The sequence below is a fragment of the Cyrtonyx montezumae genome, unplaced genomic scaffold, assembly GCF_038088225.1.
Source record: "Cyrtonyx montezumae isolate F1298 unplaced genomic scaffold, pur_monq_1.0 scaffold_10, whole genome shotgun sequence".
NCBI lineage: Eukaryota > Metazoa > Chordata > Aves > Galliformes > Odontophoridae > Cyrtonyx > Cyrtonyx montezumae.
The window spans coordinates 51,752,674-51,896,852 of NW_027071826.1; the positions used below are offsets into that span (position 1 = coordinate 51,752,674).

General features: G+C 37.6%; 1 protein-coding gene across 1 annotated transcript; it reads right to left on the minus strand.

Annotated features, from left to right (window-relative positions):
- Positions 1-3,174: 3,174 nt before the first annotated feature.
- LOC136060949 (leucine zipper protein 2-like) lies at positions 3,175-113,133 on the minus strand. Its single transcript, XM_065755753.1, has 12 exons — positions 113,043-113,133; positions 61,824-61,941; positions 60,461-60,531; positions 57,771-57,852; positions 52,193-52,255; positions 35,394-35,456; positions 33,560-33,622; positions 26,193-26,267; positions 23,652-23,816; positions 11,295-11,381; positions 4,140-4,217; positions 3,175-3,675 (listed from the first exon to the last, which is right to left on the minus strand). The coding sequence occupies exons 1-12, from the start codon at positions 113,102-113,104 to the stop codon at positions 3,571-3,573; spliced, it is 1,032 nt and encodes a 343-aa protein (XP_065611825.1). The 5' UTR covers positions 113,105-113,133; the 3' UTR covers positions 3,175-3,570.
- Positions 113,134-144,179: the final 31,046 nt, after the last annotated feature.

Below are 144,179 nucleotides of genomic sequence, written 5' to 3' on the forward strand. Positions count from 1 at the left end.
ACTTCCAACCTTTGTCATTCTGTAATCACAAACTATGACTAATACCCCCTTTTTAAAAAAAAACCCTATTCATTTGTATAAACTGAGTCAAAATGCAAAATTAGATTCTTTTTAAAAATAAATCTCATTTCATATATATGCATATGTATATATAAAATAACTCTGAGTATACAAAATGGAAGAAGGTGGAAAATAAGAAATCGGTCATTCTGAGCACACTGTAACACATGCATTTGAAAGTAGTCAGCCACTGTAATTTCCACCTTTTCATAGCTCATTATTACAGAAATAAAATTACAGACTTCAGAAGTTAATCCAATAACAAAATAAAAACGCCCTCTCTATATAACACCCGTTATGAAAGGTCAACATTGGATTTCACCACCTTTCTTAAGTGGGGTAGCACTAAGACACCTGTGCTTCCTGATGACTAAAAACGTCTTGTGAAATATGTATGCTAAGTCTAACACCATGACACACCACATTATCTGCAGAAAACGACCCATTTTAAACACAAAAAGGCTTTAACACTTTTAAAGTATACATTTTTTTCTTTTTTTTCCACAAGAAATTCGATAGAATTTACTGTTCGTATATAGGCATTACCAAGATCTCTGCCTTTTTTTTTTTGTAAATTGGGTACTCCTTAGTTACAAGTTATACAGTGGTAGGTAACACCTTACGAGGGGTAAAACTGAGCTCCAGAAGTTTCAATTTACACACACTCTTACGCATATATACACATACGATATATACTGTTCAGTGGAAAATACTGGTGGTAGGTTGATGGTTGAAATGGACGATCTTGGAGGTCTTGTCCAATCTTGGTGATTCCATGAATCTATATATGGTGCATATATAATATTTGGATATCTATAACCTATATATCTAAACTATGTATATGAATAATATACACTCTTATGTTTACAAATGCATATACACTGATAGAAAGAGAGGTGAAGTTTATTATGCAAAAGGAAAATTCAAACAGAATTTTTAAATGGCAAACTCTTAAAATAAAAGCTTTTTATCATTATTCTTAGGAATACCCAATAGGAATACATAATAAATCATCTTTATTTGCAAAAAGAAGGATGTGGTCCATGACCTAGTTGCCAGGCACCTGTATGGCATTATGAAACACTTTAAGATGTTCTGCTCTGTAGAGCAATCCTTGTAGTGGGGGAGACCCAGCTGCACAGTTCTCTGTAAAGCAGACTGCAGAAAAGTTTTGTAGTATTCTAAATAGACCAAGAACAACTGTGACTGAAGCTCCTCTATGACTGACTATACTCTTCGTGATGTCTAATAGCACAAATCAGAAGAAATGCCAAGGCCTGTTCATCCCTATCCCAGCACTGGAATGTAAATCTACTCGTGATTGCAGCTGGAATGAAATCCACAGATTATGGTTATGGATCCACAGATGGAAAACATATACACCTCAGAATTGCAGTATTTTTTAAGCCATACCAGCAAATGACATGAAATATATTTGTGCCATATAAAGGTAGAAGAATAATTTATCCATCATTATTTTTCTACGTTCTGAATCATTATGTGGATTGTTCTAAAAGCATCTGGTAAAAAAATAAGCAAGGATTCCACCTGGCATCATCTCTAAGACATCAAACTTAAACACAATGAAAATAAGCAGCAACCAATGTCATACACAAAGGTAGTCAAGTAATCTTTGAGATGAACATAACTCACTTCCAGTGAATGCCAAGTAGGATGCCTTACCTCATTTCTCTGAGATGTGCACCTGAAGATACATATCCTTTCCAAATGGATGCTTTAATGGTCTCTTCAGTCCATACCTCATATTTCAATTTCACAGGCAGAAAAATATCTGTTTGACATATTCAGAATTAGGTGCAGGCTGTTGCTGTGACAGGATCACAAGACTCTTGCTCACTGCAAATTTTGAAATGCAGCAGACTCTTCAGCTAGGATTTGCTGTGGCTGAAACTGAAATGCAGCAAATGTCTGCTGTGTGGCCCAAACAGCCTGAAACAAATCACTACGGAATTTGATAGGTACAATTGACGATGCTGGTCAAAACCAGCTGTGAAAATTCACATCTCTGTTCTGATCGTCTCTGTATCCAGAGCATTTCTTCAGATGCTTGACAGGGGCAATCTTTTCACTGATATTAGTTTGACTCTGCTGTGATGTACTTTGTCATCATTTTGTCAGACTATGAGTTTCTTATCAGAATTCTTGAGATTTCTTGTGGGAGAAAAAACCTGCCATCCTGTCATGTCCACTTCAGAGTAGGGAAGCACGTGCAAAACATCAGAGTAAAAATGCATTTATGATTCAGAAGCAAGGAAAAGCAAACAATTATGAATAAATTATCCTCAGTCTAGGAACAGCTGCAATGAACTGCTGTCTGTAGACAAAGGGAGGCGGGAGCTTAGGAGTTACAGCTGCTTAAAACACTTCATGTAACGGGAAAGCATACAAGGTTTGTATCAGGCACAGAATTGCTCCTAAGGCTCCTAGTTCTTGAAATACTTCTCCCTCAATCTCACGTGGTACATGTATTCTACTGGTCACACACACAGTGAGATGATTATTTCTATTAGCTCTTTCCCTTTCTGCTTTCAGACTCCTTGCCATGGGGCATGTGACCCATTAGAAATGAGAAGAACTCTAGGAATCATAGAACACTCCAACTAAAATGATCTTCTCCACTGTAGAGTCCAACATGCCACCTGCTGTAGTCAAAACAAAGTTTCACCGTTTCAAATGTATTTATATTGCTGAGGTGAGTGCAACTATGAAGGATGGAACTGACTTCCAAGAAGAATACAAAGTTTAGCTCAGTTTCATTTGCAAAAATTCCGGCCTGGATCCTAAAAACAACTCTTCCTACATCCGACCTCGAACTCTGCATTTCTGCCAACAGTTCAGAGCTCAAAATACAACTAGTGACAACAGTTAGAAAAAACAGCAACCAAACATTTTATTGTTTAAGTAAGCAGATTTGAAATGGTATTACTCAAAGTTAAGTATACACGGAGCCCTATTGTCTCATTTTTACACTTGTTTGTATAAGTTGCATTGTACTCCCAGTATCATAGAATCATAGGGGTTAAAAGGGACCTCAAGAGATCATCGAGTCCAACCCCCCTGCCAAAGCAGGTTCCCTACACCAGGTAAAGTAGGTTTACACAGATCATTTATTTATTTTTCTGCATTCACTGCCTTCTGGTTCCTGACTTAAAACCTAATCTGACATAAAGGTACATTAAATAGAACGGACTGAGAAAATACTCAGGAATGGCTTTTTTTAACAAATAAACTAATTTATAGTATGTAGTTACTAAGTCAGGTACAATAGTAGTTCAAAAACTGGACTGTATTACAAAGCATTTCTTCAAACATCCATTTTGGATTATTGCTGAAAGGTACTAATTGGTCTATTCAAGACTAGCTAACAAACATTCATAAAATAGTGGAAAATGCATGCTTTAGAAACCTGTCTTACTCTTGCCTATGGACTAAATAGAATATGAAGTTGGAAGCAAGTGATGAACAACTGTAAATGCTTGTTAGCGGTATTCAGAGTTTCTTTTCTTTTTTGCTAACAGAATCCTCAAACTTTTTCTCATTTCTTTCAGGTGATTTCTTGTCTTCAGGTTTAGTCCACGGAGGGTTGCGCAACATCTGTTGGGGTTGAAAACAGTATCAGTATCCTTTGACAGTGGAAAAACCATGCAAGACCAAAACAAACAAGTATTAAGAAAAAATTAGACTATCAAATGAAAAGCATGGGTGTACAGTTCATTTAAGACTTCTCCATTGGTATGATTGCTAAGTATACCTTGGCATAATTGCAGATGTATCACTGATATGATAACATCTTCCCCCTACTCTTCCCAGTGACTTTATTGAGTCATTCAACTACAAGGCTCCTCCAGGTCAAGTATGAAAAACTGTTTGAAAATTGTTAATAGCCAGGAGCCACTGTGAACAATGGAACTGAAATCTGGTAGAGCGAAAGTCTGTGAATTGAGTAAGCAGTTTTGCCTCAAAAGCATTAGAATAGAACATGTAAAATACTTCAAGTAACTGCATGTTTTCCAAGAGCTTTTAAATAAAAAAACAACGATTTGTTGGAAACTGAATACCTGCAAGCTCGTCTCTGTTTCTGCTGTCTTCAAACGAGATGATGAATTATTGTAATCCCCCAAACACACCTTGCCAACCTATCAATAAAGATATCACAGGTAATTGCTGTGCTTTTTTCTCTAAAATACATTGTTTACAAAATATGTGCAATCATTGGTGACACTTACCTGTGTAGTCTGATACGACTGTAAATCTACAGAAATTTAATAACTATCTTCCTTTATTTTCCTTATGTTTTTAATCTCATACAATCATGAAGGATGGAAAAGACCTCAAAGATCAAGAAATCCAACCTCAACCCATTCCCACCACACCAACTCATTGCCACAAATTACATATGGAGAATTCTAAGCAGTGAAGTTTATTCCTACAGTGGCCCCACGGAACGGGAAAAATTACAATCTTCTTTTATATGTAGCAACATATATAGCAACAGCTGAAAACTGGCATTAGACTTGAGGACCCTTTTATTATTCTTTTCTTGTCTGAGCTGCTAGATCTCTTGTGTATAATAATCACAGAGCTTATTGAATAAGGAAGTCAGACAACTCAAGGTATTGGAAGGCTTGTTAGAGTCTCTATCACTGTCATTTTACTGCAATAAGAATGTCATTTTCTTCGCAAATATATTTTTTAACATGATGGAAAACAGAGCTGAACAGCATAAATAAAATGCTGTAAGAATTACACATGAGATAGCAAATAAAGACACCTCTGTATTATAAGTCTTAAGTCTTTAACTAGCACTTAAATTTATATTGTAATTAAATTTAAATATCCATTCAGGCCTAGAATTTATGACACTTTAAGCAAAGAAATTAAAATGTGAAATATAGTAAAGCATAGATAGCTTCGGCCATTGCTTGAAAATTTGCTCACATTGAAAGTTTTTACAGTTCTTTCTTTTTTTTAATTAAAACTCATACATGCAAACGGAGCGAGAATTAAATAGAAGTAATTAAATTTTAAGTTGTAAAGGCTCTTCCCAATTGAAAGGAGATCAGATTTATTTCAGATTTTAACATATGTCTTCCCTGAGATGGTTCCCTTTGGCATAAATTTTTGAACCTAAACCATATTAGAATGTTTTTACACACATCCCACAAAATCAGAAGCGCTGGTGAAAAGAGGTATAAAATTACTTCATATACCATTTGCTTTGCTCATAGCAACACAAAGGCAAACGCGCATTCAGTAAGAAACCAATAACATCCACTAGAAAATCTGCCAGCATTTCTGCCACTTTCCTTATATATCCTTTTTTTTTTTTTCCAATATGGTCAATAGTATTTTTCTGGGATAGAATACTCTCTGCATTCTCAGGAGAGGAAAGGAAACAAAAGAGAAGAAATCTAAACAGTATGCTTTGAGGCTTTATTCTTAGACAGTTTCATACAGAAAGAAGAAATTGACTGAATTTGTCCCACAGCAGTTTATCCCACTGTGATTTAAACATTCCCTCACTCAGCAGAGAACACTTCTCTGCATATTTTCTCCCACTGTATGCTACAGCTAATAACAGTGAGGTGACTATTACATAATAGGGAATAAGCATTGTAGTGTTGATTTTAAAAAAAGTCTCTTACAACAACTACTCCTTTTATAAAATAAAATACTAAGAGGTAGATTAAGTTCTTGCTGAAGACTAAAGTGTAAAAGGTCAGATTAGGAAACTTCAGTAAGCCTTTAACATTAAAAATGCTTAAGAGCATAGGTCTGACAGAACTGTATTTGGTGTATTTACTGCTGAGTTAATTAAAATTTTTTCAGCTTCATCACATTTAGAAAACCAGAGAGTTTCAGACATTTGTGGGTGAATAGTCAGAGGGAAAAATTACAATTAAAGGCTTGTTTTTAGGAGAAGAAAAAAGTTCCTAGCTCTCCCCAGTCCAAAAAAAAACCCCCCAAAAAAACAGTGATCTAGAAGGAGTCCAGCGGAAGGCCTAAAAGATGATAAAGGGCCTGAAGCATCTCCCTAAGGAGGAAAGGTTAAAATAAGGACTGAGAGGGGAATCCAATCAGTATCTATAAATATGTTAAGGGAGGTGAGAGGCAAATGGAAGGGGCCAGGCTCTTCACAGTGGTGTGTAGTGAGAGGACAAGGAGCAATGGCCTAAAAATTGAACATAGGAAGTTCCATAAAAAAACAAAAACTTTACGGTCAGGGTGACGGAGCACTGGAACAGGCTGCCCAGAGAGATTATGGTGTCTCCTTCTATGGAGATACTCAAGACCTATCTGGACATCTGTGTGAACTGCTGTAGGATACCTGCCTTAGCATTATTTAGGATTGGATTTGATCTCTTGAGGTCCCTTCCAACCCCTGCCATTTCTGTGATGCTGTAAAATAGTTTCCTCGTTATATTTTATGATAAAAATGCAGCAGGTGTAATATCAGTAAGCATATAATGTTCGTGCACCACTTAATTTTTAAAAGCTCTGAATAGTGATAGCTACAAATGCATTCTTAGTGTTGCCTTAAGCAGTACGCTCTGTGTATGCAACAGTAAAGAGAGAAATTTAACCAGATACGATAACTGATTTGAGGCACGTTCTTGAAATATTGTTCCATCTTGATTAGTTTAGTATGCCATTTTATTAGCTAAGTACATTTATATAAAATTCAGGTCATAAGATGTGCAGCTTGATCAGTAAAGTATACAAAGTTTCAGAAGTTACGGTACTCAGTTCAGCCACAGAATTATACAGCAGAGAAGTCTGAAGCTCAGTGTATAAATTATAATAGCAGATCAGCCAAGAGTGCATCTTCATTTGAAAAGAATTTTCAAAAGGCCATTATAATTCAGCATTTCCTTGGCCACTAAACTGTGCAATTTCATCTGCAAACTGCCTAACGATGCAACTACAAGGGTATCCCACTCTGTCTACACAGTGAGTAAAAATGGTGTTTGTTACTCAAGTAATCATGTCATTTATCACGAGTGGACAGGAAATCAAGAAAACATTTCCACCTCTGCTGAAGAGATGAAGTCTGACAAATTCCTACTTCCAAATATTTCTTTATATATTTTGCATTACTGGTTCAAGCAATCTAAAGTATTTAAAGGACAAAGTTAGCTAAAATTAGCTAAAGTGTTATTAATTACCTGTGCAGTGCACTTTTAAGGAGCAGTATTACTGAAATTACTTGAAGAATTATATAATGATTTTCATCACTGGAATTTTGTTACAATGATGATTTCTTTTTCTCTCTCTCATTGCTTTCTTGGGTAAGAGAAGGGAGAATACAATGATATCAACACTCTACAATTGAAATTGACAGAGAAAAATGAAGGTAAATTCTCTGGTTGCTTAGAAACATGGATAAGTTCTGCTCCAATACTCAGCGTCTTTTGTCATGGAATTATTAATGAATGTGCGGTGTTTGTTTACTGCAGGAAATTAATGCAGTAAATAAAAGCACTATCACTTTTACTCATCACAGACTGTACAAGGACACAGATCAAGAAACATATGATGAGAAAAGAACAAATAAACATTTTATAACTTGTTGTGTTTTAGCACTACCAAAAAGATAGCTTTAAATACATGCAGAAATATTTGAAATTAAAAAAAAGAGACAAAGTGCATTTTTGGGTAAAAGCAGTTATCTTTTGTGAGTCAGAAAAGGCTCCCACGAACTTTAGATTGGTCACGCAGTGGTACAGGTTGCCCAGGGATGTGGAGGAGTCACCATCCCTAGTGCTGCTGCAGAACTATGGAGACATGGCATTGAGGGTCACGGTCAGTGGGCAAGGTGGGTGAGGGTTGGGGCTGGACTTGGGGATCTTAGAGGTCATTTCTGGCCTTAATGATTGTATGATATTATGACTGGGAAGAGGGAGAAGCAAAATGATATGCAGAAAGATCTCTGGAGAAGCCTTTTACTCAGAACCTGTCATAGGAAAAACATCTCTGGACTTTGCTATAGAAAATTAGTATTAACAAGGCAACTGCAATAAAATTATAATAATTGAAGCAGGACGATTTATTTAATTATTTAACAATGAAACTGAAGTTAAGATTTTATGGTCTTAAACCGACTCCAGATGATTTGAAAGAAACAAGATGTATCATATACTATATCCTACCTGCTTCTGGCTGTGACAAATCATATATCAAAGTTCATGACAGCAAAGACGTCATCAGTGTCTAAATTAAATATGAGCTAATATCATTTGGCTTGTCTGTATATCATCTGTAAATAGCATTTCACTTGTACTCACTCCCACGTGTACTATATTAATTAGAATTGACACACAAGGCCATGAAGAAAAACTGCAGTAGGTTTACACATTTGAGACAACAAGAAGAATGTTTAGCCCTACAGACCATAAAGTACTGGTTGAGACCAGCAACTAGCCATCACCCTCTATATTTTGACACAAAAATTGAGATGCTGCATGTTCCTTCTCTAGTCAGTCTTTACCACAGTAATTCTTCCAAGACTTAAATCACCTTTTGTTTATTAGAGAGACCAGTAAAACTTTAAGAAAGCGTTAAAACATCAAGTTTGCAAGCAACATCTTAATCTTTATCTTGGCCTCCACAATTACTAAAGAATTTCTCACAAATGACGCATCAGAATCTATCAGAAGTTCTTCACTATACTTCCTTCACTGGGAGTTTAGCAGCTGTAAAACTTCAGATAAACATACACACGAAACCAGATCAGGCTAAAAATACAAGAAAAGTTCAAATGTATTCTAAAGACTGGAATTTTCTTTAAGTTATAGTGTTCGCAAGCACAAACAACAGCTTTCTATTACTGAAAGAATTTGGTTACTCAGGCGGATTAATGGCTTCCAGTTATTTAAGGACAGAAGGCGATATCTCCAAAATAACAATACTAAGGTTATTTGCATAAAGTAGTGTGCTTTGTCCTTTTTATCCAAAAGCAATTAGATTTTTCTTATCTGTAAAAAACACCTATCTGCCAACATAAGACAGGAAAACAGTGACAAAAGGCCACTGTAGCCCAATGTCAGCATCACACTTCCAGTGTTGCCCATACAATTCTCATTCGGATGAAAAATAAATGTAAGAAAAAGAAAAGTTCAGTCTTAAGAAACAACTGGGAAAGTTATTTGTCACTGCAAGCAATCCACAGAACAACAAGCAGCCCAGGTACATCCTTAGACTTGTAAAACTGTTTCAAGTCTTTGAAAAGTTTCAATAGGTTCTCTCCGAAAATCTTGCCTTCATTTCTTTAGTTAAGACTTGTGCTTATGAGAAACAAACCAACTACAAAAATCCTGCTTTTCAGACTTGAATTTTTCTGCCATGAAATCAAAAGATCAAATGTGGGATCCTAGGAAAGATATTTTTTTCCTAAGTCTTCAATGGGACTGTAGCACTGAAATAGGGAAAATTCCCTGGGGAAGGAATTATTTAATGCCCTTCTGGTTAGCAAATCCAGTACTCTGCACGTGGCCACATTCTGAAAATATGTATTTCTAAAAAAAACTCTACAGATACTGCTTTATTTGAAGATCTACTCTTGCATTTTAAGGACCTAACTGTTTCATTTGGTCCTGCACCCCACAGGCCATGCTTCGTCACTGCCCACCTTATTACACTGAAAAATAAAAGGAGCATTTTTTAATAACACTTCAGGTTTTGTTTCTGCGAGGGATAAATATTGCACTGGAGGTGTGTCAGTCCTAATAACTTTGTAACTTAGCTCTCAAGGCCATTCCTTAACAGACACTACAAGCACAGCAGAGAAATTTCAGACATATTTTGCATATTAGAGTGAAACTTCCCCATCCTATGTGGACAAACAAGAGCAAATTTCTATAATATAGATCCATTTTTCAATTGGAAGAAGATTTTACTACAACACAAAAGCAATGCAAGACTGAATAAAACTGTTGCCTCCTTTATTTTCCAATGAGAAACATTATCCAGCAAGGCACAGTGAATTTATGCTCCCCTACAAAATGCTTTCTCTAATTTTAATATCGCTTCTCCTTAAAGGAGGTTTTATCAGAGACAGATTTAACACACCTTAAAGGTTTAAGATTTAATGGAAATGTGAGTCTGATGGAAAATAAAATTGGTCTTAAAATATAATAATAACAAGGCTTAAATCCTATGGATCAAGCTTAGACGTATAACCTAACTTAATCTGTGAATTACAATTAAAAGGAGGAAGGGAACAGGGTTAAGGCTTAATGTATTTTCAGTCACAACAAATGCTTCAAATTCTCAAATCTAACTGCAGTTGGAGACTTCCTCTGCTTTCTCCAACAAAATTTCCATACCAGGTTTAGTCCTGTTGACTAAATGGACAAGAATAGAATTGGCTGTAACCTTAACTTGTCCAAGTGAAAAGTGAAATACTTTTTCCAGTGTCTGTCACTGCATAATTTGATCCAGAATGAGCATTTAGTCATTTTCCTGGGTTAAACAATGTTTAATTTATCTTCCTCTTATCTCTCTGCTTAATGTATACACTTCAGTAAAAAGCTTGCATCTCTTTCCAGGAATGTTCAACAAAGCTCTACCTAAATTAACCTACATTTCACTGAATGCTTTGTAACTTTCCCAATCTGTAATCAAACTTTGGTCATAATCTAAGTGGAGTTAGCTCCAGCACTTTAGATTTGATTCTCTCTTCTTTTTATTAATAAGATCTCAAGAAGTAACATTTTCACCTTTAAACTTAAAGAAAGCTACAAAAGCAAGTTATGTGCTCTTCTGGATACACTATTTGTCTTTGCCCCTCTAGAGGATGCAGCAGAGAAGTAGTCATTTGTAATTGAATAAACTATTAATGTTTCCAATAAATGTGTTATTTACAAACTTAATTTGTTAGGTACCTGGGTTTGTTACCCAGACTTTTCTTCATGCTGTGACACATTGCTATGATTGCTACCAATAAGTCACACCCTCACCTCTATAGGTGATGGTTGTGTGTGGATGAAAGTGACGTGCACAGCAGTTCGCTCAAGAACCACTGTGAGTGGCCGATATTTTTGCTGCTATCTTCTATATTTTTACAAGCCAGAACTGTAGATCCCATCCCACTGTGGATGCTTACTTTCACTGTTACATCATCATCTAAGTAAATCACATGGACAATCACCTAAGGTTTTGACACTTTAATAGTATCTAGATTAAAACCTGATTTCTAGGCAAACTCAACTTACATCCTGAGAATCACACTCCTGGACACTCTGGTTTTCTTCCTTTCTTGAGGTCACATGAAGATTCTCTTTCTCTGCTGAGGCATTTTGCTGGACATAAAAAAAGAAGAAAGAAAATTAAACCAACAGCTAATACAGACAAAACTTCAGAATAGACAATTTAGAAATTTAGGAGAATCGCAAAGATAAGATGTTGCAAAATGCTAACTACTTAGCACACTGCATTTTCCATAAGTTTTATAAAAAGGAATGTTTGATGCTAATGTTTATAAACATATAAAGGACTCAGTTATCTCCTGAGGTCCTTTCCAACCTCTCTAATTCTGTGATTCTGTTTTATTAAGTGTTTTCTTAAAGTAATTTAGAAAAATTACTTCTGTATAAATAAACAATCGAGATTTTCAATCTGAAACTGACCACATAGAAGTGACTCCATGTTATATTATTTGCTGTGTTAGTAACCAAGATCAATGCTTAATAACACAGCACAAGTTAAATCACATTGTCTCTTTCACCACTATTTAGAAGGGGGTGGAAAAGAGGAGCATAAAGGAATAAAAATAGTTTTGTGAAATAACGGATTATCATTTAATAACTGGCCTTTTATCTGTATTGAGTTCTTTGCCTGTTTGGGCTGCCATATTAATACAGTTCTGAAAACTTAAATTTCCTCCTATTGGATAAGACAGGTCTATGTAAATTGAATGATTCACAGTACATATAGAGCACACATTAACCTGATTTCTTGACTGCCTACAGCAGTAAATCTACACAGGAGGACAGAAAAACAAGTCATCTTGAACTTTTGTTAACACAGGAAAGTAAACGTCTGCCTGGATACCAGATTTCTCAGCATGTTATACTACAAATCTAGGGAAAACTGAGATATTTAGGGGAGACTGCTATTCAAGTAATCATTTTCCCATGTGTTGCTTTCAAATGCTACAGCTAGCCAAAAGAAAACATTTCCCATTCTCATCCACTAACACTCAAAACATCTGAGTGTAATACTTTATCCTAGAAGCATCATTTGTTAAAGGATTCCTGCTTGACAGGCAGCACATAAGTTCATAAGTTCATAAGGTTGGAAAGGACCTACAAGATCATCCAGTCCAACCATCCTCCCATCACCATCTCTACCCAACTACTAAATCAAGTCCTTTAGCACCTCATCTAAACGCTTCTTGAACAGCGCTAGGGATGGTGCCTCAACCACCTCCCTAGGCAGGCCATTCCAGTGCCTGACCACTCTTTCAGAAAAGAAATGCTTCCTCAGGTCATCATCTCAGCTACAGCACAACCATCATCTCCAATTACTTTTCACACTGTTACCCAATGCCAACATGCATCTGTGTGTCTTCAATTCTAGATTGAAATGCTATGACACTTCCTGTATGGGTCCAAGGTTATCAGAACCATAAAAAAGGACAGAAGATGATGGGAAGGTGCTTCACCAGGACCCAGGTTAGTTCCTGTAGATTTGAGTTCCGTTCTTATAGCCAGAATGGCATAGAGCATTCTCACATTTTATGTAGGCGCATTTAGTCAATAACGTTTTGAAGCTGATTGTCTTCTTACACAAATCAAGGGATAAAATTCAATACTAAAAAACACCAATGTTTTTGAAGATTTACAGTTTGCTCGTTATGTAGGACATTTTCAAGAAGACTTTGCAAGCAAGATTCTTTGTTATTAAAAGAAGTCTACCCTAAATAAGCAATGAATATGCTATTCTTTGTTGGAATGAAGCCTATTTACTAGATTGACAGCTAACCTAATGACAATGCCACCAAGTACTCTGGAGCAAATTGATTTGGAAACAGTTTCTGAATTCCTTCCCAATGCATCTGAAGCTTTTTGAACTCTCCTCAAAGCTTTTCCAACCAGGATTTCACACATGAATGTTTTTTTGAGGATCATCAGACCTTTAACTTTCTTTTCTTGGAAATATTTTTAAACTTACAAGATGTTCCTGGTGAGATCCTACAAGCCTGACTATACAATGAGCTTTGAAGCAACATTTTTGCAATCATTTGGCACACATACTTGCTCATGGAATCCACTGGTGTGCGCTTGCTTTGCGGTCAAAATTTCAGAATTCTTACACTTGAAAAGGAAGCCAAACTCATTATTCCTTTCGGTTTTCTTGTAAAGTTCGTATCACATAGCCTATCCCCATTGCAAACCTTCAACATCCTTTTGCTTCAAACATCTTACAAATATTCTTCTCAAAGCCTGTATTTTTATTGTATGATCCTCACTTTATGGCTAAAGAAAACGAGGAAGCTGAATCAACAGAACTCCATCTTTTATAATATTTTGACTTTGATACACAGTTGAATTCTTTCCTACTGTACAGACAATCACAGAAGAGCTTGGGTTGGAAGGGACCTCCAAGATCAACTAGTTTCAAAGATAACATGATAATGTTATCCAATCCTTCACATTCCCAAATGGTTTCACAGCATCACTGTCTCTCTCTCGCTCTAGTCAACATTCAGTGATACAAGGTGTCAAAGCTCCACTGACAGGCCTACTTGCCAGATTATTTGCCCACACAAACCAGCCTATTTACTTCCTGTCACATAGACCATCAGATCACTCTTTTCTACTCTCAGGGTTTCTAATGATATTCAAATTCCACATTAAGGAAGTACTTCAATTAAGGATACTCATACAGATCTTAATAAAAGGACTGTACGGCATTTTGAATGTAAGAAGAACAAACTAAGCAATTTCTTGCTGAGTAGAGGTTCATTATAAGACAGTAAATAAACAATTCAGTTACATGAGAGTCAAGATTATTTTTCTCCAATGATGGACACTGTTACGATAAACATATCCATAGTCTGGATTTTCAGTTCAGGAATCATTAGAGTTTGCCCACAAACACCTTTCTACTGACCCAAACATATAAAATGACACTCAGAGAAGACTTGAAAGCTAGCAGGCATGCTCGCTCTACCTGATGCATCATCAGGCTGGTTTCTGGAACGAGGCAAGCAATAGGGCCCGCCAGGCTGGAGGTGCTGGCAGAAGGGCTGCTAACCAGGCGTACTCAGTCTACAAACAGGAAGCAACCAACAGCTGAGCTTTGATAGAATCATAGAACCACGAAGGTTGGAAGAAACCTCTAAGATCCTCAACTCCTACTCCGACCCATCTCCACCACACACACTAACCATATTCCTCAGTGTTACATCTCCACATTTCTTGAACACTCCAAAGACAGTGACTCCAACACCTCCCTGTGCAGCAAGTGTCAATGGAGTACCACTCCTTTTAAGAGGAAATTTTTTCTCATATCCAACCTGAACCTTACCCCTGGTGCAACTTAAGGTCACTACCTCTCATTCTCCCACTATCCCTGACTTGCAGCACACTCAAGAGTTTGTTTCTTCTGGGAGAAGTCTTGTTCTTTTGGGATATAAATGATTTATTGTCACATCTAGGAAATCCAAAAGCACTCACAGATTTGTAGCACTTACTGTGAAAAAGTAGAGCAGCTTTTTTAATATCAAGCAGATGAAGATGTCAGAGCTTTACTGGGCAAGGTACATAGTCCAATAGACAGACATATCTCCTTTCCACCATCAATTCTACTTGACTGCTCCTGGAAACCAGGGAATTTGTCTGCACACCACATGCACACACAGGCCAACTGTTCAATAAATAAGTGTTAAACCTATCATCTTTCCCTTCCTCCACTTTTTAGTTGCATCGTTTGAGATTGCAAAAGTAGAGTTATTTTTTGGATCATGCAAAAGACTTTTAACCTGCTTCCCTAGCTCCACAAATTTCAGATGTTTTAAAGAGGTAATTCTGTTAAACCTCTTGACAACAGATAAATATGTATGACTGCCTGCAGAACAAGAAAAAAGGAAACCACTGTATCACATTATTTAATATTCTGACTTAAAATTCTTTCGCAGTTAAACTCACACACAGAAATACGCGAAAATCCCAATTCCAGTAACAAAACATCACACTGTGTATTTCTATGATAGTGATGAACAGCACATATATATACAATAGGGTATGTGTGTATATATATATTTAAGAGAGGTAACTAACTTTTCTCTACTACACGGTCTGTATTATTCACTACTAAGGGAGAGATATAGTTCACTTTTCATTTCTATTTAATCCTCATCTACAGAGTTATGCTTATACAGGGAAATTCATCTCAGAAAACTGCAAATCCAATGGCATACAAGGTAGTTAAATTCCTACATATCACTTCTTAGGCAAAAAGAATTCTTTTTTTTATTAACATTATATTTAAACATTTTTGAGATGGAAAATATCAGCTTTCCCATATACATTATGCCAACACTGAATGCTGAGCACAACAATCAAAAGTCTTTACGAAGAATCTAGGAAAAACTCACCACCAATGACACTGAAAGTCGTCAGCTTTACCACAGACACTGAAATTCCACATTTTCCTTTCTTCAGTTTTCATGTGTATTTGTGGTGGTTATAACGGAATTTCTTGGACATAAATGTTTATGATATGTTCCTATGGCTGAACACTCATCAGAAGGAGAGGATTTATTCTTTCAAATACATCCTTGAGATGATGCAAGTTATATTTAGATGTGCTCATTTCCTGAAGCACCTTTTACACAGCATTACTGTGAGTGCATAATTTTCCCTCACATACGCACCTGCTTCTCTCAGTTTTACATTACATTGAGCACAATGTGGGCATTGAAGTTCTTAAGATTTTTGTTATGGGATTCTTCTTCTCTTGAAAAACTACCCCAGAAGAAGATTAAGAGGACTTCATAAAATCTCACAGCAAAGAGCCAGGGAAGGTATCCTGAAGATTTCTAGCATTGTTTATAGCATTTCCTACTACATCATAATTTTACAAGTTAAAGTGAGTCTCCTCAGGTAAATAATACCTGAAACATAGACATGAAAGGGGCACAGAAGTTGAAAATAATGAGTTTGTCTTCCCCTGATAATACACAATATATTTGCATTTTCAGAATAGATTAAAAGTGCTTTACCTATGCACAGCAAACTAGTGTTTAAGCTGATGCTGAAATACCTCCCAATAGTAGACCAGCGCCCTTCTACAGAAATATATGGAGAGCTATTCTAGGGCACCTAAACAGGCAATGGAGGTCTATTTAAAGCAATTACTAAAATACAACGCTACACACAACAAAAAAAGCCACATCTGTCCTTTGTGTTTTACTGTTCTTTTTTTCAATTCCACTGTTCTTTTCCTAGCACAGCTCATTTTGAGAACACTGTGTATTTCGTATAATTTAACCAAATGTTTTCTTGTAGAACCTTGAAGTACAACATTTTCAGTTGCCCAATCTGTAACAATTGCATTTTCTTATGTTTCCACACTCAGTGGAAAGAAATAAAAAACTCATGAACATGCATACAATCAAGTTTCTCCAGATCAATAAGAAGCGTTCTGTAATGATTCACTGTACATTGATTTTCAGGACTCTCAAAATGATGCACTGATGTTAACTGCAAACCAGGGTTCCTGTTAGAATTTACCTCAGTTATATGATTAGAAGAGATTAAGAAAAAAAATAGTTATTCCCCAGTGAAACATCAATAGATGAAGAGCTAAAAGGTACCTAACAATCTAAATAAAACATACACACACTTGTGAGGTATGCTGTACATTATAATTTATATCAAGATTATGTTGTTTTCATTCTGATCCAGGTAACTCGATAAATGGACAACCTTTACTTTGGAACAAGAATAAGACCTAGCGACGTAAAAATGGTGAACGAACATAAAAATTACTGAAAGCCAGAATGATTTTGATGTAACCTTACATTTTAATTGAAGTTGGTCCTTCAGGATGGAAAATTTTTTTGAAAAGTAATAAAAGCAGTAGTTTTGCTTATCTATTTTCAAGAATAAACAAGAAAAAAACCAAGTGATGAATTCTTCTTAATTTCATGTGAGGAGCTACTGTACAGGAGAGAAGAGAAATAAAAATAAATAAAATGGTAAATGCAGCATGCCAAGCACGGGAAAAAGTTAAGATACTACAGTGTTGTTCGCAGTCTAACTCCTGGGTTTGCTTGAAATACACACGCTCCTATTGAAGAATGAATGCTTTGGAAAATCAGGGAGGTTTTTTATTAGCCAGTTCAATTAAAATAATATCTTTCTGATATTTTCCCAATTACATCTTTCCTCAAATAAAACAAAAAGAACACTTAACTATCTCTAATGTTTCACAAATGGCTTCATATATACATTTACTGCGACGCTTCATAACAATAGATTAATAATAGATAGGCATACACAGGATACCCACATTAATAATTATCATCTACATCTTGAACACATCCTTGGGTAGAACAAATCCCTTGGGAGTCAGTTCATAATTATGTTCAAGCTGGTAAGCCTCTTAAATTGATTAATAAGGCCCTTGGCACTTTTCAAGTTTCTTTTACATGTACCATCGTTAGAATCAGAGAATCGCAGGGGTTGGAAGGGATCTCTAGAAATCATCTAGTTCAAACCCTCCTGCCAAAACAGGTTCCCAAAAAAATGCATTAATGCTAATAATTCTTAAAGTAGATTTCCTTCTGTGGAATGGAAAGGCAAGTAAATTCAGTTTCTTCCTAACTGCTCTCATCAAAAAGTCTTAGAACGGAAAACCCTCTTACATATCCATGTCCATAATGGAACCTGTAACCAACACCAATAGAGTCTCAAGATAAAGCAATGTATTACTATCATTCTCCTAAATACAACTTGAACTAGAATTATAAATACTACAATTTCTCCCAGTCATCTCCACTGTCACTAGGAGAGAATAAAAAAATATGCCGCTTGATATGAGAAATGAGTAGCAGAGGACAGTAACACCTGGAATGTTATCAAGGGATCTCTTTCCCCCTTCTGACAGGGAAAAGGAAAAATCAACTTGTCCAGAAACCTGTTAAACCTTACAAGCTGGCCTATGACACCGGGGTCTGGTTTCACTACTTGTACCCTGCGACAAGATAGAGAGAGGTCAAAAAGCTGATCTATGAAATGCAGATAATTAGAAAGATCGTGTCACTAACATTGGAATGATATTATTTTTAATGACATTATTAAATGAAAATGATACTGTTTTGAGACATGGACTAAATAAGAGTTGCCAGGTGCTCTGTATTTTCCCCTCCAATTTCCCTCGATTGTACTTAGTTAAAAAAAACCCTAAAACTAATTTAGTGTTAAGATAATGTGCTAATAATGAAGACTTCTTTAAAGTAAGCAGTAAAGTCAAAGAGCTTCAGCTTTCAATTTAATGATCTCTGGTGTTAAAAGTTTTTCAGCATGTAATAAAATTTTATTAAAAATCAGACACTGAAGAGCCCTAGAAAAAGGTCTGAGCAAATAACAAGATCATATTCAATCTGAGGCAAATTCAAGAAATAAAAGAAACAAGGAAGGGCTGCCATACTCTTATGAACCATCGTTAAAGAAAAAATAATACGAGACCACACTTGGCATCCAGTTGATCATAATGATTAAGAAAGTCTATAAGCCTAAAGAGAGCCATAAAAGGCAGAACAGGGAAGGCTTTAATGAAGGAATAGGTCATGCTAGTCATGCTCTTTTAATTACACTCTCATTTTTTTCAAGGCAAATTTCTACCTACAGTAGGCTTGCAGATGCTCAGTACCTTTGAAGGACACACATATCACTTGCTGCTTTGAAATTAAAATCTGAAACAATGGAAGGTGACATTTTTCAACACTGTTTTCTTCTCATAGTGCTTATGTGTTAGGAAAGTGTCATATTCTGACATTACTGCATACTATAAGCATAGGTTACTCTGAATTTTTTAATTCATGTTTCCCAATCTCAGTGCCGAATGCGACTAACTGTAGGCCACCAAAACTGCACATGGCAGTGGTATCTCATTAACTATCAGAAGAAAAGGTGTGGTGAACAATTACATGGAAAAGCCACAAAGCCCATCTTCCTAAAGCCTCTACGAAGCACAGTCCGGTCCAGTGCTGCTTTACTGAGCTTTAGTTTTCCAAGTCCATAAAAGACAGATTTTATTACTGAAAAGCACATACAGGCTGTGAATTTTGAATTCCCATCTAATATCATATTCATCTTCCAAAATTCAACCACATCTTTTATTTTTCAAACCAAGTCTTTTTGCCTGTTATTTGGTCCCTGGAATGGGGTTATTACCAACAAAACCTGGAGTGCTTCCAGACACAATGCCAGTTTGAAATTTACTTATTGACATTATTATAATGTCAGTTTGAAATTTACTGCCTGGAGAAAAATAACTGCCAAGTCACGTTTTCAGCATGTTGTAACAACAGAGGTCACCCTGAGTAAAAAATAAACAGATGCATTATAGAATCTTTTAGAGTCTTAATCTTTCTTATAATGACAAAAATAAATCCATAGCTGTAATTTATTGTTTCAAAGGTTGCTGAGCAATGATTATGCATTTTTTTTCCAAGGGTCAGAACCTTCATTTATACTAGAATACTATGATAAATGATCTGATTGGTAATAGCTCTAATTTTAGAAAACAGACCATTTTCTTACGTAATTTGTTCTGATTTAGTTTCTTTCTGAACCTACAGAGGGAGAAAGATGAGAATATATTGCCACATTCAGCTGGCTAATTTTTCATTAATCTGAAGCTATATTAGTTTTCTAGGCTAAAATATATAATAATTTAAAATATGACTAAAAAATTATCTGTTCTGTCTTCAAAAACATGGGCTGGGCCCAACATGCATTCCAAATATATCTTTATTCTTCCAAAATAGTTACACATTTGAAGAAATCTACACATGTAATTATAAGTTCTATCTACATTTCTAGTCAATTATCATTATAATATCCTACAGCATTACCAGTAATATGAAGTGAAATTTTGTATAATATTCAGTACAAATAATCAACTACTTATTCTATCATTCTAGTTCCATAGAATGAAATAAATAAGGCCTAGAGCCTAAGAAATACTGACTCCACAAATAGATCATTCCAAGATTAAAAATGAGCATAAGAAACACAAAAACTCAACAGCTGAAAAAAACCCAAAATGAAAAACAACACCAACACAACAAGCAACAACTACCTAAAGAAATCTCTCTCAAAAGAAAATCTAAAACCCATATAAAATTAGTGAAGAATAGCATGGATAGTAACATCACCTTCTGTTTTCAGTAATTTTGCTTAGTATTCATAGTAGATGCTCAATATCTATGCTCTCAAAGTAACAGCAAGTTTAACTTTTACCTAATTAATACTAAAGTTTAACCTAATACTAAAACGTGCCAACAGAAAATGTCAGGTTTTTGAGTTCCTACATGGCCATGCCAAAACGCTTTTCATAGTGACCACATTTCCAGACCTGTTCCTTCTCTGAAGCGTTTCACAAGCTCTCATTCCTCTGTGCCATACATGGACACTTCTGTGGGGTTAATGCTGGTATCACGTTCCCTGCCCTCATTTTGATGGGGAACACTTATTTCTAGAAGAAGCACGGATGGGCCACCACACTTTTCTGGATTTTTACATTGATCAGTGTATGCTGGTACCCACAATAGTCACAGCAGCTGAAGCAGAGGCGACAGCTCTTGCAGCAGTTGTTACCAGGAAAATCTAACTTCTTGTAGAGTTTAAAATCTTCTAAAAATATATTCAAGATTGCGACATTGGACTGATAGTTCCCCTGCACTCTACAGCATTTCTCATTCTTATTCAGTCTGTTTCCCCTATCAAGACTAGGACACGTGGTGTTTATCAGTGGTCTTTCCTTCAAGCCATGTGCAGTAGGGGACAGGGCAGGTTTATTGACTTCACAGTTGGAAATCCTTGGCTATTTCTACTCTTAGAATACTGTAGTTCACCAAACACAAAAACCACATTTATGAAATTTGGGGAATACGTGAAACAATGTTAGAGAAAAACACCCTAAAGCAAATTAGAGGCCATTATTCTGATATTTTTTTTTAATTGTACTCCCCATTATTTGTGTACTCAACCTTGCTGCTACAAATAGAAGCTGTTTCTCTGCTTCATTTCCACTAATATTCAAAATGACTAAAGCTCATTTTGTATTTGCACTTAGGGCACAGGTATCTTTACACTGCACAACCAAAGATATGTGAATGATAGCCATAATTATACAATATTTATTGCTTAAGTGTAATGCTAGCCTTTTCCAGAAAGGACAATTAGAACAAATTGAGTAAGAGAGCGTTCCACCTAGTGATCCCATGTATTTGAAAACACATCCATTAAATCAGAGCTGTTTCATATGCCAAGCTACAGTTATCACAGAAAAGGACTCAACAGGAAGTCAATACCAGTACTCTGATTCACAGATGATTCCAACCCACATTTCCCATGGCAGGTAGCCTAGTAAATATAAACAGTTTCCATCCATTAACGATACTCTACCTAAATGTACCTAGATGGCTGAAAGTTATCAGTCCTTAGGCACTCATCTACATATCAGAAATTTTCCTTTTGAAGATTTGTGGGCCTCCTGCTTCTCCTCACTGTGTCATGGGAATGACACGACAATTGCTGCAGCTGCTGCATTTGCCAACACCAAACTCACTTGGGAGAATCTTCCACTTTCAGAAGAGAAAATGGTTACCTGGTGGGTCATTATAGTGCAAAAAAATCATGGAATATGAAGAATTGTCAACAATCTATAAAGATCAAGACCTCATAGTTCAGGATTAATTACGTCTTGTGACTTGCTGTTGGTCTGCAAGATTGAAAAAAACAGCCAAGGAAAAGATAAACAAGAATGGTATTGTTCTTAAAAAAAAACAAACATAAAAAGCCTTCTATAATATAGATTAAATGTAGAGATTCTGAACTGGCTATGCTGACTTGACAACCTATTTTACAGTAGCAGATTTCAGTGGTTTTATAATCACAGATAATGCACAGATTTATAATAATGATGTGTCAATGTGGGGAAGAGCAGGACTGGGAACCATCATTTTTGCAGCCGTTTTCATGGCATATGCCATGTGCAGAGAAATGTGAGAAATATCTGTTAAAGAGAAAGTATAACTCATTCAAGCACTCTTGGGATGCAGATGACTCAGACTGCATCATAGAAATATTGCTATATTTCATAAACTGGAACATTAAACACAAAATCAATTTGATTATGGTAAAAGAATGAAGATTACGTTGTGTTTCATCCAAATGTCAAAAATTCAGCTCCAAACTCTTTGCCGTGCCAGGGAAAACGTGCACGTGAAATGTCAGGGTAAAGCTCAGTCTGCATATCCTGCAGTAAGAATCCACCCTCCTTCAGAATGGAGAACCAGCTGTCTCAATCTAAGTGAGAGTTGTTATTAATGCACCGGTTTGTTTCTGGAGGAAGTGAAGGCTTCTTACTATGAAACAGTTAAGGAACCGACAGTCATTATGAGAAGCAGCAAGAGATTCAGCTTTATAATCATTCTGCTTTCTGACATGACATTTCAATCTTAATTATATAGAGAAAGATTACTGATTTTTGGCTCCAATCTCTGTGCTAATAGTGCATATCAACAGCTGCTATAAAAAAATACTGCAATTGGCAATCTCTCTATATTACACAAAAAAGTCTTGGAATTTAAGGGGAACGTGAAACTCTTCCTCCACCATCCTGTTGTAAAATTTCCTTCCTTAATCTCAGTCTAAATGTATTGAATCACATGAATAGACCAGCAAAAATCAAACCCTGGAGATGGAAATTACCTGGATATCTGTCAATCACTGTATAGCTCAGCTGAGCTAAAATGCTTTAATTTATAGAATTAAAACACTTCAGAAACCAGGTCTTTAATCCTCTTCTCTCCTAAACTGTCATCCCTATTTCCTGGATGTATTGTGCAAATCAAATATTTCCTGGCCTATTATTATAGCACTTTTGGCAAATTCTGTTTGAGTTTCCCAAACTGCTTTTTTCTTCTATGCTGGCCTTTGTCATGGCTTTTTTTTTTTTTTTGTGAAGAAAAAGTGCCTCACTGTTCAGTGCTGTAGTGTCATAAACATATTATCAGTGCCTGGCAGGTAAAAAATCCATGAATTTACATCCTCACTTGTTTTTAGTTGTAAATCCACCTTCCTTGTAGATGTGTTATGCAGACACAGCTCATTTAGCAAACAATAGACAGAATGTTTCTCAGCAAATAAAAGTACCCATTTCCCAACTCTGTAGAAGTTTACTGATAGCAGAAACTGGCTTAGAACTATCTTTAAAATGAATCCTCACCTTGCAATGAATTTCACATCCTCCTTAGTTCCAGTTTGATGCTCTCACAGGACAAACCCTCAAAGATGCTTGAAAAAAAAAAAGTGAGGGAGAAACAATACCTTGGTGCTTATCACTGGAAAGAAAACTCTTGAGCCCTTTGAAGCTGAAGATGTCAGCTTCTCTGCTGGTTTTGAAGGGATTCGATGGGTAGCAGGAGGCTGACTGTGCAGAACAGAGGACAGGCAAAGCTGCACGGTGTCCTTCAGGGCTTTCAGCTGTGACTCCTGGGGAAAACAAGAAATTACCACATCTGAGATGTGCTGTTATGAATGGAATTGCTTCTTTTATCTGTTTTAAAGCTAACATTTACAAACAACAGCTGTTGTTTTTTTTTTTCCCGTTACAATTAGCAGAAGATATTAAGATTTTGCTTTAGGCGGTCGTTATATTAAGTTACTGTGTGTTAGACACCCAAATCCCTAAAAAAGTCCTTGTATTCCTCCCTTTCATCCCTCTATTTTATCTCTATTGGTCATTGCAAATACTCACTAAAAAATATTTCATAATTACAGGAACAAATATCTAACCTATTAAAAATCATCACACCCAGATTTTTATATATAATATTTAATAGAGAGATGCAGACATTTGAAAGTATTGGCAAGATACAGACTTTGCATGGAATTTTGCTTATAATGTTCAGGATAATTCAGATAACGTTTCTACTTTATGAAGACTGATTTTAATCCACCAGAAGGATGATTGATCTCATGCATATACACGCACCCATTATGCTGTACACTGTATAGCGAGCCACAGGCCTTTCCATCTGTTAAAGAGTATAATTGTCCACATCCATTACTGCACTTTAAGCCACAATAGACCTTTTCATTGGTGAATAAACTGCCATTCTCATAAATACATGGTAGTGTTTCTAGCTTGAGCCAGAATACTGCTGTTTCACTCAAATACAGATGTATTCATGAAAGCAGCAGTCTGACACTGAATAAAGTTGTGGAGGCTAAAGTAGAGAGACAACTACTCACTGAGGAGGTCCATTTTAAATCTTTGTTCCATCACTGCAAGTCATTTAGAAAATCAAATATTATGACAAAGCTCTCAATAACCCCTGGATGTATCAGATGGTAGGTCAAAATATGCTGCCTGCTTGTCAAAAAAACTGTCAAGATGACACGTATGACTTCATATTTTCCTCCTCATACTTCTGACAACAGGGTTGAACTTCATATAGAATAACTGGGACTGTAGTAAAGTAAAAAATGTCAGGCTTCCCAAGATCCCATCATGGGAATTAGGAAAATGCTGCTGTGTGAAAAAACTAACATGAGACATTAAATCAACTGTATGCACAAACGATAATTAAAGGAAATATTAAAAACAGAAGTTTGAAACCCTTCCAAAAGAACAAGCAATTTTATGCTTGCCTATAGTCAAATTTTGAGACTCAGTTACTCGATTACTCCTGTCCAGTACAGCTCACATTCCAAAAACACACATTGCTTTCTACATCAACCCCATTCCTACTGCGTCTGCTAACCATGTCAACATAGTTCAGGCCACGTCTTCACTGCACTCATCTCCAGCTGTTTTTAGTTCACAGAGAAAAACTCTTTACCAGGGCAGAAAAGGTTCTTGCAAACTTAAATGACTTACTTTGCAATGAGAATAAGCACAGGTACTGTCTCACAGCGCTTTCATACAACTCCACGTGTATGAGCTCTGTACTTTTCCTTCTCTATTTCCACAGGTCTTTCTCATTGTAGAATCAAAGTACGGAAAAGACCACTGAGATAACCAAGCCCAACCAGCAACCTATCACCACCATGCCCCCTAAACCATGTGAACTACCATGCCATCCAAGGATTATCTCAGTGGTAATTGACCAGAAGATGATTTTAGTCCTTTGGAAAATCTGAAAAACTACAACCTAGTCATAAAGTAGAATTCCATAATGTTTATTAGGAAAGAAACATAAGGTCAGAGAAGTCAAGCGAGTGTGCTTCAAATCCCTTTCAATTTGCAGACTGAGTTCCCAAATAGCATACTCATTAGACGTTCCTGATGTCAAATGCTCTTTGCTTTCTCCTTCACAACTGTCTGCATTATAATGAAAAGGTGCATTTAGAAGATTTTTAGCCACAGACAGCTACTGATACTAGTGAGACAGCATGTCTGGGAGTGTGCATGTACATGAAGAGTGAACACAATTTCCCAATTAATCTGGAGAGGAGGCCACATGAGTGTACTTGCAAGAAACACCTGCTATACCACCAGAAATGCACACAGGTTTGGATAATGCTTCTGTGATTACTGTTTACATTGAAGAAATTTTGGAGGAAAATCCCCAGACAAAAGGACTACAGTTACTGAGATACCAGTTACTGAGATAAACAAAAATACTTTAGTGCAAAAGCAGTACTTTTTAGACGTCTCTGAGGCCCTTTCAACCTGATTTTCCTCTTAAACTGCAGCTTTATTTAACTTCATGTAATATAATTATTTCCACTGACTTCAGTAGTTACTCCTAAGTGTGTGCCATTAAATACATACCTAAACTTCTGTGATATTATCACTTGTTCTCGTCAAATTATGTAGAACTATTCTCACGTGATAAACACACATCATGTTACGCTTCTTACCTTGTCAAGGGCTGCCTTTTCCAATTCATCTTTTGCAGCTGCTAGTTTCTGCTCCAGATCTGTTAGTCGTTGTGCCTGTAAGGATAAAGAAGAAAAAGCCAACATAATTTACATCATAATTTTTCATCCCATAGTTTATGAAAAACTTCAGCAGTACCTGAGAGAGGAAAAGATGTAAGCTTTGTGAGTAACAATTTAAGTTGATTCAGAAACGTTTGCCAAAAGACCAAGCCAGAAAGGATACTATTTCCCCCAAAGATAACATTTTTATGTGCGAACTTGCACCTTTTGTGTGAATGCAAGTTAACTTTTTGATTTCTATGCCAGAAGCAGAAGTAATTCCACGCTATAAAGTTATATACAACTGTGCCTCGGTATTGCTTTGAAAAAATGAAAATATTCAAAGATTATTTTGCTCATTTATCCCTCTCTGTTCCTAATTCAACATGTGATTTTGTAGTTCTAAGCAACGAGATATTAAAATCAGCATAGGCATAAAATAGAGAAAACACCCTGAAACGTGAACATTAGGCGTAGACTGCGGTGGCCGATAAAATGACAAAATCCTGCCATTTGTATTTCCCTGAGCACGTAAATAATCACGTAGTAACAGCATAGAACAGGATTAGACCTTGACCTGGTGATTAATCAGAGCCATAGTTTCATTAGTAAAAAACCTGTACAATGATACAATCTTGCCTCCAAGCAGAAGTCAGCCTCCTGCTCAGGAAGTCCCTTGTGAATGTGTTGTGCAACTTCCATTGCATTGCATTTCTTTGCGCTGATAACTAGTCACCAACACGCATGCAAAAGAGAATGCACTGCTCGTTTAGCTCATCAGAGTCCAACAGAGCAGCCAATACAGGAGAATTCACTAATTTCATTTGATAATGCATAGCCTGCCTGGACTTATGACACAGAAGGAAAACATCTGTTAATTTCTCACATCATTAACATTTTGATTCCTGGTACTTACGACAATAATCTTTCACTAGTTACACAAACTAATACAGTCACACCAAATGAGAAGCAACATTAAAAAAACCAGCATATATAAATAATTTCAATTGCCATTAGAAATGAAATTATGCAAAATAATATTTCCATGGTAGATGCGAGGCCAGCATGGCATCTCCAATGGTGTGCATCTCTAAAGGTATAGGATTACAAAGAGGACAATGGATTCTCAACTTGGTCATACAATCTTTCCCTTCAGCACCACTTCTAGAACACCAGAACATACAAATTGCAGGGTAATTGGTTTTCTTAGATATCAATTACTTGGGTAGCTGAGAGGAAGAAGCCACCAGGAGCTACAGGCTACAGGTGCTTCTTTCTTACCACAGCAATGTCTGGAGATATTTACTTGGTGAAAATGCAGTCATATTAAAATCAAGCATGAGGGAAAGAATTTCATTTATTTAATGGGAGCCTGTCATTAGAAAGAATGAAGTAACCTTACATGGACTGACAACACTACTCACATTAAGCAAAACATTTTCTGTTTATGGTGGAAAGGGTTTCTTTCAAAAGGACAGGCTAGTATGTATTAATACTTCCCACAGTCATCATCAAACTGTTTTATTTTTGGTGATATCACAGTATCTAGATGGACTGGCTTTATCTGCATCTTCCACGCCTGTTTATTTCTCAGATTACTGAGTCAAAATTATTCAATGCAAATGAAATGACAATAAAATTTTGGCATTAAAAATGCTTCCTTATTGCAAAGATGGAAAACTTAAAAATATGTTTTCTCTTTAGGCATTCTTTAGAATGTTCAGTGATCCAATCAGGTCTTACTGATAATACTGATAAAACTGAGACAAAATTGATTCCTCATCCCCTGAAAGAATGCAATGAGTAATTACTGTCTGTGAAGTGCACTTTCCCAGATCAAAGGAATGTATTTACCTTTACTCATCTTGAATTACATTACACATAATGCCCATACCTAAATTCTTACAGGCCTAATAAATATTAAAAAAAAAAAGGAAAGGATGAGTATGATATCTATTCAACAAATTACAGATAAGGTTAGAGACAAGACAGCATGGTTACAAAGAATGTATATCCATTAGAATTAGGTGTAATATTTTCTACTCTTGTTTTATTTTACAATAACTCTTAAGGAAGTGCTTAAAAATAAAATAGTGCACAAATTTTTATATTATAATTTATTATATTGTCTAAATGGGACAACCTTTTAATTGGAAATCACTTAACTGGAAAAGGGAACAAGTGCTTAATTGAAAACAATATCCAGTAAACAGAAATTTCCATGCTTATTCTGTAAGAATTTTAGTATTCTAGAAAAATACAGACCTGCACTTCTGAATTGTACTGTTTATTGTGCAACTGTACTGTTCTCAGATGATGAACATAATTGAGATTTAACAATTTTTGGTAGCTACACCATTTGATTACAAGTGAACATTACGTGCAACATTTAGCAACGCTGAACTGTATTTCAAGCACTTTCAAACCAGAATAAAAACCAGTTCTAAATAGAATTTCTATAAAATCTGTTAGATTCTATGTTTTCTTGAAGCCCTTTGCTGCCACAATACTTAAAACTCTCATTATGAGAAGGAAATAAAGCCTCTGTCAGTTTAATTAGTGGAAATTTCTGTCCTCGTGCTTTTCCTTGCCATAAATCCAATTACAATAAAAACAAAATGGGAGTTTGCTGGGGCTGTTACCAAAAGTACTTGAGAGCTAAAGGAAAATAATTACTTCCCTGCAGAAAGAAATTCAGAAAATATACATGCACAGAAGAGACATCACTAAGGATGTTTATGCCTGGTCTTCTTTTTTCTTTCTTTTAAAATAAAATCAATTTAACTTTAAATCTCTCTTTTCCCTCATATAGGCTTATACGAGGTGCATCTCCTCCCCATCCACTATTTTCTCTGATCTTTGGACAGTTTGGACTTAATGCTCTACGTGACAATATGTTTGAATTTTTAAACTCCACTGGGCACACACAAGCTTTACTATACTATTGTCAACGTCCCCATTCATTTCAATTTGATATTGATAGAAAAACATTGCTCATTTTGGTGAAAGCTGGACCAGGACTGTAAATTAATTGAGTAGCTGTACACTATTCAATGCCCCTTAAATCTAAAGCTGCTACTGCTAGATTTAGTTAAATTAAACTCTCTTCCATGCTGGCTATTGAGTAGCCTTGTCTCTCACAGGAACTCAGATTAGCTACTTAAGATTGCTTTAACTTCTAATGCAAATCCACATTCTAAAGCTACATCCTAAGGGCCATACAGAAATTTTCTTAATAGTTTTATGATTTTATTAATCCAATGGTTTTAATCCATTAGAAAATTCTTAACATTCTTAACATAATTCTTATTCTTAAAACTACACTGTAAAAATTCCTACTAACAACGAACTAATGCACCCTACTTACTTACTAATTACTGAGATACACCATTTCATGAATTTGTTTTCCCAAATTGCATGAAACTATCAAGAAACAGAACAGTAGAAGATTTGATTGAATAAAGACACAGTATAAAGTAAACGATGATATAAATACATCACCTCACATCCTTACCAGGAAGTACATAAAGGGATACCACTCAATTCTCTTGTATGAAATATAACATTATATTAAAACTTTTCCTGTCTGCAAATGGCATTGTAAATTTCTTCCACAATGCTTCCTGGACCCTTAAGTCTGCTACCACATTGTTAATACTAACACATTTTTATTGATTCTAACATAACTAAAAAATGGATACAAATAAGTAAAATACAGCATTTGAAAATATGGAATAGCAAAATATATGTTAAACAGTGAAAACTTCATAAGAAAAGCCAGAATCTAAGACTTTCTAAATACATTTTTCTGAGGCTTACAAGTACACTGTACCACCACTAAGGAGAAAAATGAAAAAAAAAGAAAACCACCTCCACCTAAACTCAATCAATGTTTTTTGCCCCACTTAAGAAGAAATCAAATTAAAACAAACTACTTGCTCTACAATGACAGAAGACAAAAAAATATCCCTGTGCTAGCTACCCTATCCTAACACGATAGTTATGTCAAAAATAATCTATCTACCAGTTATCGAGAAAACAAATTAATCTGGTATTCATGAAATAGAGACAATATACTCCACAAAAATAAAGTTAGCAAGTCTAATTACTTGTCTTGGTGAATAAAAATGTAAAAAACACAATTCAATAATAACTTGCCTTAAAGCTTTTTCCTACATCCAATGAGAAGACAGGTACAATTGCGAACAGTTGATAAACTGAAAAATTTAGTGTTATGTTGAGTGGTAACACCCAATAACACATCTAGAAGGGTATAAAAGGACTGATTTAACTATGAAAAAAATCCTTCAGTGAATAATCAACAGAAGCATTATAATTAAACCATAATAAGCCTCATCACTTAAAAAATATATATCTAGCAGCTCCAAAGAGTGAAAACCTGTACGCAGCAAGAGATCCTGAAGTGCCTAAGAGATTCAACTCCTAGTCTCACTTAGTCCAACTTCTTCAGAGCAGAAGTAGCTCACAGAGGATCCCACAATCTCACACGGTTCAACTCTCCCTCTACACCTGTTACCCTATAATACCCCTCAAAGCCCAACCCATCTAACAGGCGAAATAGAAAATAACCTGGACACAGAGTTCATATTCAATCCACCTATGCCGAAACAGCAAAAGCTGAATTCTGTAATTTCTAGAAATCAATATATAAACAGACCGGCTTTCATGTGAGAACAGCTACAGACATAAAATCTACAATATACTTTCTTAGCCATCAATGCAACTGCTTTGAGGAATATAATTATAATTTTTTCCTGCCATTATGATTTCTTTTGGCAAGCAAGGCTAGTCCTTGAAAAAAAAAAATCTACCTGTTTTCTAGCAAATTGTGAAAATGGTAACTACAAAATTATAAATGAGTTATTAAAGAAAATGTAGCTCTCCCCAACTGTGTGGTCCTGGCTGTCATACATCACCAGACACAATGACTTCTGTGGAATAGTATTAATTACTCATTAAGTTATTAAACATTTAACTTCACTGGTTGTGTAATTACCTCGTATTGCAAATGCTCTGCAAGTAGAATGTCATCAGTCTTACTGTCTGGCTTTCCATAAATCGATGTACACAAACAGAATCAGAGCATGAAATGCAAACCACTCTGTATTTCCAGGCTAACAATGAACCTGATCTGCATGTACAACTGCCAAATTGCTTTATCTAATGCTCACAAACCTTTAGTAGTAAAAACATAAAGGCAATCTTTCCTGAGCTAAAGATGAAGAGCATTGGGCAACACTTGCAGCCATGACTACACTCAAAGATCCTCACAACAAGAACACAAATCATAGTTCAAAATAATTACTCAAAATACTATCACTCAAGTCACGTCTCATGGTCAGGGGTAGATTCCACAGGTTATTTTTGGCACCCCTGTATTTAAGCTTTTCTTCCCAAATTTTGGTCTCTCCTCGAATTTTTTAGGCATTGTTTTAGGCAAAAGATTATTGTTCCATCTAATACCACTCTGTGTAATTACAGATTGATAAGGCTTTTCAACTTTGTGATTCCTCATTAGTCCTGTTAGTGCATCATTCTACTGCTTTAGGTAGCAGTATCAGGCTTTAGGGCCCTAATCCCTCACAGGCTCAGCAGAGAAAAGAAAACTGAAAATGAACAAATGTGATGATCACATTCAGAAAGAGAAAGAGATTGTGGCTTACAAACCCTTTATTGTATCATTCATTTTTGGAAAAATACTGGAAAAAGTAATCAAGCTGCCTCTCTGGAGGACACTTATTTGCTATATATCATTCATGAATAGAACAGTGAACTAAACATTTACTCATCAAATGCTCTGGTGACATCAAACCAGAACTCTGTGCCACAGATGACAGGTTGTTTTTTCTCCTAAATTTATCTTGACAAACTCGAGAAAATAGGATGATGTTCCCTAAAGATGAGTGCAAGATATTCAATACATACAGGAATAATCACTGAAACAAATACAGAACATAAAACAGCAGGGATGAATGACTCAAGATGACATTACCACAGAATGTGTCATGATTTTGTAAAGCAAAGAACACTGTGGGTAGAGTTTTACCCTGCTCACAGTACAGGGGAAATGACCAGTTGGGACTTCTGTGGCCACTTTAGGTCTGTGCCCATTTACAAAGCCCTAAGGAAGCATGTTCAGATGAGAATAATTTACAGCATTAATGGTGCATGAACTAATACTGAGAAGCAGAACTAAAGAAAGAAAAAACAACACAAGCAAGTCCAATCCCTACATGTATTATTTTAAATAACAAGACAACAGAGAGAGATGCAGGATAATAACTGCAAAATACAGCTAAAGGAAAATAAAATTACTTTCTGTGTGAAATGGTATGGCAGTATGTTGATTTCCATTTCAGTAAGGCAGATTCAAGAGAGATATAAGACGACATTTATTATTTTTAAGGCTAATAGACCAAAGCAGAACAAATACATAGGGTAAACTGCTGCAGGCTTCTTAAATCAAATTGGATAAACACTGTGAAAGAGTAACATGCACTTCATCAAAACTTCTCTGGAGTGATAAAATAAGGAATGCCTTTCAAATTTCCATACCCTCCTAAGGAAATGTTTTTTAACAGAACTGAAGTGCTGATGGATTTGCCACATATTGAAGAAAGAATTTCTTTATATCAGTACCTATTAAATAATCTTGCTGATTTACATATTTAGCAGGAAAAAATCCATAAGAATATTTTCACACCCTTTCTTCTACCACATTGAACACCATTTAAGTCATTGGTACTTCTAAAAGGCTGTTCCGTTTGCTACCTTCTCCTTCAGCAGGTTAACTTCTGACAAAGACAAGGGAAAACCAATGGAGAACGCTTTCCAATCTGAAGTCTTCTATAGTTTAAAGAAAACACTGTTGTTGATTTTTAGTTAGAGAAATAATCTGCAACTCTAGGAAATAGGTTTACTGTGGCATGCAATTACATGCTAAGATGGAGGAAAACATGCATCATGGAATCACTTTAAGGAGAGGAATGATGTAAATATTTACCACACCAAGTCAGTATGAGGCCAAAGCAGAGAAAAATGAAATGGTAAAGTTAAGTTTATTACCATTCCAAGAACACTGTTTTGAACCATTTTCATACATCCAAGTAACAAAATGATTGGCGTAGCATAATGTGTTTCAAAGAATTTGGAAAACCACTTGGACTATAAATAGCAGACTTTAGTTAAGTCTTAAACACGTCCTTTGCCCCTTCCATATTCACAGACAACTTCAACATTACAGTCACTCTAATACCTTAGCTACGCTATGTTGAAAGAAAACTCACCTTGAAAATCAAATCTTTTTTCCCATAATGAAGTTCTTTCAGCTGGGCTTGGACCTTTTTTGACTGAAAGTAAGGATAATACCATCAGTGGATTTCACTTTTTTATTCAAATATTTTTAAGAACTTTATTTTTAAGAAAATGGCAAGTTCTGAGAACATGAAAGCACAACTGGAGGCATCACCTTCAAAACAACCTCCAGGGCAGTGAAACTGCTTGCACACGGATTGGGAGAGTAGAATGAAGCTTCTTGGTAGGCAATTCTATCCATGAAAAAGGTCTGATCTCATTATTTAAAAACTATTGATTTCACAAAGTTATTGTGCTTGAAGTATTGATCTTAATTAAAGAGCAGCGAGTACACTGCATTTCTCTGACGTTCACCACCAAACTCTGACAAAACGACAGAAAAACAGTCCTGTAGTAACATCTTCGCTTATTCTAATGCCATGAACCCACTTTAAATCCATACAGTTGTCAGGATGATTCATCAAGTCTAAAACTTTTAATGTTTAAAACACTCTTGCAACCTGTTGCCTTGAATACTGGTGAACTAAGGTTAGGTTTCCTGAAATTCTCTGACAGCAATGCTTGTTGCACAACAAGAAATTCCATTTCATTTTAGACTTCACCTTTAAAGGTTTAGTCTTTAGAGGTTTAAAGACATGCTGTAAATCATCAGTGAAAATATCTTCAAGTAAATTACTTAACACTCAAGACCACACAATCAGGAAAAACAAATTCAGATAGGAAGGGTGAATAGAAAGCTGTGATGAACAGTGCTAATTCTTTTAGCAGTAAACAAGGGGAGAATTTATACTTAACACTCAAATATTCTGGCATGTGATGCCAACAACGGTGATGACAGAGGAAGGTAACTGAAAAGCTAGCAAAAAATATCTACTATTACCAACTACTGAGGTTTCCTCTGAAGCAATGGTTGCAGACCTTCAGTTAGGTTAATCAGCCAATACAACTAGAGATTGCTGCTTGGACCTCCTAAATCTTGCTGTCTAGATACAATAGTAGAGTCTAAAGAAAACATGGCCCACCTTAATAATGAAAATTGTAATAAAGAAGTTTAATGCTTCTGTTCACTTCTGGCAGCACAAAAAGACTTGGACAGAAGTTATTTCTGCAGATAAAATCCACGACTGAAGTCATGTAAATGAGTAAAGAAGTAAATAATCATATGTAGAAATAACTATACACATGAAAAAAAATAGCTAAAGGGACCGCTCCAGTGAATAGTTACTTGGGCACTTAAGTGGCTAGGAAAACAGATTTTATATTTTTTTTTCAATCATTGGCTACCTTTGTTGGCGTTTCTGAAGAGGAGATACTTCCTAATATGACACTTCCCTTGAAATAATGAAACATTACAAGGATCAATAGTAATAAATCTTTCATGTTTCTACAAACTACTTCAAGAAGGCATTTAACTACACCTGTCTTACTCTAGGTATGAAGACGGGAAATAAAATCAGCTTAACGCACATTACAGAGCAAAATATATACTTACAGAGCTATATATTTGAGAACGGCTATTTCACATACTTTACTCTATTGGCCTAAAATCTGAGTTTGCAGTTGCCAAATATATCTGAGTTGCCCACAGTGAAGTCACAGAAATGAATTTGGAGAAGTGCTTTATAAACATCATGGTAGTGATGGGTTGATGGTTGGACTTGATGATTTCAGATGTCTTTTCCAACCTTAGGGATTCTATGACCATGCATGAGTAATATATTACCTATGCCAGAATCTCAGTACAAAGGACTAACACGAGATTCTTTTGGGTAAGCTAACTTTAAAATAGAAGGAAACCTTCCTTACCTCTTCTGCATGTATACCACAAAGCTTGTTTCCTGACAGCAGCTTGTTTTTCAGGCTTTTGTTCTGAGAAAAAAAGTTTTATTACAGAGACTTAATGATATTTTAAGGGATCATTTGAATACTTGACCTATTTTACCATACCAGTTTTATATTACACAAGGATAACACCTTCATGTCATTGGAAAAGACACAAAATGATATGCTTGCTGCATCACGGTGTAATATTCTCTCTTGCAAAATTCTGAAAGCCTACAACTTTGCATTAAAACACGCTTTTGCAGGAAGTGGAAAGCACATAGAAATCTTCCAAACCGCACCAGCAATCAAAAGCAATTTAGACTGGATGCAGCTGAGCTGAAAAGGCATGAAAAAAACCCTTTAGTCCTCACCTGTTGTCAAGCGCATAGCTCAATACCATTTTCAGTAAACCACTGTAACAACTGAGTACGAAGGTCAAGGATGTCAACACTTAGCCAAGGCAATGAAATACATGGGGACTTGCCATTAAAATTCACAACTTAAAAATGCATGTCATCAAAAACTTTTAAAGGCCAGCTAGCTGCAAATATTTTGACCTCTCTGTGTTCTTACTAACATAGAAGCTTTCAATATATTTCTTCTCATTTTCATAATCCCTGATGGCATCAATTTAATCTGGTAATTATTTCTGCCACTTACACTCATACCATAATTAAGGGACAAAGGTAATATTTCTCTGTGGTGAAAATGTCTTTACAAACTGTTTATAAATGAAAATATTTGGCAGGAAGAATTTCCAGTGCTGGTCTTGAAACAAAAAAAACCAAAACAATTTAAAAGATAGACTACAACTAACTGAAATTGTAAGCATTCATACGGAAATCTAGACCACCAGACTTCAGAAATATTTATTAATAAACAGCATCTCTTCCTTGAACATCATGCACAAGAACATGCTGGTATGAGTTAAATGGTGATTCAATTCAGGATATCCATTCAAGTTCAGATCTACATCCAACCAAAGCACTGAGCATTGTTTCCTGAATTAGTAGCTTGGAGGATTTCTCAAAAAAAGATTCTTGTTAAAGCCGAGATAAACTAAAATTTGAAGACTATTTTGTATAACTCCAAAATAATGAGAAGACATTCACATTTCACATTATTTCCACTGTTGCTGTCCACCGTGCACAAATGAATAGTGTTGCAGAAAAATCTTTTCAATCTGACACAGTCATCCACAGCTCTGCAATGCAAACGCAAAATGCAATTGTGGGTATTACTTCAACGTGACAACCCAGATTCTGCCTTGCACAAAAAAGCTGGATGTGAAGGTAAGAAGAATGGATATTCTCATGTTCCAACATGTTTTGTTCTTAGAAAATGATAGGGTGGCTAAAAGATGAGCACCCTATTGCATTACTGCAGCAATGGAGCTAGGTAGCAGATAGAAGGTGATAAAAAGGAAACAAAAAAAACCCCTAAAACATGAATTACATTCAGCATAGCTATTGCTCACGAGGGGCCACACAAAGAGCTATACTGTACTGTGACCGCACCTTAGATCCAACTGGTTTCACATAAAAGATCAACATCACTTATTGGGATTAATGTACAGATGTGTCAAAGGCACTGCCTCATTAGGAAGTTGTACTTGACTTAATCTATGAATTCAAATAATCTCTTTGCTTTGTTAAACTGTGTCCATTATTCTCCAGTTTTCATTTAGTCTGGCAATGGTTCTGACAGTGAATTCTCATCTTTACCTTTTTAACTCATTTCTCTTCCAAATGAAAGGTATTATAAGAGATACTTCTATTGATACAATAATGGTTCATAATTAACTTCTATGGGCATTGATTTGTCAGTTTCTGAGCATGCCTTTTATTCTCCACTCACACTGACATAACATTCAGATATTGTTTGTGCACTGACATTATTTTCAAAATGTGAGATCATGCTCAATGAAAGACAGCTACTTTTTATGAACGTTGCAAGTAACCCTACAGTTAGGTTGCCTAAAAATCACTATCAGGAGATTGATGTAAAACTGCTTTGACAATGTGCGTTAGGAACTGCCAGGAAAACCTTACTCTCTGGGTAGAGGGGCATATAGGATTTAAGTCAACTGGGCTGGAAAAGATCTTCAAGATCATCAATGCTACCAGTGCAGCCTGAGCACATCACCTCTCCAAATCAAGAGAGGGAAGAGAAATAGGAATAGAGAAATATTCACATCTAACAATCCCTAGAAAATTATTTAAAGCATAATACCAACAATCCCTTCTTTTCATGTTTGAGAATATTATTAGCTTGCACCTCACTAAAATTCAGGTCTCTTTCTCTCTTCATAAAATTCACCCTCTGATATCAATGCCTAATGGTTGGAAACTGTGATAAGGTTTTCTCAGTACCATGTTTCTTTTGTAATTTCCATTTTCCTATTAGAAGACTTAAGAGACTTATAAAAAGCAACCCACAAACTAAGCACTGCACAGAAACACTTCTACAATGAAGTATGAATTCCTTCCTTTTCTGTCAACTTATATTTTTAAAACCATCATACAGCTTTATATTGGTTTTTATTCAGAATACACTCTCCTTATTCAACATAAATGAGCATGTCATGAGACAAGCATTGCCATTTATAGGCATTGCTATACCTGAAAAATTACATCTGCATCCATTTTAAATGGATTTATCATCATATTAAACCTGTACATTTTCAACCACTATCTACTATAAGGTACATTTGATTACAGAAGGATAATGTTACAACACCTACGGAAAGTAAACACATTTTCACATGTCTTTTCTTGAAAGTTATCTTGACCTCTAGCCATACAGCAAAGTGTTTTAATATTCTGATGCTTTATAATTTATAACACCTACATTACCTCTTTGAAATAACATCAGGATCCCTACAATGGGTAAACGAACTATACAATGGCGACATCATCCATTCAAGCCAATATACTTTGACTGCTGGTCTTGGAAAGCATGGGGACAGAGCAAGTTAAAGCAAAGAAAATCACTTTCAGAAAATTATCAACTTCAGACATTTTATCTGAGGTCTGACAGTAGTAGTTGCACGTATACAAGATATCTGCCTTCCCTTGATGAATAACACAAATCATATCAGGCCAAGTTCCTGCTCATCCTTGCAACGTTTTCCTATTATGGACATCCTATAAGAATCATTGACAAAAGCAAAACCAAGAAAACCAATCCAGCATAAAATCCTGGACCATATTCAGTGAGACCGCTGGGGCCAATTGTCAAGATGAAAACTGCTTTCCATTTCCTGTTAAACAAAAGCTGCTCACTGAGCCCTTTAGAGGGAAAATCAGAAGGCAGCAACTGACCAAAACAAAATATCTGGATTTATCTGATATCACAATGTACTGGCACCCATTTTGCTTTGGATATTAGCTTTATATTTCAAGATAATGAAAAATTGTTTTATACAGCATGAAACGTGAGAGCTTTAATCCCAGCAGTGTTGACTCAGCTCTTCATCTTCCTAAGACAGACAAATTGAGTTTCCGGCACTCTACTATCTGAGGGCTTTCAGATACGACCTTATACACTACAGTTCTACATTGACTTTTTTTTCCTCTAGATTTTCCACTCAACTGAAGGACGTGAAATGCAACATATGAAAATAGCCCATCTGAGCTTTTAGCAAGGGTTTTGTGTGGGGTGGTATAGGATCAAGTATGACTGAAGTAGAAGTGCGCTGTTCCCATTAATTCCCAAGCAGAGGAGAATTACAGTCACCAATCATCTTTCTAGTGAAAGGAGCAAAAGCTCCTCTTGAGCAGACAAGAAGCGTTGTGTCCAGCCTTACATGGTACAGAGAACATTCTTTCATTCCTCACATCTGGGGCACAACATTTTCTGCACTTCTGCCCCATATAATACCATTGCAAATGTATAACACTGTAAAAATGAAATGCAAGCCCACTGTCTCCTATCTGTTACTTATCAGATGACAATACCAATAATTTTAAGCAACTGCTTCCACATGCACTGCTGCTATTCCAGTTTTGACTTTGGTGAACTTTGTAGGGTGCATCACCTCCAAATTTCTGTTAATGTTTGTTTTGCACTAATGAAGTAGTATGAAAACTTTCTGCAAAGCTCTCAGTCATGACTAAAATCATAGCCACAACTGCAGTCCAACTACAACCATAGCTCTGCAGCATCACTTTGGCACTTGGGAACATGGTTAGTGAGCACAGAGGTGATGAGTTGGACTCAGTAGTCTTTTCCAACAAAAATGATTCTACAATAAGAGTTTCTGTAGCAGTAGTAGTACAATGTTGAACAAATATGCGCAAGGAGTAAATAATCAGAGAATCATTAAGGCTGGAAAAGACTTTTAAGATCCCCAAGTCCAAGCACAACTCTCCACCATGCCCACTAACCATGTCACTCAGGGGCGCTTCTCCACAGTTCATGAACACCTCCAGAGACAGTGAGTCCCCCACCTGCCTGGGCAGCCTCACCACTCTTTAAGAACTATTTCCTAATAATGAAACTGAACCTCCCCTGGTGCAACTTGAGGTCATCATGAGTAGATATTGAAGGAGATACAAAAGAAAAATGATTAAAAATTTTTACATTTGGAACACCGGGGAATTTTTCACTTTTGTCTACTGCATAGCAATGTTGCCATGTAATTCCAAAACTACTCATGTTTGATCCAGCCTCCTCCCTGTTTTTTCTCTTCTTTCAGCCTATTTTCAATTGCATGACTAAGTCTTTTAAATGCTCACTACAGCTATCATCTGAGACCTATTTCCTGATCATCCTTAAACTTAAAATCACTTGGACAACGATGCTAGCCCAGGTTTCCATGAGCACAGACATTCGGGAGCAGTACCCATTCCTGCTTTTGTCAGGTGGACTTTTGAATCTCCTATGAGAGCAGTGAACATCTCATCCCGCTCTGCAATCACCTCTGTATAGAAATACACACACAAAGTTAATACAACTGCAAATGGATTCCCCTTCCTGAAAAGGAAATATATGGTACACTGTTATTTCTCTATTTCTTAGGAACTTGCTTCACGCTTTCCTTACTTATGATTATTATTTTTTGCTTTTATCTGAAGTAACTGAAATTTGATGACATTTTTGACTCATTAAATTACACATCTAAATTTTAATATGTGGACAAAGTTTGCAAATACAGACTTCCACAGCCAGAAGAAAAATCTACCACCACCACCAAAAAAGAATACAACAACAAAGCCCAACTGTTTCTAGAACAAAAGTTTACCTGCTTACAAGGTTATGGCATATTGTGCATACAGTCTTTTCTGTTTATGTCTTAAATATTGAAATGAAAAAAAAGCTCCTTCAGACTGTTATCACTCAGAGCTTATTCTCCTGTTACAGCAATGAATCAATTTATTGGATCAAGTGATTTATCTATTTTTTTTAATTCAGTGTGTTTTCTGCTTTTCAGTTCCAAGAGACCAGGGTCATTTATTTTCCTAATCTCTGAGTAAAGATATGTTCATGATGACAAAATGATACCAAGAAATATGTATTGATACAACAAATAATTTTCAATAAATTTTCATCCTTCCAAACATTTCAAGAGGACTTCGTTATGGGAAAGAAAAGGCCATTTCATAGCATGGCTTGGGTTAGATAGGACCTCAAAGACCATCCAGCTCCATCCCAAAGACTGGGCCAGGCTGCCCAGGAACCCATTGGATATTCTAACTAAAAATATGTAACACATTGAACACAAACACATTTTACAGAATGTCTATCTTAAATGTGGGGTAGCTACCTATGCCATGTGGTGGTATTATCTAGAGGAGAACCCTGACAACTCTTTGAACTCTCCCTTTGGTAAAGTTGGCTGAGTGACACAGGGATAGTTTGCGGGATCACTTTGACATTTGTGAACAGAAGGGTGAAAAGGAAGTTGAAAAAGAACTGCCATGAGCTGCAGGTTGGGAGGAAAAGAAAAAATGAAAAAGGAAAAAAAGCCTGTTGACAGCTCCATGAGGACAGAAACGAAAATTATGACCACAAAAATAAACTGAATACATTTCTGACTTCCAAAGAACCAGGCTCTCTCTCTCACTACATGAGTGAAGCATCACAGTGGCTACATTCAGACCTACAGCCTCCCTCCTCCTGCTGTTCCAGCAGCAGGAGGTGAAATGCTGCATTAAGCGCATCTTAGATCCCTGCACATTTGCGTCTCAGAATTGTCAACACCTTTCTTAAAACATAAGTGACATAGATATGAAAGGAAAAGGGCAGGAGATGAATACAGAATACATGCATTCTGCTCTCTGTGGAGTCATATCACTCAAGTTTGCTTTAATATTAACAGGCTCTGTCTCGTGAATTCTCAGTAGCAGTGCCCTGAGTCTTGTCATTACAGAACTTTTAGCCAATATATTTAATTTTTAAAGGTAGCAGTCCGCAAGTGGAATCTAACAACATTGAAAGCATGCATCTGCTGTTCCAGAGAAGTTACCACAGTATCTTTCAGTGGGGAAATAGATATCTCTGAGGCAGTTCTACTGAATTGATTCACAAATTAAACACCATTTCCACCATGTCCTGCCCACTCAATACAAGAGCCTAGATAATATACGCTAGATAAGTAACTTCTTGCCTCTGTCCTGTTATAGTCCATCCCCACTTAAAGAACACAAAGTGATTTTCACAAAATCATCTAGCCCAACCTACTACACCACATACACTAAAAATGACTCTCAATGTCACATCCCCATGGCTCTTTAACAATTACAGGGATAGTAACTTGACCATCCATGGAAAAGCCTAGTCCAACCCTCCACACTCTAGTACTTCCAAAACATTCAAGTGCAACCACCCCACCACATGCAACACAAGAGGTACCTTTTCTTCCAGTCCACATAAGATCTCTCTAGCCTTCAAGTGACCAGGTTGCATTAGCAGAATAACTGTGCTCCCTGCCATCAGTGTGGTGATCAGTTAACAACTTGCTTTATAATGAAAATGTAGGCATAGTACTGTCAGCACAGATATTTAGAGGTATTCATACCCCACTGGAACAGAACCTAATCAAAGCTCTGTTAACCACTAAATCCTAAAATCAATTCAGTGAGATGCAAAGTAGTCAGGAATAGGATCTAATTCAGAGGATATGAGTGATATTTTGAGAGTCATTAATGCTATCTATTCCTTTTTGAATCATCACGTGAAAATGAGTCTTAATGCAAGGATCCCACCTCTTCACAAAGGAGGAGAAAACAAATATATTCAACTCAAATTGAGCAGCCTAACTTCATCAGTTTCTGGGAGCAAATAACATATACCTATAAAATAAACATTCGCAGAAAAGAAGTGGAGGAAAAAAAAAACAATTTCAGTGAAATTTTGACTTCAGGAAATTAAAGATTATCATGACAAGTGCAAGAAAAAAAGCTCAGGACAATATTTCTTAGCACTTACAAAAGAGCCAAAGAAGTCAAGAGGACATGGGTCATCCTTTCTCTAAGAACACTTGGAACAGGCACTTACAAATGAATTAGTATCATTATGAGTATCTCCTTTCCACTAGCACTGCCATATGATGAGAAGTTGAGTGAACATTTCAAAGTTAAGGGATAGCTTCAGCACGATTTGGGGTTTTGACCTAAATGGGACAGCCATCATTTTTTAAAAGGAGTCTTTCTGACATACGGGGAACAACAAGACAAAGTTCTTTGAAATTACTTCCATAAAACACATTTCTCTTCATAGATAAACTCTTACATTTCTGTCATGTTCAAGACTTGATTCAGTATCGACATTGTGCCCCACAAAGACAGCAGACTTCTCTAAGAGAAGGGTCTGCAGTATTAACAGTATTTGTTCAAAGCCAGTGTCAGTAGTTGGTATTTGTAACAAAACAAAACCCACTTCCTGTGATGTAAAATTAAGAAAAAAAAAAGGACAATGACAGAAGCCAAGCATTTACATTTATCTGTTCGTCAGTCATGAAATCAATACATTTACGTGCTTTGAAAACTTTGTAAGAGCTTACAAAAGGCCTAAGCCTTATAAAAGACATGCTCCTCAATCTCAGCTACCTACCAAACCAAAAGCCATTTTCCTTTAAGCAATTCACCTTGAATTCTCTCCAGAAATATGGTCCCGCATACAAAGTTGCAAAGACCAACAGCACTTCCCATTACAGCGCAGAGCATGCTGTCTGGCCCCTGCAGTCACATCTGCAAGAGTTGCAGTGTGGATGAAAAACAACACTATTTCAAAGCCAATTGAAAAGAACAAAATATATGTAATCAAACTCATACAAAAATATGAACTAGACCGAGAAATGCACACTGTAAGTCACCACTAACAACAACAGAATACAGCTCCAAAGGTCAAGGTAAAACTAAGTTTTAATTTTGTTCTTTTTAATAATGGCTATTTGTAATTAAAAGGCCAGAATGAATAAAAGGAAATAAATTTTCCAGAGGAAACAAGCATGGAATATGTAATGATTATATGTACTGAGCTTATAAACCAATACCCAATTTTTATGGTGGTTTTAACACATGAATCAAAGAACCCTTAGCACACCAAGCACTACTGAACTGATGGTTCTTCACACAACAAACACTGTGCAGGGAACATAAGGAGGAGGAAGCAATACCATTGCAATTCTACAAACTGCACGTACACATTTGGCTCTTTCAAATGTAAATAACTTGGAGGTTTTCCCAAATGACAAAAACAGAGGAGTTGGCAACAGTCAATGGAAATCTGCATTGTGAGATGATGTACAATGTCTTTTTCACCTGAGCCAACATTTTCACCTGAGCAGATATCTGCATGTTTAGGGTATCAAACTAGATATGCTTCTGTCAGTTGCAATGGCAGAAAGCTCAAGAAATTCTATTTCTCCTCTTGCAACTACAAACAGTCACCCTCCAGCTCAGAAAAGACCTAACTAGCTATGGTCAGAAGAGGCAAATCAGTGAGTTAATTCCAACACTATGCTGAAAGGAGCGGCATGAAGCTGAAAAATAAATAAATAAATAAAGGCTGTAGAGAGTACCGAGGAAATATACTTTAACAGATAGGGAGCTTGGCAGAAGAAGCTTACGAAAAGCTATGAATTGCTGCTTATACTCGTTTCAGAGCAGTTCTGGGTTCGACTGGTGCTTTCCCAAATCACTTGACTTGCATTTATTTTTTTTTTTTTGCTACAAATGACACGCTTGCCACATTGAAGTGACATGCCAAATTTGATCTCCTTGTGAAGTTGAACTGACAGCACACTAAAAGACCCCCCCCCCAAAAAAGGATTTTTATATGTTACTTTCCCTATTGGTACCTTGGTAAAAGCCTATCCTGCTTCAGCATGACAAAATGAATCACAAAATCATTAGAATTGGAAGACCACTGAGATCATTGAGTCCAAACCCACCTCACCCCAACCATGCCTACGAACCGCATCCTTCATTGCTGTATTTCCACAGTTCTATAATACCCCATGGACAGTGACTCCATTACCACACTATGGGTCAGAGGTGTCCTATACTGATATCACTTCTGGTGTTAGAGTTTTTGCCCCGAAACAATCAGCTTTCAGTGAACTGGTACAGGATACAGATTTTTTCCCTAGATATTAATATTTCTTTTATCTTTTCAAGCCTAGTTTGGGCAAATAATGGAGGACATCATAATTGTGAGGCTCTGGATTCACATATCTTTTTTCCTAAGACTCAAAGTTCGGTACCGTCAAACTCCAAGTTGAAACACTAAGTGCTTAGCAGTGGCCACAACAAACACACCGAAGCTTATGATTGCAATACACAAATGCATAGTATGAAATAGCACAAATTATACTATTGGGAAATCGGGAAAAAAAACCCACTCAAATATACTTTCCTTCCTGACTCTATAATGCAGAGAAATAGAGATATCTCCAGCATAGCAAGCACTGGATTTAATACAGGCAATACAGGGGAATGACCTCAGAAACATAATCAGGTTCATCTTCTTCCTCTGTGTCTACCAAACAGCAACATTAAAGGATATACGGGTTGAATCATAATAATCAGGGTTTTTGTTGTTGTTCAACTGTTTTTGTTTTTCCTTCTCAAAAATCTACACAAGTCCTATATGAACTCAAGTATTTATCTGATAATATCAAACACTACTTAGACATCCTTATTCAGATGAGAGAAGTCATCTTTCAGAATAATACTAGCATCATCCACTTGATATAAATAATTTTGATTTTGCTTAACAGGCATTTCCACATCTGTTACATTTTGCGTGGTATAAATAAAGACCCAGATTATTTTAAAACCCTAATAATCCAGACATTACTGGCTGTTGTTTAGAACATCTTCACTTTTGAAAATCGTGGAATTGAATTCTGCAGAATTGCAGAAAGCATATACATTGCACAGGAAATCCTACAGATAAATGGGCACAAGCATTACAATGGACACAGTAAAGACATTTTGTGTCAGTGTAATGAAGACTATTTTAAAAATACAGTTATAAATAAGCTTAAGATTAACACTTAATGGCATCTAAATAAAATCAATGCAATGCACTTGAGTTACTATGCTTAAAATTACTGCCAAATCATAGAAAGGCTTGTGTTGGAAGAGACCTCAAGGATCATTGGGTTCTAATCCCTATGGTGTGAGCAGAGCTAGATCAAGTACTTGATGGATTGCCTAGTGCCCCACTGAACATGGCCTTGAACACCCCAGGGATGGGGCATGCACAGCCAACCTCTCTGGGCAGCCTCTGCCAGGACCTCATCACCCTCTCAGAGAAAAACTTCCCCCTGACATCTAAATCTTTCCTCCTTTAGTCTAAAGCCATTTACCTTTATCTTATCACTATCTACCCATGTAAAACGTTTATTTCCCTCCTGTGTATCAACTCCCTTCAAAAACTGGATTGGCTGCAGTGAGGTACCTCTGCGGCCTTGTCTTCTTCAGACTGAACAATCTCCGTCATCCTGTCTGCATAGCAGAGGAGTTCCAGCCCTCTGATCACCTTTGTGGTGATAAGTTAGGAATTATATTTGAAGACTTTTTATAGAATAGTCCTACCTTGAATTTAAAAATACCTCACAGTGAAAAGTTAAATTTTTCCAACCACACTTGATATTGATTAAGATTAAAAACTGCAAAACAAGAGCAAGGCCAGTTTAATTTAAACCTCTAAATAACAGAAATTGTTTTTCAAAGTCACTTTTCTCTCCCTCAAACTCAGCAAATAAGCTCATCTGTATTCAACAGCATCATCATAAAGAAAATGCAAACACTAAACCCTAGACCTGGGGATCTGATAAATATTTATAAATGCTTATCTAAAGGGAGGTGGGAGGCAAATAGATGAGGGCCAGCTCTTCTTGGTGGTGTGTAGTGAGATAAGGAGAAATGGCCTAAAAGATGAACGTAGGAAATTCCATATTAAGATGAGGAACTATTTTACAGTAAGGGTGACGGAACAGGCTGCCCAGACAGGTTGTGGAGTCTCCTTCTATGATATATTCAACATCTGTCTTGATGCTTACCTGTGCAATCTATTGGAGGGTACCTGCTTTAGCAGGGGGATTGGACTCCATTATCTCTTAAGGTCCCTTCCAGTCCCTGCACTTCTGTGGTTCTGTGATTCTCCCTTCAAATCAAAGGAATTTCTGTATGTTACACTGTAACATGATTAAGTCGGGTTTCTTTTATTTTTTTCCCTTTAACTTCCTATTGACTGTCACAAATCTATTTATAACTGTGTGCGATCTTGTAGTCAGAGGTTTTTAGCCCCTGAAACACTCCCTTTCTGGGACTGCATTATTGCATTCCAGGTGCTATGTTACTTTACTGAACATCCTAAATAAGTAACTCCAGTATATTTTAATGCTACATATACAGTTGATTCTTATGCTCTTCAGCACTGCATGGTGTTTTCACAGACAAAAAATAGTCTGGTATAAAAATGGGACTTGAAAATTTTAATATATATTTTTTTATTTAAATGACATAGAGCGTTATAATTCCCTTTTCAGTCATCTTCCCACTAAGCAACTTTAACATCACTGCACTACAAGACAACTTTTCCACTTGTCTGCATAACATAACTAAATTAGATCAGAACATTCCTTTTCCTGCTCTGCAAAATTTACTAGCTTTAGGGAAAGTTTTACTCTGACTATACAACTTCACCTGTGCTTAAAGTTCTCTGGAGCTCGGCTGCGAGCTGCCCTGCCTTTGAGATATGCAGTGCAGGAAAGCAGTGATCTGAATAACACCAGGATCTGCAAAATTCTCTTCACAAGTTCAAGAGCCAAAGATTTTAACTAGGATTCAGTGCTGCCCCCATTGCCTGGTGAAGCTGCAACAGACATAGTTGAGAGCTGATTTAAACTGTGCTAATCAAGATACTCTGTAATACTTCATGTTTTGCTGCCTTTCTGAAGTAAGTGAAATAATTCTGCTAATTCCTTCATGTTAAATATATTGGCCATATGTGCTGAACAGTGAGATGAAATGGAATACCAGACAAACCCAGTATCTCCCCAATCCTAAGGGCCTAAACAATGTCATCTTGCCTTAAACACTACCAAGTTATGCACTATCAGTAACCAGGAGCTCTAATAACCAATGCCAATTTCCTACAAAAAGAAATTAAGGCGCAGATGGGAAATGACTTTCTTCTCTGCAGATGATATTTTGCCAGAAATGACAATTGAAAAAGACAAAGCTTCAGGGATAAAGGTGTAACTACACAGTCTTGATGCCAGACAAGTACAACAAAAATGAAGAATTCAAACATTCTGAAATTTTGGAGTAAATGAAGGAGGATAAAAGAAATAAGAAATAGGAGCGCTTGGAAAACTGAGTAAGGATATCAGAAGGACTTCAGCAAGGTTAGAAAAAGAACAGTGCTATGACTTTCAATGCTACAGCTAATTTAAAAGACAAAAACAAGGGATGATTTCCAAGCAGGCAGCCAAGACATTGTGACTAAGCACAGGATGAAAACAGAGCCCTAATAGGTACACATCTCATTTTTCATCTCCATATTGATGAAATACAGACATTGCCTAAATATTTATATTTGAATGCCTCCTGCACTTGCTTGAAGTTTATGGTTGTGAATCATATTACTTTCATCCTGAACATAGACCTAAAGGATGAAATAGAAAATATGGCTGCCCCTGGGAATGAGAGGTCCATGGTTAGCAGACCCATTATAACTCCCTAAGTGATGTTAAAACTCTGATTATCCTTCACCAGCAACTGAAAAACTGCAGCCTATACTTCTGAGTCTACAAGATCAGGAAACAGAACTTTTAAAAACCAAAGCTTGGCCTTAACATTCTTCGTAGATGCAGCTACTACATTATATCACTACAAATACACCTCACTCAGATACTGATCTAAGAGCCACCTCCACTTTATTTATGTTCTCCTTGACAATGCTGCTGCTGCCCCTGATTCTTGTGAATGTTTTCTTCTAAACTGTAGAACCAGTGCAACCTTCCAAAAAGGAAACAAGGCCCACCTTCCATCTGCATGGAATAGACTTTTATATTTAGAAAATTCCCAAGGTAAAAGTTTATCTACAGAGGACAAAGAGAGAAGAACTACAATGTTCACCTTCACAGAACAGTGTCAGGATACAGACTCAAAGCCTCAGAATTTTATTTCTGCTTTACTACAGCAGTTCTGTTTTTTTTTCCTCCACCACATTTCAAAGCAATTTAATTGATTTCACCCTTTAGGGCATGAAATTCCCAATAGATTAGGTGGGACTTCAAACTAGCTTGACTTTACCTTTTATTAGCACAAAGATTAAAGAAAATTCTGCTTTAGGATGATTTACTTGACACTAAAGCTATAACCACAATTTATACATAAATAGAGCAAAAACTATTGTTTACAAGGTAGTTATTTGAAACTGTGCTTCTCAGCAGAAAGAACACATGTTACTGGCAGCCACAGCCAAATTCATTTTCAACTCAGGGTTTACTTCATATTGACTGTACTACTTTGTCTTCCATGTAATTCATATTTTTTAAAGTCCTGTCGCAGCTTTAACAGCCAAGAAATATACTGCCTGACGTAAACCACTGTGCCAACTTAATACATGGAATTGTTGTAAACAGTATACATAAAGAGATCATTCTTTAATACGAGCATACTCAAAGATATAATAAAAGAACTTGCACACAGATATACAAGAAAGCGTAGTTGTATCTTATCTAAAACCATGTAATAAAAATGTATAATAAGATCATTTTAAAATACATAAATATTTCACAGAAGTCAAACATGAGGAAATCCATGTGACAGAGCCAAATAATACTACCTCACTCATATAGCTAATTATACAATTTACTAGTTTTTGGGAAAAATAACTCCTAACTCATTTATCTCAAGGAAATTAAATGCATGTGCACATCTGCTGCAAGTCATATAGATTGTTTCTGGTACAGGAAGAAGCACATAGTGACCTCTAACAGAGGAATTCGTAGACACAGTCACTATGCACTGTATACAACACTTGTCCCTCCACAGGGATGATTTTTGTTGCTTTCGTTGACAATTTTTGCTGTTAAAGCCTTGAATAGCCTGAAAATTGCCTTTTCTGTACATTGTCCTGCTACACCACAGCTGCAACATTCAGTTGGAAAGCTGCTGCCTATTCCTATCTGTGAATTGCCAAGTTGAATGGCAGCAGGGCACGTGCTGAAAGAACAGAACTAAATGGGAAATTATTTTAACATTCGCAAGAGAGTCTGAGATTGCTGGATTCAATATTTGTCAATACAAATAGAGGGCAAATGCAGTATTTGAAAGAAGGTCGACAGTAGCTGTGGAAGGAATTCCATTTACACGACGCCTCTATCCATTTGTATGAAGACAGAACTTTCAGAATTACATAGAAACACTATCTACTATACATACGTCATATCCACTCTTACAAACAAGATTTACTAAAAGTGTACTCAGTGACTGGAAGCAGGGCATAAGTAAACTATGTACTGTCAAAATCACTCCATTCTTTTTGTTAACTTCATCATCAAAATACCAGAAAAACCGATAACAACTACTGAAATTTCAGGAAAACTTAACAGATGTTTAGGGATTAGCTACTTAGTAGGAACAGCTCCATTCCCACAAAGTAGATGAAGTACAGAAGGACGATGCAATTCTCTCCAGTCAAATTTCTCCCAAGCCAAATTAAGCAGACTAAACAATAAGAATGCTGGGACTTTGGATTTCCAGGCTGCCCCAGGGCCGTATTTCTTCTTTCATCACAAGCACTGCTCTGTACTTCCTCTTAAAATATATGCAAAATAAAGAGTGCCTAAAACCTGTTCTTACCTCTCTTGGGACATCTTACAGGATGACAACACAAACATGAAAATATTTCAGGTAATTTGATTATAATAAACACACACAAAAAGCAGATAATTATGATGGACTCAATGATCTCTAGAGGTCCCCCTCAATTTCTTGATTCTGTCTTTGCTACTATTCTCCTAAAAAACCTACTCCTTCTACTCCCATATCTAATTAGAAACTTCTGTATAAAGTGCTAGGCAATTCTGTAGTTTCATATAGAGCACCTAGACTGGGAACATCTTTATACTGGTCAAATCATACTTATTTATGGAGGACACAAAGAGGCATCACCACTGAAGGCTTTAGAAAACCGGATATTTGTTTGGTTTGCCTGGTGTATTCCTCTTCCCATCTAAATTAACACTTTCAGTTTAATCATTACTTTACTTCCAAGTTCAATTTTCAGTGTTATTTCTTTTTGCTTCTTGAAAAGTACCAGCCACACAGATGTCCCAAATAACATTTATGCAGAGATCCAGAAACTGCTCACTCAGTGACTCACAAAATATTTATTTATCGTCTCTACTGTGGCCAAAGCACTTCGCTGAAAACAGAGAGAATCACAATGTAGCAGGATATAAGAGATGTAGCCACAAAAATACTCCTCAAGCATTTATGATCTCAATGTCAACTTATATACCTTCCCTGAGCACGTTATCTATTCTCCACACATTTTACAAGCTATTTAAGAAAAATCATGATCTTCTCATAGTGTAGTACCAGGAGATCCCAGTCAGGCTGAAGCTGCATTTAGTGCCCAACAATGAAAAAAAGCTACACAGCTGCTTCTCTCTTTTTGTTTCCCCTTCCCATGGGTTTTCTTGGGCTGAGTTTGGAAGTGATACATGGCAGACTCAATTCACAACTGCTAGTGAAGTATAAGGAAGGGTACTAGTGACTCAAATGAGGAAAACCCACATAAATCCCGAATACAGAACTTAATTTCATGAAAGAGTACTATATGTTTACCATTTGCCTTATTATTAATTCTGAAAGGAACTATCAGACAACCAAAGAAAAAACAAACATACCTGGAATCTGTTCAAAACAGCGTATCAGAAATTCCCACAGCCCTGAATGAATCCCTAAAGCTAAGACCATCATAGGAAACCACTCAGAAAAACATGAGAAGAAAAGATTGAGAAAAGCTATTAAAAAAAAAAATCAAGTTAAAGAGTAATGATGAAGGAATTTGATAGTAAATTCAATAGTACACATTGCAAAGATGTTTGTTATTAGGTAACAACCTACAGAAATTAACTAGTATATAAGCATAAACTATGAGGCATAGGAAGGGATACATACTCCAACTCTACAATTCCACTGATTGCAGATGATGTGAGGTGAGGCAGACTCACATGCTCTACTACAACAGCATTTGTTATCACCACTGTCACAAGAGATACTGATGCACTTCAGTACTCCTCTTACCTCATTTTGGAGGTCCCGGATCATTCTGCTCTTCCTTTCCATTTCTGTCTTCAAGAAGTTAATCTGCAAGTTGAATGAAAATACTGAGTAACTGAAATGTAGAAGCTAGAATTCTCAATTTTAGTTAATCAAGCAGTTTAAAATATATTTTTTTACATATTTAAGTTTGTTCTGGATTGAGCTTTCCTACTGACTTAATTGGACAAAGGTTTTAGTTATAACAGCTAGAACTGAATGAACACATCCCTTCCACTTCAAGACCCATAAGGATCCTCCTTCAACTCACAGAATTCTCACTCCTGTATACACAATACCCCATGTGTCCACCTTTGATGCAAATTCTATCCATACATGTGGGAAACCACAGTTCACCTGACTTGGTAGCAGACTTGTAAGAAAAACAAGATCTCTGGAAGGAAACCAATGAGCAAAAAAGAGATGGTAAACATACTGACACAGAGTATAATGATTGGAATGGCACAGAGATAAAAACTGACAGTGAATCTGCAGGATATGTCATGCTGTTCTTAGAATCACACCTACATTCAAGTAGGTAGATGTCAGTTATTTAGAAACCATTAATGGGCTTGACATCACTCTTAATATCAAAAGAGAAGCCAGAGAATGCTGTTATCACCTAAGAAAGAAAAGCTGGTGTGGGGTATACAAGACTACCACAGACGGACACACGTAACAGAACTTGTTTTGAAATGTTTCTCAAGTTTTGTATAATGATTTGCTGAAGGTAAAGACCAACTATGCATAGATACCACCAAACATCATGCTCTATGAGATGAATATGCTCAGTACTTTCCTAGAAATCCCATTCACAAATAGCCGAAGTGAGCCTACAGATACTGTATTACAAATGTAAAACTTTTGCATAACAATAAATCTTCATCCCAATTCTCTCAAGAGAATGTTAATGCTCCCTTAACACATACAGTTCTAAATTGGGATACATATGAAATCTTGATGAGGATATGGTACTGATTTGATCAACTATGTGCTCTCTTTATATCACTTGTAAATATCAGCTTGTGGCAGAGATAGATATTTTAGTTAGATGGTTAATTTAACCAGCAACTTGCATGATGATTTTAGCCAGTCCCAACAGCACAGAATAATAATGGAGTACAACGCTGTTTCAGATAACAACAGTGTGCAAATCCTACCTTCAGCCTCCAAATCCCAATAGTGTAATATACATGAATGGGCTTTTTGAGTTCTCCTCTAACAAAGGCACATAAACTGAAAAATTTCACTATTGAAACCTCCACCTTTTCCACTTTCTACTCATCGTTCTTATTTGACATTCACCTCTTTCCAAATGTTGTCTTTCTTTAATTACTATCTAGCTGGAATTACTAAAACACATAATGAAAATATATTGGTGTTCTAAGACTGAACTCTACAATATTAAGCAAGGACACTGCTCCTGTCTCCTGGAGACAGACGTTCAAGATACTCAGAGCTTTGTGTGCTTCAGACCTCATTAGATTTATTAAAGACAACAGCATCCACCCAGTAGCCTTTACTCAACAGCAGAATGTCACCTTGAAATGTTCAAATTCAATTTTCCCCCATTGAAATACAGAATGCTCGAACAGATGGCTGTGATCTAATTCTAAGAGACAGACAATAGTTAGTTATTCACCACAGAGGAAGGACGGAGGAATACCAACATGAAGTCACTACTGCACAGTCAAAGCTCAGCTGTACACTTATTTGCTTACCTCCTGACACCTTTCACATTGCTCAGGAGTAACATAGGAATGATTAAGATGGGACTGAAATACCTTCAGTGACATACCTCTAAGATCACTGTAATAATCCATTAGCCCTAGCACACTCAATATTCATTTTCGTGGTCTAATTTTCAAGTTATTGAGTAGAAATTAATTCTGAAAGCCAAAAGAGTAAGTTAAGCAATAAACATAAGAAATATTCCACCTTCTGAGAAAATGAGAGAATAATCTACAGCCTGTTCAATATTTCTGAAAGCAAAGCCTATGCCTGCTAGGATTTGTTAGATGAACTCACCTTTTAAATCATTAAGTTGTAACTTAATGAAAAAACATTTCTGTCACAGAGACATTGATGACTTTGTCATGAGAACTGTTAGTAAACAAAACATTTTGGAGTGAAATAGACATCCTATCTTTTAATGAATTAGTGGTGATCTCTCAAGTTTCTGGTCTGGTGAGAGATATCCCAGAATTTAATCCTATGTGCTCTATTTGTGTTTTATTACTAAGAATGACCTAATGATATCCAATTAACCATATCATTTTTGCTTAGTTTTTAACAAGTCACGCACAACAAGTTAATTCTAAGTTTTCATAGTAAGCACTATGCAACTAGGGAGAAGGATTTTACACAGACATATTTTCTCTGACATATCATACAGTAATTATACTGTCAAACAATTCCATCACTGTGCCTTTCTAAAAACTGTTAATGTGGTATAAAATAGCAGCAGGAACAAAATGAAAAAGGCAGTCTAATCTTAGTCTACCTACCCTACCTTCCCTTTTATTTTCCCATCCCCTTCCTGTTTCTGTGCTAATTTCTCATTTTTATTCTTTACTCCAGAGCAATCCAGCTGGTTTTATATACTGTGATTGAAACTAAGGGGAAAGAGCTTTAAGTAGCAGCTCCTTTTCACATATAAATAAAGCTATGATTTGACTTTTTTTAACGAACGTATTCACTACAGAACAACCTATTATAAACTACTACTTTGGTATTTAGTACTAAAAAGCTCTATCAACCTTCACTGATTGCTTAAGAGGACAGGAGGTGATTTCTGATCATCCTATATTCCCACATTTTATATATATGTGTTGTATGGCTAAATCCAGTAGAGCACTCCTAACAAACTTTATTTTGAAAATGTTTTCTGATAGACAAATAAACCATAGTTCTACTGTGATCTGGCTGGTAGACTAGGGAAGATCCTCACATTGCAAAGCCTTCTGAAAGACTACTTGACCTTGAACTTTGCAACACATGGCTAGCCAAAAATTCAAACCATTCTTACCACAGTAGTTTTCCTTTGGTCTCATCATCATTTTGTTGTTCGTTGAGCCCTACCACTAACTCAGTAAATCCTCTGAAGAGAAACTTCTTAGCTGTCCTAATGCCCTTGGCTTCCCTAACATTGAAGAGTTCTTAAAAAAAATTGGTTAAATGTGCACAATAATTTTGATGAAGTTTATGCTGTCCTCTGTAATTTTTAGTGATTAATCATTTACACAACTGATAGCGAAAAGTCTTGCCACGTATCACACAAAATTTAGATCATCTTGTAGTTTCTGCTATGGCATCTCCTTTTTTTCCTTATAGTTTGGTCAGAGACCTTGAATATTTTCCAGGTTCATGTAATTTCACTGATGTGATTCTTGTAAACTCTTAATGACCCTTTTGCAGTTACACAACAGGGATGTTACCATTACACCTGTGTTGCCTGTTGAATGTATGCAAACAATTAACATCTGTAAGCATGGTATTATCGAAGGGCAGAAAAAGGATTTGCAACCACTCCTTAGTGGTGTTGAGGAACACAATTCTGTACTTATGCAACTCAGGAAAGAAATCAATATTTACTTCACCAAATTCTGTAGGATCAAGTGTGCTTAAGCTTGATTAGAAACAAGACTCAATTAGCTAAATTAGGACTACATTCAAGCTAGGCTCGTCAAAGAATCTAGAACTTTCAAAATTCATATTGATTTACAAAATACAGGAATGACAAATCAGGTGTAAAGTAACCCAGAGAGACACTAATAATTCCTGTTTCTATCACACCTTTCATCCGAGGACCCCAAAGCACTTTCAGAATATTCATTCAGTCTCATTGTTGGTGAATACGTGTATTTTGTCCTCAGGCATTAAGAAATAAATGTCACAAATTAAGGATCCAGCACAACTTCCCTTAAAATCAGTGGCTAGTTCAGTATCATATTATAGGCAAGCCTTAGAATATAGTTCAAGAATTCCATTTTTCTATCTAACCAGATGACAACCCACCACTTTAAGTTCAACTATAAACTCAAGGGGGTTTGTTGTTTGCTTCTCGTTCGATTTTCTGTAATGGATTTGTGCACTCCCAAAATACTCTAGTGGGGGCTGAATTTATGCAAAGCACCGTTCCTCAAGCTAAAAAAAACTGTTGTATGGCAAAGAATAGGACCAATAATCTGTTCACCTCAGCTAATATTTATTTAACCCACAGCTGAGATCATCTTGAGTATCAAAAAGTAATGTAGAAATTAAATAACACAATACGTTTATCACATTTAATTTGTAGGGTTAGAATTTGGTGTGCCAATACAGCTAATGAGAACATGTCAGTGCATCTGGAAAAAAGACGAAGACAACTTTGGATGAGGGCTTTTATTTGCTAGACAAGCCTGCAAGCACTGACAATCCAGTAATTATGTTGTGGGGGAACATCAGTGTAGTGTAGTACACTACTTTAAGTGCCTAGCACATAGTTTAGGTGCCATGACTACCTACCTTGGGCCAATTCAGTCCACCGATTGGACCAAATATCTCATTTCTCAGTATGCACATTGTGAGCACAACCATAACTTCAGTGGGAATGTCTTTAGTTCCTAACTGCTAAAGTAATAATTAAAATAATGAACTCATCTCTTATTCACGAAGGACAGAAAGCCACACAAAGGACAAAAAGCCACAAAGCTCATAGGGCAGTCTCCTCACTCTTATTTGTCCTTCAGGCATATCCCTTCCTTTGGAGCTGGTAGGTGGCTTGGGAGCTATGATTTTGGTTTGTTTTGGCATTAAGGCGTTTCTGAATATTCACTAAATTATAGTTCTTACATCCTTGTATTGTGAGTCTGAAAACTACCAAAATACCACTAAATAAACCATCAATTACACAATAAAAAACTAAAAGTTGATATATCTACAAAGCTTGTAAAAAAAAAACCAGGACACCTGAGGTTTAAATTAATTTCCAAAAATTATCTAGTCTATTTATGCTCGCAGTATTCGCATTATAAGAATACCACTGAACAACTCTGAGCCATTCTCATATTTATATCTAAGGATTAAACAAAGAATGGTGGTTTTTTTTTCCTTCACTAACAAAAATTGGCTGTTTGTGCCTTGAATTTATACCTTCCCATAGAGATAACGAGATCTACTGTTGCCAAGACTTAACTTCCTCTTATTTATTTTCTTGCTGAAAATTAATATCAATTTTAAAAAAGTCAATGGCAGTATGATGACATACTCTGGTACAGATGAGACAAGAGGTCCATAAAGGTAACTTCATTGGCATAAGTACTTGAGCCCAAACTTCCAAGATGCTGGATGCACACACCTAAATCCCACAGGAACTAATGAGGACAAACATCTTCATTTTCTGGAACATACCAACTTTATCCACCTCCTTTCATCTGATCCTTACAGATTACTAACACATTTGAAATCTAAGGCTTTGATATGTAAAGACATTTGAGACCGTGCAAAAAAGTTCAGGGAAGGAGGATTAAAAAAAAAAAGAAGGAAAACAAAAAAAATAGAAGACAGACAGAGACTCACTCACAGTAGCCTGCTGCTTTTCTGCTTTCTCAGCTGCCTCATTAAGCTGCTTTTGAAAGGTCTCCTGAAGAGATTTCATTTCTTCCCTAGACAATGAAAAAACAAAACAAACTTCATCCTAAGTGTCCATTAGAAAAAAACATTCTTTAGTTTCAAGAGAAGAGTGACAGATGTGCTATATTTACTAAGTGTCTTGCTAATAAAATTAAAATGACCTCATGAACGATGGTGCCAGTCCAAGACAAAAAATTTGTCTGTGATGGAAATTAGATACACTTTCCATTTACCAAATGGCCTGCTGCACAAAACATCTGCCATTGTATAGTCTCTAGAAACAGGGATTGGTACAGTAAAAGCAAGCAAAGTGGGCTTCCAAAAAACAGGCTGATATGGAGATACACTATTATCAAGAACAACTAATTCTAGAAAGAAACAACAGGAAAGTCAATAGAAGATGCTGGCATACAACCCAACAAAAAGAAGAAGAGGTAATGCTTTAGATTGGGCAATAGTGGATTCAAGATACTTTTGCACTACTGATGCAATCAGAGTTTCTCCAAGATGACTGCAGCAGGCTAAGATCCTCTGGTCATCTCTTTTACTCACAGGTGACACATTTTGGGACTGCTGCAAAGTACAGGACTGACAAATTTCATAACATTTGCAGAGCACCTTCAGGGCTGTTGCTTGCATCAATTAACTTTCACGAATGAGGAACAGCACAGAACCAACTTTACACTGAAATGGTAATTTAACCCAATGAACATCAGTCTGGAGTGGAAGGCACAGAGCTTGTACAAGAGCAGAATTTGTGAGCTGCTGAATCATCTTTTCATTTATTTCATAGCTCTGCTATATTTGCAGTTTGGAGAATGCTGGTATAAACAGATCTGAAATAGAGACCGAGCAGCACAAAACCAATGCTGCATCAGCACATACCAGCTCCATTATTGTATACACAAGCATAACCATTCCAAAACACCAACAGTGCAAAGAACTAATTAATCTTGAGACATTGTACTAAGTGACCAAATTTTACTTGCCTCATGAGAAATACTGGAGAATTTACACCAAAGCAATCAAAAGAATCAAACGTGAAACCAGAAGGGCTACATTAATTTACACAAGCTGAGATTGTAGCACTCCAAACTTCACTTCATTACCCATCACTGCAGAGCATAATCAAAGTGGTGCTCACAGACCAAACACAGCTCACATTTGTCCAAACAAGTTGTGACAGATTTTGGATTGTTGATCAAACAACAAAGATTTAAGTATTAAGTTCATCGCTCTTCACTTGTTGAACAGGAATAACACCTGAATCTGGTGGCAAATAAAGCATTAAATTCTGTGAGGGGGATTCATACTGTTAACAGCAACTTCTTATACTGAGCTTCCATAGCTATCAAAGTAAATACAGTGAGCCTGTAAATGAGAGCTTGTCAAGGGACCACAACAGAAAGGCATTAATTGGAGTCTACAATGAAAGCCTTTTATTTTCTGCAGGAGGGTGAAGGCTGCTTGGTAGCACACTGCATATGATATCGACCCAGGGTTGGACTTCGGGAGTTACTGTGGTGCAGAATACTTAGTGGACAATACTCTTACAAGTCCACATTTGCTTTTGGGTAGACCTTGAGAGACTTCAAAGGGAGATGTAAGCAAAATACCAGGAAATTACATTTTATTATACAACTAAGAAATGCAAGTTTTCCTATAGCAGGCTTGATTTTCCTACCTGCGACTCTGGGAAAAATCTATTTACTGAATATACTTTTAATACTGAATAATGGTTTTATATAAAATAGTAATACTAATTGATTAAGTTGTGCAACTTGCAACATTTGCAATTTACCACTGCAAAACCTGGATAACACATGAAGGACAGAGAATAGCAAGAATAGCTATGATACTTTCAGCATAGCCATGTAACATGTAATTGTTTAGATACTGCATTAGCTGAACCAATTATTTCACCATTTAACAGATTACTAAGGAATACCTGAAAGACTGATCAATCTGACCCTTCTCCATGGAAGTAAAATTGTGAAGATCTACGGTATTTTATTATGGCTCAAACTTGTTTTGTACTGAAGAAGCGAAGGCTCTTGTCATAAGCCATCTTGCATTTTCACGTGTGCTTCAACTGAATACAGTATCAGCAATAGGAAGATGGAGGCATTTAAGTCATGCATTTGCAGCAATGGAGTATGCACTCTAGATTACTAACCCTTTGTTTCCAGAGAAAAATATGAGATATAAATGCATTCACTACATGTCATTGTTTTAGATAAAATGATTCCTATGTTAGGTTTACTTGTGATTGAAGTTGTATTAGTGTCATAATTTACTAGTCAGAACTCCAGTAAAAAAAAAAAAAGTAGGTCAGTGTGCCAAATGATGACAGTACTAAGGAATAGGAAGTTTCATATTTAAATATTTGGGAGAAATTCAAAATCCTTTTTCTCTAAAGATATCTTAGCCCAACCGATGTCCAATATCAGCTCATATGTCTGCTGTATTTCAAAAGGTTTTCACAAGATAGCATTTCCTTGCCTTTATTTTACTGTTACTGTTAGGTCAGTAGACTGCAGGGTACATGAGTGCTTATAATTTAGGGCAAAATGAAGGATGATTTTTTCTAATATAGCTGCTTTCAGTCTACCAAGTGAAAGAGAGAAAGTATATTCTTACCTTTGCTTTTGGCCCAGTTCCAAAAGTTTCTGTACATCGCTTCTGGCGGATGCTTCACCGTTTTTCAAAGACTGATAAACAAAGGAAAAAAAAATCAATTATCAAAGAGATCTTGAACGCTGCTCATTTGTGAAATCACTGATTAGGATCTGTTTTGCAAAATGCTCCCAATGAAGTGCCACTGGTGAGAAAAGGAGGAACACTCGACTTTACTTTTTACTGCAATTCAGTATTGCTAACTGTACACACCATTTTGCAGCAAGCACTAAACTGCATCTGACCGCATAAAATAGATCAAGAAACAAATGACTGAAAGCATTAAGAAGGCATGATGAAGATAAGTGTGTGTATAGAATTCCAGAGAACTCCTTCAGTATCTTTGGATCTCTGCAGTGTTGAATCTGAAATTGCTCACAGTATGATTTTCCTGAGGAATTCAAACTGATACATAAAAAATCCCCTTCTAATTACCTTAGCTAAAAGAAGATAGGTTAGAAAAATATGGGAAGCGCTGGAGTGGGGTTGGGTGGATGGACTCAATGTTCTATAGGGCACCACCTCATATTTTTCCTACCTAGCTTATATCAACACAAGGGTAAATAAACAATGGCAGGAGAATACCATCCTTTAAAATGGCATGCAATACCAAAAGCCTCGGCCAAAACTGAGTTTTCGCTAGACTGACAAGCAGTATCAGGCATGCTCATAAGTGATAACCTGATCATTTTAGTACAGGATCCAAGGCAAGATCTCTACTTTTCACTCTGAGGAGCTGATCCGACTGCAGAGTTAATCTACTGTCCTTTCAGCCTGTCCACGATACCCAATAAGCCTCCTTAGTTAATGCAGAAGTATTGATCAGCTCTGGATGCCTAGCTGCCAGCTCTTATAACACAATTTGTCAGTTACACTTGTAAAGTAATCCCCTGAGGTAAAACCAGTCAGTTGGTGTAGACTGCATGTCCACAAGGTAAAGTAAGCAGCTGTACGAGGCTGTGAAGGTGCAACTCATCAGCAAACATGTGACCTACAACAGCGAAGGAAATCCTTTATTAGTAGCTTCCAGGTTAAAAGCGTGGGGACCCCACTAAGACCCCACAGCTTACTGTGTTTCTTTTATTCTGCTAAATTTAAATGTTTCCACACTTGCCTTCTCTAATTTTGTTTTGTTTTTGAATCACCCAATTCATTTGGATTATGTTTCCCTTGAGACCATCCCTTTCACTCTCAATGCAAGATCAACAGAACTATTTGTACATTCTAAAAATCAACAATAACAATTACTTTTTTTTTCCAGAAAATAGACATCAGTATGAAAAACTCCAAGTAATTCTAAGTCCCAGAAACTCACACATAACCTAACCTGGAGATTTACTTTAATTCCCTCGAGCTCTTTAGAAGTCTTCGACAGTTGACGAAGAATATTGCTCCTTTCCTTGAAGACTTCCTTCAGCTGTCTTTCCAGTTCTTCATAGTCCTGTCTAACACAGAAAACAAAAGCATGAGATTCTCTCCAAACACTTCAGAACAGTATTAGATTGCCCCGATTTAATTAATCGCAACTACACAGTAATTCCAAATTGGAATGTGGAAGTCTCTCAATTCACCTACATAACAGCTAGTTTTCTCCTAATATAGGAGATTATTTGAATGCCAAAGTAATGTGCTGCATCTGAGCATAAAAATCAGACACTCACTCACCACGGTATATTGTTTGTGACAAATAGGAGTCTGAGCAGATGTATTTAACATAAGTGATGGAATATAGTGTGAGATCTCTCCCTGTTTTGAAAGAAACCCTGCCACTGAAGCGGAGTAAAACTTTGAAAGTATGAAATTTTCCAACATGTGGTAATTTGGGAGAAGGACGATTCAGAGCTGTTTGAGCTTTGCAAAATGTATTTCATACAAAATATTCCCCCAATTAATCCACACTGCAGTATAAAGAAGAGCTGAAAATATGCTAAGAGGAATCAACTGCAAATATATTTCCATAAGATGTTTCTTTTTCTCTCACTTCTAAAAACAGCAATTCCTACTTAGATTGCAAGTGTATTTTCTAATGTTTTTATAGGGATCCCAAACAACATCAATCCTACACACTGCTTGTGGTTCAGTGAAATAGGAACCCAACTCTCATTCAAAAACAAAAAAAGCGAACATCTCAGATAATTCTGAAACAACATATTTTCACAAAAAATCATTGCCTTGAGGAAGACTACCAGCAAGTTGAAGCACCCGTTCCCCTACAAGGGCAGTAGTTACTTTCTGTAACTGGTAAGTTAATATCAACTGTCAACAAAATATTGCATTCTCTTGGTACATTTCATTTCTCAATTGATTTATAAACTAATGCTATTACAATAAATGGTTTCACAGAACCCTTAGAGTTGGAAGGGACCACTAAGAGTGACTTGGTTCAACTCTACCACATCTCTGGGAGATGGTTTTCTTACCATGTGTATTATGTTTGTCTACCAAAGAAAAGGAAAAAATGCAGGTCTTGTTGGGCATCCTCAGAAAATGACTTTATGAACACACAGGGAATCCACGTAAGGAGGTAATGTCAGGACTTGGTTATATGCCACCTAAGTAATAATCCATCAGCACTCAAATAAGCTGGTTGTTCTTCATATACATAATTAACGACATTAGAAATACACAATCCAGTACAGGTTGTGGTCCCATCATGGATTTAGAAGAAAATCCATATACCAAGCATGTGAACCTTTGAGTGCACAGTGCAGCATTTACACCTTAGGTTTTAGTCCATATGTTTTCTCAAATTGACTGACAGAATACACTGTAATATAAATTAAATCTAGATAGTGCTAGAACACTTGGTAAATGCTGGCATTCTAGCTCCATGCAATGAATATCTTTAAGCCTCCAATTAAAAATCCACAAAGACACACCCCCTAACCCCTCACCAAAAATAATTCCATAATAGTTGGAGCATTTAAAGGCTCCCAAAGGGCCCATTTTACTACCTGCTAAGTATATAATTGGCAGAGTTTTCACTGCTGTTTTGTAAATATGGCATTTACCAATTCGTATAAATCAGGACATTTTCTGGGTCTTTAAATTAAATTTATTATTACTATACTATAAACTATGTGTGCATTTCTTTTGCCTTGTTTTGTACATTATGACATGCTGGACATTGAGGAAACAAAAAGCCAATCAGCCAAAAAGTCAGAGTCACCAAAACTAAACCCTCGGAATTCTAAGAACAAATAAGAAATGAAAAAAAAAGATACGGCTATGTTAGATTTATTAATTATTAGATCCCTAGAGGTTATTAATTGTGGACAAACTTACCTCTGCTAACAAGCTTTGAATTTTAGCACTGTGTCCTAGAACAGCGTTCACATATTTAAAGACAATAAAATGTCACCCCACACTTGTGTGATTGCCAACAAACTCTCACACTAATATTTTTTTTCCTGATGACTACCAACAAACTCCTATAACTCTGACTAACAAGATGATTTTTTAAGAAATAAATGGTAAAAGATGTTGATGTATCTGGTCCAATTGCTTTACAAGAGTTAATCAGCATGATCTTTCTAAAATCAGATTTGAATGGAAGGGATATCTTACCTATATCTAAGTACTGGAATGAAACAAGGCTCTTTAGGAAGCATGAGAGAGAAAGTAAGAGGAAAATAAGGAAACGTTTAGACTTGGGCAAGTTATATGAGTGTGATGAGAGACCAGATTCTTGCAACTAAAATATAAACTCTGAAAGATTTACTTAAGAGAAACCTTAATGTCAATTTTGTTGTATGGCATAATTTGGGAGCAAGTTGACTCTGGGATTATGCGTGGCACTATTCTATGCCATAAACAGGGCAAAACCCCAGGGACTGCCTGCAATCTTCCAATCCCCTGAAGCCATCAAACTTACCTACTCCTCTTGCAATATAATTACATGTGGGCAAAAAAGACGTAAACCCATTCCTAGGAACTCCACTCTGTAATTATACACATATTCAATCTATTTATTAGGATAAACCAGTTAGTCCATTCAGCAAAATGAAGTGTCATTTTCAACAAATCCATCTAGAACTAGAACACAGATACTGAAGCAAACAGATTACAGGAAGCATTTTAACAGATTCTAATTTTTTGATGTGCAAAAGAAAAATGTCTAATAACTCCATCTCTCAATCACTTACACCTGTGACTACTGTTTCTTCAAACATCAAGTTCAGCTTTTAGTCCTCAGAATATAGATCAAGACTTTCCCCTGAAAAACGTGTACAACAGCAGGACAAAGGAAAACCAATCTCGTTTTCCAACTACACCAACTACACTTAGAAAACTTATCTCAGAAATACAAGTTCTGTAAGAATTTCAATCACTCACGGTAAACATGCTTTCTTTTAAATACAGGACATTTAAAACAGAAAATGGAAAATCTACAGTTTAAGACAAACTTAGCTGAACAATGTCTCTTTCAGCAAATCTATTACCACATATTCCTCCTTAAGACTATTTTTATAATTGTCCTTCCCTGCTTTACTTGCAAAAAATTCTATGAAATCCTGGTGTAAATTCTAAGAAAATTAGGTGAGATTATGATAGAGCTCTAGTGCTGATGGATCTCACTTTTTAAGTCACAATTGTTAAGGAAAAATATGGATCGTATTCCTTTCCACATATCATAAATATGAATTGTTGTTTGGAAAGTATGCTTGCAAAGTAGACAACAGTTGCCCAGATGTTTCCAAAGCAATCACTTGAATATATTCCTGACAGCAGATTTTATGTTTAATTTACAGATGCTTATATATATGCAGTTTATATTCAAGTGAGGAAGATTCATCACAATTCCGTATCAGTATAACTGGAAGTTGAAGATACAAATCTCTGAAATGAGTGAACTTGAGATATAAACCATTCATGACAATTAATCATCACATCACTGCCTTCAGTCTTTATAAACATGAGCATTTTTGATCCTGAAGTTCAAGGGGAGGGAAGTTATTAACAACTAAGAAACAGAATGTTCTGGCTATCTAGATAAAACATGCCATAGATACTATACACAATACACTGTGAGTATAATAACATCTAAACTCAGCTTCAAATAAATTTATATAATTTAAGTAAATTCTGAATTAGTCGACTCACAGGGGAAAAAAATCACACAGACTTTACATTGAACAGCAGATAAGCCCTTGCTGAATTACAATCTTTGCCACTTTGCACACTCAAATGGCATTTACATAATATGCTTTGTATTCAGGCATTATCACAACACTGTGTCTCACTCAGGCTGAAGAAAATAAATTATAGTAAAAGGAACGTGAAAAAAATGGGATTTAAGGGGAGCCAAGGAACATTTTTATTTACCTGACCTCCATAGATCACACACAAAGCACTTGTTTGGAATGTGCCTCCTTCCAAAAAAATCACACAAGCAGGTGGCTTATTAACCATTCAATGCTGACATGACTTCTAAACACGCTTAAGCATCCTATGTATTCCAAGTGCAATAGCCTACTGTCATGGTTTTATGATTTTTGTTACTGGTATTCCACATCATAACATCATGTAGTGCATTTAGAGTTAAAGAGTTAATGCTCCAGCTCCGTGGATCATCGATAGTTCCAGGTATACCTGTCTCAGAAGAGAAGAACTACATTCCCCAGAGGACTTTGCGATGCTTTGCGTTCTTACGTGTTTACGCTCAGAGGGAAAGATAAAAACTGTCTGTGGTCACGGGACACTCTCTTTCCTTTGGGATGGACTCAGCAGTGGGTGCTCGCTGCCGTCCGCCTTCAGCGTTAGCGTAAGGCCTTCGGTTTATCGGACACTCTCTCTTGCTCATTTTATTTGATTTATTAGCTTTAATTCCAATTATATTGTATTATATTGTGTTATTTTGCTTTCCGATGTCTTTTTAGTAAATTAGCTTTCCTCCTCAGATCGTTGCCGCTGTTTTGTTCCTAGGCTCATCTCCCTTTTCCCTTTCCCCCTTCCCCTTTCCTGGGGCATGGGTCCGTGGGTCCCCCACACCAATCGTCACAGAACCGGGCCGAACCTGCCCGTAAGTCGCTGACACCCACAAAATGGCAGAAGCCCTGATGCCCTTTATTGAGTTTCTCCACAACTAGAAGCTGGAAAATCAGGCCCTTTCCATCTATTTTCTCTGGCTTGTTTAACTTGTCACTGTAAATAAAACAAAAACAACCTGGCCTCTCTTTGGCAGACACTTGGCTCTGTAGAATCAATGACCCACCAGGGAAAACACACAACTGTCAGTTCCCACCAAAGAAGCAAAAAAAAGGCTTCTGAAAACTTGTAGTTGGTTTAGAAACATGGCCCCGGGAAATGGAACAAGTTGACTTGTCATGTTTAACTTGATATTGAGAATGATGACCCAGAGAAAACAAGAACAACCTGCATTGATCTACTTAAAATTACAGACCAGGAAAACAGAGTTAACATCACAAGCAAGGACAACACAAATGCTTCAAGTGATTCCAAACTAAAATAACTTACGCCTAGAGCAACAAATCCTCACTGAATTCATACAACTGTAATACAGAGCAGGCACATAAACCTTCCAAAAGTTATTAAAGTTTTCACAACTATTCAAATATGGGCTGCATATATATAGACATAACACAGAACTCTGCACAAAGAGTTGCCTTTCACATCAGTTCTATAGGATTTGGTCTTCAACAGGAAATACATTCACACTAAAATTCATTCACCTCTCTCTTTCTGATAGGTAACATTGTTATTTTTCAATTCTGATATTCTTCATCATTTATATCCATTAGCACTGCATCTGCCTTTGTTTTCTACTGCAAATCTAAAACTTCTGACTATGACCTCAGTGTTACTATCCTTAAATACACAGTACATGCACTAGACTTAGCAGATAACACTTCTTTCCAACAGCTCTGACAATAAAGTCAGGTTAACATTTCTGTCTCAGCACTACATTAAATTGTCTACTTACTGACTACGAGTGCTAGCAGAGAGAGCACACGTCTGTCTGAAAAAGATGTATCACATAAAAGCAACTTCTGTGAATAGACCATTATGAAAGCTTCACCAAAATGGAAATAATTATTAATACAAATAACAGAAATAATCTCATTATTCCTATTAATAAAATTTATTTATTTATTTTATTAACAATTTTATTAATAAATAATTAACTTATCTTAGTTCCCAGACACTGGTAGAACTGCTGAACTTGTTGGTATTGCTGCTACAACACTGCATTTTCCCAGACCAGAAGCGTTCAAGCATGCTACGTTCCTATTTCAAATGTAACTTTATATTAAATCAAAAGAACATTGCTCATTAGAGCCATACACTGGTCAACAAATGAAAACTCTTCAGCCACAATGCCCCTTATTTTAAACGTTCCAGTGCTATGTGATTATCAGGCCATCAGGTTCTGTCCTTTCCAGAAGTAATGAGAAAAGAAAGTTCACGAGAAAAACACTGCCCTGTCAACAATATCTACAATGCTGCTTTTCTTTTACGTAAGTTACATAACTGATATCGCCACTGGATGGATATTTAAAGCCATAATAACTCCCTCTTTATGAAGTCTGCATGAAGTTCACTGTCATACAGTCTAATAAAATGTATGTACTCACTAAAAATTGCCTGTGGTACTTATGCTGATGAATCATCAAGCTGTATCTCAAAAATGAGAATAATGTGTGAATGGACAGACTAAAGTATAAGAATGGATCAGGAGAACATGTATGCTCTCATTTTTTAGGTCTAGTTCATGTACTTTTTCCTAAGACAAATCTTCATTTCCAAAAACGGGATATAAAATTTTCTGCTTATAACAGAAATGGTGGGTTAGAAGGAATTGTTCATCACCATGCTGTCCATCCATTCTTGAACCTACTTTATCAGTATGTAAGAGAGATTTGAATCCATCCTTAAAGAAATACGTTATGGTTTTTCCTTATCTCTATCTCAGGAAACACTTGGAACTCAATGACAAAACATACAGGCATTTTTTCCCTACTTCCCATTACTATTTCTATCATGTTTACTTGTTTGGTACATTAAGCATTTCATAAACACTATTTTTGTTTTCACCTTGGATTTTCCACAGCACATCACTTCCTGAATGACCCTGAACCTGGAGTGAATTAGAATTTCAATAACATAAATGTCATTAGTGAAGAGTACAAAGGGAAAAGGAACACCAGGAAACAAGACACTCCGTTTATTAGGAGGGATGCCTCAGAGCAAGTATCGCAATCCAAGGCACACATACACCCAGCAGCATATATCAAGGCTCACCACACTTCATCCCAATGTACCCAACTCTTGTCCAAAGCAAGTTCATGATGCTCCTGCAACAAAGAATGAGAACCTCAAGAACCTGCACAGGCATACCATACTGATGGTTAGACAGTGAGTCCATGGCAGCTTCATTGTTAAGTGACTTTGAGAACAGGAGAAGCATTACCACCACCACCTTCACAACTCTTCCTGTGCTTTTTAGTGAGACAGAGAGAACTACAGATATCCGAGATGTTTTCAAAGATCAAAGCACTATTAAGTGCAAATATAAGTGTTCCTGGCAGTTCTGACTGTAATCTTTTGAATCATAATGAAAAGCACACAGGAAAAGGAAAAAAGGGTGAACAGCTAAATTCACCAGTTATAGAATACAAATCAACTGCTACAGAACAATACAGTCTACAAATCTTCTTTGCAAGCTGCACGCAAATTTGTGTTTGCTGATGAGAAAATCCCTCTGGATTTCTGAAATGCAGCTTAAGAACAAATAAATAAACATTATATAAACATATATATACATTTATAGAAACAAATATCTATTAAACAAATATATATTAAATATATATTCATAGATTATATAAAAATACTATAAAGATAAAAATAAACATAAAATATATAAAAATACATATAATACATATCTTTATAGCCTTTTTTTTTATTTTTATATGTATATAGAGCACACATTGAAAACAAATGCCCATCTCACTTCCAAAAGACCTTCCTTTACTCAAATACTAACTCTTTCCTTAACACATGCCTCCAACAGCTGCCAGTGTCTGGGACATCTTAAAGGTGATACAAAATGCACTACACACCCTCACCTTGAAGTTCTTATTATTATCAGGCTTCTGGTGATAGAAGCACTTCTTGAGCTACATCAAGAAGTACATGAATTGAACCTACTCAGAGTTTCTAATTGTCACAGAACAGGTGTGAACACAAGTTTTTCTCATTCCCCATCTGCTTTGAATGACATCTACACTGCAAAGATTTTCAGGATCAGTGGAAACAAATACCACAAAGCAAACTTCTTTGTCAATGCACTTTGTGAGATCAAATGTTCTTTTGCAGAGAACAGCATGAGAAAGTGCCTGAAATTTAACATATGTGCAAACTAAGGAGGTCAGGTCAATATTGTGGGTATCATTCCTCCCCTCCCAAAAAGAAGAGCTTCCTTCAATCTATAATGCAGCCTAGTTCAGCTCAGTTGGAACTCAGCCAGATATGAATTCTCCTTACTCATCATTTTAAATGCGACTTCCACACTAAAAAAAAAAACAAAGGCAGGGGAGGGTGGGAGTTTTGTATTGTCTTTGTGACCCTTACCTCATACAAACTCAGACACAACCACAGAAAACAATGGAATTAATGGGCTCCAGTACTACTACAGCAGTGCCGAGATGACTCAAATTAATACTCTCTCTCCCCTAACGGATAGATTTCCCACGTTGTTAGTATACTGATTGTAAGGTAAATAACTCCCAATGATGGTACTCCACAAGGAGATAGTATAGAGGATGGTATATTTTAAGTAGTTCTATATAAACAGTATACAGATAATACAAAAGAGAAGATGGCTCACCTTTATGATGACAAGGCTCGCAGGGGACTCCACGTGGGAGGGATCTCCAAGAAGAGATCCTTCCCTGGTGGTGGTCAGCCCTTAAATGGGGTTTGGGAGAGGTGGAACCAGGCTCCACCCCTTCCACTCACACAGGTATATCACCTTCACCTGTGCCCCCATGGCTGACTCGGTACTCACCTCAGGTGACCAATCAGTGGTTCAGGTCGTGATTCAGCAGTTCCCATACACTGATACAAATACACTGTCCAACTTCCAGCCTACAAATAATACCACAATTGAGTTTTCTGAAACTTTTTTTTATTATATTTTACATGGTAAGGAAAGGTAAAGAGTTAAATTCAAAAGTTAAGGAATTACAGTTGCAACAACTCCAGGCACAACTTCAAAATCCTCATATCTAATTTCCCATTCAAGAAAAATAAAGGCCATGAAAATCTCTGGTCCAGTTAGTCTGCACGTATTCTCCTCTCTCCTCCTCTGTGCTCTTATGTTTGTGATGTTAGGAAAAAGCAGAAGCTGAAAATGCACTTCTGTTTGATAATAACCTCAAATAACTCACAGAGCCCTGAGGGAAATCATATCCCCCCAGTGTAAGCATTTGGCTTGGTACACCTTTCCTGCTGCACTTGGATGGAGTACTAAAGAGTGCTCTGACGGTGAGAAACAATCCAAGCTTTAGCAGAGATTAAGTACAAATTCCCACAATCAGAGAGAACAGTAGTCAGTCTTTCAGGAGGCTGTAAAGGAGGCACTTCTATTTGTTGCTACACTTGCCAAGAAGGTTAGAAAATGAGCACAGCCTATATATCCCAGCAGCAATTTGAGGGGTTTATTGATTTCTCTTTCACCTGAACTGGAGAAAGGTTTTCTCAAGGGGAATTAAAATATGAGAGTCCATTCTTCTTCTAAGAGATGTATTTTGCCTTGCTGTATTTACACCCAGATGCGTAACTAAAGCAAATATGAAAGAAGGATTTTAATTGTACTGAATTTATTTACCGGTATTATAAGATTGGATTTATTACTTCCAGGGTGAAAGCTGAAGTTAACATAGCCCATTTCATGATTTGTGAATCATGTAAAAACACATCCAGCTGAAATACAACCCCCACATAATATCAGGCTGCCCAGGGCCACATCCAGCCTGGCCTTTGGCACCTCCAGGGTTGGGGCACCCACAACCTCTTTGGGCAGCCTATGCCGAGGCATCACCACACTCCGAGTAAAGAATTATATCCTAACACCTAAACTAAATTTCCCCCCTTCTTTAAACGTAAAGCCATTCTCCCTTGCCCTATCACGACCGGGCCAGATGACTTTTTAAGGTCCCTTCCAACTCCAACAATTCTACGATCCTATAATTATTGATCTTCCCCTATAAAAAAGAAGTTCCCATAACACAAGAGAAAAAAAAAAAACGTCAAGTATGAAAGAATTGTACACATTGAATGGAAAACAAAATGGTATTGCTCAAACATTTTGCCCGCATTTTTGAGCATCACTTCTCACATCTTATTTTCACTAAGGAAATTAAAAAGAACTTCCAGAAAGCAACCTTGACTGAAAAGGCCATTCATTTCAAGAATATTCACCATTTAATCGCTTAACTGAACAGGGATCTTAGCTTTGAACTCCGCATTTTCTTTTTAATCCTGATTTCATTATATAGTATAACAGCTTTTTGACACCTGCCCTTTATATTGTATGTTTCTGTACAAGTCTGAATGCATCACCTCTTTAAAGAATTGTGTTAGAAGTCAAATGTCTTACATCTCATGAATTTTCTTCAGGTTAAGTAAATAAATTGAATCAGAAATAGAAGTGGAAGCTTGACCTTGAAGTTGCCTTTTCATTTCTACAGCTCTCAAAGGTACCACAGCAGGTTGGTTGGTTTTTTTTTTTTGTGGTTTTTTTTGGCTTGAATACAAGCCTGAATCAGGAATACCTGGATATTCAGCAGACACTCTGGAAGCTCTGCTTATCGTAGAAGAACTTTGTTTGGAGGAGACCTTAAATATCACCTAGTTCTAGCTCCTTGCCAAAAGCAGGGTTGCCCACCACTAGATCAGGTTGACGAAGACCCCATCCAAACTGGCCTTGAGCACACTCAAGCCCATCTAACCTAAACCTCCTCTTCTCTTTTAGTTTAAAGCCATTCCCACTTCATCCTATCACTATCAAACCATGTAAAAGTCTGGAAAACTGCAATGAGTATTCCCCATGTCCTTCTCCAAGCTAAATAAGCTCTCTTCCAGAATCAGTTCGACAGCTCCACATCCTTCCTCTGCTGGGAGATGCAGTTCTCCTCCAGATGAGCTCACCAGGACAGAGTAGAAGGAGACAATCCCCTCCTTTCTCCCTGCTGCCACTGCTTTGCTGATGCAGCCCAGGATGCAATTGGCTTCCTTGGGTGCAAGAGCACACACTGCTCATGTCCAAGTTCTTGTCCCTTAGGACCGCCCAACCTCTTCAGGGCTGCTTCCAAAGTGTTCTTCTCTGTACTCACCTGAGACTGCCTCAACCCCAGTGGAACTCCTTGCATTTGGCCCTGTAGAAATTTGTTAGATTTTTGCATGTCCAAGTCCCTCCGGATGGCATCTCTTTCTCCTACCATGTGAATTTCACCACTCAGCTTGCTGTCATCAGCAAACTTGTTGAGGGTGCAATCAGTTAATGTCACCGGTAAAGATGCTGAAGAAAACCAGTCAACATGGACACCTGGGGAATGGTGCTCTTGACATACTGCCATTACTCCTCCTGGACATAGAGCCATTGACAACAACTCTTTGGCTGTCTTGGATCATCTCTTCATGTCACATGCAGGGTTACAAGATGGCAATCTCTTGTGTTAAGAAGTGTGCAGAAGTATCTGGGCCTTTCAGATACAAATTCACAGAAGACTGCAAGGTGACACTTGTGCTTCCTAATTACTTTTCATTCAGCTGTAGATTCAGGGTATAATTATACACCTGGTCCAGAGGGAGGTATCGTACAGCAAAGGGGTTGGAACTAGATGATCTTAAAAGGTCCCTTCCAACTCAAACCACTCTGATTCTATGATTATTCTACTGATTGAAAACTAAAACAATTAACAATGAACATTTCCTGATATGTTACTGCATACGTAGCCTTCATTATCAGCATCAGTATAGCGGTAACTTAGTATATTCACAGTGAACAGAAGAGATCAACAGCTTTTAACACAAAGTGAGCTGTTGTTTGAAGAATAACTGACTTGCTGTGATCTGATTTCATTTCTTGCTTGTCTAAGAATTGAAGCAGGCTACTTAAAACTTCCATTCCTTTAATCAAAGTATCCAATATGACTATGATACCTAGATAAAAATCAATTATCTTTAGACCGATAACACAAAATGCAAATGTTGCACAACCAAGTAACATTGATATTTAAAGAAAGGTATAGTTATAAGTGTCAGACAAAACTTTAGATGGGAACATCTTTGATTTTCTTGGAAAAAGAGCAGGAAATAGAAAAACACTACCACAAGACACAGCACTGCACATGAGCTGGAGGCAGTGAATACAAATAGTTAATATTTGTAGCGCCTATTCTGGAGGAAGCAATCACAATTTGGCAGTTGTCAGACATGGTACTAAAGGATGCACACAGCCCAACTTTTTAGCACTGACTAAAATGAGCTGGAGTCCTATTTCAGCCCTTTAAGCTGACTACGCAGGAATAATTTTTTGCTCACGAAGAATAAGACAGGTCAGCAACTAGAAGGTGCTTATAACAAGAAACTGTATAATTATAGTCAAGTAGAAGTTCAGAAAATATGACCAGTATTTTCTAAGTGCACTTCCTGTAGTAGAATAAATAAGGTTGCTTCTTCTAAGTAAAAAACATCTAGTTGAGCCGCTCGCTTAACAACAGAAATGAAATGTTATTCCTACAGTAATTCCTCACTTCTAAGACTTGGACTCACTGCATTTCTATGAGTTTTTTATCACTCAGATAAACTTTCACAAAGAGACAAGCGAAAGAGACTTATAGCACTTCAGAGCTGCATGCAGAAGAAAGTCAGTTTCTTGCACAACGTAGATGGATTTTATTGACAGGAGGAGATTTACACCTGATTTTCACATCTATTTTAAAAAAAGCAAGCAGAAGAACCAGGATATAAGCACGATATAACAAATGAACACATACAGTGACACAGAAAGCAATCAGACATTTGAAACGAAGAAATAGATAAACAACAGTAAAGTTTCAGTGGCTGGATTATTTTTGGAAATGTGGACAGAAGCAAGCTATTTCCTCACCTAGGAGAAGAAAGCAATTGTGCAGAGAAAGCTGAAAAATCTTTGGCTCTTTTCCCACTTGCAGAAGACTCCAGTTAATAAAGGATATGTTAATCTTCATGAAACACTTGACAGAAGCAAAGCTATAAAGAAGTGTCAAGGCTTTGGTAATTTAGAAGTGATTTTCCATCAGTGGCTTACTTTCCAGCAGATGTAAGCTGACTGTATTCATATAACTGCCTACAGTTATCAACTATAATAGACACGCTGTTTTAAACCAATATTTTTAAGGAATTCCACACCATCTGAACAATAATGGCTGTATCTTTTCCTCCTTCACAATAGGGTTTCAATGACTACTACATTTACATCATCCTTCAGATAACTTGTACTATTGCACCACATTTTCACCTACTTAAAATGGATCACTGACTTCTTAGCACAGTCAGAAGCATTCTGCATGCTTTAACTGGCCTTGCTTGCTTCCTAGACAAAAGCATTGCTAAATACTTCAATGTTACCTTGACAGAGGTCTGCTTTGACTCCTTTTTCTTAGACCCTCTTTGCCGATCAGCCTAAGGACAGCAGGCTGCTCTCTGCAAATGTCATCCCGGCTATTCAAACCCATCAATCAGTAGACAAAAAACCCCAAAACAATCCAAAATCCAGTATCTATTTCCAAATCTTACATTCAGCCCTGCACCCAGGCCCTACAATCATTTGGGTTAGAAAAGACCACTCAGATCATCTAGAGCCTTTAGATGACTCTCCAAGAAGTTGCTTCTATTTTCTGTTAAATGGCAGATGGCTTTCAATGCCTTCAATCCATTTCTTAACTGCAAGTCCTCCACAGACTTAAACATTTCTTACTGTTCTACTAAAGCAGAAAAGATGCATAGTAGAATGTTGCTCCAGTTTAATCGATGTGATAATTGCCTGGTAAGAACTTGAGGTCATTGGGGTTTTTTAATTCCTGGATTTTAAATAAAACTTTCTAGAATGACACCATAAAGAATATCCAGTAAGGTTATACACTATAGGGTGTCTCAAGTCCCTGTAACATTCACAGGAGCCATTACATGAGCTTAAGCCCTCTCTACTTCACTAATTTTAACAGACTAGTCTTACATCTTCCCAGATAAGCAAATCAAAGAGATGGTAACTCCTACCCTCTCATCAATTAAGAAAGTAAACACTTAAGTAGGTGCAAATCCATGTTGTTCCAACAACTGGGAGATCAACTGTTAGCATCTCGCCTGCAATACACAACCTTTGATCTAAAACATAGGCAGTTCATCCATTAGCCAGCATTATTTGCATGTCACCAGTGGTACAAAGCCATATCTACTTTGACAGCTGATCACTTCGGTTCATACGCCACTCCTGAATTGTGAACCAACACAGCACAAAACCACTAGCATCATTTATTAGTTGGCATTAATTCTATGTCAATATGAAATCAGCAGCACAATTGGGTGCACATGCTGGATAAAGCAAACAAAGATAGCTGCCTGAAATAAAAAAGTTTAATAGTTTAGTACATTTGAGATGCTGCAAGTTGCACAGTAGGTTAGCCAGCTCTGAGATTTTAGCATGAACTCCATCAGAATCCAACTGTGAGAAAAAGTTGGTGAAATAATCAATTTTGAGAGAAAATTCCTGAAGGGAAAGGTATTAATCCAAGCAGTTGACATTTTTGACATGACTCCCCTGTTTATACACCTTTTAGACTGTCCCATCAGCAGTAACAGTATCAACGAAGTGCACAGGAATTAACAAAAGCAGCTATGAAATTTGTTCATTCCTATTCTCAAAAGAGAATCAATATACTGTCATACACATCCAGAGTCCAACCTGAGTCTTGGCAATATTTTATTACAATCAAAAGGCAAAAAGCAATAAGCAAGCAGTGCTGGGTGTGCCGGGGAGTCTCCGCTTCGCCAACAGCACACACCAAGAAGACCAACCTCCTTTCTTTTATATATAGTTACACCCAATTCCCTCAAAGTCTCCTCCTTCCTTCATTCCACATCACTTGTCCTTCTGCACTTGCATGGGCTGTTGCTACAGGGTCGTATTCTTCCCTCTGGGGGTCGTTGGAGGAAGATCAGTTGTCTTCCTCAAAGTCCTTTTATTCATCCTTGGTTCCAGGCATGCACAAGCTGTGCAAGGTTAGTTGCTCAAGGTTCATGCTTAGTTGAAGTATGCTGGTACAATATTTTCCTCTGGCTTATCAGGGATCCACATATATATCCTATTCTCTGTTTGTTTCCTTTCTGTGCTATAAAAGAGTGTTTGAGTGTTTGTGATTAATGCCCGTGTTATCTCTACTACAGTATCATCTTTGAGTCTGTCCCCCTTGCTCACCCCATAGAGGGGAATCATCTGTCATATTTCACAATACTATTCATGCAACGCAAAAATCAGTGGAAACATTTGACACCACCAGAAAATAAGGTTACGGCAGAATCCCCATCAAAAGCCGCTCCAGGTTTAAAAGCATAGCACTTCCGCAGACAATGTGAAGACTGAAATTATGTTCTTCCTGTTTTAATATAAGTTCAAAAGGCCAGTGGAGGAACAAAGATGGAAGTAATGGCATGGATACAACTCCAGCTGCATAAAAATTTGACCAGCAGAGGTGACCCACAGTTACCACTGCTGAAACACTCGCTCCCCCCATCCCCCTCCCTCCACTGTGCTCACATCCACTGTTGGGTCTCCATCTACGCTCAGCAAGCACTGATGAATGTCAATGGATGCCACTTCTGCATGAAGGAATCCAATGACACTCCTTATCTTTATCTACGTTTCCATGTCGGACAACACTTTGTCAGACTGCCCCTCTGCTGCCATCTGGCACACAGCAATAAAAAGACAACAGGATACCATTGGGAACGTTCAGATTCTGCTGCCATACCATCAACATCTTCTGACATCCCGCACCAGTGAAATAAAACCAATCTTTTAAAGCTATGAATGGACAATGCTATCACAACGCTACTCTGCTGCAGCTTCCATAGGAAGTATAGCTTTAAAAAAACATCTTCAAGTATCACAAGCACCGGGGTGTTCTTGCTTTAAATTTGCTATGTTTTCAAACTGACTATCCTTTTAAAAACAAAACTTAAATGGCAAGGCTCTGGTTACTCTTAGAATCTTGCTAAGTGAATATATCTGGTACCTCTAAACCTACAACAGCCCTTTTTATGCATCTACTTATATCACCTCAATAAAACACACAGCCCACTGATTTTATCATAAAAGCACCTGATTACAAATCTGCAGCACTGAGTTTCTGTAATGCAAGGTCTGGCTCTGCCAAATTTATGTCAGGTTATACATGAGATGATGACACATCTTAGCCTTCTCCTGTTGGTTTTGACACTCCAGTACGCACAGGGGGGAATAATCTATTACAGGGAAGACTGTGATCCCTTCCAGTGACCTGCCTATGCTGAATACCAATCAGATGTTACCACTCATAGAAATCAGTCCATTGGTCACACAAGAAATTTGCTTGTACGTTATTTGCACGTCAGCAGGCATCTGGGAGACAGGATAATGAAAACACTGCTATGCACAGAGCTCCTGTTAAAGCTTTCTGAACTAAAATCTGGATACTGGCTACACAAGCGCCATTAGCCACAGATGCAAGGATGCCTATTCCATATCCTCACCTGGTTTCAAGTTCTTACATTCTAATGAACAGAACAGAATGACAATAAATCACACAAAACCATTCAGCGTAACACTGAAGACTCGCACTCTCTGAGTAACCAGTGGTGTAGAGGTTTCTCCTTTCATTACATCATGTAAGTCAAAAGCTCCTTTTGCTTTTCTATAGTGACTATTATGCTCTTCAACATTTAACACCACGAGGTATAAAAGAACATTATTACAACTGTCTATCCTCTAGATGGGATCTGTAGTCAGTTCTTATCTGAGGAGTTCGTAACTGCTGCTTTATCTCAGAACAGAGAAAAATACTGCTCGACTGAGCAGGGCAGAATTGTCTTTCTTCCAACACACAGCCTTATCTACCCTATAATCGACCTCTGGAGCAGTTTTTGCTTCATTTCTGTATGACCTACCACAGACACAAGTTGTTCTAAGGGATTTAGAAGAAAGAGCTAAAATCATAGATAAATAAAAAGGAAAAAGAAAACCCATCATTTTTGAGATAAGGCAGTAGCCTTGCACCTTGCTGAGTCACTAACTGTTTTCCAACCCCACCAGAACATTCTCTCTTACACTGTTTTTTTCCTTTTAATACGGAATAAACTCATGCCGGGCACAAAGCATACAACTGATGAAGTTTGCTCTGGTTTATTTACAGCTGAAACAAGAGCTGATGTCTCCTCCAGAAAACAGGTGAAGCTTAACAGCAGCATCAACAGAGGGAAAAATAGGACACCCTATTTTACCTCTCTGAACCATTCCAGATGTGATAGGGTCAGCAGCTAAATATTCTAACAGGAGAATGATGCTTACAACTAAAAAACCCAAAACCTCAGATCCCAAAGGTATCCAAGCAAAGAAGACACAAACATTAAGCACTGATCTCACCTGAAATTCATTTCACCTTTCGTTCTCACAAAAAAAACCACGAAGTATAATTTTTATACCAATTCAAACACTTTGTGGCATTTCTTAGTTCAATCAGCTGTTTGATTTCTGTAGCAATGTTAAAATGAGAACATTCTGCTGAGTATGCGGACTCTTTGCTTTAAACCTACTGTTTGAATATCCATGCAGTTAGAGCTAAATGAAAAAAATGAAGAAAGGTCAGATGCTTTTCCATCCTCTTATGTTACATAATTACTCTCTCATACAGTTTTTGGCAAAGTCTCAAGTTTGAATGGTTTATATTAAATGTAAAGAAAAATACGGAAAACGGGGTACCTTTCAAACTCAGAACTTCCTCCTACTTCAGTATTTATATAATGGTTCCTGTCAAGAGCCCCAAGTGTAAATATACATCATCATTATCAATTACTTTATGAAAGAAAGAGCAGTTGGACTGTATTGTTCTGGAATGGAGTTGCCCAAGCCTTTGGACCTGTGAGTATCAATTCTGGACCTCATGCAAAAGCCCATTGTGATGCTCCCATGATTTCCCAGATATGCTGTGGTACCCAGCTGTGCAAAAAAAGATACAGCCCTGGGTGCTGACCATACTAAGCACTGTACTTGAGAACAACATGACCCATGTGTCCCTTTAAAAGTAAATAACTTTGCTTCATAGAGAAGACTGAGGGCTAATGAAACAGAGTAGAGAGAGAGAAAAGCTGCTGTGTAATTTCCTTGCGTCATCTCTCATTGGAGAAGACAAACAGAGAAGCTAATACTTGGAGTTTGCACAGTATTAAGCACAAATTGCTCTCATCAACACTTGGACAAGTAAGATAAAAATAATATTACTAAGATAAGACATTATCGCTAAGTGTAGAAGCATACCCTATCAAACTAACTGACTTATCTCTGTGCAGAGCACTCTGAGTCACAGCATAGGCTGCTGTAAAGTGAAAAAGTGAAAAATAGATGGTACCAAGCCTTCTCATTTCTCTGCTTTCCCCTCTTGTGCATGCTGTGAGCTAAACAGATACACAGCCAAAGTCAAATGTGGTGCTTCCAGCCATTATCCTCTATTTATAGCAGTGACTTGGTAATAAAAGGACACACTTTCAGCAATGCATGATATATAATATAAGATGATGTTCTTGCTGTTGCTTGGGGTGTTTTGGAGATCAAAAAAACCCAACTGTTTACAGCTGAACTTAAGCTCGGGATTTACAAGCAATGAGTCATTTTGGAGCACAAGACTTATGGGGAGAAGCTGAGGGCACTGGGATGATTCAAGCTGGAGAAGAGGAGGTCACACATCACACTCTACAACTCTCCAAAAAGAGGTTGTAGCAATGTGGAGATCTGTCTCTTCTCCCAGGTAACAGTGATAGGACTAGAGGAAATGGCTTTAAGATGCACCGGAGGAGGTTCAAATCTGATATTAGGAGAAATTTCTCCTGAGTAACAGTGGTCAGGCATTGAAACAAACTGCCCAGAGAGGTGACCATCACTATTCCCTTGAGGCTTTCAAGGAAAGGGTAGATGTAGTACTTAGGGACAAGCTGTCTATACTGGTGGTTAGGTGGATGGTTGGACTTGATGATCTTAGAGGTCTTTTCCAACCTTAATGATTCCATGACTTCAAGAAAAATTAAACATTTCTTATGAGTTGAATAAATAAAGGAATATAAATCAGTGCTTTTGGTTTAGTAGTTTAGCCTGTGAGCCAACAACAGGAGGAAGCACTCCTACCTACCACAACATGAGTTTCAGCATCAGTAACCAGGGACTTAATTTAGTTTCCAGAATCCACCAGCTTTCTTCCTCTGTGACTGTAGCTGCTGGACACTGAGCATTACTGAACAGACAGATAGCTTTGAGCTCTTCTGAAAACCTGACTGTTTGAGAAAACCAGGTGGTGTGGAAAAAAGTGAACTGGTATGGGTGACTAATTGTATCTTTTTTTTTTTCCATCCAGTATATAAGGTAGGCAAAAAACTATTTCCACCACCAAACTGTGATGAATCAAACCAAACCCACAGGCTTCTGCTACACGGTTAGCATCTAAAGAGCATTAGGAATAAGAGCTACCACATCACGCGCTCTAAATTCTGAAGAGAACAAAGAAGAGACTGCAAGTTCCCAGCATCCTTTCTACACTTAATGCAAATGCTGTAGTCAGGCAACCGGTGGGCTTCAAATTTAACTGGATTTCTGTTCATCATTTAGAATTACTTTATGTTCTAGTTCCCAATCATTCACTTCTCACATCATCATTTCCCATGTCTGTCAACTGCAGAAGAGCATGTTTAAGTAGAAGAGTTTTTAATCTTGGGAGAGTACTATTTTCTCTGTGCATCCTAGATTCAGAATTTTACTTCCTTGTCTGATGGCTTGCAGGCAAATTGAGAAAACTCAGGGATAAAGAGGAAATGACAGTGCTCTCTGAATGGGACAATGGATCTGCATTTAAGAGAAATGGATCCACATCTGGGCTGTTTTGATTCTGCTCAGCACTTCCATTCTGTGAATTTATCTCCTATTGCTGGAGACCATCACTGGCTTTTTGTAGAGCCCCTGCAGCACTTGAAGTTATGCTGAAGTATGCACCACTTCATATTCAGCTTACATCTCATCCTGGAGGCTACACATACAAATATTTCCAAAGAGCAAAGTTTTCTGAAATAAAATGTCATTTTGAAATGGATTTTCACTTATCTCTAAGTCTATAAAGAAACTGTGTTGTTTTTTTAGCCACCATTAATTACTCTCTTTCGCTCTGAAGATACCATGCTGTCTTAGAGCAGAGCCCATATAGTAGAAATAAGCAATCAAACAAATAGCAAAAGGCAGGCAATGCAATGAGAAAATATAAAGTCCAATGTTTCCAGACAAGGAAACAAGGTAATGAGAATACTACACTTGAAAGGAACTTATTTACAGCTAAGATCAATGAAGACATCTGACCTCAGACCATATAAACTGTACCAAGAATTTAAACTCCAGTTAATCTATGTTATTTTTGAAAAGTAGCAATAATTTCATTTAATTATTAAGGCCAACAAAGACAAAGGAAGAACACAAGACTGAACTGAAAAATTCCTGTCCAATACAACTTGAAATAGTTAAGTCAATGTTAAGCCTACATTCTCCCTTTCCCATCACTCTCCTTCCTAAAACCATCCAGTCCCCAAAAAGGAAAGAACCTCAAGTGAAGTGTTTTGCAAATGATTAACACCCTCAGTTATGTTAAGTAGATATGAGAGGATGAAGAGAAGGACTTGGGGGACGGGTATTGTGAGGAGATACTCCTGAAACACCTCTATGGCTCTAGAGGTTACAGAGAAGGTGGAACAGGGACTCTGCTTTTCACAGTATTGACCTCCTGCTCATGCTCCATATGAGCTATTTTTAAGGCATTTCATAAAATTACTGTTATATTTATTTTATGTCCAAGAGCTCCCTCTCTGCTCTGCTACCAAAAGGAAAAATAAGAATATGGAAATGGACAAAGATTACAGGAACCAACAAGGGAACGTGGCTCACTGTGCTGGTAACACTGAACTAAGAACAACCACAAGACAGATAAATAAATCCCATGGACCCTAAATGAGGAAGCCTTCCATTTAACCAAGTGATGCAGGGACGCGTAAGATGACAGAAAACCTTAGCAGTAATACTTCATTTGCTTTTGATCCTCACTGCTGCTTTACAACTGCTTTTCACTGCTCCTTATTTGATTTCTGTACACCCCAGGAAATCAAAGGAATCTGAGCAGATGCAGATGTACAACCTACACAAATTATCCCATTTTGACACCTGTTTACGCACTTAGCCTACTTCATCACATTTCAGACAAATATAAGCAGAGAGTCAGTCCTTCATAGAAATCAAAAGCCTGCTCTGGTGCATGCAAACATGTAGTTTCCTAACTGCAGTGGATTTATTTTGACTGCAAACTATGCCACGCTCAAATCCTCAACTAAATTTGCACACTATAAGCATATGGGTAATTGGCTGGAACATCCCACTTTAGCACATTGATAGTTGCGCTCTCCCAACTATTAGGCAGAAGGCTTATCATAATCCCCATCTCCCTTTCAGCATGTCCTTGTACTTGCCCAGATTTTAAGAGGAACATATGCTACTGCAGGTGGCACACAGGTAATAACCACAATCAGAGGAAACAGTGGTCTGTTTACAGTGGTCTCATCTTTTTGAGCAATTTTCTATGAGTTCCATTCATTCACTTCTCTTTTCTCATCATTTGAGATCACATGGAGTGCTAACAGAATGCAGCTGAGTCAAATTTACACTAACATACTGGCTGGATTAATTCAGATGTTGACTTCTTGGAGTGGTATTCCACAGATGTTGAGAAAGCTACACAGCATTGCCAAAATCAGCTTGATATTTCATCTTTCCACAAACAAGTGAAATCACATGCTACCTTAAGAATTCGGTATTCGTCTTCTATTAGACCTACTAGGGGAGAAAGGATCTGGAATTAGCTCTACGGAAACAAGTTAACAAGTTTAACAAGTGTGAGTGTTAACTCCTCCACCGGGGGAGGGACAATCACATGAATCAGTAAAGGGATGACCTGCTGGAGATAAGCTATGCAGAGAAGGACCTGGGGGGTCCTCGTGGACAACAGGCTGGCCATGAGCCAGCACTTTGCCCTTGTGGCCCAGAAGGCCAACAGTAGGTCTGGAGGGCATTAAAATGAGCATGGGCAGCAGCTCAAGGGAGGTGATCATCCCCCTCTACTCTGCCCTGGTGAGGCCACATTTAAACTACTAGATCCAGTTTTGGGCCCCCCAGTTCAAAAAAAGAAAGGGATCTCATAGAAGGAGTCCAGTGGAAGGCTATAAAGATGATGAAGGACCTGGATCATCTCCCATGCAAAGAAAGGTTGAGTAACCTAGGGCTGTTCAGCCTGGGGAAAAGAAGGCTGAGAGGAGAACTGACCAATGTTTATAGGCAAATGGATGAAGCCAGGCTCTTCTCAGTTGTTTGTTGTGATAGAACATGAAGTAACAGCCTAAAGCTTTTACAGAGGAAGTTGTGTACAAACATGCAGAAGAACTTCTTTACATTAAGGATGATGGAGCACTGGAACAGGCTACCCAGAGAGGAAGTGGAGTCTCCTTCTATGAAGAAGCTCAAGACCTACTAGGACATCTAACTGCATGACCCGCTGTAGGGAACCTGCTTTACCAGGAAAGTACTTGATCTTGGACTTGATCTTGAGATCTCTTACAACCCCCCTCCCCCAAAACAGTTAAATATAATCAGCAGGAAAAAATTGTTTGTGCATCACTGAGAGATAAAATCACTGGTGACAAAAAAAGAACAGGGCCATATTTAGTATGAGATAATATATCAAAGAATATATTTTGCCAATGAAACCTTTTCAACTAATGAACATACAAGTACATTTTAGTATGGGAAGTCAAATTAGGAAAGCTCATTAAAATCTGTAAATCTGCTACAGACACCTACTGTTAAATAATTCATCAACCATTTAACACTTACTACGAAAACATGTAAATTACATTTTATCACCAGGCTAATACTAATTTTTGTTCGATGAAAGCATTCTTTGTTACTAACAGAAGTCTGAAAAATTTTAATTGCAAACTGACTAACATGGGGGTTTGCTAATTAAATCAGCTGAAGGAAATTTTAGCTGACACCCTGCTAGGCACCCAAATTAAGGGACTGTACCATTGCATTAAATATCGTACATTTATCATAGATAAACTATCAAGCTCTTAATTCAAGCTGACAGATAATGGAGAACAAAAATGAACATTTGCAGCATTGGATGTAATAGACACACAGCTCTTCTAAAAACAATTGTAGCTTTACAGGTTTCTGAGCAATTAGAAATGCTGCTTTCAGTCTGGGGAAAGAATAAACCTCCCCAGTAGTACTTTGCTAAGGTGACAGTATCAATTCCAGAGAAAGGTTTGGTGGAGTTTAGAAACCAATGAACAATGAGTGTCAATAAAACTAAGGAAACTGACCATATAATGTGTAAATAAAGGTTCACTTGTAGGGGAAGTTTCATTTTGTTGTCAGTTAGCGTAACGTGTATAAGATTCAGGAGCTAAGCTGTGAGTTCCTTTTGTTTTTAAAGCTTCTTGAGACTGCCTAAATATTCATATCATATAGTTTTTGAAGTTAGCAAGGTAAAAAAAACAAAACAGCTAAGTCAATTATAGAGATCTAGAATTTCTACTTACATTGCCTCCCCCTAGAGCACCAAATGCAAAGAAGAGTTACCCAGGCATAGTAAAGCAGCTTCATCACAGCAGATTGCCAACACCTGTTGTAATACTTGAGCACAGCCAAAGTTAACGATAAGCTCATCAACAACAAATGTTCTGAAAACCACCTCAACAACACAGCTCAACTACAGCCAAGAAGTAGCCAGCAGCATGGACTGGGCTTCATGTACCAGAAGATCTAACAGCAGCTGTCAGATCAGAGAACATGAAAGAAGCTACAAAAGTAACTTCCCTCTATTCCCTTGTTCAAAAAGACAGGAACAAAAATAATAGCAGAAACCCAACAGTGCTCTTCAACAACCGCCATCCTAAAGAATGCTAACAGACCATATAGTTAAGACTAAAAAGGAGTCAACAATCTCTATCTGAAATGAATGGCACTTGGTCTTAGTGATTTGCGCCTATTTTATATTCTGACATCAAGTATAATTTCACACATTCACTTACTAGCTTATTCAGCTGCATATGCAGTCCATCCAGATATTTGTGCATTTATTAAGTATGAATAAGTTAATCCAGGCTGGATGGGCTTCAAGCAGCCTGATCTAGAGGTAGGTGCCCCTGCTGATAGCAGGACAGTTGGAGCTAGACAATCTTAAAGGTTCCTTCCAATGCAAACCATCCTATGATTGTATGATTAAATTATTAAAACTTACAAGAAAATATTATTGGAAAAGTAACTCCTTCCACATGAGGTGCTCCCAATACTCTCTGAAAAGAGCAGCAGAAGGTACAATTGCATGTTTGCTTATGAATAAGGAAAAAGTTGTCTGCTAACAATGCACTACATAGTTTAGAAAAAAGTCAGATCTGACCAATGTTTGAAATCAAAATACTTGAGCAGAATAAAATCGAGCATTCATGCTGCAAGAAACCCCAATACTTAGAGATGAACAGCTGCTTGCACTGTTTTGTAGTTCAGAAATCCTTGTAGCTGTTGTCTTGTTTAATAGATTTGCCTTGAGAATTATTCCTTATTTCTAACAGCTACTTAACCCCTCAGAACTATACTGACTAATGAAAGCACCATTCAACCGCATCAGTTCTCCACTCCTTTCAAAGTAAGCCAACTAAATATCAAGTGAATGTGAACTGCACATCAAAGCAAATTCCTGCTGAGTCTAAGTCCACACTACACCCATCATTTAGGCGACAAAAAACATGAAGCAACTGTAGTTAACGCATAAAACTCATGGGAGCAAAGCATGCTTAACAGGTAGATGAAACCGCTCTAGTATGGGTGTGTGGAGAATAGGTAGCTGAGAACAGTTTCTAATACACAAAATAAATACTCCATTGCTAGAAACTAACAGCTCAGATATTCTGCTTTACTAGATAAAATTCAATTATTATCTATTATTTATATGTATAATAGTAATACCAGAGGATCAAAATACTGACCTTTATATTAAGGTCCTTAAACAAAAGGCACAATCTAAAGACTATTAAAAGAAACTCTCTCTACCCTACAGTGTTTATATTTAACAGACAAATAAGAAAATACAAGTGGGGCAAGAGAGGCATGCAAAACTGCAATAACTTGCTCAAGGTCAGATGAGAAGGTCTATAGCAGAGCTAACGACAGGAATTGAGTCTCTTGATACTGATTGGATGATTAACCAAAATGAGAAGTTCAAATGGAATTAAAAGGATATGCCCTCCTAATAATGAAATTCTGTGAGTTAGAAGATAAACATTTCAACCGTTTGCTTATGATAAAAAGAACTATTTCTGCAGTGTATGCAAGCTGACAGAGTCATGACAGCTCCCACTAGGTTAAGAAGTCTCCTCTTTCATTTGCAGGTACAGAAACAACAGAACAGTTACACCTGGATAGACTTAAAATTATTTAACTTAAAGAAATACTGATGCAAACATACTGAGATATAAAATATTTGAGTCCAGTCCCCTTGTGTATGAAGTACCACTGACTTCCTAAACTAGTGTTTGAGGAAGACCACCAATCCAGAGCCTTGGCCATTGAAAACACAAAAACAGACAGGAGCTAAAGAATGAGAAGAGTACAAAACAACTAGAAGGCACAGACTGTCTGTTTATCTGTATAATCTCAGTCATTAAAGAGGACTTCCCATGCAACACAGCTACTGAAGAGTGACCCTAAAGTCTCAGGTATTATACCTTCGCAACACTAATGTCTTAAGGGATCCACTTTGACTGAATAGTAATTTTCATTTGAGGATATTACCTGACTGATACAGTAATTCAAAACATAAATAGGCTTTCATTTCTACCAGATGTTAGATAAAAAATAAACTAAAAGGTGTAAACCATGGCCATTAGGAATCACTAAGAGCCCTCAAACAGAAGTCAGGAGTTGTGAGAATATACCAGCTTCTTTGCATAAAATTACTAGATTGGAATAAAGTCTAAATAGATATCTAAGGTACCAACTACATGCAGAAATCTTTATCTGTATTATGGAAACATATACAAATGCCTTACAGCTTTGCCTTATCGCTGCAGATCATATTCCATCTCAGAATATGCTGTCATGCACTTCCCTTCTGTTTGCTCACAAGAAGATTTAAACTTGCAAAATATATTCCTAAACAGTGTACAAGACACAAGCAGAACTGGAACCCTACAGAGCAGTAAAGGGGTGATGAAACTCTGGGTTGAACTCTATCAACAATCTTCAAAAGCAGTGCCTTATTAACAAGTCAGTCTTGCATAATGTCCCACTTTTTAATGTGGAGGGTTTATAAGATTCAAACCTTACTGTTATAAAGGAAAGTTGAATTGTCTTTTCTATTTAAGTATTTATTGTTTATTGTAACTGCTGTTCACTCCAAGAGGGCTATTTCCTAGTACAAATATCCTCCCATCTTCACATACTTCTACTGCTCTCTATGGAAACCTTGCATGCTATTCTGCTACAAATCAGGGTTTCATTAGTGCTTCCTCTGCCTACTTCCCTAAATATCAGCTAACTTAGGAACTTACTAAACAGTAGTGTTAGTCATTCCTTCCCATAGAGCCGTGCTGAACATGCAGACCGCGTGGATGTTACCATGATTTGTTCGCCTGCTTCAGTGACGCATGCTTTCCTGTATGCTATGGAGTCACGTGAATGCTAAGCACTAGCACTTCTCTGAGCAGCATTGTTAGGATGAGGATACAATTTCATTTAATCAAAATACAAAGTAATATTCCTGTAGCTGCTATCAGCCTCTATGTCATCACTAGTGGACAAGCAAGCTGGGATTTTTCTCTTAACAATACCCATTTGCTTACAGCTGCAAAGTCCATGCATGATCTAAGTTTCTAAAGCACTTCTACGCCTGCACACCTCTCTGTAAAAGGAGAGGACCATAAGGCAGGCCACCCATACCCAGTTCTTTCCTTATCAGTTGTGCTGAACTTAGTTTAAAAGTGCTACATACAGTGGTAGTCAATGTTAAAACCCAAGCAGCTACTGATAATACAAGAAAGATTTGCTAAGAGATCCAATATATGCTAAATATACTCGTTATAGCTGTACAAGGCCACACAACTTGCAGATGCTGATTCCAAAATAGGGATTGAGTGGCTTACCCTTGGTTTGCTTTGACATCTTCACCACTTGCTTCTCTCTTGAGCTCTCACACAGGAAATAGGAGCATAGAAAATTAGATACGTAGATAGATCCTTGCATCCTGAATGAATTTTACCTTCTGTACATCCTTAATGGAACGCTGGTAAATCTGATCTGGTGGGTGGTCACCAGCCCACAGCAGAGGGATTGGAACAGGATGGGCCCCTTCCTGCCCAAAACATCCCGTGATTCTCACATGACAATGCACAAGTCTCAAGAGCTCATCTCTTGCCACGTGATACTTCTGCCTTTCAGGAAAGTCTTTTTTAAACATAATCCATTTGCACATTAAAACCCATATATCGCTTTAGAAGTACATCAGTAGAATACATAGCACACAATTAATGGTTCGGGAGTTTCTTTTTGCAGCCAAATAGCCCACTTCAAACAGCTATTGGTCCAGTGACTGCATACACGTAAATCACAGCACATCATCAATTCTAATCTAAGTTTAGAATTAAGTTTTTACAAAGCCTTTAAGTCAAACATTATTTCTTTCAGTTTCTCGTGAGAAAATCTGTCAGAATGACCCTTCACACTGATTTTCAAATCTATCTACAGCAAGTCAAAATTGTACCTCAGCACTCACAGAAGTATCCACTAAGGCATAGCAGATCCAAATTTTTTAAGTATAAAACTTCTGCTTGTAAAGTAACAATCAATGTAAAGAAAGCTGCATTAATATTCACGTGAATCAGTTCTTCTGTTTCCTCTTGTGCATTAACCAGGATTTTATAATGTGACTATTTCAGAACGCAACTTGGCACAAAGACAGTGGGAACTCAACAATTAAACCAGTGGATTTATCTATTTTTTCCTCTTACATTATTCACATCTCTCAAGATAAACATTCAGTAAATAACACTATGCTCCACAGTTCACTGCTTGCTTTTAGCACAGAATTTTAGATAACAGTTCAACTTTTTAAAATCATAAGCAAACAAAATATTCAAGGTGAATATCTCTAATTTAGCACATTTCCTACCAATACCAATTGCTTTATATTTGTAGTCATTGCTCATGCCATCTGGCTTGACGTGATCATTAATAAATGAAGAAAAACTCTGTTGCATTATTGATTTGATAGCTGCTGACCCTTCTCCTTGAAATATCTGTGTTACGCATTTACACTTCAAATTCTTTTGTAGCTCATAGGGAAACACTGCCAAGTATTGCTATGTAAACTCATATTTTGACATACTCATTTGACTCTGTAGCTTATGCTAGTAAGAGTTTACAAAACACTCTGCTCTGTTTCATGACTTCCTGCTGACAACAGCAGAAGCCATGCAGTTATGTCTAGTTTAATGCTGATCTGTCGCCTGTCATTAATTATTTTTTACCACACATAGTGAGGATACATTATTCATTTAACATACAAACTATTTAAATACCCTCCAACTGGTAGAGCTGTGGAGGCAAGCATGTCACATGCATACTTCATAGGATGGATCACTGATACTCAGTGGGTTCAAAAACCCACCACCCCATGCTCTAGATGTTTCTAATGGCTTTACAATGTTACTTCAACAAATCAGCATAAGGATCGTGAAATAACTTGTCCAGAACTGGAAATGCTTACAAATAACTTATTACTGTTTGAAAGATGCATGCTTAACCTTAAAACTGAGAACACAATTGTCTTGTGCTGACTGTACTGACAGTCTTCACATCTCTTTATTCCATTTTAATCCCTCAATCATGTCAGCTGATTGAGGACAGCGCCAAAACAAATCCCTGCCAACTAACACTGACTGTGACAGCTTTGGTAGCACCTTCAGTGACAGAAAAACTTCATCTTTGGATACATCTTCTTAGGAATTTCATTATGCTCTCAAATAATAGTAAATGATTTTTTTATGTTATTATTATTGCATTTGCTTCCACAGTTAAATCTGTGCTCAATATGTCGATTTGTTACTCTTCACAAACTACAGTTAAGACTGTAGTCTAATTATAACAATTCTTTAAACAGAAATTGTCTGAGATACAGCTAAGTTTAGAAAGTTGCTTCTGGTTGATGCTGAAGAGACGGGCAAAGAAACCAGTACCAAGTGTACCTTAACAGCCACACAACTTCAGGATTAGTTTATGGCCACGCACATAAGCTGAAATAATTATGTTCTGTATAAAATAACAACGATAAATACATACTAATGTTCTGAAGCGTGGTTCTACCCGGCTCTTCGGTGGTTAAAATTTTTAGTAGCTAACTGAAATTAAGCATTGTGATGTTTTCAAACATATTCTTTTGCTTCCTTTCCAAAACATTTTTATGACTGCCAGTATTAACAGTAACTAACAGCAGCAGGTGAGCAGCAGCAAGCTAAAGTAAGATACCACAACCACTGAGACAGACAAATGCTTACAATAAAGCAGTAGTATAAGTAAACTCTAATGCATACTCATGTGAGAATGAATCTGCAAAGTGCCTCAAGTAGTTTTAGGTAGAATTCCTAAATAAAATATAAGCTACTAACTCTTCAAGTAATTTCCTGATATCCCTAGTGAAAAGACATCTATTTTTGCACCTGGTGCCCTCCAAGTCTCTTTTTAATTGTACTTATTTTTAGCAATCTAGAGGAATTACATGATTCATAAGCAGTAGCATCAACAGAAATGGTATCTAATGAAATTCAAAGTGTACCAAAGTTCTAGGAGAAAAAAAAAGATTTTGAATCATAAGATGGTTGGAGTTGGGAGGGACCTTTAAGATAATGTAGTTCCAACCCCCACTGCTATAGGTATGGACACATCCCCCTAGACCAGGTTGCTCACAGCCCCATCCAACCTCAAGGGAGGGGGCACCCACTGCCCCCCAGGCTAAGATTTGATCATATTTCCTCACATTGAGTAACTTAGTATGTTGCTTCTTAATTCTGATTTTAACTATTATTGTTGAAATTTGAGATGCGAGGCATGTTACTGATGTAAGGTCAATTAACGAGAAAGAATGAGGGCTTTCCATTCTGCAGATAGGCCTCAGAGTTCAGGCAGCTAATTCATCCCTGAAGTCTCTGCTTGTCATAGAATCATCCTATACAGCTGAAAAGGATCACAGATGTCCAATTCATCTTTGTGCAGTATGAAAGCACAAGCAGAACATGTGAACATTACAAGTTTCTGCACTTCTATAGTGTTACTAAGCAAGCTGCATCTATAGTATCCTGCATTAAAAAATAGCTTTCCATTATTTGGAACTTAGTATTTAAATAAGTACACATTACTAAACCACAGATGATATCATCTCTCATGTTTAGAATACTTAAGTTCTCATATAGAATTACCTTATGATGAAAGGAACTGAATAACATTCCCACTTCCCAAATGCAGAAACTAGAGTTGTTAAGATATCAGCCTGGTAACTTCTCAAGTCATTGTGTTAGAGGCGTTTATCCAGCCAAACTACTGCTGTATCAGAGTACCCCAGTATTGTGTGACAACATAGTGCTTCCAGATGATAAGCATGCCTAACTCAAATCAAATTTTAGAAATTCAAGGAAACTTATTTTCCCTTTATATAGAATGCATTTGAGGTATAACTTGAGATGCATGAGAGCTCCCATCAGAAAAATCCTACTTTTAAAAATAAACAAATCTACTTGAGTTGAACACGCTCCAACTAGGATAAAAGCACATGTATGGTTTTACTTTTTCCTAAGTTGTTGTGTACGCTACAGTGTCCTTAAACCTTTCACCTCCATAACACTTGTGTGCTAGCAAAGAGAAATTAAGGATGTTGCAAACAGGAAGATAATGGAAAAGCAAACTACTTGAACAAAATGCATGTGATACTACCCTCTGCCATCTTATAGTGCTATTTGCAAACTTCATACAGGTAGAATGTGATCATTACATCCTGAAAACATTTTTCCAAACAAGAATTAGCCTCCCAAAGAGCATTTCCAATCTGTATCTGAATAATCTCAGTGTATTTATAGATATATACATATACACATACACAGACTTGAGTAAACTTAAATTGCAATGTGAATAGTTGGCCTTTTCCTATTACTGATTTCCAGTTCTCAGAAGGTTACAAGAAACATTGGGTCAGCCCTAAGAGATCACAAGAGCACACTACTCCCACAGAAGCCAATGAGAAACTGCAAATACACAAAACTTAGAATAAGAAAAATTTAGTATTTTGCACAACTTAAAAGGAGTTAAACCTGAACTCCTCAGAATTTAACTGACAATGATTTTGCTTAGATTTAAACATAAAAAGCCTTTACTCAACACAAATGTCTCCCCCTGTACCTCAGCTCCCAATCCATCCCAATGAAACAGCTTGGAGAAGAACATCTGCTTCAAAAGAAATCCAGAGTGCAGACTGCACTCAGATGCCCCTTGTTTATTAAGACTGAAAACAGGAGTTACCTTGCTGTGTACTTCATAGAACATAACTATTATTACAGAGCTGAGTGTTACAGAGAATGAATAAAGACAGATATTATCTCCTGAATGATTAGAAAACCAACTCCTCTTTTTCCTCGTGTTTCCCTTAAAGCACACAGATGACTATGTATCTTCTCAAAACAGTATTTTCATGCATCATAAATGCATAGACAGCACAGACATACCACCAAGCTCTGAGGGAAAATCATAAACGTAAATCAAGGTTGTAATTCAGGCCTAGACAGTAAGATGCACTTTATAAGAAACTTTAAAAGTCTATCTCTAAATGCAATCTTAAAGCATTCAGTCTGCAAGCATTTTCACCACAGTGTGGACTGACCTCAGCCAGCAGACATGCACACATGGAGTCCTCAGGGTGAGTAAGAAAAGCTAAAGTGACAAACTGGTGGCTCAAGATAAAGGCAGTTTAATAGGTCAAGGAAAGAAGAGGAAAAAATGTACTGATGAAAAGTGGTGCAAAGGCAAACACTGCAGACTGCCTTCTGCAAGCAGACCCCAGGCAACAGCCACCTTGGAAGACAGCCATCCTCCTTTTCCACCCCAATTACTGCTAAGCACAACGCACACCTTGGTGATTAATAGAGAGGACTGACACCAACACAATATATGGCAATGAATATCTCAGCCCACGCTGTGTGTTCCAGCCTCCTGCCTACCCCCAAACATACTTGCTGCAAGAAGGAAAGTAAAATGCAAGAAAGCTATTTTCCCACCTTACTTCATTAGTCCTCAAGGACTCCAGCCTATCCCATCTCTCTTGGGACGCTGAGCAAGGCACACTCCCACAATAATAACCTTCTTCCTCATCCAAAGCCTTCACAGTCCTGCACATCCCAGCCCCTTCACACATTTGTACACTAATATTCACTTGTACAGAAATATGCGATATCAAATCAGACTTGCTGACATGATTTGGATACTTCTAATCACAATATGTGGCTTTGTAATTGTGGTTGGGAAAAAGTCCTCTCAAATGCTTCAGATATCAATAGAAAGGGCCACAAAGAATAATGGTCTAAAAAAAATAATAAATGCAGTTATTTCCTTAACTGCACTAAAGCAGTTGCATGAGACTAAATTCACCAAGAGCAGACACAGAAGACTTAGCTTATGACGCAAACAAAGTCTATTTCAGGGTCATTTATCATTCACTAATCTTCCTTGAAGTTGGTGTTTTCCGGTAGATAAAACCAAGCAAATCAGTATCGAATCATTTAAGCCCACACCTGAATAGAACAACAAAGTGATTCACACAGTTCTTTCAATGCTGACTATATATTTCTACTGAACAAGTATGACTTGGTCTAATGGCACTTTAGTCAAGAAAAGACAAATACGTTTTACCTTCTCTTTTTTTTTTTCCCCTGGCAAATTTTTACTACAGTTCTGGCATATCTGGAAAGAAAAAGATGAAAAATAGCTTTGATGTGACACTAGAAATTACTTGTATATATAGTCATTCATCAGTTTCCATTGGATGGACATCTACATCAAGTTTTTTTTTTTTACATCAAGTATTCCAAAAATTTAAACCAAATCTTCCAATTATTTGCACTGCACATTGTAATTGAAAAGATAATTAGCTGCCATCAAAGATCATTAGCCGTACACCATGTCCCCAACTGCAGCTCCTGATTAATGCTGAAAAGCAGGTCTGAGCCACTCTTCTATATGAAAGCAGCCTGAAATCTCACAGTATCCACAGGATTTTACTCCATTTACTTACAGTAGTAGAAGCTGTTCGATTGGGTGCTGTCACATATACAACCTTGACACTTGATCTCAACACTACACATTCGGAATGGACATTGGCTTCCAAAGAGTTTTAAACATGGGCTTAATGGATTAAGAAGTACAGAAGACAGGTACTTCCCACCATCCTTCTGTCAGAAAATCGAGGAACAGAGCAGTCAGATTTGCTTGCAGTCATAAGTCAAAATCTCTTGAAAAAAAAAAAAAAAACCTGATAAATCCAGTGGACATTTTCAGTAGAAGATGGCTCTGATAAGTCTGGAAAGAAAGTATGAATTTCTACATAACAGAATAGGAAGAAAGTGATAGGAAAGGTAAAAATAAAATCAAGTGGAAAAAGATATTTCTCTATAAAATGAGTCAAAATAAACTTCTATTTACATGTTTTTCACACTTGATTTCTGACTGCTTGGAGACTAGATACAACTAGCAGTGAAATTATAACAATTAAAGTTATAAGAAGGATTTTCTCTTGGTGCCATCACCTTCAGAAATCATCACTTAAGCTAGCCATCACAGGAGAAACTAGTGAATCTACAGACCACTGAGCTAAGCCACTGCTTGTCCTAGCTCACGATACAAGTACTGCAAGCAAGTGAATTGTAAGACCTGCTATACCCTTCTCTCTGAAGCAGAAGAACAGTACTCTGAATTGGATAGGCTCAAGTTGGAAGCTAACCTCATACCCCACACCAGTTTCACAAGGCTAACTGCTTGAACTCCAGTTAGCAGTAAACCCCACAAGGAGAGGATGCGAGTATTCCTCAGCTTCAATTCTGCCACTATAACCACGCCCATTGTTAATGCTCTTACATGCAGTAAAGCCTCTATTTTAAAACTTTCCTTATGACTTGCAATCGAGCACAGCTAAGCATTCATTTGCATTGCTGTACTTAACATCTCAACTGGGTGCTTGTATTCTACATTGATATTAAATGTAACCTTGCCTTACTGTTTTTGGAAGCACATTAAAGGATATATTTATTCAAGTATTTCCATAGAGATTACTTAAATCTAAGATTTCGACTGTCTAGAACATCTAGATGTTAATTCACAACAGTGAAGTCAATGGAGCTGCCAGTTTTACTGTCTGAAACATAACTTAATTACATAAGAAAGCCGAAATCTAGTGATGTCTTCAATAAAATTACAACTTTTTAATTGCTATCACTCAGCTGCTGTCAGGAGTAATTCATCCAGTAACTGTTTACAGACAGTACTCGACAGCATGAACAAGTACCAATTTCAGTAAAGGGCATAGTTTCATTCCCATTTCAAGCCATAACTATGTTCAGTACATAAAACACTAAGTAATACTTTCAAAGCATAGTTCCATTATTGTTGCCATTTCTACTTAACGCATCTAGGAAGGTTTATAGAGGCCTTCAGATCTCCCTAAAAATTAACGTGCCAAACTCACAATGTTATTAGTTGCTGCTGTTTACTTTTATTTTCAGAAAAATACTGCATCCATCATTATCAAGTACTTACGCAACAAAAAGGAAACAAACAATTCGTGAAGTTCTAAAAGTTGTACCAATGCAATAGTTAAAGATACCATAACATTACAATAACAGCTTAAGCTTCAACAGGGGGCCTATAAAGAGAATGAAAAGGCACAAAATCTAAAGTACCTTACTTTAGAAGTACGAACAAGTAATTTTTAACAGACTAAGGTAGAACAGCCACAATCAATACAGGATCAGGTCTCACTTTATACTATTTCTCTCCAATTTCTACTTCTCCATTAAATAATTGCTTAATTTATCTCCCCGCAGAAATTCTCACACACTTTCTTCTTTAAAGGACAAGCAAGAACTGATGAAAAGGTACAAAATACGTACATCTCTTACTTAATAGAACACTGAATTTTTGAAAGTTGAGTACAGTCACTTGACAAGGGTAGATTTTGTGAAGCTAACCAAAAATTACCTTTTCAAGTCTTAACAATACTTCACTATCAGAAGAAATTACAGAAATACAATTTTGACCTAAGAATCTCTAAGGAAGATTTGAGATCATGTAAGCAGAAGCTAACATACGACCAGCCTGTACAAATGGCCTCAAGTTACTTCAGGGGGGATTCGGATTGGACATCAGGAAATACTACTTCCCCAAAATAGTGATTAGGCACTGGAACAGGCTGCCCAGGGAGGTGGCAGAGGCACCGACCCTGGCGTTGTTCAAGAGACATTTAGACACTGAGCTGAGACATGGTTTAGTGGGAACTATTTGTGATAGGTGGACAGTTGGACTGGATGATCTTGTAGGTCTTCTCCGACTTTGGTGATTCTACAACTCTATGCCAGTTAAACAGAAATAATTTTGCATAATAATTACTGTTCAGAACAGAACTGTTTTAAATAGAATAGTTTTGGTCATGAAAATCACATGCGTAAGCTACAATCTCCTAAAGTTCCAACTGATGAGGTGCAGAAAACTTGCACAGCATCACCATACGTTAAGTAATGACAAATGGTTTCCTCTGGAAGCAATTTACCACTTTTCAACAGGGGCATGCTAATACCAAACTTAATCAGAGACTGAGTTTCCAATCAAACACCTTGCACATTTGCATTTTATGAAGGAACAAAATTATTTCAATACAGTAATTTGTACAGGATTTTACAGGAATTAACTAGTGAACAATCAAATATTTATAACTGGCTAGAAAAGATGGGATTTGGTCTTTTCTGTTTATTCTACCATGCTGTAAGCCACTGTATGCTGTTATGCTTTGTCTTCCTACTTGTTATGGTTTTATGATTTTTGTTGTATTATTGATATTCCACATAATAACATCATATGGTGTATCGGGAGTTAAAAACCATAATACTACTGAATCTCTAAAAAGAAATGATTTAAGAGAAAAATCCTTAATAGTGCAGTGAAAAAAAATGCATTTTGTTCTGAAATGGAAATTAGCTGCTATTTCATTGTCACCTACATCAGTGGAATTAAATTACCAAAACCTGCAAACCCTAACCAGTGCTTCTACATTAAGAATGCAGAAGCACTGGTTACAATCCAAAGCTAGAAATAGCATACTTTGTTACGTCTAAGTAAACTGAAAGGAAGACTGTTTTTTCCTATAATTTCTATAGTCCTCTTTTGTCACTCATACAGAGTCCCTCTTGAAGAATGCTGTTTTAAAAGGAATACCTAAAAATTATATTCAATGTTACATTTTATGCAGTATTAAGAGCTTCTTAGGTTGGGAGTAAGTTAGCAATATTTTTTTTTTCCACCTAAGTTTGCACCAGGCAGCTTTTAAATATTTATTTGTTAGACACTACAGTTTGTTTTCAGTGCCTGCAATTATTTCCTTTATATAACATTAGCATTAATTTCAGTGTGATCAACTCTTCAACAAGAAGGTCCTTGAAAAGTACTAGGACTGCACTGCCATTAACACTGAAGGAACACTTAGCACTATTTTAGTTGAGCAGAATTATTTCCAAACAAGACACATCAGGCTGAAAGACACCTTTTCAGCTGTGCCAGCTACAATATTCTCCAACAAACAGTGACTCAAGCGACGCAAGAGCTTTCTGTTATGGACTACATCCTTCAGATGTAACACAGGCTCTAAGGAACAAGCCTAGCAGCTTCTTTCTTGTTTTGTCAGTGAGATTCTTATAAAGACAGATTTGGGTGGAGTTGGACCCCATCTACAGCTGAAATGCGCTTTGTTTGAGGTATTAGAATAATACTGAGAAACATAGTAGGTGGGCAAGCACACACACTGAACTTGTAAGAAGGGAAATTACCTACTCCTTGTAACATTTCACTCATGCAGGCACAACTTGATAGCACTGCCAACTGTTGGAAGTATCATCTTTTTGGGGAGGTTTCTACTCAATATCTATTGTAGGTTCGGCTCAAAGTCCGCTTAAAAGCAATCCTCATTTAATTTCTGTAGATCATATCTCCCTAGTGTTTTAATTGTAGGAGTCCTTTTTTCATTTGCTTGTTTTTTCTCCTCTCCATCAAAACAATGCTCTTTAGCAATGACAAGTATGTTTCTAGTTTGTTATTTCAATTGTGTAAAAAAAAGGCTCTTCAGCCATTTTACATATAAACAGCAAGGCTTTCATGGTCATTCATTGTTTGAATTAGAGAAATTTATGTTTCAGTTCTTCCTACAATTTCTGTAAATCTTCCTACAATTTTATGGTCAATCTTAAAGGAAACTCCAATACCATAGCTCAGTCTACTACAAGCCCATTGTTTCTGTCATATTCATCTTTACCCTTCGCTACTAATCAGTTCCTCCACAAGCACTACTGTTCTTTCTCTGGTACTTGTTGGAAAGAGCAATTCCACTGCAGGATGACAGCTGTATGCCTACAAGTCAGGTTTTCAGCAGCAACTCCTTCTCCAGGCAGCAGCTGAGCAAATCTTTCACACCCACCTGTCACAACCTCCAAACTCAAAGGCCCCTGACACATCGCTTCCTTTCAGAGGGAACAAATCATCAAGATAAAGCCACAGGAAAGCAACAAACAGGACACATTCATTTGCAGCACCATTGCTTCAGTTGTGCTTCATTTATCAAGCACAACTTGGTAAATGAACCATTTATCTGTTCTCCTACAAGTCACACTTCAGCTCACGAACGAATTAAAGTCCATAGTCATAGTCTCACTTTTAGAGACTGAAACATTTATTAGCACCTCCTCTCTCACTGTGGTGTGTCCAGTATATGTCAGTCATCTGGTGAAACCATGACTCTCTCCTGACGTTAATATTTTATACACAACATCACTGAATATCACAGCTCTGAGACAGATAAATGGAATTTCAAGCACAGTCCTTCTCACTCCATTACCAGCCCTCTCTGTCCTCAATTTGAACTCATTTTCTGTCTCTGCTCCTTTCATCCTATAATGAAAGCTGGAACAGATCTTTTCAACTCAGCTCCCTGGATATATGGTAGTTTTACAATACAGTTCCTACCCGTAGCTTAACAAGACCCGTGGACTTGAAACATATGACAGTATGTCGCAGTTACTGCAGGCTACCTAAACGAAGAGTTTACTCTTAATTAGCACTAATGTCCTCCATTAGTGACAGACAGCAAGTGACAGGAGAGATACGTATAATTTTAGCATTATACCCCACATAAACACGCTTTTCTTTTCTTTACCTCCACGTCTTCTGCTTGCTCAGAAAGAGGAGGATTTCAGAAGGAGCCCTGCAGGTAAGAAGGCAGACATTGGGTTGCTCAGCATCACATAAAGGCAATACAGTCTGAAATGGATGAAAACTGTACATGTTCCCATATGAAGAACCTGGAGGGAGCCCTGCTGCACACAGTGCAGTTTTCCCAATGGGGGAAACGTCCCCTCAGTCATCATCTAACATTTTTCACTTTCTATGATAACCAGGGGCTGCTCTTACAGAGCTCAGCATAAGAACCCAGTCTTAAATACCAACTTGGAACAAAACGTAGCAAGTGCTCATTGAACTGGCAAAGACACAGTATTCACAGTTAGAAGATGTCTCCATTCTGTGCATGGCCGGATCCACAGCAGGCATAAAGCTGCAGACAGCAGCGGATGACCTTAGCCTACTTCTGGTTCTGTCCAAAACATAGCACTGTATTTTTTTTGAAAACTGGAAGGAACTACAGTAATTCTCACATTGCAGTGTAGTCACTGACCTCAGAGAGGGGCTCTTAAATGGAGAGTATTGTTTCCTCTTTTTCTTGGTGGCAGAGATCCGGCCACAATTTCAACAGTAGATTAACCAGGTTCTGATTTGAACAGAGCCATCCTTCAGCTATGATGCACAGCTCCTCCTGCCAGTGTGCAATATCCAATTACTTACAGATAGGCAGTTTATTCTTTTGAGCTCCCTATTGAATTCTCAGATAAATTGAAGTACAGCTTACATGATGCCATATTATTCACTTATGCAGATCAGGAGGCACACTGTCCCAAGCACTCATCAATCAGGTACACATTCTGTCAGTCATCAGCTACACTACCAATGATGTGCACATTGGTAGTGTAGCTGATGACTGAACTAACAACATCCCACAAACTACTCACAGTAGGAAACCTTAAGAAAAGCAAAGGAAGGCAATTTTTATGTCAAATAACTGCATAAAATAACCAAGTGGCAAACGAACTAGAACTGTTATCGATGTATCTGGGACACTAGATTTCATAAGTGTTTCACAATTACTACAGCACATCATACCCATTCCCTAACTATTAGGAACAAGCCCTTCAAACTGTCAGAGACATTAAAAAAAAATCATATCCCCACAAACTCAAAAGCAGAATGTCTTATATCTACAGAATTAGATGGCTCTCTGAAGGATTAAAAGTTAGATAGCTCAGAATATCCAAGAGTTATTGTGTGTTAAGTTATAAAAGAAGTGAAGAGCAGTACCCACATGTCAAAAGTAAAAGGGAAAGACAAAAAGCTGACTCCAGTAACACAAGTGTTAATGCTTACTCTGATTTGCATCTAGAGTCTGCCCCATCTCCTTCTATTCCTAAATTTAGGTAAAGAGAAATTGTCTTTCTCTGTAGGTCCTAAACCTAGAGAAGTCTTCATCCAAAATCTCTGAGTGCTGCTGACTCCGGTCTTGCTGCACTAGATACCAATTTATTCCCCTGCCTCACATAGAGGCTGTGAGGATCCCACTGAGTCATGGCATTTGTGTAGATGGTACAGTGACTGCACAAGTGTTAAATGGCTCTTTTTCCCAGTCATCACCAAGTGTTTTTTCTCTGGTGGAATCCTGCCAAGCCATTTAAATATTCACGAGCACTACATGTCACCTGAACATGCAAATTCCATGAAGACTGCAAAACCATCGGGATCTTTATAAAGCTAAAATATTCCAGCAGTCAGTGGTCTTTCCTCGTTGAGATAGAGGCACTTACAAATCAGCTGCTCTCTCTGATGATGGAAAAATTCTGGATAGCTTGAAATCAGGTACTTCAGCCCTCAGCCTCGTCCATACTGCAAGAGAGCTATTGCACGTGCCTGGAGTGGCTTGTATACAAGGAAAATTGAATCAGAATCGCAGAAACAGTCATTCAAGCCCGAAGTGGGTAAAGAATACTGCAGTGTAAGTGTCTATAAACGCAGTTAAGGCTGAAAATTTATTTGTTCTGAAATGAATTTCCTCCAGGTATCACATGGGAATGGGTCTGTCAGGGTGAACACAACGGTAATAGGAACATAACCTCAAATTTTTAAGCATCTGAGCAATCATTAAGCAAATACAGAAGAGGAGATGGATCTTCAAGAATCTAATAATTACCGACAACATATCTTAAATTTCCTTGCAAAGCAACGCATTAACTTCAGATTAATATATTCAGTAAGAGCTCCCCTGTATACAGAAATGAGTTACTCTACCTTTCTTATAGAAGACACTGGAAAGGGAGATAACATTAACTGAACAGCATTAACAGATGAAATTTCCAGAACACTTCTCTAGATCAGCTAATCTACTCATTTTTTGAAGATAGATACTTTCTTTTAACATTAATCTTTAAAATACCACATGTTGATGTGTTAGATATTTATATTCACTTATGGCTCCATTACTTTTCTCCTGCTGTTCCTGTTTCTACATATGGAAGCGAACTGCAATTTCACAACTATTATCCACTAATTCTATTTATTATAGGCTGTAGTATCAATGTTTTTCACTGGACATATAATTTCTGCTCAACGTAGCCAGAATTGCATCAAAATCACCATTTCTTTTTGTTTTATCCCAAATGAAGCTCTAGTAACAAACAATATTAAAAAACCCCACACAGCTGTTTTTTAGTTATTTTAAATTACATCAGAATTTTTTCTGTCTTTCTTACTTAAACCAGTATTTATACTGTCATTTCCATTATGGTATTGGAGAAAGAAAAAGAAAATAAAAGAGAGCAAGTGTCTTTCAACTCTTCTTGCAAAGAAAAAAAATGAACCATAACACACAAAACTTCATTCCAAATTACCTCAGTTGAAAATGATGCTGGAAGGCATCAAAAAGTAATGACAGATAAAGAAGGAATGCTGCTCTTGGCTCCAGTCTTGTAGACATTAGCATTACTATTGCTTGATACAAGTCCATAGATCAAAAGCTTCTAATTCTAGTGCTTTCAGTAAGAATATATCCTAATCAATGACTGTAAGCTTCCATCACTTGTTTTTCCTTCTGCTTTCCTTTCAAGAACAGTGTACTGCATCGAAAGGCTAAAGTAATGGAAGCAGAAAACATTCATTTCAACACAATATGGTGACGTTAAGTCCCCAGTCATTCTAAGTCAGCATAAAAATATGCTGCTGGAGTAACCATTTAAAACTGCAGTTTCCAGAGTTACCTTTTCTCGTCACGAGTGCTAGACTCGTGCCACCATGGCATTATCAACATAACAGCTTCCTGTAGATTCCCCGCATTTCAACAGAACTTGTATTACTTTTAACACAGAAGTGTGAACTTCAACTGAAAGACTGCAAAACTACATATTAGCTTCATAACTGGAGACTAGTCTATTTTCCAGAAACCATGCTTGTCTCCAGGGTAACTTCTTGCCTTTGAAGGAAGTCATAGAACATTCAAGAATTAAAACAACATTGCCTGTAGAAATCATTGGATGTTTCTATTTGCAAAAGTCATGTCCAAATATGATGCCTTTGCTGCAATAAGAACAACAAAACAAAGGATGCAGCTGCTTTGAAGCACTTAATTGCATACAGGGAGAAATATGCATATCTCATTCTAGCCCCTGAGAAGAAACAGCCAGAAATCAATTGTTCTACAAGCTGCGGAATTGTGAAACCCCTTACATGCAGACACATGCTATACATAATCATGCATTTTCCCTTAAGCAATTGAAAAAACATACTAATGACACTGTATGTGACTATGCAGTATCTAGTTTACCATTATCAAACCCACCATTATGTTTTACCATCTGTTGCAGACCAAGGCATTTTCCCACCTCCGCTATTTTTCATTAAATTAGAAGAAACAGGTATGAATTCTTTCTACTCTCGTTAGCATGGGGTAAGTAATGATAGCTAAGAAGCCCCACAATGCGTTATCTGAAGAGCACTGAAAGATTTATGCATTATCTTTTATTAAATAAAGTGTATAGAGCATTTTTCTAAAACTTGTTAAGAATTAAAAGCCTACACCGATACCAAAACTTAAGCCCTGAGTAGTAACAGGGAGAGCTCAATAAGCCTCCTTCCCTCCACACTCCAAAGTTTTCTCAGACATCTGCATCTCACACACCTTACATATACAGTTGTATATTCACTTTTGTATAGAAACAGCCACCTGCATATAGTTGGCCTTAGTTAAGATACAGGTGAAGAGTGGATCTCAAGGATTGCATCAATACCTCAGCATTGTCATTCATTGCATAACACCCCTTTTAATCTAATTTCTATTAAAAGATATTAAAAACAAAACGTTATTCCACCACTGCCGCCCTGATCTGATCCCATGAGGTACCAGAATGGCTATGGTGATTTCTCATTCATGAGGTCAAATAGTGAAACTTCCTGACAATTTTCTTGCAAGTTATGTGGCTGGGAAGGGGTAGAGTTAGCCATGTGTATTTGTTTCCACTTCAGTCACCAACTGAACTGCTGAAAACACATCCTATTGCTCCACATTCATCTCTGCAAATATTCAGACCAATGAAAAGCTCAGTACCTCTCTGAAGATTCCTCTCCAGGAATGGCTCAAGAAACTATACGACCATTTTCTTCCCTATAACTCCAAAAGCTTTAGGGTAGGTAGAATTATTTTGTGCAAGATATTTTCACTTTCCTCTGGTATCTACCACCCTTGCCAACCTCACATTGTTCCAGAGGTGGTATCTAGTCAAACACAAATTTCATGTCCCTGTAATAACTAAACATAACCAAGGCAGGTTTTTACTACATATAAAAGCATCAACGTGTACTACATTCAAGTTTAAGCAGTAAACATGTGATGCCCTTACAATAAAAAGCAAATGTATAACATGATAGCCCCAACTTCACTATCAATTTTTGTCCATCACCTATCAGATATCTATACAGGTAAGTTTAAGCCTTTGCAGATTATATACTATACACCAGTGATGTGGGGATGCACCTCAGATAAACAACCTATAATTCTTGAACACTTCAGATATATGCATTTGTCTTGCATTTCCTCCTAGCTATTTCAGAAGCTACTTACATACTGCCAGTCTTAAGTACATATGAAAGGGGCAATACCACATATACTATCAAACAGGTAACATTAAATTGTTGTAGAAACTGGATGAGAAAACCTGTGTTACAGAACTGTTAATCAGTTCTTCAAATGAACTCATACAAACCTGCTTTTCCTTCCCCTTCCACAGGAAAGGACTCTTCCCTTGAGCCAAAAACGGCTCCAGCTAAGTAGAAATTAAGGAAAGAACACATCTGAAACAGGAACAAAAGAGGAAGGTTCAAGTTAATGATATGAAATTAAATGCCTGCTTTTGCAAGTTTCCTAAGCCAGAGCACATCTGTGTGCACTGAATGGCAGATAGTTGGTTTCCAAGTCAACAGAAATGCACTTGAGTGCATTTTTTCTCTTTAATATATAGCGTACAAATACAGAAATATCACAGAAAGCAGTATCTAAGATAGAGATGTCCACCAAGTTAAATAGCACAGGCTGCACTGATTATCCACTTAGAGATGCTTAACGAAGACAACACATGGAAAGCTCAAGGATGACATGGGTTCTGAGAGCCCTCTTGCCCCACAGTCATGAGGAAACATGGTTACAAGACCATTATCCAAACTTTAACCTCTACATTCAGCCAAATAACCTTATTTTTCAACTCCCAGCAAAACAAAGGAAGCTGCAAAGCTACACTTTTTGAAAGGGGTCAGAATGGATTTCTAACAGTCATGACTATTTAGAGATGTTAGAGGAATGTTCTGCTGCAGTTCCATCTCCAGCTAAAAGGGGAAAGTGTCAGTTCTGCGGTCAGATGGAAATCAGAAAATGCATTCTTTTCAACACCACAGCTTCCCTGACATTGAGTCTGGTTTTCAACCAGCTTCCAAGTTCCTACTCTGCAAATGAGCAACAAGCCTGCCTATACCCTATAAATCAACAAAATACAAGCATAAGAATAGAAGTATACCAACAGCTGGAATAATTGACAATTTGGGGAAAAGAGCAGATGGCAGCATACTGGCCATATCTTCTTAGCACATGGAGGCAGAACACATGAGGAATCGGTCGTTTCCCTGTACTGCTTCCTATAGATGCTGTCAATCAACACTGGCAAATAAGATCCTGAGCAATGGCACAGACTTATTTCTTCAGCTCAAAAACCCTTGACATTTATTTCTCTTATGATTCACCAGAAGAGTTTCAGCAAACAGAGCAGAGATTTCAGCAATGTTTCTTTTAGTGTTCCCTCTAACATGGATGAAAAGTAAGTAACAATAAATGTGGGAGTGAAATGACAGAGTGAGAAGGTGGGTGAGTAACTGCATCAGAAGAGAAATTATTCTCTAATTTAAGTACTATTTGATGCATTGTCAAATTTTCCAATTTATTTACCAGTTTTTCTAAAAGACACCACTCTGTTAAGTTGGAAACAGCAAATATAACAAATATAACACCTTAAGCCTTGGTACAACATTGAGATTGAAGGGTAGTCTGAAATACCTTTATTCTTTTCGGCAAAAACATCACTTGTCTTCCATTCAGATAATACTTACTGACCTGACCCTGACAAGACAGCCAGCCCGCCCACTGTGCAAAGCAAGACGAGGAGGAACGCTTTCTGACAAGTGGCATAAATGAGATTTGTCCACAGATTGATATATCACCAGGATCACTGCCTGGGAACAGGTTGCTGTTAAATACATAAGCAATACAAAATGTTTTTTTATAGAAGGAGGGATTTCAAATTCAGTTCGATATCCTTATATCCATACCTAGCTCAGCTAATTAATAGGAAAAACAGTGCAGTGTCAATTGCAAATTCCCAGAAAACAATGACATTAGGAACTTCAGAAGCATCTCCAATGCAAGTGCCCTGAGCAGAAATGCATTACACATAGCATAAGAAGCAGAAGTCCCATTATTCTATTACATTTTTGAGACTGAATTCTAGAAAACTTCAAGATCCAACTGATATTACATGGAACTTAATTCTATCCACAGATTAGAACATATCTAAAGTTACTCCTTTGTGTATTTATTTTTTAATGTAGCATCATTCTTCTACTCCCCTCCTTTTTTCCCCTTTTTTCTTAATATAACAAATAATGAAGTGCTTCAAATTAATTTGCTGTATAGTATTCTGTCTCAGTTTGGCCAGAAACACTATCTGGAGGTCTAATTTAGGTAGATGGCTTACACTCGTGGAGTGCTTTGCTGGGTTATCTTATTGTCTGAGATAAAGCGTATAAAGCATTACAGTTCCAAGGACATTACTCTTCATCAGAAACATCTCCACCAGAGCACATAGTCTCATATAAAGTATAAGTTTTGACAAGAATCTACCACTTCTCTATGCTTTCACTTTAAGTGAGAAATGAACAGGTTAAAAGTGTTTACACTGGAATAACCACAGTCTGCAACCATGGAAAAATAAACATTCTGCATAAGGCAGATATCAAGAATATATCTACCCACACAACAAACTGCAGTGCAGGCAGAGGGATCCCCTGCTCAGCCTGAAGCAATTCCATTCTGATGCCAAGAACCCTGCCCCCAGGAGGTCCTGCTTTACTTTCCTCGAAGAGATGGATGTGCTCCATCCACCTTGTTTGAAAACCACCTTGACCACCCCTGCACTACATCACAGCCTAGTGGTTTTTCTTTTTGGTTTGATTGCTCGTTATTTTGTTGCTGTTTCAGAATCTTGGTGTGATTTTATTTGTTAAGACATTAATTTTCAAGTTTGGTGTTTTCTGTTTTTTGGTGGATTTTTTTAAATTTTTTTTTTAATTAATAAAACCAAAGCACAGTGCCTCTCCCAGAAGAAATGGGCTTTCTTTCAATGACCAATGAAACCATGTGGTTCGTTGCTTCAGGCTCTCACTTAGGCATCAAAATAAAGAAACTGAGCCAAATACAGTCCTAGAAGTAGTGAAGCTGTACCACAAGTAAACTTCTCCCCTTGTTTTCACACACAGCCCACAGCAAAGTGTATGGTTTCTTCAGGTACAATAAGACTGCAAGTTGTATGCTGAATGGCACTCCTACAAAACAAGTACTCACAAAACATCAATTCTCCATGTGTAATCACCTGAGCTTGATAGAAATCAGAATACTTCTGCAGCCTAGGAAACTAAGATGGCTAAGAGTGAAAAGAGTTCTGAGACGCAGGACGGAGTCAACACACTTGCATTTCTGGAAGAATTCAGAAAGCACAATATTAAAACAGTCTTTGTTATCCACTCCGCTTATGTGAAAATGCTAAGGTAGTCTACATCAAACTCTTTTTCCTCCCTCAGTTCACTCTGAGTCATGGGGAGAAGGAAGGATGCTGCTAGACCTCAGCTTAAGATCTCAGAAGAGATGGTTGCTTTTGGCCACCAGCTCAAGGGCATAGTAGTGGTGTGGCTATAGACAATGACATCACCACAGGCAACTCTTACACCTCAAAATCTATGAAGGAGCAGGGTTCTCTCCATTCTCCTGTCAGTCCAAGCAAATAAGTCTCTTTGAACATCTGTCCATAACCCACGGGGAGTTTCATAGTACTGAATCATAGAATCCTTGGAGTTGGAAGGGACCTCTGAAGGACACCTAGTCCCTGCAATGCACAGGGACATCACAGCTAGATCAGGTTGCCCAGGGTCTTATCCAGTCTTGCCTCAAAGGTCCCCAGGAATGGGGCATCAACCACATCACTGGGCAACCTGTTCTTGTTTCCAAGATCAGGAGTTTAAGAACTAGAACAAAAAAAGGATTTCTTTCAAAATTGCTTTCCTCTTCCATGACCACCAGCGTAGTAATCTCAAAGACATTCCCCTTCACCCCTCATCAAGGCTCAGATAGAAGTCTTCCACACAGTGTCATCTGAAAGAAAGATACCAGTACTCTCTCATGTACTTTTCAAAGTTACCAAAACCAACAAATGCAGTAAATCACTGACCTGAAACATGCATTACAGCAAGCATTTGAGTCTAGTACCCATATCTCATAAAGAAATTGGATTCAAGTTATTTACTGCCCTTCCTGCAATAGGTATACAACAGACCAAAACACCTTTATTAAGAAACACCCACCTACCAGAAACAGACACCATAGTTTTACTCTGATATAAAACAAAGGTGGCATTTGTTCAGGAGACACTGAACTAGTTTTATTAATATTGTTATGAAAATGCATCCTACGCTTACTCTCAACCATAAAATTGTATTTCAACCCATTTTTGCATCTGGCAGATTTTACACGTGGACAGAAAATCCCTGTCTCTTAAGCACTTCTCTTAAAATTACCAATTTTGCTTCACACCAGGATGCATCTAATGAGACAGGTATTTGTCATTTGGGCAACAAAAACATTGGTGATTTAAGTACCTGGTCTTCCAATTGTCATGCTTAATTAATATACAGAAAAGGTTCCTTCTAGCTTAAAACAAGCAGGACTACTTTGACAAGATAATCAGCACAGCAGATCTCAGTTACTAACCCAAATTAATAACTTCACACAGTTGCTCTCCACAAATAGTATTTTTCCTAGTCAGAAGGCTTAAGCGGTTGCATCCATAAAAGCACACAGACAAAATCAGATCAAATTCACTTATTATACACTATGTACATTCACTGAATGCTTGGTACAGTGGGGCTCATTTCTGTAGAAGGTGTCTGCAGTATAGTTTGAATAAAGTAACTTGTATGCAGTCATCACATTACATCTGCCCAAAGCAAATGGTCCAAGAAAATGTGAAAACAGACAGGGAAACCCAAGATACAGAAGAGAAATTTCACCTTCAAAAACATTCTCTAACATTCTGTAGGACTCCAAGCAGTAAATTTAATGATTTGTTTGGATGGAAATCACTAACTGGACAGGCAACCAAACCTCAATCTTATCACCACTTCAGCAGTACAAATAAACTTGAAATACAATAAGGAGTAATAACTGAGTATCAAAGCCATCAAAAGGTGTTCAAGAAACACTTAGGTGTTGACCTAAGGGACGCAGTTTAGTGGGAAAAAACTGGTGGCAGGTGGACAGTTGAACTGGAAACTCGGAGGTCTTTCCTAACCTTGGTGATTCCATAAAAACCAAGTTACAGTAATACAGAGAATACATTTTAAGAGTATGAAAATTCTCTAATGGAATAGATACATCATTCATACATATAGTTTTAGACCATGACAAGATGTTAGTAGTGAATACGAGCTTAAGAACAACGTTTCTCTTAATAACACCATTAAATACATCAAGATGTACTAGACACCATGACACGAGGCAAAGACTATAATAGCACATACGACAAAGAAAAAACCTCTGTTGTCCACATCTGCCTTAAGTAAATAAACTTAGGAGGAATAAAAATCACAATGGAAAACTTCCTGCACCGCAAGGCCCGTGCTTTTCCTTAGCTAAGCAATTTGACACAGCGTGATGTTAGATTCAGCTTTTTGCTAACACAACTGCTCCTAAAATCCTGTTATGTTCAGGTCTAGCTAATGCATTAACCATATGTTTCCAAGAAATACTGACTGCTACAAACTACAGGCAGTGTCTTCTGCTGAAGGAGAATGATCTCTTTCCAGTAGATGGCATATTGATAGCACTGTGTCATGTTTTAAGCTTCTATCATGCGTTGTTGAAAAATGACTCCAAGTTCTACATGAGCAGTTAAGAATCAAGTGACAGAAGGCAGCTGCTGACCAGGATAGTGCACTACCTCCAGTCTTATGAATCACCAGCACTATAGCAGAGTGCCAGTGTCCTGTGCTAAAGGGTGGCACCAAAAGCAAAACTTTGTGATACATGCAGTGTTTGAGCACTGTTAAAGGGACAAGCTCACACTGATCACTTCCATCCCTCAATTAGGGATGTCTTCTGGGTTTGACACTAGATGCTTTTTTTCCAGATTAGTCTCCTGAGCACTCAAGTCATCATTTAACTTGTCATAAAACCTGTACAGTGTGAAAAACTAAAGTAACTTGCCACATTTAATTACATTTTCATTTGTGCATACCATGCAAGATACAAACTTGTTTCTGTACTGTCCTGGTAATTTCCCCCCTCTTAAACTTTGGCATAATTTAGGGAAGAAACTATCACTTTTAAATGAGTAGAAATATTCATCTAAATTCACAAGTCTCACGCTTGGCTGCTAGTGAATGTTTCCTTAGACTGCTTATTAAATCAGAGAGGAAGCCTATTGAATCAGTCTGTTACAATTCTCCTCTGAGTTTTATACTTCAAAGAGCACTGGAGTTGTTTATGTTGACTGGGTCTGTAGTCTCTAAACCAGAAGCATCATAGAGAAATAAAAGTTACACGCACAACCCCAGCACCTCCCTCAAACAAGAGTGCAGTAGTAAAATAATTGAAGCATTATAATGCTCCTCACTCCTCCCTGCATTCAGATTTCAGAGTTATCACTGTCCTATGCTTGTGTATGCACTGCGAGGTGCTCCTGCTACACCTTACTTTGAGTACCTAGCAGACACTTCCTTTCTTAAGCTCCATGAACAATTAAGGCTTAAAACATTAAGGAAAAAAAAATACAGGAGCAAATGCCTTAGCAGGCATTTTTCTGACAAGCACACTATCTGAGAACGTGGGCATTTATGGACTTAGAAGCTGAGAGGGTACTTACAGCACAGCAGAGAAATGTCATGCTTAGAATTTAGGTTTATTTTCTGTTAAGCAAGAGGAATTTAAGAAGCCTGAACTGAGGGCAGTGTTATTAAGACGTATCTACCCTGCACCCAGCATTAACTCTTCTTCTATGAACAAGACAACTGGATGGAGTTTATCAGCTGTATCTTCCCTTGGCTGAAGATGTTACACCCACAGCACAGACAACATACAATCCCTAAGCAACTGCACAACATACATTATCTTATCAGAGTGCTGCACTTCAGAACAGTTTTTATTCTGAAGTTGCAGTAGGTTTTGTTCCCGTTTCCTCAGTGACATGCTGTACTTGCACAGCAAGGAGTGCTACTGGATTGCAGGAACTTTTTAACATTTCCTGGCATTGAGATAACACTGCAACACCTCACCTGTATTTCACCAGAAAGAAGATAAGCCATAGGTCTCTATTTGGATGTAAAAGCCTGAGCTGGGATAAGACTGTTGAAGTGCTTGCTTTTCTGCACTCAAATGTTAGCACATTCTCCATTTCAATTTTTGGGCTTCCTTATTTCCCATGCTTCCCATATTTGGAATGTATAGAGGTAATGCTAAGGAACATGGTTTAGTGGGTAAATATCGGTGGATGGATAATCCTGTAGGCTTTTTCAAACAGTGGTCAGTCTATGACTCTATTACTGCTGTATACACTGAGTTTAAATTTATTCACTGTCCTGCTTCACCTCATGAGCTGTGGGTCAACTTATACAGGAGCAGCTCTTTAACTAACAGCATACAAAAGCCCAGGAAAGGCACATAAAAGATTCAGTGAGTCTCAGAGGATTAAGAGGGGGAGGGGGAAGAGAATCAGAAAAGATACCCAGCGCTTTAAACTTCCTATCCCAGCAGAAGCTGAAACCTGTGTTATTCTTCCTGCAAATCCCCAGTCTGAAAGAATAAACAGCAAATAGAACTGAACTGTAAGCAAAATAGCTCTCCGTACTCACCTAGTACTGAACACCAGTGCAGGAAAAAGAGGCAGCAAGTAATAAGCAGGAAGGAATTTCATGATGCAGCCCCTCTGTTGTGTTCCGTTCCTCACCGATCCTCTTCACAGCGTCTCCTGCTTCCTCTCCCGACCCACAGACTGACAAACAGGGAGCTCGGAGTGGGATGTGAGCTCTGGGAGTGATGTCAGAGGCAGCGAGCTGCTGCTGCGAGCCCACAGCCTGCTCGCGGCGATCAGTCTATGCGCTGCCTCCAGCCGCATCCTACAGGGTTTGGTCGTGGTGAATGGGGAAGGGTGGGCAGGCAGCAGCTGGCACTTGGCTTTGAGGTTATGGCAGAGCAGGGCTTAGGGATTCTGCCTGGAAAAAGAAGAAAATGAAAATAACGTCAACACTTTCTAATTGGAGTGTTCGTAGTGAATTTATACAAGATTCACAGTACAGAGGTAAAAACTGCTTGAATGAGGCATCATGTAACAAATCAGCCTGACAGTCTGGACCTGGAGAGATATTACTTCTGTACAGCAAGAATTTCTAAGTTTTTATGTCAATTAGATATTCATTTGCACTACTATCACATCAAATTGAAGGGAAGAATAGGAACAGTTTCCGAAATGCTACTTAGAGACATTGATATCATATCTAAAAACCATACACCAGCAGAACCAACTCAGAAGACTTTTCAGAACATTAAAAACCATCTTTCCTGTCATATTTATTTCACCTGATCTTACCACTGATTCAAAAAACTACAAAATTAAGCTCACTGTTATTTGAAAATGTTTCCATTTTAAGGATTCCTTACTCTGTCACAAGTGAAGTTTGTTGGATGGCAAATCATGCAACAAACATAGAATCACCAAGGTTAGAAGAAAGAAAAATACCTCCAAGATCATCCAGTCTAACTGTTTACCTGCCACCAGTATTACCCCACTAAACCATGTCTCCCTTACTACAGCATCTAAACTTTTCTTGAACACCCCCAGGGACAGTGACTTCACCACCTCCCTGGGCAACCCATTCCAGCTCCTGACCAACAGTCCAAAAAACTCGTGCACGAGTGAGCAAGATCTGATCACCAGAAAGAGGGAGCCCTGTCCATGTGTCTGTCCAGCCATATGGAAGTCAAGCAGAAACCAACATTACATATTAAATCCATAAAATAAAAGTTTCCACTATGTAAGTTAGCGTGTCACTGCATTCAATTGTTTGAGGAACTGTTTGGATGGTATCAAAGCCAATACAAGATTCACAGATTGAAGCAAATGGAAACACTTCTGATATTAGTTTTGACCATTATTAAGATTTCACATGGCATAGAGATGGAGCTGACAAATTAACTTACACTTTACTGTTAAGTGAGAGGGAGGGGAGAGAAAAGGAGAACAACAAAAGGAATACATGCAGCCTGAAAAAAAACAGTGAAATGTCTGCAAACTTCTGTATCCCAACTACAATGTTTTTTTCTTGTACACTTGGCAGCAAGCTCTACTCAATCACGTTAATTTAAATCCACATTTATTGTTATTTTGATGATACAATACCAGCATGAACGAAACTATCATGTTGCCATGGATACATATGGCAGAAGAGTAAAAAGGTCATAAGAAGTGCAGTCAGCTGCTCATTTTCTCTTCCAGAAAAAAAGTCAACCTTCTCAGGCTACCAGGCACCTCACAGACATCTATCAGCAGCTATGACATCTTCCATCCTTCCTTTACATGCCCACATGTACAGCATGGAAGAGGGGAGAAAAGAAGGCGAGTTCATTTATGCTCAGTTGTACAGAGCAAGTTTAACAAAGCTCATGGAATTTTGCAACATGAGGAATTACTTTTTTAATTTTGCAGTTACTCTTCTGTTTTCTGCAGAAGAGGATGAACAACAGGGGGTCTTGGTCCTTGCTCCAGGTTCCCACTGTGTTTGCAAGGGAAAAGAAATCTTCAAGGAGATGAGCAGCTTCAGAAAAGGTATTTTGTAACTACAATCACGGAGTCATTAAGGTTGGAAGAGAACTCCAAGATCACCAAGCCCAAAGCCCAATCCAGTCCCACCATGCCCATTAAGAATAGCTGCATTTTTAAGAGACCAACTTGAGAAATTAAGAACCCAGGCACTTAACATTAGATACCACTGTTGCCAGACTCAATTGTGCCCAAGCTGTTTGCCTGAAGACGTGAGAAAACATCTTTTACATGACGTCCTTTTACTCTTCAAACACAACTAGATGAACTAAATCTTGAGCTCTGGAGAATATGGGTTTAGTTTTAGCTTTACATAATCTGTTTGGTCCTATGCATATTTAAAGAAAGATCACATTGATATCACAACTTCAAAGATGTTAGATACAAATATTCTCTGTAAAGGCATTAGAAATGCAGAACTCAATAAATATTGTATTTTCGCTTACAGTGAAACATTCTCCCTTTTTTGCTTACATTTACTGGCAGGCTTATTAAATATATGACTACTCCCAGCTTAGCAAGTAAGAATTTAGGTGCTTATGTGTGCTCTTTTACAAAGAGCAGCACCTTAAACATAGATAAGAACAAAACATTGGAGCTACTATTGCAAAAGTCAAAAACAGTGTCTTTCCTTAGAAGCACCAAGTCACACTATTTGTCACAGCAACTTTTGCTCCTTAGCCTAAATGCACCGTGTGTGAGACTATCACTGCCTATTTAAGGCAAGAAGACATATCAACTGTCTCCATTTGTGTATACAGTGCAAAGCTTAAGCTTGCCACAGCAGAAAGACATTCATTTCTGCCCTTATTCATGGAGCAACTATTTTAGCTGGGGTCCCTGTTTTAATTCGTAGCCATTGGAAATAAAAAGAGTAAGAAAAAAAAAGCAATTACAGCATAATGACATGATACTGTTTTCTTGAATGCTATGTGCTAGTAGAAGCTTTCATAAACACATTTGATCTAACAGACCATTAACATTTGCTGCTGTAGAATAACAAAGCTGTCAAGACAGGATTTCAGAAGTTTTCAGAAGAATGCACAACACATTGCATTTCATTTGAGGGGGCTTTACAATTGTAGTCTTTCAAATAACTATGAAAAAAACAGAACAACTACAACAGAGGCAAAGTATGAGTAGAACTCAACCATCCCAATTCCATTGCCTGCACTCTACAAGTTCCTATGTAACAATTTTATCTTGGAAGATAACCCTGATAAACAGCATGTTAAATAACAGAGGAAATAGAGAAAGGCAGCATTTCCTAAGGATAATTGTTATGAGCTACTTGATGCACACGTTACTGATCGCAGCAATGCAAGATACCCACAAATGTAGCTCTGGAATAGCAGGGCTAGTCGAGCAGGAGCAAAAGAGACAAGAGACTTAACAGAAGCCAGTTTCTCTTCTTTGCAGAGGACTGAGAAGCCAACTGTGTTTCCTTGGTCTCTTACACACCCACCAACCTCACGCTACCTTATCAAAAGGACAATTAATGTCATCAACACAAGTCTTTCTCCCTCTGCCACCCGTAGCCCTTACATCAGATACATTTTTTAAGTTTCTAAAACATCACAGGAGCATTGACCTTTACAGGTAAGTGACCCAGAAGCTTGCTTGCCAGAATTGCATCTCCTGGAAGGATGGAAGACCAAGAGCCAGTAAATTTAAATCAATCTTAAGTAGTTAATCACAAATAGTCAGAAGACAAAATCTAATAGTACCAAATCCCACTTAGAAAAAAGAACGACAAAGATTCCTAAAACACAGGCGTCAAAGACAAAGCCCTTCTTAATGTTTTCTACCTAAAACTAAATCCAGAAGCTCTCTCTTCCACAGATTCTCAGCTACCAAAGATCTGAATACCCACAGAACACTCAACCTCCCTTCAAATTCCATTTGCATCTCTTCCCTCAAAAAAGTGATTCCACTTTAGCTTCAAAACAGATTCAGCACGCCTTTTCCTACTTTTTCCCCTGCTTTCTTCACTCCATTTTCTTGTTCTTCCATCACCCAGTAGACTGTTCTTCTGCCTTTGGGAACGCTGCTTGATTTAATTAAAATCTTAGCACATCTGTTAAATTAGAATCACAGAATCACAAAGGCAGAATATTCTTACCAAAATAGGAGGGCCAAGCTTAAGTCTCAGGGTGAAGAACTGCAACGTACTTGGGCCCAATGTTCCATTCCAACACGTACAAACTCAATCAGCATAAACACATAAATCAACTGCATGAATTAATTATATTAATGCCCCTGACTGAAACCCGACACATTAGCGATGATCACTTTGTGAGATAATAGGTTTGGAGTGACTGATTCACAGCTCAAGCTTCAACACATGCTTTTAGAAATACTGTGAGAATCTATTTGCACTGAATGGTGAAGCCCCACTGACTTGTCTGCATGGGAAGGGAAGACAGCATTCTAAGAGTATAAAATGTGTAAGTTTCTACCAGTTTCTTTTTTTTTAAAAGGCACATGTATTACTTGAATAAAATACATTATTTCTCTTTCAGATATTCCCAAGGGAGCTCATTCTATACCTATGAATGATCCAATTCAGAAGTTTATTAAAATAATAAACTTTCAGAAATTTAACTTCCTAGTTACTTCTGCTTTGAGCAGGTTAGACTTCCAGAACAAATTATCCTGTGAACCTTCAGCAAATACATGCAGTCCACAGACATCTGCTGTTAAAATGCAATGAGCAATTTCACGAACATGTAGTTATTGAAAAGAAATAATAGCCTGATATCATTCACAGAAACCTCTCTTTCCACTATTCAAACCAGCAGTGATTATAAATACTTAACATATCTGGTCTGGCTAGCTTTGTTACCCACTGCAGGCCTATTTTTCACACAACGTTAGAACTACATTGATTCTAGGAACAACAGCAAGCCTTGATCATCCAATCTCTGCACAGAGCAGCAGGAAGTATTCTATTTTCTGAAATTCGTAGAATAAGAGCAGTGCCAACTCAACCCAAAATATCTGTGTTTACTTACCATGATCACTGAACCAGCAGTGTGGACCTACTTCACTCGTAAATTTACAGTTTGCGTGCTAGATGGAAAGGAGTAGAAGAAAACAGCACTAGGAAAAATCTGATTCTCTTCCTGCTTCCTAAGTTGTACAGAGAAACTAGGTTAGCCCCTCAACATTTACAAACAACATGCACCATATTACTTAGCATTAAAAAAAACCTTTATTTTCTATTTTTATTTTACTGTACAAGTTGTTGCAAAGCCAACAGCCTCTTACTAAAACTTAGAACACGGAGATGCTGTCACGCATGGTGTACATTTAGACTATGTGGTATTAAGTACATCAAGTCCAAGGTTACATAAAGCCCTCCCATTTCATTGCTAGATAAGCTCAAATCTAAATCACAAAAAGCAATCAGGCTCACCAAGGTCATTGAAAGGAGTTAGAACACCTTCAGAAAACTGTTCCAGGCAGCAGCTGCTCACTTCTGAACCTTCTTCCTTCTTAAGCAATTTCAGAGCTGAGGTTTGCTTACATCCAATAAGCACCTCAGGGCAGATCTGCCATCTCAGGGCAAAATTCAAGACTGCTCAAGTCAGCATGTATTAGAAAGCAAAGACAACAAGATCCAAACACGCAAAGGGGATATGGCAATCCACAAACAACTATTTAGAGAACTATTCACTGTTCAAATCTGAAATATGTCCTTCCTTAATGCATAAAGCCAGATTGCACAAGCGACTTTTATAAAGCAAAAGCTACTGGTAAACTTCACAGACAAAATAAAAATAAATAAAAATCAAGTGTCAAAACTGACTTTTTCCATTTGCGTGAAACAAGTCTAAAAGATTAGGTAACAATATAGTAATTGTATTTATGGGTTGTTTTTTTCTCCAAATTAAATAAAGAATATCAAGCATCATTCGCATCCAAGTAGCCCTGGAGAGGCTGGGAACCATTCTCACTCTTCTTCAGTATTAGAGGTGTTTTGTTTTTTTTAAGATATCAGGTTCAACACATCTTCGAACTACACTAAAAGTAGCGTTAAGAAAATGTTTACACTTTAAAATGAATTCTGAAAAAGAGAATGGTTTTTATTATATCACAAATATTTTTCAAGAATTCTTTCATTAATCAGAATATAGCATACTTAGTAGAACACAGATTCAGCCAGCAATGATTGCCTTTGAGAGCCTGCATTAAATACCTAGAGTCTTTTGATGGGGTGTGAATCACACAGCAGCTACTATTGCCAAGTTTCTTGTAGGGAAATCCACATCACAATAAGTATTTATAGCTTCAAGTGACATACCATGAGTAGTCTCAGACAAAAAGTACAAATGGATATTTTGATAGCATGTAACAGAGAAACACAGAATCTATGGTTACCAGCAGTGTAGAGAACACACGTGTAAACCACACCTTTGTCACACTGAAACTGTTAGAGCTATTCTTGATGGTCATAAATACGTTTTCCACTTAGTTCTATACTTGTTTTACTGTGTTGTTTCATGAGACACAAGTAGTTAGAGAGCTTTTATGACCAAACAGAGAATATCATAACAGACTGTGAGCAATGGAGAACGTTCCAAGGCAAACTTCCACGGAGCTACAACAGAACACGTTGCATGATCTCATTTACAACAGTGATGTACACCAAGCATCTCTGCATCCCCTCCCCCAGAAGGATTCTGCATAATTTCTCTCAAGAAAAGAGGAATTAAGTAAGGCTCCAACTGGATTTCCTTTATGAAAGGAATAGTTTCCTAATATTTCAATCTGCTCTCTGTTAAACCCTATTAAAAATCTAGATTTTGAAAAGCTAAGGGAAGTACAGATCTAATTCAAATTTTATTAGATATGACATGCATTACAATTTTACTATCAAGATCGTATCAAAATGTCATTAATACAGAATTAATGGGAACTCGTGGAGAGCTACAACAGCGAGATTGTCACAGTAACATTATGTTATTATTGCATAGTTAAAAATTCTCGTAGATTCTACATTATAATGGAACAATTGCACTTTCTTAAACACAAAGTCTGAAGCAATTCTGTCAGACTAACACAACGTTAAATTTACTTCTTGGATTAGTTGTATAATACTTAGAATGTACACGTCATTATTAATCTAAAACTTAAACCAGACCATATGAATACATAATGAACAGTATAAAGCATCAGTCCAGCAGTCTGAACAAGTACAGCAGGGAAATTTCTGTTCTTTTTATTTGGGAAAAAAAATCAAACATTAAGGCACTGCATAGGCCTGCCTCACTGTGCTGGGAACCACAGTAGGAAAATGGCATCTGTACTTCTCTGTAGCCATCTGTGATCCTATCTACAGTGAAAAGTGAAACAGACAGTGAAAATTTCAGCTCCAAACTGTGATACTGAGCTCATGAAAACCCTTATGGTCTAAAAGGCTTCACAACTTGTGGTTTTCTTACTGCTCTAAAGATTCAAATTAAAGCCAGTACATTAAACAACTACTTCACAAATAATAGCAATATTAAAATGAACTACTACAATGAAGTTGGACGCATCCATAATTGCAAAGTCACTATCTTTTACTTCCAATCAACATTACTGAAACAGCCTCAGAATCTTTCATTGAATTCTTCAATACCACCAAAAAGGAGAGGGGGAAAAATGGTATTTTTCAAATTATTTTGCAATGGTACTGAGAGAAAATAATGCTCCAGATTTATTTTCCACAGTTACTGCAGCACTACTGAATTTCAATACAAAGTTAAACTAGCTCTAATTTTTTTACCTTACAACAAGTTCTTCTCCATCTTTAAACAAAACAAACCAACAAACCAGGATTTCAGGGCAGCGATGTCAGACTTAGTGTTCTGTTGACTTTATCATTTGTACATTTTATGAAATAGACCATTTTATCATTCAGAATCTGATCAATTCTAGGCTCTATCATATTCCACTCTGAAAGTGGTTATCAATTAGACTATGATTCAATTAATCTACTTCAGCACAGTACTTCACAACACTATGTCTACGTTCCAGTCTAAGCTGAGAAAAATAACACATCAACCAACAGTACCTACCATGTTACCAAACACTACTGGAGAACCACAGAATGGCTTGGGTTGGAAGGGACCCCCACAGATCATCATGCCCAGGGCCCTGTCCAACCTATCCTCTAATGGCACTCAAGTTGAGTGTCTAAGCTGCTCTGACAAGAAGACTAAGTTCAGGCAGTGCTTCAAAGATGATATTGCTCAGTCCACCAATGGTGAGAGCTTCCTGAAGCTCTGCTTAAAGACAAGATTCAGCTTCTTCAAAGGTTAAGCATAAAATACCACTCTGAACTCAGAACCATCTGCTCCTGTATTTCCACCCAAGTTTGTGTTAACACACTTTTCGGCATCAATTTACCTAAAAAGATCAACACCAACAAAAACCAAGTGCTTCTCTGGCAGTTACAGCTCTATCTTTCCAAGGTTGTTTTCTGAGACTCTCAGTGGGCAAATCCTTCTGAATTCAAGGTAGTGTGTTGTTTCAACTTTTGAAATGAGTGGCTGAGAGATTGCCTTAGCTATTTACTTATATACTCATTTTTTTTGTAACCACAGTACCCAGCAGAAGTAATCTGCTCTATTGCAGATTACTTAAATGGGAAAATTAGATTAAGTGAAGTAAGAACAACACTCACAGGCAAATTGCTTTTCTATTGTTCTTCAAAAAACAAATTCTTACGATCAAAGAGCACACTATCTACAAATCAAATCTGAAGTACTTCTTAACTTTCAGGCTTCTATTTGGTCTGTGATGGAAGGTATAATGGAAGTTATAATATTTTTTTTTCCATTTTTGTTTTTAAAAGTAACAGAAAAGCAGTGGGCTGAGGCTCTCAGAGCATAGGGATCAACTATCATGCTACTGCAGCCTTAAAATGAAATACCACAGTCCTTGTGTCCTTTTTCAAACTATCAGGCTTACATTTAACTAGCCATCAAATATTGAATTTTTTGTGTGTGCATGACTCCCTGAAGTATGAGCCCGTGGTCAAGGTAAGGCAAACTAAAGTATGCAGCATTACATTAGTACATAACTTTGTTCAGTGTATGGCTAGGAAGTAATAGAACAGTTAATTTACCTTTCCTAAGGTGTAAATGGATTATCAGTACACAATTTCTACTGCACAGAGATCTTCCAGGATGGCAACTTCTACCCATAACAGAACACGTGCAACAAAGACAAATGCATTCAATATTAGAGCATTTTCACCTATATTTATTATTAATCTGGGACAAACCATGACACTTTATATGGCTACCCTCTACAGTACATTAATTCATGTTTTATTTTATAAAGATTTGTTAATATAATCCTTGAGCTAATTCTTTTCATTGGATAGGGAGGTTTATATGTCTAAATGTTAAGTTTCTGATAGATATTTTACAATGGGAAGATATAAAAATGCTGTGAATAACTTCTGAAAGTGAAACGTATATCAAAGGAACACAAATTAATACTTTGTGGCATTCTTTAATTTACTCATTCCCATAAGGAAGGTGACAACATGTAATGTTCCACATCAAGTAGTTAAATCGTCCAACAGCTTTCCTGTCTTTATCATTATTCTTTCATACTAATGAATTTTAGCATTTGATTGTTCAAGACTTTATTTGTAGTTTCTTAATTTTAAGTTGATTCTGACAAGCTTTAACAGCAAGAAAAGATTTTGCGGTCACAAACCCAGCATATAGTATCTTTAATTACAATCTGGCAGAGCACTGTAAGCAGCCACACAATGCCCATCAAAACTGAATTGGATAGCAGACTACATGATCAATAACCACAACATATAGGGCTTGAAGTAAGCTTTCAATTTTGTGTTTGCCATCCTCCAGAGAAACTCCTTTCAACAAAATCATCCTAACAGAACTATACTGACCTTTACCCTCTCCAATACTTTAACTTCTCCCCACTGGCATCTTTTCACCTACACAGCCTGCTGCAGAATCTTCAACAGTGCTGAGCATAGGTGTGCTAAAAAACTATTTCTGCTATTACAGATCATCCTCACATTCAACACGTTATTGATTCTCCCCAACCTTCTGCAAACCTTTAGAGCTATGTTTTCAGTAAACTTAACTGAGCCTGACTGCAGAAACACTTTGAGGCAAGTAAAGATTGGATTACTTATATTAAAGCCACCACAGTTACCTAAGTTAGTCGATGAATTAATTGTGTATATTTGTGCTAAGGGTAATTATATTATAGCACCTTAAAAACAAAGCAACTCAACTCCATTATTAATGCTATCCTTGCTTACAAAAGAACTTAATCCTACTCCAATAAAGTTTGACACGTTATGCTTTTTGAAGAAGAAGAAAATCAAGAAAAATATGCTCACTTAAAAATGCAATGAACCTAGGCAGCACTTGGATCTCCTGAGCTATTAGGCTCCTTTCAATTGTGGAATCCACCTATGCTGATGAGAGGTTTAGCCCATAGCAAAGAAGGTAATAACACAGGAGACACAGGGCTTAGAGCACAAGGTTTGGTTTAATATCCTTGGATACTTTTAACCAGCCTACAAGTGCTTTCTGCAGCCACTTGTAGATTTTGCTTAAGTTTCTAAAAGTTCAGGTTTGTTGATAACTATTACTCCATCACAATCAGAGCAATGCAGATGCTCAAGCTGCATTTCAATACAGCTCTTGCTAGAAGCAGATGGGACCCAGGAAGAGCTTCAGGTGCTGCATACCTGCACGTAGGTCCTTTCCAACCAAGTGTTTCTATGTTCTTTATGTAGAAAACCAGGGCTACTCTGCATGCATTGAAGTAACAACCCTAATGTCAAGCAAGGTAACAGGCAGCATGATGCCAGATAGCAGACTAATGAACTACCACGAGCATCTGTTTTGTAATAAGTGTGTATCAATTGTTTGAAATTATACATCCAAAACCTTGGCATCTTTTGCCCTAACTTAGCAAGCTATATACAGAAACGTGGACTGAATAACTTAAAGCAATACTCCTATTTTCCATACACCATTGCGATATATTTTCCCAACCCAACATGCAGGTTACTAATGACACGCAGAACATGATTCACATTATTTTTGCTTTCCTTCTTTGTCCTTCTGGGGCATTCATGCTTCTGAGCCATGTACGAGCTCTCTGTCTTGCTGCTCATAAAGCAGTAGGTGATGAAGAACAAACACAGCTGTGTAACTTCCTCAGCAGAGCCATAGCAATTTGGTCAGCTGCAAAAAAATATCATCGTAAACAGAGTACTTGAAAATCATCTGAGTAAGCAACAGATGCTTTTAGGGTAACCATACCATCAGGTTAGCAGGAGAGTGGTCTCCCCTGATCCCCACATTTGGCTGGATTAGGCTGTACAAATACATATTTCAGTTAAATTGCCTGTCAGTTCTTCTTTCCCCCTCCTCTTCTGCTCACTCTGTCTTCCCGGCCCTAAAAAGCCAGCAAATAATTCCCAGGGAGATTTTTACACCCAAGTACACATTTCTGTGATAATGTTAAATACAGAAGGCATTTGTTAATTGGTAAAAATATAGAAAGTAATCATTAGTGAGGCATGCATGCATATACACAACCATACAAATCTAAGATTAAAGATTTTGTAACCATAATTTTAGCTAAAGTAATTATAAGACATCTCGTTCATGTCAGGATCTTTGAGGTTTTTGTTTTGAGCACAGTAGTAACAAATGACTGCTGTACTTCTTAACCCAGTAACTACTAAAGAGAAACAGGAGGCACACCTAGGTGCCTAGACCTACTTATGTTAATGGACAGCTTATGCTCAAATCTCAGTGACAAATCAGAAAGGAAAAAGTTACCAATGGAAAATCAGAATCAGAACCATAGGGGTTGGAAGGGACCTCCAGAGATCGAGTCCAACCCCCTGCCAAAGCAGCCCCCTGTCCCAGGTTGCACAGGTATGCATCCAGGCAGGCCTTGAACATCTCCAGATGTTCATTTTTGATCTCTGCTTTCCAATTATTTCACTTTGCTCTCAAAAATACCTTCTAGTACCCAGTCATAATGTTAACCATAGAGAATATCAGACTACATGAGTTCATACTACTCCAGCAACATACTGTGTTCTTCATTAGGATTTTCTGCTAGGCTCAAAAGGTCCTGTGAGTGCAAATCTCTCAATCACTTCTCTGAAACCCAATGGGGAAAAGCAGCTGTGAGCCACAGTCACCTCAATGATGTCAAAGACCAGACCTATGTAGCACAAAAAAAAAAAAACGCAGCAGTCCAGTATACACTGTAAAGAAAATGAGTAACATGTCAAAAAACCTTTGAAATGGATATTTCAGATTATTGGAAATAAGTTCTCTCTACATCCCTGTATGGAAGTCAAGTACACTCCACAAATACAGGCAGAAAGAAATTGCAGACTTCCTTGCTAGTTATTAATCTATTGCATACTATACTTTTTTCCTAAAGGACCTTGGATTCTGACAGTCAGTATATTTCTTTCACAGTTACATGAACCGCTGTGGGTTTGCTGTCATGCTTCCCTTTCAGTGCATTACCCTTTCTGTATTTCTTATTTCATCTTCATTAGTTTTCAACTCCTCTGATACCGAGGGAAGTATTTTTCATTTTGTACTTCATCAGCCTTGAAAACCTTGGGTAAAAAAAGCTCATCATTTCCTAATTATTTGGGTAAAGGAGCCTACAAACAGGCTGGGGAACTGAAGTTAACACATCAAATCATTAGCCAACGCTTTAGAAAATTACAACTATTACAGGGATAAACTGTGGTCAGTGATGATTGGAGCATCTCCTGCTGCAACTATCTTGTAATTCCAAAGCTTATTCATCTATTGTAGTCTATAAAACTATTTCTATAGCTTGCACTCTGCTTTCAAGTGAGGCAGACATACTTATGAACCTCAGCAAAGTGAATTTTTTTGTTATATTTTGTGATATCTCAAAATCTTCTTAATGTGCCTATGTACAGGTCTGTACATAGAAATACATGCATATGTAAACGTCATGTATGACTGGATGAAAAGGTGATAGAACAGCTATTCCTCTGTGTTTGTGGTTTGTTAGGAAAAAGACAAGTTAATACAAATTAGTTACCATTGCAATCGAGTCCATCTGGACCCCCTCCCCCCATCTGATTACAACAAAGGAGGCATATGTTCTATTTTATCTTGGAGAAGTATTTTGCTGGAGCAACTCAGCTCTCACCTTTAAATAACCACAAATTTAATGCTTGCTCTTGAAATTAATAGTCTAAACACACAAGTAACTATTCTAACAAAGACCTTTACCTCTATTTTTAAAAGCATATCAGGTATTTTCCCCCCACCATCTTCTCTTTTAATATCACCTCCCTCTCTCTCACTCCTTTGGATTGTATGCTATTCCAGCATGCTAGCTTTTACCTTTAAGCCATTCCAGATCCCATTTTCATCTAGTGTTGGCATGTAATGTCAGCATGAATAAACTTGTTGATACTTCTTCAGTAGATGGAGGAACACCTATTGTTTTTGTTTCAATAGATTTGTCCAAATTAATTCATTTGTTGCCCCTAATGACAGCTCCAAGAGGAGAAAAGACATCACAAGGTTAAGGTAAGCAAGCACACAGTTACTTTTAGAAAGCTGATGGGAAGTTCTGAAGGTAGAACTGGATAGTCTTGAAATAGTCTGTCCTTATAATGATAGTTGCTGAAATTAAACTGAAGATATTCAAGGTATCTATAGAATCACAAAGGTTGGAAAAGATCATCCAGTCCAACCATCCACCTATCACCAATAGCTCTCTCTAAACCATGTCACCCAACACAGTGTCTAAACATTCTTTAAATACCTCCAGAAAGGATGCTACCACCTTCCTGGTTAGCCCATTCCAGCACCTGACCACTCTTTCAGAGAAGCATTTCCTAGCAACCAGTCTGAATTTTCCCCTGGCACAACTTGAAGCCATTCCCTCTCATCCTATCACTAACTACAAGAGTGAAGAAACCAACCCCCCAGCTCACTACAACTATTGTTCGGGTGAAGGCAATAACAAAAAATGAATTAAAGTCTCCTTTAAGAGACTTAGGAGAAAAAAGTCCCATTATTTTAAGTGATCATTTCATATCCATTTTACTTTCCAAAATATATCTGAAAGATTATTACATGCCATATTTTGTAGTTTCATCATGCCACGCAGTGGACTGGATGTTGTTTTGGCTATACATGTTCTCAGTACACAGGAGCAAGAGTATACTTCTATCACATCTCTTATATGTTTGTTTGGGTTTTTTTAGTATATTTGAGGAAACAATTTCAAGTCAATCTGTCCAAACACGTGAGTGTCAGAGAAACATCTCCAATTAACCACAGAACTGTAGGAGTTGGAAGGGACCTCCAGAGATCATAGAGTCCAACCCCCCTGCCAAAGCAGCTCCCTAGCCCAGGTTGCACAGGTAGGCATCCAGGTAGGTCTTGAATGTCCCCAGAGAAGGAGACTCCACCACCTCTCTGGGCAGCTCCAGTGCTCTGTCACCCTCTCAGCCTTTTCTCATAAGGGATGTGTTCCACATCCTTATTCCAGCAATAAAAAAAAATATGATAAGATCACTTTTTTTCCTGTCATTATAGGTTTTCGTTTGTTTGGACACTTATTATCTAATGGAATCGCTATTGGTTACTGGAACTGGGAAGAGCGCTCAGTGTCTCAACCCTAAATACTAATTCATTTTAGAGAAGGCCTGAATGAAGCCACAGCATCACAAACCACTTGCTAAGTGCTACACTCTAAGGTCTGAACTATTCTGATTTTCAGTGAGTGTAGTACCCGTAAAATGCTTCAGAAAGATACAAGAAACAACTCCGGATAGTGGAGTTAACTCATCTTGAGGCAATTGCCACTGGCTGAAAGAAAAACCCAGCTGCCTAACGCCTACAATTACTAGAGCATTCACTGTGACAAATTTGCTACTGCATTCCTCATGAAGAGGGAACAGAAAATAAACATCACACTGGCTGCAGCTGAAGGAAAAGAGACAGGACATACTTTTCATGGAGGTAGATGGTGACAGGACAAGGGGGAATTAATTTAAAATGAAAAAGGGGAGGTTTAGATGAAGTGCTAAGAAGAAATTCTTCTCTCAGAGGGTGGCAAAGCGCTGGAACAGACTGTACCAGAGAAACATGGGATGCCCCATCCCTGGATGTGTTCAAAGCCTGGCTGGATGGGTTCTTGGGCAGCCTGATCTAGTGCCTGGCAACCCTGCCCACAAACAGGGCAGCAGGAACTAGATTATGCTCGAGGTCCCCTCCAACCCAAGCCATTCTGTGATTCTATGAAAGCTTCTCTAAAGTACATTGTTGAGAAGACAGACAAGAACATTGAGTATTATATCACAGTAGAGGCACTCCACTCAAAACAAGGAGATCTTCAACATTTGTGTGAAGTTTGAATTTTAGGCCATAACAAGGGTGTGCCAAGTCACATGTTCTGCAGTCTGAAGGCATCACCTTTACCCAGATTCAATACCACATCCATTCAGACTCGCCCAAAGAGCAGCCCGTGCACGTGAGCCAGGGTTCCCAAACTTGTCCTGATATAAGAGCACATACCACTCTTAGCAAGATGCTTTCTATGCCAGATTCCTCATTTTGCATCTAACTGTGAACATAGCAGAAAAGTTCAGCAGATCAGTAGGTAAAACTGACCATCTCATCCATCACAATACAGGCAAATGCTGCATGTGTGCATTGGCTGAAGGTTCTAAAATAGCATCCAAACAATTACATTCCTTCTGAATATCACTTCACTTTAGAAAGAAACCAATTGTCACCTAAATACCAACAGGATTTTCCTTGTGAAATATGGATTCCAATTGACTCTATTTAATAGTGTATTTCACTGTTGATCAGGACTAATGCTTGCTGTTGCAAGTTCAATGTAGTGATGAATTTTTATAATGCAGTCATGGCAATTAAGCAGCAGCTCCCAACTGCTCCAGCAGTTGCATCCATCTACTGCACACAGCCAACCCAAGAACTCAGTATGTCACCAAAAACCACTGCAAACATCAAGCTGCTCCCCAATATTCAGGGCAGAAGGTAAGAAGATGAGTTATGCTTCCCAGAAGTGAATACACTGTGCTGGCTCAATTACGTATCCTAACACATCACAGAGATATTTGTTTGCTGTAAGAAAGCAATTCCTCTTTCTACATCCATACATCCCTATAGAGCAGTAGTGTTCTCAAATTAATCACTGCCTTTATTACAAAATGCCAAATGTAGAAGAGGTAGAGAGCCAAGTGGGTATCTAAAGAGCCTCCCATGCTCCAAGAGTACTCAGTTCAAGCTCATTCTTCCTTAAGAGCATTTTATTTGAGTATTTTATTCTCAAGTTATCAGTCAGGATCACATTGAAGTAGTGCCTACAAGAATGCTTAGAAGCTCTGCTCAAGCAGTGGCCAACCATGGGAGCTGTGCCTTCGGTGACAGCAGTGCTGGACCAAGTCACTGATGACCACAGAACATGAACTCTAACTTCACAGAATCATATAATCATAGAACCATTAAAGTTGGAAATCATCAAAGATCATCCAGTCCAACCATCTACCTACCACCATTGCCCGCACTGCCACGATGGTCCTCACAGCCACATCTACACAGTTACTTGCACACCTCCAAGGGCAGTGACTTCACCACCTCCCTGCACAGCCTGTGCCAGTGCCTCACCACTCTTTCAGAGAAGAAATTTTTCCTAATACCCAACCTGAACCTCCCATGCTGCATCTTGAGGCCATTCCTCTTTACAACAAAGTGAGTGAGCCATACGCAACATCACAAACTTGCTATTCAAATCCCATAAGCTTGATACAACTTTAGCTCTGCAAATTGTCATTTAAAGGACCAATAGTCACCTTTTTAACTACAGCTAAACAGGAAAAAATAAAAAAAGCTAGTTGCAACGTGCTATCTCTGCATCCATCTAAATTCCCTCTTTTCCCTAAAGGAGTAGATCACATCTTCTTCACTTGCCGCATAATAAATTCTTTATTTCTTGTAAATAAGTGGCAGATATTGAATTAAATTAACTGCTGACTCAATAATTCACACATAAAACAAGGCCAAGCTTGCCTTGAGAGAACAAAGAGTGATGGCAGAAGTCTAAAACTTTCATTATGAATGTCATGTTTTTTATTTTTTTTAAACGATATTGATACAAACGAAAGTACTGCTTTTTGTTGTGGCCAATAGGTATGGCTTTTATTTTTGACTCCTAATGACATAAAGTAGCCAACTAAATTCTAGAAATGAAGTTATATAAGAAGCTCACATTAATCATCACTGGGATGCTTAGAGATTGAGATTACAGCTCAAGAATTCAACTGCTGGAAGCAGGCACATAAAGAATGCTAGTGCACAACGGAAACACTCGGGCAACGTGACAGTCAGGTGCATCATCACACGTAGTGCAGATGAGACAACTGGGGTGACAGTGTCATTGCCAGACTTGCTGAGAATGGCATCAGGCTGCATTCAGATGGCTGCAGTATCTCTGTAGTTGCTATTTGTGTGCAGAAATGAGTCCCTCACAGAGTTAAGCCACTCACCAGAGACTCAGCACATTAGATTTCTTGAGACTGAGAGCAGCTGACAACTTCCCTGCTGTGCATCTTCAAGCAAACCCTCCTCTATACCTCTATTTCTTTCACAGCTCATTTCTCTGTAGACCATTGAGATCTATGCATTTAAAAGGCTATAATTTTGCCACTTCAGTCAATCGCTATTTTTATCACACTTAAGAGAAATATTCTTTGAGTGCACTTCAGTACAGCTGGCTTGGAAATGCATTTCCCACCCTGGATAAGAGACTGACAATTTACAAGTCTTCACTATTTCAATCCATTACAAAGATTGTTACTAAAGTGGAAGATCTGCTCAGTGTGGCAGCAGAGTGACCAATCCTGGAGGTGGTCAAGGAAGGTGTGCGTTGTGGGACACGGTTTAGTGGGAATTAAAAACAATAGGTAGACAGTTGGACTGGATGATCTTGTAGATCTTTTCCAACCTCCGTGATTCTACAATTCTATTCTATGATTCCATTCTATGATACCATCAATAGAAGCCAATTCTGTGGTTCAGTCCCTTTAAAACATCGCACTGCTTTTAGGAGAGAGCTTATGTAGTGCTACCTTACATTTCTTACTGTTTCTTTCAACTGCCTTGAGCTATCATCACAGCAAGCAAAGACTGTGCTGGCAGAACCACTGTTTCAGTTGTTCTTCTCTCTCACTACATGGTGGAACAACAAGAGGATGAGATTTATTTCCACTACAGATGAGTATTAAAATAATTATTTTTAGACTGCTGGGTTCTACTACACTCCAATTTTAATGTTTCACCACATAGGTTAGGAGAGAGTTTTTCAAACAGAGCTAGTAACAAATACTTGGTACTACACAGGTGACATGTAGTCTGTAATGTACTACAGCATAAAAATCACAGCAATGAAAGCTCCTACACAATGCCAGACTCCCAGCAGAGCTGTAGAACCATGAAGGTTGGAAAAGACCTCTCAGAATATCAAGTCCAACCCCAACTCATCCCCACCATGCCCACTGACCACACCCCTCCGTGCCACACCTCCATGGCTCTGCATCAGTGACAGCCTCACCTCCCTGGGCAGGCTGTGCCAGTGCATCTCTGCTCTTTCCTAATACCCAACAGGAACTTCCTGCAGCACAACTTAAGGCTGTTACCTCTCCTCCTAATAGCTGCGTGGAAGAAGACACTGACAGCAATAACAGAAAGCTAATACAAACAGAAAATCTGCTTTGTTTCTTCATGTTAATACATGCTTATTCCATGTCGGAGAAACAATAAAAGCATTTCTTAAGAAATCTAAGGAAAAGAAATCTAAGCAAAACTGCTCAGAGCATCCCTTGACCTTCCACTCTAAGTGCATTTGCTGTTACTGACAGCATCCGTAATGCAAAGCATGAATGAAATAAAGATGCATCATGAAATTCTGTGCCTCTGTTCAGAACCTCAAAAGTTATTTTGCTGATGTTAGCATTTATATTCAACTGATCTAAATTTCAAAATAAAGATTTTCCAAGAAAAAAAGAAGTTCCTGTAGCTTTTACAGTGCAGAAAAATGAAGCCTAAAGACAGCTGTGACAGCCTACGATGCATTTTTTAAAGTGATGGTGGCAATAATCCTAGCCTCATCTTATTTACAGTAATATGTATTTAAAACCAATACAGTGCTTATGAGAATTCATGATCTGCTTACCAAATCAAGTCTGTAGTATTTACTGCAGGTTCGGATCAGTCAGATGTTAGTATGAGTATCACTGCCATGCCATCCAAATGCCTTTATCTTGCAGTTACTTTAAATCCACTGGTAACTCAAAGTGAGATAAAAACCGCAGACACTCCATTTCCTTACAGCTGTTCTTCTCTGTACCATGTATGAAGAGATCAGTAGCTCGTTCAGACCATCAAAGGCTAAAATTACTGTATAAAAAGTCATCGCAACCCTGCCTTTTTTTCTTCCTAAAGCAACTCAACTTCTGTTTTGGCACGCATTCCTCCTTTTCGAGAAATGTAAAATTAAATTTTAGCATTGAATCTAATTAAGAAAACCTTGATTTTGCTTCACTGCTAACTGCATACAAATCTGGATGTTTGTAGACCTGTATACACAATGAAATTCTCTCTCCAGTAGCCCTTGCAATCTCGGTAGAGAGGTCAGAGCCTAATTCACAATTCAGCTATTGGTGCAGACTTGGAGCTTGCTTATGGCGCTGACAGCTTTTAAACCAAACAACTTTTCAGGAACATCACAACAGAACAACCTAGCACACGTTGACCTCCTTATGGCCCATTCTGGGATTCTACAACTCCATCCCCAGCTTTTCCTCTGACACACGCATGAAGCAGGCAAGATGAATTTTTTTCCCCCTCATACTAAGAGCCCTGCTATGCTTTTGATGCATCCTTCCGAATTCACAAGCCGGGCATTGCTGTCAGAGGTGACTCAATGTGGCAACCCATTGCCAATGTGGATTCCAGGATTTAATAAAGAGCCACAAAGATCAATTTTACTCCACTGTTTAACACTCACTCATTTCCTCCCTACTTCTCCTCCTGCAGTGTTGCATTCCCCTTTTCACTACTGCAGGACCAGCAAGGTCAGGTAGAAAGACACATTGGTTCACACCATGCAACACAGAGTACTGAGGGTTAAGACTGCTGGAAAACGCAAACCACAGAGAGATTTCTTGAATAGGCTTTCAAAGAAACAATTCAGGTGCAGTTTCAGAGAAGATCTTAGTGAAGTTTTAAGATACGTTAAGATTTTTCACATTACCAATTCACCTCAAAGGCTTCTAAAGTTTTTTGTTTATTGAGTTCTACGAGCATCTCTGGAACAACTCTAGCTCTGAAGACTACAGAAGTTAGAGGCATTTAGCAGACAACCTAAGCTTGAGGGATTGATGTTCAACATTAAGCCCTTCGAAATACTCTTACTTAGTTTAGTAAAACATACTTGATCTGATACACAAAAGTTAAGGACTGACTACAGACAGAGAAGATAAACTTCCTGTTTTTAAGCTTCTGCGCTTTGGGCAATAATTAGAACTCAAAGAAATACAGGTGTCAGAGCTGTTAATTTAATTAGCAAGTGTTAACATTTGGAGAAAGCTGATGCCATCCATTTTTACTTGCATACTTACCATATTAGCAATGGAATACTGGAACAACTCCTTAGTGTGTCAGCCTTGAACTATTTCTGTAATGCACAGAATTAAAATGGAAACCCGATGATCCAACACCTACATCACCAGCACTCATTTGAATATATTCAAACTGCTCAAAGAGAGCCAAACTGCAGAAGAGCAAGTGAAAAGATTTATTTCCAGCCTTAGGAGAGAGGCTGCTGGTCCATAAACCCAACTAATGATCTGACTTTCATTGGCAATCTACTCATCAGAAGAAAACCAAGGTAAAAATGTAGTCAGGTTTCTGAATAAAAGCTGATTCTTGAAGGTAACCGATCTGTTACAATGTAAAGTGAATGTGGGCTGGTGAGCCATCCATCACAATTAATTAGGTAGGACTGCTAAGGAGAATCTTCAGTTCTCAGATTCCTGGAGTGTTTGTCATCCTGTTCAGTCTTTTCTTAAATAGTCAGAATGATCTGCAGTATCAAGGACCAGGAGATAATGAGGAAATTAATTCAACATCCCATCCAAACATTTATTTCGCTATTGTTTCCTAAGATGATCATTAAAAAAAAAAGTCTTCACATACATCTTTTTAAAGCACACTTCAAAAAGAAACTCCAGAGAAATGTACTGCTTTTTCAACTAAAGTATTTCTGCATTTCAAATTAACACGACAGATTCTTCCACTCTTAGCTGTAAAGGATCAGAAGTCAAGCTACGTAATCAGAGAGGAAAGGAATAATGCAGTTCATTATCATGTCATTTTCAAGCACACACCTTGGGGAGACCCAGAAAACTGAAGCCAGAGTGTACGGGCTTCTTGACACCCTGGTCACAGAGGGCAGCCATCAGCACCACGTAATTAGTATTACTGTAATAATGATCCAACATCTAGGGTAGCTGCAAAAGGGCACCAGCTCAGCCTTGAACTGATGGAACAGCAAGTAAGAAAATATCAGTTAAATACCTCATTATGATAAACCCAAAAAAATATTATAGGCAAGAATTCAAATTCTGATAAACACACCTGGACTACTTGGATGGGGTTGAGAGCAAGCTGGTCTAACAGGAGGTGCCTACAGCAGGGGGTTGGAACTGAGTGATCTCAAAGGTCCTTCCCAAGCAAAGCCATTCTACAATTCTGTCATTCTGTTTCTCTTACATGACTCTCTAGATGCAGGTAAGCACACTGTACCTGTTGATCTGTATTTTCTGTAGTCTTGAAAGATATATCTAACAAAAAAAGACATACAGCAGGGAAAAAAATGGTGGTTCTCAAAGTAGGAAGACTAGTGAACTAAATAAAAAAGCACAGACTCTACAAGCAGTTTGAATGCCAGAAAGGTATGAAGCATTTCCTAATTCTTCAGACCACAAAGCCACGTCACTGACCACACAGTGAGGCCTGAAAAAACAGCTATGGAAATGGAAGTGAGCCTTTTCTAATCAGGAGCTGAACAGGGCTGCATTTCTCTGATGGGATGTAACCAGCACACTGATGTCAATGCAGCCCATCCCCTCTCTCCCCCCCACTCCCCCTAAAATCTCAACACTAACCATCACCTTGACTGAAAACAGTGTTACTGTTTTCATTAGGAATGCATCGGAGCCAAAATATTAAAGATGTAAGACAGCAATAAAGCAATATTTGGAATCAGTGACGCATTTCTCCATTTATTGGATATTAACCCTCCGGATTTAAGCCAGTTTCACCAGGCTTTTTTTTTAATATGAGCAGTAGGTTCATTGGGACCACCTCCCAGCACATTCCTGTTACCTGAGTGTTCTCCAGACTGTTAAAATACTTTCACAATATATATTCTGTACCTCAAATCAACCCACTGAAGAAAAGCTGAGATGAGATCAGTTCCCTTCTCCCAACCACATTTGGTACAGCCAATAGTTGCACTGTTTTTGCAGCCTCAAAAATATCTTGTCTACTTTTCCAACTCCAAATAGAGGTAAAACCAAGGAGATAAGTCATTAAAAGGTGATTAACTTCCTCAATCTAATGAAGAGCAAGGCAACAAACAATGATTGCAAAAGCCTTTAGAGTCAGAATACAAGTTCAACTGCAGTTTATAAGCTCACCAGAAGCTTTACTCAGATTTCTGGCATATGCTTACATATTTATGAAATAAAACCAAGTTAAGTAAAGAGAAATGTATACATTTTATAACAAAGATCTTGACAATTACTAAAATACCAGATGTTTGAGATTTCTATGCCAATTTGATTGATGGAGATCAAAACTGATATATAAAAAAGTGAAAGACAGAATAGTGAGCATTGAGCTGCAGTGAACTAAAGCTTCTTTAGCACACAGACTATTCCTACCATGTGTGGGTACAAGAAAAACTGAACAGTCAAGGTGAAGATTTCTAGCAGACAAAGGCTTATACATTCTTGTGAACGCCTGGAAATCAGTTCAGCATGAATTGCTGCTTGAATGCTCCTGGCCACTAGAAGACTATAGGATGACTCTACAAATGTTATGGACCCTTCAAAATTTATATAGATTTTTGCTTCTTCCTCCTGCCCTTAATACAAAAAGGTAAAAGTGACTTACATGAAATTAAAGCTACCTCTGTCCTACTTGAGAGGACAAGAGACTAGATTTAATAATAAAACAACAAACAAATGAAATTAAGATGTGGTCCAGTCATTTAGATTTGCTTCCACCTTTGTGAACTCACAGACATTTCAAATGCATCCCATTTTTTCCCCAGCAGCTTTCCAAGCCATAACTCAAATACCTCAAATTCCACACCATGTTTAACTGATCTTATGTCTGAGCTATGCAAAAGAGAAGAGCTATGTGGAACAAAGTGTCCCAGAATTATAACAGCCCTGAACAGTCTGCCATCCTTTCACTACTTATTGGAACATGATTAGCATCCTTTTCATCCTATTTTTGTTTTTAAAGTATCACAGTCTGTGTACTGATAGGAGAGTATGTTCATTTAGCTAATTAAGACAGTCTCAAAGGGAAAAAGTCTAATGAATAACTCAGAATCAGTGTTCATTAATCAAATGGTGCCTCCTAAGCATACTGGTATTGCTAGTCATGTGGGATAAGTCCTGCAAGTCAAAGATACAGGAAAGCAACATAGAACAACCCTTAGGTATCATAATTCTGTTATGTGGGATGCACACCACAATATTTCTCTCCTTCATAACACTGCTACCTTTGAAATACCAGCAGAAGAGATTGAAGCATACTAGGTACAACTAGGAAGCCACCCAATCATCCATGTATTCACACAGTTGCAGTGTAAGTAGCATGATCAGTACAAATTACAGTTGAAGAATGCTCTCCATTCCAACTGATGCTCTCAGAGTTGCTTAGGGTAGCAGAAAACCTAAATAACACATGCCTAAATCCAATGCAGTTGCATCTCTCTAAAAGATGAAGGGCAGATCTACTTGAAAAGAAATATCAACAGTAAAACTTTGTTTAAAATTAGGCCACCCAAATCCAGCACTATTGCTGAGGATTTCAGTTATCCTGACACATTAATTCTGATGAGCTCTGAGTATTTGTTATACCCATATTCTAAATAGACTCATTATGTAAGTACTGAAGTTGCACTTTCTGCTGCAGTTGTACTGAGAAGATTGAGCACACACTAATCTCAATTCAACTCCCAGCAGGCACGCTCTCTTTACATCCTTATACAGAACCGAAAACCACTGTCAGAAAGGCACTGCATTGCCCAGATTTTACTGAATAACATTCTTCCTCGATTCTGCTCACAGCAAATTCACAATACCCCAATGATACCCTTGGAATACCCTGCTTCTGCAGAAGTTCTCTGCTGCTTCACTAAGCTGCTATCAGCTCTCAACATGCAACCCAGGGAACTAAGGCCAGCAATGCTGAATTAAAAAGGGACAGAGGGGAAAGACCCACTTATTACATTAATAGAATAACCCTGTTCATTAATCAAAGCTCATTCATTAAGCAGATTCGAAAGGAGCTGGCACACATAAGAAATCCCAGCACCATGCAATACTTAGTAGAACCTTGCCAAACCGTTAATCAGTATCTCAATTTTCATTTCTGGCATCATTAAACAGAAGTAGCTATTACCAGCTTTAAAAGACTTATTGGATATGCTGTCCCAGGCTGAGATTTCTCCTAAATATTCCCTCTGCTCTTCTGCTTACTGTCATTAAAATGACAAATTCAGAGATAAATGGACTTGCTTTGAAGTCCCTTACTACGTAAGTAGAGAAATATCATTACTGATGAATTCAAATATAGGATTAACCTTTAAGGAGGTTTGTCGTTACACAGTAATATGTTTAACAGTTCTGTGATGCCTTACATAATATTGAAATTCCATGCAAAGGTGAAGGAAATTATTGGCTGATACACTCAGCACCCAAATCCAAGAAAAAAAAAAATCAATGCAAATGGATCTTAAATAATTAAGTCTCACAAAAATGCTATAAGGATTAAACAGGTAGAGGGATTATTCTATTCATTACTGCATGTGGCAACCTCTGAAAAAGTTTGGCAACACATTAGCAATACTGTGTGCTGACACTGCCCCACACCATCACAGCTTAAAGAACAAAAAGTGCTTATCCACCTGCAGGTAAGGAAGAGAATTTGATGCTATTGGTAGGCTGTACTCAGCTCAGCACTGAGGACTCATCCTCCTTCTTACCGGTCAATTCCCTCAAGTCTCTATATTCTAATTGCAAATGAGATGCGAGCCATCCTCTCAGGTTTTTATTTCAGTTGACCCATATACTACACTTTTTTTGAGTGAGTTAATTAGCACCCACTAACTTCCTTATGGATGTGAGTAAGGAAACAACACTCACAGTGGAACAAAACAGTATATTCCTTCTCTGAGCACGGTTTGCTCTTCAGTTCAGTTATAGTTTCTGTGACATCTCCTTGGAATGAAAATCAGCAGCACTCCGGTAATGCAGGCACAAAGCAGAGTTCCAGCTTAAGATCACAGAACAAACTGGGTGGGTGACCGACATCAGTACACAGTGGGGGCAATATCTTGCCAATTGGTGCTGTCAAAGCTAAATGGAAGCTCTGAGCTCAGAAACCAGAGGTGAACTAAATCTTTCCTTGCTGAAAATATCCAAAAGAACGTAAATCAAACAAGAGCTTTTAAGCAGCTGTAATGAGAAAGTTGGAATATTAAATACTACAGTCCTCCAGCTGAAGTCAACTCCCCCCTCCTCAGTACCATTTGCTAGCTGTACACAAAGCTGCATTTATTTAAGCAACTGAAATAGCAGCCACAGACTCTCCAGCAACTCTCTTCCATAGCACACACAAATAAACATCTCTCTGATTTCTGCAGAGAACAGCCTGCATTTTACTTATCAATTGCTGACTGATTAAAAGAAACTCCCCACGTTTCAGTTAGCAGAACCACTAAGGGGCAGGGGAAGAGGACAGGCAGAAAAGAACAGAGAGGAAAAAACAAAGAGATGAGAAAATCCAAACAAGAAAAGGGAAATAGAAAGGGAAGAAGTTTCACCCAATATCAAAGGAAAAACTGCTTTCTAATCCTCTGCTGCAACTATTTAGTAATCATTAAATACAGCCTGGGTAAAAACAAGAAAGCCATCAGAAAAATTGCAGTCTTAAAAGCAAGGGCAAACTCTGTTTCTCTTATTCCAAGGAGGAGATCTATGACTATGAGAGTCATCCTATATCAGTGGACACAGAGGATTACATTGTAAACTCCTACAGCTTTGCTTTAGTTAATACAGTCGTTGAAAACAGCCATACCTAAAGGATAATGCTATTTCTCACTTAAAAGACTCATTTCCAATGGCATCTGTAGCCCTGCACCAGCTCTATCAACTCCAGATAACCAGCAGAAACACAGTACCATACTTTGCAAAGGTCAAAAGTTTAAGCTTCAACTTTAAAAATAAGCTGTTTAGCACTGGGATGACAAAGCACCAAGTTCCCATCACACCACCATCAGGTTCAGTTCCCCAGTATAAGGTCACATTTCATTCACTGAAGAGCAAAGTTTGCATTACTTAAGGAAGTACTAGGCAACAAGAACCAGCATTCCCAGGTCTCTGAGCTAACGTTTCTCGTATCATTGCTGTTAGAAATACCAAGTTTAGCTCACATGCATACAATTTTTTCCACATATATATGTGCATTATATATAGATGCACAGACATAAGCATAAACATAAAAAACATCACACTGTGATCTAACACGGATAATGCGCAGCATAACATTTGTTCAGTTTTCAGATAGCGCTGATGCAAGACTACCTAATGAGAACACAAATCGCCCTTCGAAACAAAACACAGGAACATAATTGGAAGATGGCATTACTGCTTCCTACTCCTGAGCTGGAAGAGGCAGAGAAGGCCCTGCAGAACATTCTCTCCTTTAACAGAGTGGGGCTGACCCCAGAGAGGAAAATAACACTAAAAGAGTCAAACAAAGTTCCCTTAGCACAGCTCTGCTGTAGACAGACTTGCAACCTTCAGCCGTGCAATCTAGCTAGCTCCCCGGATCAAACACTAATTTTTAGAGCACCTATTTTGGCACAACCCTTATTTTATCCACTGCTGCTCTGCACTCTGGGAAAATTTATGACTGATTCTGGCATCTCACCCTGGTTCTCCTTTGCAAGCACTGCAACAGAATTCATTTAATTTCTTATCACTCTACTTTCTTTTGTCAATAAATTACTGCTGCTATCAAACAGAGGCCTGGCCTTCCACTCCATTGACCTTTTGTTGCTTATAAATTTCTTATTATTTACCACAACCTTTTCTGCAACTTACATTTTGTCTTTCACCTCTGCTTTCTGTATTTTTCTTCTTCTTTCTAGCCTCAAGATTTTTACTTTGTTTTTAAGTATGCATGTGTTTGCATTCATAAATGCACATATATGCTATATATAGTATTTCCAAGCAACAGCTAAGCAAAGTACTTAAATCATGTCTGATTTCTCACTAAATAATGTATTTTACAGGTTGTTCAGTCTCATTCATAATTCCCTAAATAAATCCTTCTTTCTCAGGGGGAAATAACATAAAAAATACATTGTTTTCTTAGACAGAAAAATTAAGTATATCGCTTCCAATCATTCTCTGTTCCACAGCACATTCTAATTCAAATGTCCTCCTCCCTGCCGGCATCCACCCTCAGCATTTCATTAAAGCCCCCCCCTACCAGAAATCCTTCCAGCTTGATGTGCTGGATGTACATGACAGAGCCCAAGAACCCTTCATAAAAGCTCACAATAAAGCTGCTGAGAAGAAATTTAAGCAGCTATCCTCATCCACAATGAGTTTCTACAGAAAGAAATGCAACTGTGCTAAGGGCCTCTTGGTTCATATGCCTCCCCCTTAATTACAGCTTCTGAGAGAGGCCAGCTTTGTGCTCCCCAACCACTCTTTCACTCCTACCACTCACTGACAGTCTAAAAGCTCTCACACAAAGAAGGTGAAGTTGAGGGTCAAGGCTAAAATGCAGCTCCCTAGCACCAGGTTTGCACAGATCTGACAGTACACGTGCTGAGGAATGCAAGAGCTGGGAATAAGTATAAGTACTGAGGAAAGCCATAAAACAGAGACAACACTTTCCAAATACAAATAAGGTGATGCTGTAAAATATAAGTGCAGTCAGAACAGACCCTTTATTGGTATAGAAGCACAGTCACTACAATAAAATCTTCCACCAATTTCAACTGCTTCCTGAACAGAACCCACACCACCATACTTCCTGTGCACTAATTTTGAATGGAGAGTCAGTACAAAAGCAGCCAACTTAATTAGTTAACTGCATCTCAAGAAAGCCTTCCTTACTGATCAGTCCTACACTATTTCCTACTCAACTAGCAATATAAAGAAAATCAAGCCATCAACAGGAAGCCTATTTCAGCACATAATTTTGCAAGTCAAACATAGATGTTGGAAGAGTATTGCAGCCTACATTCCCAAATTCTTCTGTGTCCATAAAATTCTTAGAGGTGGAAGAAATACACAAAACCTACACTCATCCCTGGGAAAAACTGGTAGAGTGAAAGTCTCTTTGTTACAGGCCCAAAACCAGCTCAGAATTGTCCTCATAAGAAACTCCATTTTCCAGAATGAACACAGAAACATCACCCATCAATTTCAGTGACAACTCTGTTTCTGTTGATCAGACATACTAGAAGCCCCACATAACAAGACTTACAAAAAGCACAGAAGACCAAAGGCTTTTCAGTTCAAATTTAAGACTTAAAAACTTGTATCAGCCATAATCTCCCAGCTCAGGATGTAAGCACTCTTTGCACTTACCTGATGCATAGCCTTCCTCGGCTCACTATCACAAAACATCAAAAGATAAAGCTAAATTGCCACACATAAATGCAAAGGGACCAGTGCAAACAAAGAGACATTACAAAAGGAAGGAAAATGGGTGCTCACCCATCTCCAAGGATCCAGGCTTGCAAGGAAACAACTCCAAAAAGGAAAAAACTCCAGCAAAAAACCCTACCTCAGCAGCAGTCAGCCCTTAAATGAGGTCCACCCCTTCCAGTCACACAGGTGAATTGCTTTCACCTGTGCTCCCAGGGCTGACCAGGTCTTTCCTTTAGGTGCTCCACTGGTGATTCAGGCTGTGATTCAGCAGTTCCCTTACACCATGATTACTCAATATTTTCAAAAGTTGTTTAAATTATTTGCCAAAAAGTGGCTTAAAGAGTAACATAGCTGGAAACAGACCTCTAGAGGTCATCTCTTCCAACTCACTGACTCCATGACAGTCAGCTCACAAAAGATGGAGCTCTAACTGTCATGGATATTTAAATACAGCCTGTTCACATCGACAGGGGTCATTACCAGAGTTAATTGAACAGTAATTAAAGTTTTATTTCAACATTCATTTTCTTGCAATCTTTTTAAGCATAGACCTAAGACGATAGACTTAAGAAAAGCTACAAAATAATCCATGAAGTGGGATATAATAACTATCTGGGAATAAGAGAGAAGGTGCCCTGATAGTAAAATAATAAGTTTAGGTGAAGGTTTGATTCCTGCTCTGTCCTCAAGAAATCGATTTCAATCTCATGGGGTCAGATTCCCTTTCTTTTCCTCTCATTACCCTTCAAGGGATCAGAGACAGTTTTAATATACAAATTCTTTAGGAGAGAAAAATACCTCAATATTCTGTACAATGAACTCCACTCTGAAAGCAGCTAAATATTAGTATTCTGTGTATTAACACACAGCACACATAGCTGGTGTATTTGATCTCCTTTGTTCAGCTTCTGGTTTAATACACATTCATGGGAACCTCACTTTCTGTTTCTAGGACTTCATCTAATCAGTAGCGCAAGTAAAATTTAATTTTCCTTTTTTGTAGTTCCACTCCTAAACAGGTATCTTAACATCTGTTAGCAGAAAATCTCATTCGATACGTCTTTAAAAATTATGACTGAACAAGTTTTATCCAGCTAAACAGGACTCTAGTCTGCTAGCGTTTGGGACTAAGAAAAGCAAGTATTCACACTCCTCCTAAAACAAATAATGCTTATGAATAAAACACTAATTAAGCACACAAATCCCCTCACTACATGAATAGCCTTAGCAGGTAATTAACTTTGGCACTTTATTATACCTTGGACCAAACACTCAACAGTTATTGCAGGTGGATTGTGTGCCTCTGTTTGTTCACCTAGAGGCACAGCTTTGTTGTGCACTTCTTTGGGGAAGACTAATGGTGATACTCACTGTGGAGGAGTCAGAAATAAAGAAAGCTGGAAACCTTAACGCCACAGCTGAAGCTCTCTCGGGTTTGCATTTCACCAGACAAAAATTTTGGAGGAAGAAAAGGGCAGGGCAGCAATCAGTTCTGTCATACAAGGAAGTCCAAGCCAGTGCTGAAGTAGATACCCTGTAGTTATTCCAGCTTCATTCATAAAAACAAAAAGATTAACGCAAGTTACAACATTTGGGTAAACATAAGATAACTTGGGAAGGTAAGCAAGTCTTCTTAACTTTGTAGTTATCTTTCCAGATATAAGATGACTAAATTTGACATCTGCAAAAGCATCTTTTGGCACAATGTTACAACTAAACACATGAAAGTTAAAGGATTATTCACATAAAAACCTAATACATACAATATGGTGCAGTATTTCAACATCTGCTTGCAAATTATTCTTAGTATGATAGTACATACAGTGCACAGCCTTCCTTGCTGTGCTTAAATTTTGAATGATGTACATCGGTACAGAATATCCCTACAAGACATCGTACCATTCAACAGTGAAATCATAATACAAGTAGACTCCAAAAGCTAATCTATTAGCTTGCTACCTTGCTATCAGTGACTTGGAACACTCAGCTCTACTTCCACAATCTCAGCTGTGCATCAGCAGCACAAGATCTTGCTCTCTCCCCATGCAGCTTAGATTTGAAGCGGAAACCATCACCGTATCTCACAGATTG

Coding starts and splice junctions, on each gene's coding strand:
- LOC136060949 (XM_065755753.1), bottom strand. CDS start 113,104: ATGAAATTCCTTCCTGCTTATTACTTGCTGCCTCTTTTTCCTGCACTG. Junction 26,268..33,559: donor AAAAAGATTTGATTTTCAAG/GTGAGTTTTCTT, acceptor TTATCCTTACAG/GCACAACGACTAACAGATCT. Junction 3,676..4,139: donor AAACAGAGACGAGCTTGCAG/GTATTCAGTTTC, acceptor CAACCCCAACAG/ATGTTGCGCAACCCTCCGTG.